The following is a 144,179-nucleotide window of genomic DNA, read 5'->3' on the forward strand; positions in this document are numbered from 1 at the left end:
GAAAATTGCTGTTCATCACTGATACCCTCTCCGGTTGTCGTTTTCTGTGCGACACCGGGGCGCAGTGCAGCATTTTACCCGCGTCCGCCCTCGATGTGCAGACGGGGAATCATGGCCCCACCCTTGAAGCGGCCAATGGCGGCGGAACAATTCTGACCTTCGGCAGACGGCGAGTGGAGTTGTGCCTCGGGGGGCAACGTTTTCACTGGGAGTTTGTTACGGCCAGAGTTTCCCAGCCCCTCCTCGGTGCGGATTTCCTGTGCGCCAACAGCCTCCTGGTCGACGTTAGGAACCGGCAGCTGATCAACGCAGCAACTTTTAATTCTCTTCCGTGTTACCGCAGTAACGCTACGTCACGCACCGTCTCCTGTGCGTTCCCGACTCCTGATGAGTTCGCTCGCCTGCTCGGCGAATTCCCCGACCTGACAAGACCCATGTTCTCCTCCACAGCCACGAAACATGGTGTGGAACACCACATCACCACCAACGGCCCCCCGGTCTACGCGTGGGCCCAGCGCCTGGAACCTGGCAAGCTGGCGGTTGCAAAGGCGGAGTTCACAACCATGGAACGGTTAGGCATTATTCGGCAGTTGAATAGTCCCTGGTCTTCACCCCTCCATATCGTCCCGAAGCCTGGCGGCGGATGAAGCGCGGGAAAACGTGGGCAAACGCGATGACATCACGTCGCAAACCATGGGGCTGCCCAGGCAGTCCTCGTGGCATCTCCATTGAGTAAAGACCTGTTTCGTTGTTCTCTTGTGTCGATCTCCGTTATTCATTGGAATTCATTAATTCCTACAATGTAATAATTGTGGGGGACTTTAATCTTCATATAGACTGGACAAATCAAATTGGCAAAGGTAGTCTGGAGGACGATTTAATGGAATGCTTTCGGGACAGTTTCCTAGAACAATACGTCATGGAACCAGCCAGGGAACAGGCTATTTTAGATCTTGTATTGTGTAATGAGACAGGGTTAATTAGCAATCTCATAGTAAAGGATCCTCTGGGGCAGAGTAATCATATTATGATAGAATTTCACATTAAGATTGAGAGTGACTTGCCTAAGTCCAAAACTGGAGTCTTAAATTTCAATAAAGCCAATTACATAGGTATGAGGGGCAAGTTGTCTAAGGTAGATTGGAAAAATAGATTAAAAGGTATGGCGATAAATAAGCAGTGGCAAGCATTTAAAGAAATCGTTGTACTGCACTTGTGCACTAACAATGACAATAAAGTTGATTATGATTATGAAATATTTCATAATTCTCAAGAAAAATGCATTCCATTGAGAAACAAAAACTGCACGGGAAAAGTGATCCATCCGTGGCTAACTAAAGAAGTTAAGGATAGCATTAGATTGAAAGAAGAAGCTTATAATGTTGCAAAGAATAGTAGTAAGCTTGAGAATTGGGAATGTTTCCGAAACCAGCAAAGAGTGACCAAAACATTGATAAAAAGGGAAAAAATAGAATATGAGAGAAAACTAGCAAGAAATATAAAAACAGATTGTAAGAGCTTCTACAAGAATGTAAAAAGGAAGAGAGCAGTAAAAGTAAACGTTGGTCCCTTAGAAGCTGAGACAGGAGAAATTATTATAGGGAATAAGGAAATGGCAGAAACGTTAAACAAATATTTTGTATCTGTCATCACAGTAGAAGACACAAAAAGCATACCAAAAATGGTGGGGAACCAAGGGTCTAATGAGGATGAGGAAGTTAACATAATTAATATAAGTAGAGAAAAAGTACTAGAGAAACTAATGTGACTAAAAGCTGGCAAATCCCCTGGACCTGACAGTCTCCCCTAGGGTTCTAAAAGAGGTGGCTGCAGAGAAAGTGGATGCATTGGTTTTGATCTTGCAAAATTACCTAGATTCTAGAACAGTCCCAGAGGATTGGAAGGTTGCAAATGTAACACCGCTATTCAAGAAAGGAGGGAGAGACAAAACAGGGAACTACAGGATAGTTAGCCTGACATTAGCTGTCGGGAAAATGCTGGAATCCATTGTTAAGGAAGTGGTATCAGGGCACTTAGAAAATCATAACATGATTGGCAGAGTCAGCATGGTTTTATGAAAGGGAAGTCGTGTTTGACAAATGTATTAGTTTTTTGAGGATATACGTAGCAGGGTAGATAAAGGGGAACAAGTGGATGTAGTATATTTGGATTTCCAAAAGGCATTCGATAAGGTGCCACATTAAAGGTTATTACACGACAAGGGCTCATGGGGTTGGGGGTAATATAATAGCATGGATAGAGGATTGGTTAACGGACAGAAAACGGAGAATAGGGATAAACGGGTCTTTTGCAGGTTAGCAGGCTGTAATTAGTGGGGTGCCACAAGGATCAGTGCTGGGGCCTCATCTACTTACAATCTACATTAATGACCTAGATGAAGGGACTGAGTGTACTGTATCCAAGTTTGCTGACAATACAAAGCTAGGTGGGACAGTAAGCTGTGAGGAGAACACAAAGGCCCTGAAATTAGGATCGGGAGCTTGCCGCGCGTGCAAGCCCCCGATCTGCACTCACCCTGCGCGCCGACATCTGAAGCCCGGGCCTGCTTGCATTTCCTGTCACTGGCCTGGTTCAGATGTCGGCGCGATGTGCTTAAAAAAAACATTGCACTACTTAAATGAACAATAAAGAACTCTGAAAAACTATTTTAAACAATAATTTTAAAATTTGAAAAACATTTTTTTTTAAAATCGGGGCTAAAACTAAACTTACCTTACTGTAAATTCTTTAAAAATAACAAACCTGTGGAAAAAAAATGTCTCAATTGTACTAAAAGCCCACTTACCTGAAAAACTAAGTACTTACGTGTGGTTTTTCTATGCGTAAAGACCGGAGGCCTATACACACGCGCAACTCTGAAAAAAAAAAGGACTTTCACTGCGCACGCGCTGCCTGTGCAGTCACGCGCGTTCTGCCTCTTAACCCCTTGGGTCAGAGGACAGGAAATGCCGGTTTTCAGCGCATGCGCTGTGCATGCTGAAAACCGGCAATTCCTCCGGGCACACGCGTGAGTACCCCGTCCTTACTCACACGTTGTGCCCGGAATTACTGGGCCAACGAGTCTGCGAAGGGATAGAGATCAACTAAATGAGTGGGCAGTAGGATGGCAGATGGAGTATAATGTAGGGAAATGTGAGGTTATTCACTTTGGTAGGAAGAATAGAAAAACAGTATTTTTTACATGGTGAGAAACTTTCAAACGTTGGTGTTCAGAGAGATTTGGGTGTCCTCATGCAAGAAACACAGAAAGCTAGCATGCAGGTACAGCAAGCAATAAGGAAGGCAAATAGCATGTTGGTCTTTATTGCAAGGGGGTTGGAGTATAAGCGTAAGGAAGTCTTGCTACAATTGTACAGGGCTTTGGTGAGACCACGCCTGGAGTACTGTGCACAGTTTTGGTCTCCTTATCTAAGGAAGGATATACTTGCCTTGGAGGCGGTGCAACAAAGGTTCACTAGACTGATTCCTGGGATGAGAGGGCTGTCCTATGATGAGCGATTGTGTAGAATGGGCCTGTACTCTCTGGAGTTTAGAAGAATGAAAGGTGATCTCATTGAAACATACAAGATTCTGAAGGGGATTGACAGGGTAAATGCTGAGGGGTTGTTTCCCCTGGCTGGACTGTCTAGAACTAGGGGGCATAGTCTCAGGATAAGGGGTAGGCCATTTAAGACCGAGATGAGGAGAAATTTCTTCACTCAGAGGGTGGTGAATCTTTGGAATTCTCTACCCCAGAGGGCTGTGGAGGCTCAGTCGTTGAAGAAGAAGAAGAAGAAGATATTCAAGGCTGAGATAAATAGATTTTTGTACTCTTGGGGAATCAAGGGACGTGGAGGTCGGGCGGGAAAGTGGAGTTGAGGTCGATGATCAGCCATGATCTTATTGAATGGCGGAGCAGGCTCGAGGGGCTGAATGACCTACTCCTGCTCCTATTTCTTGTGTTCTTATGAGAAATGAGGATAATAACTGAGCTAGAGAAAAGGTGGAAAATATAAAAGGGACGGTGTTGGTGGTGGAGCAGGCCTGTTGGGTCGACCGGCCTGCTCCTGTGCTCTTGTGCCTGTGCTCCTATTAGGAATCTCACAATTAACTTCAATTAGGGAGAGGAAAATTCAGCTGGAGTTCTTGCTCCTGATCACTATTCTGGTGGAAAATGTGTGTGTATGTATGTCAGGTCTTGTTGAATCCGTGATTCTTAAAGTATGATGTTTTCCAATAACTAGGCGGAGGCTGTAACTTAACAATCAACAGGTGTTTACTGGAGGAGGGTAGTCTAAAAACTAACAGTACAAAGGCATGCTCAAGGCTTATATACAGGTGTGGTCACTGCCGGTACTACAGTATACAGGAGCTGTAAAAGTAGTTCTCTCTTAAAGGTACATACACTACAGGTCTGGTCTCAGCTGTGATGCCCTGCCCACGATCCAACAACCTGCCAACATTTACACATGAAGAATGGCCACTTGGGCAAGGTACTGGAGGGTATGCATGGAACCATACTTGGCAAGAGTCAGCAGTCTCAGGAGAGGAAAGGAGGAGATTGGAGGAACAATGTTAAAAAGTAATTGTAAAAAAACTGCTCCCACTTCATAGCCTACGGTGTAGATCTATTTGTGCAAGGGATGGGGGGGGGGGAAGGTCCGTATTGTGGAGGTCACAGCATTTTGTGCAAGCTGAAAGCTAGAGTTTTAGGGCCACAGTATCACTATGGGATATAGGGAGTGTTCTGGGTGGTTGTGTTCTTCAGTTTGAGGACAGGGATTCCCTCCTAGGGCACTGTAGTGAATGGAGCTGGGTTATGAATAGCACTGAATTATATCCTCCTTCGTTGGCCTTCTAATCACACAGAGCTTGTCCAGCACATCAGCAGTGAGTATTGGATTGGGACATTTTTGCCATTGGAGCATATTCTTTCTCTTCTGTGCCATTAATTTTATTTAGATGTAAAATCATGGGCAGCGTGCCCACAACCCTCCAATATATGTGGCCAGTGGGCGAGGCTCCTCACCAGTAGAGGAAACTTAGTAAAATTGGCCACTAAGTACATTCCCTCCCCCCCGCCCCCAGAATTTGCTCTCCTGAAAATGCTGAATTATGTGGGCACTGGCTACTTTGGCACCTTACTTAATTGGCCATACTTTGCTTCATATATGAGGGAGGAGTGTGTGTCGGTCAACTATTCGGCAAAAGGAATTTATCACAGTTGAGCCTGACTTGATGTGCACGTACATTCACTTGCCAGCAGGGGACACTAGTAATGAAGGAATATTTTTATACAGCAACTTTTTATGTTACTGAATTGTCACCGCAGAGCAAGTCAACGCCATGGATTACTTTTTGGAGTGCAGTGACTTATGTTGCAAAACATATTGACAACAACAGCTCACAAACAGCAATTAAATAAATGACCAGAAAAATCTGTTTATTTCAAAATGTTGAGGGAGGACTGTCGGTCACGACACTTGGATTATTCCCCACTGTCCTTCAAATCATTAACATCCACCTGAACAGAGAGATGAGACTGCCACAGAAACACAGATTTAGCTCATATGTTTTTTCAGATAGTTAAGTCTAAAATGGATATTATCCCTAAATTACAAAAAGCAGTAGACAAGCACTTAATTTGCAGAAGACTGAAGCCATTGTCTTAGGCCCTCGCCACAAACTCCATACCCTTGTCATTGATCCCAAACCCCTCCCGGCCACTGTCTCAGGATGAACCTGTTTGCAGCCTCGGCATTGTATTCAACCCCAAGCTGAGCTGCCAGGAAAGTGGGCACAGACTTAAATGATGCGCTGCTGGCGATCAGGGAATGGAAGCCCTTGCGGTTCATGAAGACAGCTGGCTCGTTTTCAGAAGCCCTCATGGTAGTGTGTGTGCTATCAATGACGCCTGGACTTGGAGGAAACCTGCAATAGATGCAAGCCCTAGGGCCCTATCTATTATGTCCGTGTGTAATTGAGACACGGACTGCAGGAGTTGGTTACAACAGGTGTTTACTGAGTGGAGACAAAACTGGAACTACTATGCAAAGTTACTACACAGGCTTATATACAGGGGTGGTCACTACTGGTACTGCAGTATACAGGGGCTGCAGAATATAGTTCCTTCTGCAAAGTACATACACTACAATTCCTCCCCTTTTAGCTAAACAGTACATAACATTCGATTAATAATTAAATAACATATTTACAAGTACAGTTGCTAGATACATTAGCTGAAGTTAAGCAATTATAAGTTCAGTCTTTGAGGAGGCTTCCTGATTCTGTCTGGATAACGCCTCTTTGGGGTATCAGGTTCTTCTGGCAAAGTTGATTGGGGATCAACGTCGTTGTTTGGTTCGTCTGCTTCCAATATCACCGATTCTGAGGTAGATGCAATTGGTACTTCGGTTTCATCACCAGGTGTATCGGATCGTGGTGTGGAATTGACGTTTTCCAGTGACTCTAGAATCTGGTCAGCATGGCGTCTTACAATGCTCTCTCCAACATCCACGGGATACATTAGAGGTCCTTGCCGTGTGCAGATCGTTCCTGGCTGCCATTTCTCTGTGCGGTAGTCCCGGGCCAAAACTGGTTGACCTATCTTAAAACTCCTGGTCGGCCTTTCATTCATATTCTGAAACTGCCTGTTCTCCACATCTCTTCTGATGTTTGGCTTAACCAAATCCAAGCGGCATCGTAGTCTTCGATTGAAGAACATCATGGCTGGAGTTTGGTTGGTAACTGCATGTGTCGCATTCCGGTAGGCAAACAAGAAGTTATCCACCTTGTGTTGTAGGGGTATGTCTTCATTACACATTGCCTTGATAGCCTTCTTGAATGTTTGAACGAACCTCTCAGCCAATCCATTGGTGGCTGGATGATATGGGGCGGATGTGTAATGCTTAACACCATTGTTCTTTAAGAACCTCCGGAACTCTTCAGACACAAACTGTGGTCCATTGTTGGAGCAAATCTGTTCAGGCAGCCCATTTCTGGCGAATATGGTTCGTAAGACTGTGATAGTTTTTTCTGTGGTGGTTGAGGACATTTTTATTACCTCTGGCCACTTTGAATGTGCGTCCACCGCAATTAAAAACATCGAGTCCATAAATGGACCAGCAAAATCAATGTGCACCCTTTGCCATGGAGATGAGGGCCACTCCCATGGATGTAGAGGGGCTTGTGGTGGGGCGTTTTGGACCTTCTGGCATCCTGTACAGCTCTTGGTCATCTCTTCGATTTCTCTATCAATTCCCGGCCACCACACAAACGCTCTGGCTAAGTTCTTCATTTTTACCCCTCCCAGATGACCCTCATGAAGCTCATTGAGCACTCTATCCTTCAATTTGGGTGGAATTACTACTCTGGATCCACACATCAAGGTTCCTCTGCACACTGACAGCTGTTCTCTTCTCGGCGAGAATGCTGGCAACAGTGGTTCGCCATGTGCTGGCCATCCCTTCACCGTTAAATCATAGACCCTGGAGAGTGTCGGGTCATTTCGTGTTTCCTTTTCTATGTTTGCATTCGTCACAGGTAGACATTCGACTATGGTCGAGTGGAATATCTCCACAGGATCCACTGCAGGTGCTTCTTCCACCGTCGGCAACGGTAGGCGTGACAATCCATCAGCATTCCCATGCTGTTTAGTTCCTTTGTACTCGATGTCATATTGGTGTGCCCCTAGGAAAAGGGACCACCTCTGTAGCCGTTGTGCTGTCATTATCGGGACGCCCTTCTGAGGGTTGAAAATGGAGACAAGAGGTTGATGATCAGTTAGTAGAGTACATTTCTGACCGTGCAGGTAGTGATTGAACTTCTTCACCCCCCACACCAGGCTGAGGGCCTCGCTGTCAATCTGGGCGTAGTTACGCTCGGCTGAAGTTAACGAGCGTGACGCAAAAGCTATCGGCCTCTCTGAACCATCAAGGAGTTTATGTGACAGTACTGCTCCAATGCCGTAGGGAGACGCATCACACGCCAGTCTTATCGGTAGTGATGGGTTGTAGTGAGCCAATACTTCTCTCGAAGTGATTAGGTCTTTACTCTTCTGAAAAGCCCGCTTACATTCATTGCTCCATTTCCATGCTACTCCAGTTTGTAGTAGGGCGTTCAGTGGGTGCAGAATTGTGGACAAATTCGGCAAAAACTTATGGTAGTAATTCACCAATCCTAGGAATGACCTCAGTTGCGACACATTTTCAGGCGCTGGAGCCTTAACTACCGCTTCAATTTTGTCAGGGGACTTATGTAACCCCTCTTCATCAATCACGTGGCCACAATACGATATCTGTTTCTTAAAAAACTCGCACTTGGGGCAATTGGCTCGTAGCCCGTGTTCTCTTAGTCTAGTGAGCACCTGCTCTAGGTTGGCAAGTTGTTCACTGTCATTTTCACCTGTCACTAGGATGTCGTCCAAGTAACACTGAGTCCCCGGAATCCCTTGCAGGACTTGTTCCATCGCTCTTTGCCATATCGCCGGAGCTGATGCTACTCTGAATACCAGTCGATTATACTGGTAAAGACCTTTGTGAGTGTTTATCGTGAGATACTTCCGAGAGGATTCTTCAACCTCCATCTGCAAATATGCTTGTGCTAGGTCAATTTTTGTAAAACGCTTCCCTCCAGATAGTGAGGTGAAAATATCTTCTATCCTCGGAAGAGGATACTGTACTGTGTGAAGGACTGGGTTCACCGTCACCTTGAAGTCCCCACAAATGCGAACCTTCCTTGGCTCCTCAGATTTATTGTTTAACATTTTTTTCATGACAGGAACGATGGGTGTCGCCCACTCGCTCCAGTCTACCTTAGATAACACGCCTGCATTCTCCAGATTCTCCAGCTCTGCCTCGACGGCTGGGCGAATTGCATACGGTACTAGTCTTGCTTTGAAAAACTTGGGAATTGCATTCTCTTCCATTTTTATCGAGGCGGTTACACCTTTAAGAGTTCCCAGTTCTTGTTGAAGTACCTCTTTAGCGTTAGCTAAGATTTTTGACAATCGTCCAGGTGTGACGTCGTCATCCTTTTTACCAGCCACAGTCAGTGCCTGAATGGAGTGCCAGTCTAAACTTATCTTTCTGATCCATTCACGTCCCAATAACAGTGGTCCACCATCTTGCAGTATGTACAGATACAATTTCTGTATTTCTTTGCCGTTGTATTTGACAGGCACCCTTATTTTCCCTCTGGGGTATACTTTCTACCCCGTATACGTCTTCAAGACAATGGATGTCTCTTTCAAGGGTATGTGTGAGAATAGCCGCTTGTAGTCTCGTCAATTCATGACGGTCAGGGCTGATCCTGTATCCAATTCCATTTTGACTTGGGACCCTGCTATCGTGAGGGTGACCCAAATGGTTCGGTGATCCTCTTTCGCGATTACGTTGTGAAGTTTGAGACAGCTTAGTCTCTTGTTCCCGGATTCACTATCGCTCTTCTGGTCTTCGGAACTACTGTCCGTCATCTTTTGTACTTTCCTGTACTGTTCCTTAGTAGCCTTTTTGTTGTCGTTAGTCTTCTTTCCAGACCTGCAAACTCGTGCAATGTGTCCCATCTTTCTGCATTGCCTGCATATTTTGTCCTTGGACCAGCAGTCCTTCTGGTCATGGGTTGTTCTGCCGCAGCGATAACATTTTTCAAATCCCCGTGTCATTTCATGGGTGCTGTATTCCTGTGGCTTTTGCTGTATTTCCACAGCTCCCCTTGCTGCTGCTTCGTACGATACTGCCAAGCTGAAAGCCTTATCCAGCGTAAGCTCTTTCTCTGCGAGTAACCTCTTCTGGGTTCCTTCACTCAGGAGTCCACAGACAAATTTGTCCCGTAGAGTATCTGTCAGTCCTGCTCCGAACTGGCAGTGCTTTGATAGCTTGCGTAGTTCCGTAAGGTAATCAGCATTGCTCTCATCTTTATGCTGATTTCTCCTGTGGAATTTAAATCTTTCTGCTATCAGCAGCGGTGTAGGATTTAGGTGTTCCTGTAGGATATCAACAATTTCGTTAAAACTCTTCGCCATCGGTTTGGCTGGAATGATCAGGTTCCGCAATAGGCCGTACGTTCTTGCGCCCATTAAGTTTAGTAGTACCGATGCCTTTTTCTCATCGGCTACTTCGTTTGCTTTGCAATATACTTCGACTCTTTCCACATACGTGGTCCAGTCTTCTATTGCATTATCGAAGGCAGTGATATTGCCAGTCTTCGGCATCTTGGAAATCTAAGATGGCGCCTCCCGTGCTTTGCCTTCTTCCCCGATTGAACAAAATGGCGCCTCCCGCGCTTTGCCTTCTTCCCCGCTGGATTAAGATGGCGCCTCCCGCGCTTTCTGTCTTCTCCGCTGCTGCTAGCGCTGTTGCTGGCGTTTTTATGCCTTGATGGCGACACCCTATGGTCTTCGCGCACTTCCCCCCCGCGCTGCTGCTAACGCCGCTCTCCGCGGTCCCCGTGGCAAACTGCAGCTCCTCGCACCTTTCTGCGCTTCTAATTTCTTTTATTTTCCCGTCGTCAGAGCAAACCCTACGGGACACTTTCCTCCCTCTTCTCAGGTCTGTACGCTGCCCGGCTTCGTAGCACCGGCCGTGCCCTGTGTGCTCCACCCTCTCTCTCTCTCTCTCCTCTTCCCGACAACGCTGCTTGGCCCCGTTGAAAAGCCACCCGATCGAGCTCTAGCCCGCCGCAGCCCAGGAAGGATCAGTGTACTACCTGCCACCAGCCCGATTAGCTGGAACACCATAGACATGATAACCAAGCCCCGCTCTCGACAGCCTCTCCTGCAAATCTTCAAATCCGATGAATCAGAGGAGGTTGCCCGCGGTCGATGCCCGTTTCTTCTGTTTGTTTTTTTTTCTTTCTTCCTTCTGGCCTCGACCTCTGACAACTTCGCTTCAGGGATGGATCCCCATGAGGTGGTGCAGACTGTAGGTAAGTTCGGATCTGCTCGTCGCCAGTATTATGTCCGTGTGTAATTGAGACACGGACTGCAGGAGTTGGTTACAACAGGTGTTTACTGAGTGGAGACAAAACTGGAACTACTATGCAAAGTTACTACACAGGCTTATATACAGGGGTGGTCACTACTGGTACTGCAGTATACAGGGGCTGCAGAATATAGTTCCTTCTGCAAAGTACATACACTACACTATCCTGCTGTTTCCAATTGTCCATGGGCAATGTAATGAACTTGTTTACAGCATCAGTCATCCTTCATGTAAGCATGAACTGTAGAATGACTGATATTGCAGATATCCCCTGTTGCAGCCTGGAAGGAGCTGGAGGCAAAGAAGTTTAGAGTCTACCATCCTGCACCGCCCATGATATGTGTGCGGGTTTAGGCAGCACTGGTGGCAGCGCTGAGTCAGATGATAATAGCGTGCAGCTCCTAAAAATATCATAGGGCCCTCATTTTAATATTAATGGGGCCCTCGCTGGTTTTGGATGGAGCGCTAGCCAGCTAAAGTTGGCCATTTTTTAAACTATTTTTGTCTGCCTACCACTCCTATTCAGGCCAAAAACTGGGGTGGTGGGCAGTGGAAAATCGGCCTCATAGTGCCTCAGTACCAACACTTGCAATAGGCCCGAGCTGGCACAGACAGAATTGTCTCGGGGCAAACGTCAATTTCAGATCTTCATTAAAGATTCTACTTTATGCATTAAGTTTGAAGGCCATGCTTCAGTGGGCAGCCTTTGCAAAGATCAGCATGTCAAGCAGATTTGCAAACATTGCTGACTGTCAAGGTTTTTTAAATTTAGAATGAGATTGTTGAACAGATACAGTCTAAGTTACAGTGTTACTCCTCTGATGCAACGTACTGCACTTATGAATGGGAAATCACGGAAGAAGATGCAAAAAACTTCCCGGAAATAGTGGTGAACCAGGGCTCTAGCAAGAATGAGGAACTGGAAGAAATTAGTATTAGTAAACAATAGTACTGGAGAAATTAGTGGGACTGAAAGCCAATAAATCCCCTGGACCTGATGGCCTACATCCGAGGGTTTTGAAAGAGGTGGCTATAGAGAGAGTGGATGCATTGGTTGTCATTTTCCAAAATTCCATTGATTCTAGAACAGTTCCCATGGATTGGAAGGTAGCAAATGTAACCCCACTATTTAAGAAAGGAGGGAGAGAGAAAACAGGGAACTGCAGACCAGTTAGCCTGACATCAGTAGTAGGGAAAATGCTAGAATCTATTATTAAGGACGTGGTAACAGGGCACTTAGAAAATAATAATCGGATTGGGCAGAGTCAGCACAGATTTATGAAAGGGAAATGATGTTTGACTAATCTGTTAGAGTTTTTTGAGGTTGTAACTTGCAGAATAGATAAGGGGGAACCAGTGGATGTGGTTTACTTGAATTTTAAGAAGGCATTCAATAAGGTGCCACACAAGAGGTTATTCAACAAAATTAGGGCTCATGGGATTGGGGGTAATATACTAGCATGGATTGAGAATTGGTTAACGGACAGAAAACAGAGAATAGGAATAAACGGGTCATTTTCGGGTTCCAGGCTGTAACTAGTGGGGTACCGCAAGGATCAGTGCTTGGGCCTCAGCTATTCACAATCTATATCAATGATTTGGATGAGGAGACCAATGTAATATATCCAAATTTGCTGATGATACAAAGCTGGGTGGGAATGTAAGTTGTGAGGAGGAGTGTAGAAATAATAGGGTAATAATAGTAGGGGATTTCAACTTCCCCAATATTAACTGGGATAGTCAGAGTGTGAAAGGCTTAGAGGGTGCAGAATTCTTAAAGTGCATCCAGGAGAGATTTTTGAGCCAGCATGTAGAAAGTCTTATAAGAGAGGGGGTGGTACTGGACCTAATTCTAGGGAATGTAGCGGGGCAAGTGGTAGGAGTGTCAGTAGGAGAGCATTTTGGTGACAGTAACCATAATTCGGTGAGATTTAAGGTAGTCATGGAAAAGGACAAAGATGGGCTGGAAATAAAGGTTTTAAATTGGGGGAAGGCCGATTTTAATATGATAAGGTAGGATCTGGCCAAAGTGGACTGGGATCAGCTACTTGTAGGAAAATCCACATCAGAGCAGTGGGAGTCTTTCAGAAAGGAAATATAGAGAGTACAACGCCAACATGTTCCCGTAAAGATCAAGGGTGGGACCAACAAGCTCAGGGAACCCTGGATGTTAAGGGGTATACAAGAATGGATTAGGAAAAAAAGGGAGGCTTTTGGCAGATACAAAGGACTAAAAACAGTGGAAGCCCTAGAGGAGTATAGAAAGTGCAGGGGGGTACTTAAAAAAGAAATTAGGAGAGCGAAGAGGGGGCATGAAAAAACACTGGTGGGCAAAATAAAGGAAAATTCCAAGGTGTTTTATAAGTATATTAAGGGCAAGAGGATAACCAGGGAAAGAGTAGGGCCCATTAGGGACCAAAGTGGCAATCTGTGTGTAGAGCTGGAAGATGTAGGTGAGGTTTTAAATGAATATTTTGCATCTGTGTTCACTATGGAGAAGGACAATGTAGGCATAGAAATCAGGCAGGGGCATTGTGATATACTTGAACAAATTAGCATTGAGAGGGAGGAGGTACTAGCGGTTTTAGCGGGCTTAAAAGTGGATAAATCCCCAGGCCCAGACGAGATGTATCCCAGGCTGCTATGTGAGGCAAGGGAGGAGATTGCAGGGGCTCTGACACAAATTTTCAGAACCTCTCTGGCCACAGGGGATGTGCCAGAGGACTGGAGAACAGTTAACGTAGTACCATTATTCAAGAAGGATAGTAGGGATAAACCAGGGAATTACAGGCCAGTGAGCCTAACATCAGTGGCAGGGAAATTATTGGATAAAATTCTGAGGGACAGAATTAGTCTCCACTTGGAGAGGCAAGGATTAATCAAGGATAGTCAGCATGGCTTTCTCAGGGGGAGATCATGTCTAACCAATTTGAATGAATTTTTCGAGGGGGTGACTAGGTGTGTGGATGAGGGTAGTGCAGTTGATGTAGTCTACATGGACTTCAGTAAGGCTTTTGACAAAGTCCCACATGGGAGACTGGTCAAGAAGGTAAGAGCCCATGGGATCCAGGGCAATTTGGCACATTGGATCCAAAATTGGCTTAGTGGCAGGAGGCAGAGGGTGATGGTCGAAGGTTGTTTTTGTGACTGGAAGCCTGTGTCTGGTGGTATACCGCAGGGATCGGTGCTGGGTCCTTTGCTGTTTGTAGTGTACATTAATGATTTAGCTATGAATGTAGGAGGTGATGTAAGAAAACTACTAGGCACTTGGTCTGAGTATTAAACAACTTTTTCAACATGGAGATCTATTTGTGCCCTTCACTAGTTCCTGTTAAAGAATGACCTGAGCAAGCTGGGCCCATGCCCGAATATTTATACACTCCCTGGACAGCGCCACCAGCAGGCTGCCCAGTATTATTTCATAAGTCATTTCTGTAGTGTCCGTGTGTAGATAAAGACACTGAAGGCAGGAGTTGGTTCATAGGTATTTACTAAGCAAGTCTGGGGGGGGGTTCTAAAGGATATACACAATACACAGGCTTATATAGCCCAAGTGGCAATTACCGGCATTACGCACACCTGGGGCTCTTAAAGGCACATACACCACAATTGCTCTTAAAGGCACATACACCACAATTCCTCCCCTTCCAGCTAACTAGTACATCATATTTTAAGTAATTATTAATTACATGTTATATGCAAAATAATATACATTGCTCTATTAATTAATTATAAGTTAGCCTCTCAGGAGGCTTCCTGACTCGGTCCGGATAACGCCTCGGGGGTGTAGTAGTTTCTGGTGGTGTTGTAGGTTCTTCTGGTAAGGCTGATTCGGCTTGAAGGCCAGTGCCGGGTTCATCGGGTTCCAGTATCACCGGATCGGAGGTAGATATGGGTATCTCTACTTCATCGTTAGATGTATAGCGTGGTGGTGTAGGTTGTCCCTTTTCGGATGACTTGATGATTTGGTCAGCATGGCGCCTTATTATGCTTTCTCCGATGTCCACGGTATACATCAATGGTCCTAGTCGTGTGCAGATAGTTCCAGGCTGCCATTTCTCGGTACGGTAGTCCCGGGCCAAAACCGGTTGGCCTATCTGGAAGGCCCTAGTTGGCCTTTCATTCATGCCCTGAAACTGCCGGTTCTCCACGTCCCTTCGGATGTTGGGCTTGACCAAATCCAGCCGGCATCTTAGGTTTCTATTGTAGAACATCATGGCGGGAGTTTGGTTTGTAGCCATATGTGTTGCATTCCTATATGCAAATAAGAAGTTATCCACCTTGTGCTGAAGTTTTATGTCTTCATTACCCATGGCCTTTATGGCCTTCTTAAAGGTCTGGACAAACCTTTCAGCCAATCCATTGGTGGCGGGATGGTATGGGGCGGACGTGTAGTGCTTTACCCCATTGTTCTTTAAGAACTTTCTGAATTCTTCGGGCACAAATTGCGGTCCATTATCAGAACATATCTGTTCTGGCAGCCCATTCCTGGCAAATATGGTCCTTAATACTGTGATGGTTTTTTCCGTGGTGGTGGAGGACATATTTATTACCTCCGGCCACTTGGAGTGTGCATCAACTGCGATTAAGAACATTGAGTCCATAAATGGACCAGCAAAGTCGATGCGCACCCTTTGCCAGGGAGATGAGGGCCACTCCCATGGATGTAGAGGGGCCTGTGGCGGAGCATTTTGGACCTTCTGGCATCCTAGGCAGCTCTTGGTCATGTCTTCGATGTCTCCATCGATACCTGGCCACCATACAAACGCCCTAGCTAGGTTCTTCATTTTCACTCCACCCAGATGCCCCTCGTGAAGCTCCTTTAGCACTTTATCCTGGAGTTTGGGTGGAATCACCACTCTGGATCCACACATCAAGGTTCCTCGGCACACTGACAGCTGTTCTCTTCTTTGCGAGAATGCTGGCAACAGTGGTTCGCCATGTGCTGGCCATCCCTTCATTGTTAAATCGTAGACCCGTGAGAGAGTAGGGTCATTTCTGGTCTCCCTTTCAATGGCAGAATTTGTCACCGGTAGACATTCCACAATGGTAGAGTGGAATATCTCTACTGGGTCTACTGTAGGTGCCTCTTCTATCGTTGGCAACGGCAGGCGCGATAAACCGTCAGCATTCCCATGCTGTTTTGACCCTTTGTATTCAATGTTGTATTGGTGTGCCCCTAGAAAAAGGGACCACCTCTGTAGTCTTTGTGCCGTCATAATGGGGACACCTTTCTTAGGGTTGAATATGGAGATGAGGGGTTGATGGTCAGTCAGCAAGGTAAATTTTTGTCCGTGTAGGTAATGGTTGAATTTCTTCACTCCCCATACCAGGCTGAGTGCTTCCCTGTCTATCTGGGAATAGTTACGCTCAGCTGAGTTCAATGAGCGTGACGCAAAAGCTATCGGCCGTTCCGAGCCATCAGGGAATCTATGGGACAATACCGCTCCTATGCCGTAAGGGGATGCATCGCACGCCAGTCTGATTGGTAGTGATGGGTTGTAATGAGCCAAAACTTTCTCGGATGTGATTAAGTCTTTACATTTATGGAAGGCACGTTTACAGTCTTCGTTCCATTTCCAAATCACTCCTGTGTGTAGAAGATCATTAAGAGGGTGTAGAATAGTTGATAAGTTCGGTAAAAATTTATGATAGTAATTTATTAATCCCAGGAATGACCTCAATTGTGAAACATTTTCAGGTGCTGGGGCTTTTATAACTGCTTCAATTTTTTCAGGTGACTTATGCAACCCTTCCTTATTAATTATGTGGCCACAATATGATATCTGATTTTGGAAAAATTCGCACTTGGGGCGATTTGCTCGTAGGCCCCGTTCTTTCAGCCTAGTGAGCACCTGCTCCAAATTGGCAAGGTGCTCGTTGTCGTTTTCTCCTGTTATAAGGATGTCGTCTAGGTAACACTGAGTCCCTGGAATCCCTTGCAGGACTTGCTCCATAGCTCTTTGCCAGATAGCTGGAGCCGATGCTGCTCCAAAAAACAGTCGATTGTACTAGTACAGGCCTTTGTGTGTGTTTATTGTGAGATACTTTTTAGAGGTCTCCTCAACCTCCATCTGTAGATATGCCTGTGCCAAGTCAATTTTTGTGAAACGTTTCCCTCCGGATAGTGAGGCGAAAATATCTTCTATCCTCGGAAGAGGATACTGTACCGTGTGAAGGACCGGGTTTACAGTCACCTTAAAGTCCCCACAGATGCGAATTTTTCTCTGTTCCTCAGTTATTTTTCAATGTTTTTTTCATGACTGGAACGATGGGTGTTGCCCATTCGCTCCAATCTATTTTGGATAATACGCCTGCCTTTTCCAAATTCTCCAGCTCTGCCTCGACTGCCGGACGTATTGCGTATGGCACCGGTCTTGCCTTAAAAAATTTTGGAATTGCTGCATCTTCCACTTTTATTGAGGCGGTGATGCCTTTCAAGGTTCCTAGTTTCTCTTGAAACACTTCTTTGGCGTTGGCCAAGATGTCTTTTAATCGTTCAGGTATGATGTCATCATTGTTTTTTTCCTTACTGGTCACCGTCAGTGCCTGAATGGAGTGCCAGTCTAAACGTATCTTCCTTATCCATTCACGTCCCAACAACGGTGGACCACCATCTTGTAGAATGTATAAATACAACTTTTGTATTTCTTTGCCGTTGTATACCACAGGCACCTTTATTTTTCCTTTGGGGTATACTTTCTGCCCCGTATATGTTTTTAAGATAATGGATGTGTCTTTTAGAGGTATATGCGAAAATAGCCTCTCGTAATCTCGTCGATTTATTACGGTTAGAGCTGATCCTGTATCTAGCTCCATTTTAACTGGGGACCCTGCTATTATGAGGGTAACCCAAATGGTCTGGTAATCTTCATTGGCAATTACATTATGTAATTTGAGAGAGCTTAGTCTCTTGTTCCCGGAGTCGCTATCGCTCTTCTGGTCTTTGGAGCTACTGTCCGTCATCATTTGTACCTTTCTGTGCTTTTCCTTATTGATTCTTTTCCCGTTAGTGGATTTTTTATTTTCAGACCGGCATACACGTGGAATGTGTCCCATCTTTCCGCATCGCCTGCATGCTTTTTCTTTGAACCAGCAATCCCTCTGGTCATGGTTGGATCTGCCGCAGCGATAACATCTCTCGAAACCCCGTGTCATTTCATGGGTGCCGAAGTCCTGTGGCCTTTGCTGTATCTTTGCCGCTCCTATTGCACTGAAAGCCTTGTCCAGTGTTAAATCTTTTCCAGAAGATACCTTTTTTTGTGTTTCTGCACTTAGGGGATCGCAGATGAATTTGTCTTGCAGAGAATCTGCCAGTCCTGCCTCGAATTGGCAGTGTAGGGTATCAACAATCTCCTCAAAATTCTTGTCCATCGGTTCGGCTGGAGTGATTAAGTTGCGTAACAGCTTGTATGTTTCTGCGCCCATTAGATCCAGAAGCACTGAAGCTTTTTTTTCATCTTCTATTCCATTTGCGGTGCAAAACACCTCCACTCTTTCTACATATGTGGTCCAATCCTCTATCTTGTTATCAAAAACATCAATATTGCCAAAGTTAGGCTCTGTTTCGTTATCAAAAGCATCAATATTGCCAGACTTAGGCATTTCAAAAAAGATATGGCGCTTCCCGCGCTTTTTTTTTCTTTTCTCTCTGTAGCAACGATATGGCGCTTCCTGCGCTTTCCCGCCGCTGCTACCGATAACAACGCTGTTTTACTGTGGTTTCCGTTTATTCACTGTTGGAGACTCGTTCCCGACGGAGGTCTAAACGCTGACCTGCTTGCCGCGCCGGCCGTCTCCCGAGTGCACCCTCCCAGTCCGTTATTGCTTGCCTCCGATTTCGCTGCCTGTCTCAGCTGCAGAGCCCGCCGCTGGAGCCCCAGCCTGATGCCCAGGAAGGATTAGCGCAGTACCTGCCACCAGCTTGGCCAGCTGGTGAAACCACAGTTTCTATTACTTCCTTGAGTCTTCTGGAAGCTGGAGGAATCGATGTCCTTGAGGTGCTGCCGAATTGCAGGTAAGTCCGTTTCCACTTCGTCACCACTGTAGTGTCCGTGTGTAGATAAAGACACTGAAGACAGGAGTTGGTTCATAGGTATTTACTAAGCAAGTCTGGGGGGGGTTCTAAAGGATATACACAATACACAGGCTTATATAGCCCAAGTGGCAATTACCGGCATTACGCACACCTGGGGCTCTTAAAGGCACATACACCACAATTGCTCTTAAAGGCACATACACCACAATTTCCACATGAATAACAAGATTTATGTCATTCTTCCCGCCTGAAAGATTGGAAGTCCGCCGGCTTCCTTCTACCAAATTAATCGGTCTAAGAATAGACGCAGTCATTTGGATCTCCATTGGAGGCCAGAAGGCACGTCTCCTCGGACCGTGTTTTGGTCCCTGGGTCGCTTGGTTCGTACCGGCGGGCTGGCAGAGTCCGTGTCGCCAGAGCCATTGTAATTTCCCTGTCCGAGGAGTAAATACGCAGTTTTAATTTACTGACAGCCCGCTCACTGATGAAGCTGTCAGAGCTACATGATTCGATTAATGCACTCAAAATGCACTTGCATTTACCGAAACCTTCGTGGCTGCATGGGACAGGCTTTGGGGAAAAACAGCTGTAACACTAGTAGTGGCTCTTGGGGGAGGAGCAGTTTTATAGATAGCAGCTGTAACACTAGTAGTGGCTCTTGGGGGAGGAGCAGTTTTATAGATAGCAGCTGCAAAATGAGTAGAGGCTCTTGACCGGCATACTTTAGAAAAGTGACCTTTCTTACTGCAATGATTGCAGGTTGCATTACGAGCAGGACAAAATTTCCTATAATGGAATGCACCTCCACAGAAGAAACACTTCTTTTTAGATTGGCAAGATGCCGCTAGGGTAGGGTCATCATCAGTGAGGGCTTCCGCCTGAGGCTTACCGGGGGAGTCACTAAAAGTGGTAGCAGCAGTCCGTGCATATGGTAAAAAATAGGCATCTGAATTTTTTTGAGCTAAGTCCAGAGAATATGCCTGGTTATAGGCAGCTTGTAACCCGAGGGTTGTATTCTCCAACAGACACTGGCATATGAGGGGAGAAGCAATTCCGTTAATAAAGAGTCACGAATTAATTCCTCCCGGTACTGCTCAGCTGAGACAGCTTTAAGGTTACAATCTTTGCTGAGCCTGCAAAGCTCTTGAAGGAATTCGTCAAGTCGGTTGTTGTCGAGTTGTGGCCAGTAGGTGCTGAGCAAAAATTTTGTTTGGGGCCTTAACATATAGTTGTTGTAGTGTTTGGATAGCGGAGTCATAGTCTACACAGTCTTCGATATAGTCAAACACATGAGGGGATACATAATTGGCAAGCATTCGTAACTTATTAGGAACATTCTCACCACACTCCTCGAGGAAGTTGCTGAAGTTACGATACCAGTGTTTCCATACCTTAGCAGCTGTAAGTGAATTCGGGTCCAGGTTGAGACGGGCGGGTCTGAGTAATTTCTCCATGATGGATTGATTACTACATCCGAGTTCCCTTCTACAGTTTGAATCGTAGCTGTCTGTTCCCAAATCACTCTTAGCGTGGAGCAGGTTGCAGTTGATTAAATTGACACAACAAAACAACATGGAGATCTAGTTGTGTCCTTCACTAGTTCCTGTTAAGGAATGTCCTGAGCAAGCTGGGCCCATGCCCGAGTATTTATATGCTCCCTGGACAGCGCCACCAGCAGGCCGCCCAGTATTATTTCATAAGTCATTTCCACATGAATGACACGATTCATGTCAGGAGGTATGATCAGTAAGTTCGCAGATGACATGAAAATTGGTAGAGTGATAAATAGCGAGGAGTGAAGCCTCAGGCTACAGGACAATATAGACGGGTTGGTTAGATGGGCAGAACAGTGGCAAATGGAATTTAACCCTGAAAAGTGTGAGGTGATGCATTGTGGGAGGACTAACAAGGCAAGGGAATAAACAATGAATGGTAGGACCCTAGGAAGGACAGAGGATCAGAGGGACCTTGGTGTGCATGTACATAGATCCCTGAAGGCAGCAGGACAGGTAGATAAGGTGGTTAAAAAGGCATATGGGATACTTGCCTTCATTAGCCGAGGCATAGAATATAAGAGCAGGGAGGTTATGATGGAGCTGTACAAAATGCTAGTTAGGCCACAGCTGGAATACTGTGTGTAGTTCTGGTCACCACACTATAGGAAGGATGTGATTGCATTGGAGAGGGTGCAGAGGAGATTCACCAGGATGTTACCTGGGCTGGAGCGCTTCAGCTATGAAGAGAGACTAGACAGGCTGGGGTTGTTTTCCTTAGAGCAGAGAAGGCTGAGGGGGGACCTGATTGAGGTGTATAAAATTATGAGGGGCATAGATAGGGTAGATAGAAAGGAACTTTTCCCCTTAATAGAGGGGTCAATAACCAGGGGGCATAGTTTCAAGGTAAGGGACAGGAGGTTTAGTGGAGATTTGAGGAAAAACTTATTCACCCAGAGGGTGGTTGGAATCTGGAACTCACTGCCTGAAAAGGTGGTAGAGGCAGGAACCCTCACAACATTCAAGAAGCATTTAGATGAACACTTCAAACGCCATAGCATACAAGGCTACGGACCAAGTGCTGGAAAATGAGATTAGAATAGACAGGGCTTGATGGCCGGTGCGGACACGATGGGCCGAAGGGCCTCTTTCTGTGTTGTATAACTCTATGGCCTAGAAATTGGGTATAGCCCCGCTTGAGGCGTTAGAATTGGCGCTGCGCAAAGTTTATAGCCAGATACAACTTATCGCCGCCTGGCGTGATATTGGGTTGCATCGCCCCCAAAGGTGATTGAGGCGTGAATTCAGGCATTGCATGGGACTCCTAAGGCGCTAAACTTCCAGCGCAACCCAATATCGGCGCGGACGGGCGCAGCGCAGGTGCTCTCAATTACCGATAACCAAGAGACTTCCAGGCGCCGGCCGGCTCTTAAAGGGGTGGGTCAGTCAGCCTCAGCTTCCACACTCAGCGCCTTGTAGGCCTCAGAATCGGCGCAGGCCCTTCTCTGGCGCTAAAAACTTGGACCAAATGGAGAAGGTGAGGCAGAGAGCAGAGCGCTTCAGCAATGAGGCTCTGGAGTAATTGGTGGCCGCAGTGGAGCGCCGTCGAGATGTTCTGTACCCAGACAATGGCAGGAGACCGAATCATAAGGACTACCGACGAGCTTGGAGGGTTGTATGCCAGAGGGTCAACTCCAGCAACATGGTGACCAGGAGCCCTGTCCAATGCAGAAAGAAATTCAACGACCTCACTCGGGTCGTCAGGGTGAGTGTTGTTTCTGCATACTTCTGCATCCCTTCATTTGCACCTGTCTTTATGGCTACAGGGTGGCCTGTGCCCCATTGGCCATCTGCCAGCAAGCACCGATGGCCCTTTCTGGGCACACACATCCACATTTGACTCAGGGCATCATGTAAGGGCTCTTGCACCATGGGGGGCATGAGATGATCACTCAGGGCATCATGTAACATAACTTCCCCTCCTTTCCCCTGCAGTCCAAGCTGGCGAAGATTCACAAAGACCAGCTTCAAACCGGTGGAGGACCTCCACAAGTGGTCACTCTCACGGATCTCGAGGAGAGAGTGCACCAGATTCTTGGAGGACGTCTAAATGGTCCTGTTACCACTGCAGCTGCCGACCCCATTGTCGACAGTGATGGTAAGGTTCTCACCTTTTACAACTGTCTCCTTCCACTTGGTCCCCCCGCCAGCATGCTTTCTCACTGTGGAGCCATGTCATAGCCTTGCCGCAATCTGGCATCCCTTGCTGCCAAGCTGTCCTTTTGCTAAAGCCACTCTTCCACCTCCCTGCTTTCAGATGCTGCATCACCAGCTCGGGATCCAGGCCCTGAAGCTGCCAGTGCCAGTGCCTCCGGAGGCGAGGATCAGGAGGAAGCCGGACCATCCGTTCCAGCCTCAGGGGAGCCTACACATCTGCAGACTGGGGATAGTAGTTCCCTGGAGGGGAGGCGGGGGGGGCTCTGATGAGGAGCCAGTTGCCGGAACAAGCGGCCTGCAGCAATGCGAGGGGGGTAGGCAAGTTCGGGCACCGGCTCCCCGGAGGGCAAGGCAGGGCACAATGACTGCTGCACAGAGTGCAGAGGAGGTGCGTAGCCTTGCTGAAATGAGCACCCAGGCCTGGCTCAGGCACACTGAGCTTATGGTTGCAGTGGGGAGGATGCCTCAGTCGATCGACACACTGGCAAAGAGTGTGCTGGACTTTGGGGCAGCAATGGAGAGGACTGTCCAGGGCTTCGAGGCCGCTATGGAAAGGACTGCTCAGAGCTTCGGACAATCCCTGGAAAGGTCTGTCCAGGGTTTGTCCGACGCAGTGGAACGGACTGCTCCGGCCTTGTCCGAAGCAATGGAAAGAACTGTCCAGGGCTTCTCTGAAGCACTGGCACCTGCCACACAGGTCCTCACTGCTGCCACACAGTCACTTGCTGGATAGTCCACACCCAAATTGAGGCAACGCGAACTCTCACTGCTGCCACCCTCTCTGCATCAGCCAGGATCACCTCGGGCCCTTCCAGTACCACAGGAGGCCATGAATCAGTGGAGCAGTCGATTGTGGTGGATGATCCGAACCGGTCCCCTCAGAGAGCCAGTGTGTCATCTGACCATGGTGCAGGAGTCCTCTCTCGGCAGGTGAGCATTGGTCATGCCACCGCTGGAACGTCTGCAGTGCAGCTGCCACCACCTGCAGTGCACACTGCTTCCAGCCATGCCCAGTTCAAGCAGCCAGCTTCCACGCCCTCCAAGCCCAGAGGTCATCCAGGCCGTCCCTCAGGGGCTTCTGCGCTTCCAGACAGTCAGCAGGCGTCCCCCAGCCTTGACGCCGCCACTGGGGTTCAATTACGTAGGAGCTGCAGGGAGGGAAGGGGCCGACCGCGAAAGAGAAGTCGGTCTCCATCAAGGGGCCAGCAGTAGAGGGAGGTGCTGAGACGTATCTTTCTCCAAATTCAAGGACGCCCTCACCTGTTGTGATTGTTTGTGATGGTTTGTTAAGTTTTGCGGCTTTGGTTATGGTTTCTGTTGACATGATGTTGTTATGCTGGAAGGAAGCACTTTTTTGACAATGAAGAAATTTTTTTATTTACAATGGTACTCGTAACTATTTACAATCATGGTGGCCTTCATAGGCTTTGTACGAGCCGAAGTGCGCGGCACGAATGACATCCATCATGCCGTCAGAGGGGCCTAGAACCGAGTCCTTATGAGCCTCTGACGGACGGCCCTTCCAGTTTCAGGAGCCCTCCCATTTTCCTCCTCCTCCTCCTCGTCCGCATGCTCCTCCTCCTCCTCCTCGTCCGCCTGCTCTTCCTCCTCCTCCTCCTCCTCCTCGTCCGCCTGCTCTGCTGGACCTTGAGGGTCGGCTGGCATTGGCTGGGTTCGTCGAATGGCCAAGTTGTGGAGCATGCAGCAGACGATGACGATGCGACCCACTTGCTCTGGCGAGTACTGCAGGGCTCCCCCCGAATGGTCTAGACAGCGGAAACGCTGTTTGAGCACACCAATAGTGTGCTCCACAATGTTCCTGGTCGCCTGATGGCTGCTGTTGTAAAGCTCTTCTGCCGGGGTGGCGGGCAAACGGAGTGGGGTCATGAGCCATGGGCAGAGAGGATAGCCCTTGTCGCCAAGAAACCAGCCTCGTGGATGAGCCGGGCCCTCAAAAAGGTCAGAAACTGAGGTCTGCCGCAGGATGAACGCATCGTGGCTGCTCCCAGGGAATTGTGCGTTGACTGCCATGATCATCTGCCGGTGGTCACAGACCAGCTGGACATTGAGGGAGTGGAACCCCTTGTGGTTGCGGAACTCCTCAGGATTCTGTAATGGCGCTTGCAAAGCCACGTGTGTGCAATCAATGGCCTAGAAATTGAGTTTGCGCTGCGCCAGGGCTTTAGCGCCGGAAGTTAGCGCCGGCGCTAAGTCCCTTTGCGCGCGCCAAAAATTCAGTAGCGCCGCGCCCAAACGGCTGCCGGCGCTACTGAAGGGTTTTAGCGCCTGAAAACTGGCGCAACGCGCCGCATTGCGGCGCTATTCCGGCGCTGCGGCGCCCGCTGCAGTGCGGCATGCTCGGGAAGTGCAGGCCTCCTCCTTCCGTTAAGGAGGAGCTGCCTGCACCCGGCCGCGGCCCGCGCAAATCTCTTCAAAAATGAGCCCGGCACCTCGGACAAGTGCCGGGCTTGCATCTGTTCCGGGGGGGGGGGCGGGGAGAAGTCCGGGGAGGGAGCTGCGGGCAGGCGGCCGGCGGGAAAGCGGCCGGCCGCCGCGGGGCCTTTAATGCGCCGGCGCAAACACATGTTGGACTCTGTTGCCAGAGTCTTAAGCCTAGAAATTCAGTTGCCTTAGCGCCGCTTTTGAGGCGCTAGAGGGACTAGCGCCAGAGTTATGGCCAGTTTAAAAATTCCCTGGGGCCCTAAATCGGCGTTGCACCGGTAGCGCTGCGCCGGCACCGATGACGTCATCGGTGTGCGCAGCGTCCCGGTTGCCGTGGTAACCCGCCCGAACTCCGAAATTGAGTTGCGGCCGCCTCGCCTGTGGCAGCCGCAAGCAGCGTTCTGTCAGAGGTGCCTTACTCCAGTTTGCGCCGGCGCATTAAAGGCCCCGCGGCGGCCGGCCACTTTCCCGCCGGCCGCCTGCCCGCAGCTCCCTCCCCGGACTTCTCCCCCCCCCCCCCCCCCCCCCCCCGGAACAGATGCAAGCCCGGCACTTGTCCGAGGTGCCGGGCTCATTTTTAAGCTGATTTGCGCGGGCCGCGGCCGGGTGCAGCCAGCTCCTCCTTAACGGGAGGAGGAGGCCTGCACGTCCCCAGCCTGCCGCACCGCATCGGGTGCCACAGCGCCGGAACAGCGCCGCAATGGGAGGCGCTGAAACCCTCCAGTAGCGCCGGCAGCCGTTTGGGCGCGGCGCTACTGAATTTTTGGCGCGCGCAGGGGGACTTAGCGCCGGCACTAACTTCCGGTGCTAAAGCCCTGGCTGCGCCAAAACTCAATTTCTAGGCCTTAGTTGCGGCTGCCACGGGCGAGGCGGCCGCAACTGAATTTCGGCGCTGGGGCCCGTCGGCATGGCAACCGGGACGCTGCGCACACCGATGACGTCATCGGTGCCGGCGCAGCGCTACCGGTGCAACGCCGCTTTAGGGCCCCAGGGAATTTTTGAACTGGCCATAACTCTGGCGCTAGTCCCTCTAGCGCCTCAAAAGCGGCGCTAAGGCTAGTGAATTTCTAGGCCAATGGCCCCCTGCACCATGGGGAAGTCCGCAATAGCAGCGAAGCCCTGCGCGCGCTCCCCCTGCTTCTCCAGGGTCACAGGGAAGGTGATTAATTCACGCCTCCTTCTATAGAGGGCAGCTGTCACTTGCCGGATGCAACAATGCACTGCAAATTGTGATATATTCGCAATGTCCCCAGTGGCTGACTGAAAGGATCCGCTGGCGTAAAAGTTGAGGGCAACAGTCACTTTGACGGCCACCGACAGAGAGGTCCTGCACCGTAGACGCGGCTGCAGATCCTCAGCAAGCAGGTGGCACAGCTCAGTGACAACATCCTTACCAAATCTGAGCCTTCGCAGACACTGCTCCTCCGACATGGTGAGGTATGACACCTGCTGCCTGAAAACCCTCACAGCGTATCGTCGGATTGGGCGACCTCCATTGGCCGTCCTCCTTCTGGCCAATCCCGGCCCTCTCTCCCGCCGTCTCTGTGCCCCTTCCAAATGTCCGGCTATGAGGACGTTCCCCTCCAAAGCAGCTCCCATTGCTATGCCAGACGGGCAAGATGCAGTCATGTCTAGCGCTCCAACTGCTCCGGACAGGGCTGCAGGTCCCAAGTCTCCGAAGGCTAAATCAGAAAATTACTGTGCAACAGAAGGTCAGCAACTCTGTCCAGCAACGATCAGAATGAACAGGCCAAGTGGCTGCAGCTTTTATACTCGAGCTGTCCCCTTTAAATAGCGCCCCCCGACTCCGAGAAGGGCCTGGGAACGTTCCATCCAACTGTCACTAATAGCGCCAGGCGGAAAGGTTGCGGGCGACACCGAATATCCGGTCAGGGGCGCCAAAAAGGTGTTGTACACTGAAATGACATCATGATCTGCCTGCGCACGCGGGCGCGCGCAAAGAGTTAGCGCAGGCGCTAAAAGGATACTCAATATGGGAGGTGGTGCTATCCTCATTGCGCCTGCCTGAACATTGGGTAACGCCCCAATTCTCGGGCTCTTTAGGCGCTAATCGCTGGCGCTACCAACCGAATTTCTAGGCCTATGACTCTATGATAAAGAGGCTTCAATGGGATATAGACAAGTTAAGTGAGTGGGCAAGAACATGGCAAATGGAATACAATGTGGAGAAATGTGAAGTTATCCACTTTGGTAGGAAAAATAGAAAAGCAGAGTATTTTTTAAATGGTGAGAGATTGGGAAATGTTGGTGTTCAGAGGGACCTGGGTTGTCTGGTATACGAATCATTGAAAGTTAACATGCAGGTACAGCAAGCAATTAGGAATGCAAATAGTATGTTGGCCTTTATTACAAGAGGATTTGGTGGGGAGTCTCGAACCAGGTGGTCACAGTCTCAGAGTAAGGGGTTGGCCATTTAGAGAGCTCGGTAACAGATTAAAGAGCAGGACCTCAAAGGTTGTAATCTCTGGATTACTCCCAGTGCCACGTGCTAGTGAGTATAGGAATGGGAGGATAGAGCAGATGAATGCGTGGCTAAAGAGTTGGTGTAGGGGGGAGGGTTTTACTTTCCTGGATCACTGGGCCTGCTTCTGGGAAAGGTGGGACTTGTACAAGTCGGACGGGTTGCACCTGAACCAGAGCGGGACAAATATCCTTGCGGGGAGGTTTGCTAGCACGGTTGGGGGGGGTTTAAACTAACTTGGCAGGGGGATGGGATACAGAGGGGAGCTGAAATAGGGGGTGATGTGCTGCCAATTATAGAGAAAAAAACAAGTCAGCTTGGTAGACAGGGCAAACATATAAGGGCAAGGCTGGATGGCATCTATTTTAATGCAAGGAGTCTTGCAAATAAGGTGGATGAACTGAAGGTGTTGATAAGCACATGGGAGTATGATATTGTTGCTATCACAGAGACATAGTTGAGGGAGGGGCAAGACTGGCAGCTCAATATTCCGGGGTACAGAATCTTCAGGCGAGACAGAGGGGGAGGTATAAGAGGAGGGGGTGTCGCAATATTAATTAAGGAGTCAATTACTGCAGTAAGGAAGGATGATATATTAGCAGGTTCCTCTAATGAGGCCATATGGGTGGAGCTTAAAAACAAAAAGGGGGCAAGCACTTTGCTGGGAGTGTACTATAGGCCTCCAAACAGTCAGGGGGAGATAGAGGAACAGATATGTGGGCAAATCTCAGAGAAATGTGCAAATAATAGGGTAATAATAATGGGGGATTTCAACTTCCCCAATATTAACTGGGATAGTCAGAGTGTGAAAGGCTCAGAGGGTGTAGAATTCTTAAAGTGCATCCAGGAGAGCTTTTTGAGCCAGCATGTAGAAAGTCCTACAAGAGAGGGGGCAGTACTGGACCTAATTCTAGGGAATGTGGCCGGCCAAGTGGAAAAAGTGCTAGTAGGTGAGCACTTTGGTGACAGTGACCATAATATGGTGAGATTTAAGGTGGTCATGGAAAAGGACAGGGATGGGCCGGAAATAAAGGTTCTAAATTGGGGGAAGGCCGATTTTAATAGGATAAGGCAGGATCTGGCCAAAATGGACTGGGATCAGCTACTTGTAGGAAAATCCGCATCGGAGCAATGGGAGGCTTTCAGAAGGGAGATTGAGATCATACAATGGCAACATGTTCCCGTAAAGGTCAAGGGTGGTTCCAAAAACCACAGGGAACCTTGGATGTCAGGGGATATACGAGAATGGATTAGGAAAAAAAGGAGGGCTTTTGGCAGATACAAAAGGCTAAAGACGGAGGAAGCCCTAGAGGAGTACAAAAAGTGCAGGGGGATACTTAAAAAAGAAATTAGGAGATCAAGGAGGGGCCATGAAATAACACTGGCGAGCAAAATAAAGGAAAATCCTAAGATGTTTTATAAGTGTATTAAGGGTAAGAGGATAACTAGGGAAAAAATAGGGCCCATTAGGGACAAAAGTGGCAATCTGTGTGTGGAGCCGGAAGATGTAGGAGGGGTTCTAAATAAATTTTTTGCATCTGTTTTCACTATGGAGAAGGACGATGTAGACATAGAAATAGGGTGGGGGGCTGTGATATGCTCGAACATATTAACATCGAGAGGGAGGAGGTATTGGCAGTTTTAGCTGGCCTAAAAATGGATAAATCCCCAGGCCCGGATGAAATGTATCCCAGGCTGCTGTGTGAGGCAAAGGAAGAGATTGCGGGGGCTCTAACACATATATTCAGGACCTCTCTGGCCACAGGGGATGTGCCAGAGGACTGGAGAACCGCTAATGTAGTACCATTATTCAAGAAGGGAAGTAGGGAAAAACCGGGGAACTACAGGCCAGTGAGCCTAACATCAGTGGTAGGAAAATTATTGGAAAAAATTCTGAGGGACAAAATTTGTCTCCACTTGGAGAGGCAAGGATTAATCAGGGATAGTCAACACGGCTTTGTCAAGGGAAGATCATGTCTGACTAATTTGATTGAATTTTTTGAGGGGGTGACTAGGTGTGTGGATGAGGGTAACGCAGTGGATGTGGTATACATGGATTTCAGTAAGGCCTTTGATAAAGTCCCGCGCAGGAGACTGGTCAAGAAGGTAAGAGCCCATGGAATCCAGGGTGCCTTGGCACATTGGATACAAAACTGGCTTAGTGGCAGAAGGCAGAGGGTAATGGTCGAAGGTTGTTTTTGTGACTGGAAGCCTGTGGCCAGTGGGGTACCACAGGGATCGGTGCTGGGTCCCTTGCTGTTTGTGGTCTACATTAATGACTTGGATATGAATGTAAAAGGTATGATCAGTAAGTTCGCGGATGATACAAAAATTGGTAGGGTGGTAAATAGCGAGGAGGGTAGCCTCAGTCTGCAGGACGATATAGATGGGTTGGTCAGATGGGCGGAACAGTGGCAAATGGAATTTAACCCGGAAAAGTGTGAGGTGATGCACTTTGGGGGGACTAACAAGGCAAGGGAATACACAATGAATGGTAAGACCCTAGGCAAGACGGAGGGTCAGAGGGATCTGGGTGTGCAAGTACACAGATCCCTGAAGGCGGCGGAACAGGTGGATAAGGTGGTAAAAAAGGCATATGGGATACTTGCCTTCATTAGCCGAGGCATTGAATATAAGAGCAAGGAGGTTATGATGGAGCTGTATAAAACACTGGTTAGGCCACAGCTGGAATACTGTGTGCAGTTCTGGTCGCCACACTACAGGAAGGATGTGATCGCGTTGGAGAGGGTGCAGAGGAGGTTCACCAGGATGTTACCAGGGCTGGAGCGCTTCAGCTATGAAGAGAGACTGGGCAGATTGGGTTTGTTTTCCTTGGAGCAGAGGAGGCTGAGGGGGGACATGATTGAGGTGTACAAAATTATGAGGGGCATAGATAGGATGGATGCTGAGGAGCTTTTTCCCTTAGTAGAAGGGTCAATAACTAGGGGGCACAGATTCAAGGTAAAGGGCGGGAGGTTTAGAGGGGATTTGAGAAAGAACTTTTTCACCCAGAGGGTGGTTGGAGTCTGGAACTCACTGCCTGAAAGGGTTGTGGAGGCAGGAACCCTCACAACATTTAAGAAGCATTTGGATGAGCACTTGAAATGCCATAGCATACAAGGCTACGGACCAAATGCTGGAATATGGGATTAGATTAGACAGGGCTTGATGGCCGGTGCGGACACGATGGGCCGAAGGGCCTCTATCCGTGCTGTATAACTCTATGACTCTATGACTCTATGACTGAGATGAGGAGAAATTTCTTCACTCAGAGGGTGGTGAATCTTTGGAATTCTCTACCCCAGAGGGCTGTGGAGGCTCAGTCGTTGAGTATATTCAAGACAGAGATCGATAGATTTTTGGATATTAAGGGCATCAAGGAATATGGGGATAGTGTGGTAGAGGTAGAAGATCAGCCATGATCTTATTGAATGGCGGAGCAGGCTTGAGGGGGCCGAATGGCCTACTCCTGCTCCTATTTCAAATGTCCTTATGTGTCCACATTGGCCTACATGACAGCACTCACTGTACTCCAAAAGTAATTAATTACGTGAAATGTTGGCTTTTCGATCTCCTTAAAATGTTTTGAGCCAGAGCTGAATGATTGTTGCACAATGAAAGCATCGTGGGTGCTGCATTGGAACCGGCCATTGACTTGCTGTTACAGTGGATGTGTCCGCTAACAAGCTGCACATTGATGGAGTAGAGCCTCTTTCTGTTCATGCACGTCACTGCAATATGCCTAAAGCCCTGGGTGGCCACACGGGTGTCTTATTCTTTGGTAGTGCCGTGCAATTGAGTAGCCCTGTCATTGCTGCTGCTACTGTTCAATGGACAAGGAAATGAAGATGTTTTCAGATTTCCAGCATCCACAGTATTTTGCTTTTGTTTTTAGGAAATGAAGATGTTTGCACAGCAGAAAAATACATTTAGTCACCTAAGAAATCCAGCAGCGCAGGGAAATCAGTGCATGGCAAAGCGGCTGATGCGGCAAATGTCTCTGCACCAGCCTGGAAGCAGATCGGCCAGGCCAGGGATGCGGGCACATCGACTGCCACTGGCAGTGCCTTTGCGTCATTGTCAGAAAGCTAAGCCTGGGCCTGTTGATACGATTGATGGCGTACTGGTTTTTGTGGCCCATCTGCCTCAGATAACTCTGCAGCCCTCTTTGTTCCTCTTCCTTGTTTATTAAAGACTTGCACTGGTAGTGAAGGTATCTCATTACTGTGCAAGATGCACGCCAGCTACAGGCAGGCAATACAGAGATTGTAAATGCCACGTTCAGTTGGCGGGGGGATTGTAGGAGTTCAGGAACTTGCAGCTTTCCTACTCCTGCCACACACAATTCCCACTGGTGTAAACACTCATCATGATGGGAATTTCCAGGTTAGAGTGAGAGCTGGGTAGCTTCAATGATCTGTCATAAAGGACAAGGTTTGTTGAGCCTATTGATTTTTTTCTGTTCCTGAAATATCCTTAAATTTTCTCTCTGCTTGAATTCTGGTTAATATGTATGCGTAACATCTTTTGTTATTTTTTAACAAGGTAAAATTTATTTAAAGGGAGCTGAAATAGCACACAAAGGAGTTTTCCATGCACTACCACAGCAAATGAACTCCTTTTATATTCTTCTAATTTGGATTTGATTACAAAGCGATAACACAGTCAGTGTATATTGTAGCAGTATTATTTTATGTTGATTTTAAACCATGTTAATATTTAATCAGAAATGGTTAAGAAATTCTACCGCCAATACACGTCTTTCTGTATTATCTGTGCAAGTTTTGAAGCCAGTTCTTAATATAGGGATTATTTGACACCGGCCCAGGTGCAGTCAAGGCCTTTGATTAATACCACAGTTAGTGTTTCATTACTAACCTGATACACTGGAATGTGTGCTTAACACACATCATAGCTTGTATCTTTTTGAGCAACTGAAGAAGATGAAAATAGATTGACAAAGAGAGAATATGAGAGTAGAATGGCGGTTAACATAAAAGGGAACCCAAAAATCTTCTATCAGCATGTAAACAGCAAGTGGGTAGTAAGAGGCGGGGTGGGGCCTATTAGGGGCGCAGGGCAAGGCTAGAATACTCAATGAGTACTTTGTATCGGTGTTTACGAAGGAGATGGATGCTGACAAAATATCGGTAGAAGTGGAAAAGATAGAAGCAATGGAAGGGGTGAAAATTGATAGACAGGATGTACTAGAAAAGCTGGGTATGCTTAGAGTGGACAAGTCGCCTGGTCCAGATGGTTTACATTCCAGGTTGTAAGGGAATAGTGGGAGAAGATAGCGGAAGGGCTTGCCATAATTTTCCAATCTTCCCTAGATGCGGGGGAGGTGCCTGAGGATTGGAAAGTGGCAAATGTGACACCATTGTTCAAGAAAGGGTGCAAGGACAATCCTAGTAACTACAGGCCAGTCAGATTAACATCAGTGGTGGGTAAAGTTTTAGAAACAATAATCAAGGAAAAAATGAATGGGCATTTGGAGAGTTTTAAGCTAATTAAGGAGAGCCAACATGGATTTATAAAAGGAAGATCGTGTTTGATTAATCTAATTGAATTTTTGATGAAGTAACAGGGAGGATTGATGAAGGGAATGCAATGGATGTTGTCTACATGGATTTTCGGAAGACGTTTGACAAAGTACCACATATAGGCTGGTTAACAAAATTGAGGCTCATGGAATGGGTGGGTCAGTGGCAGCTTGGATAAGAAATTGGCTTAAGGACAGAAAACAGCGAGTTGTGGTAAATGGCTGTTTTTCAGACTGGAGGATGGTAGACAGTGGTGTTCTCCAAGGGTCAGTGCTAGGGCCACTGCTTTTTTTTGATATATATAAATGACCTGGATATTGGAATACAGAGTAGAATTTCTAAATTTGCCGATGACACCAAACTTGGAGGTGTGGCAAACAGTGATGATCATGGCCCAGTAATTCGGGTCCCAACGTGTGAGTAAGCACCGTGCACTCACGCGTGGGCCCGATGGAATTGCCGGTTTTCAGCATGCACAGCGCATGTGCGGAAAACTGGCATTTCCTTTCCTCTGAACCAAGGGGTTCAGAGGTCGAACGCGTGCGCGCAGGAGTCTGCGCGTGCGCGCTGAAATTCCTTTTTTTTTACTGGGTTGCCCGTGCGATAAGGCCTCCAGCTTTTACGCGAGAAAAAAGCAGACGTAAGTACTTAGTTTTAAAAGGTAAGTGGTCTATTAATTAAAGTTAGAATTTTTTTTCCACAGGTTTATTATTTTTAAAGACTTTACAGTAAGGTAAGTATATTTTTAGACCCGATTTGTTAAAAAATTATTTTTTTCAAAAATTTGAATAATTGTTTAAATTAGTTTTTTTACAGTTATTAATAGTTCATTTAATTAGTGGGATGTTTTTTTAAACTTTTATTTGAAGTTTAAGTACTGTTTTGGGTGCCCGGAGTTTTCATGAGTTTGACAGTTCTTACTATCAAACTCATGAATGAACTTTTGCAACCTCCGATTGGTTGCCCAGTGCTCACGTGATCCCAGCCGGCTCATCGAACTAACTACGCCACTGGATCACGCAAGCACAGCGCGCCGGGAGCTGAACCGGGCCACTGACAGGAAATCCACGCAGGGCCAGGCTTCAACTGTCGGCGCGCTATGTAAGTGTATGTCGGGGGCTTGCACCCGCGGGAAGCCCCCAACACCCATATCAATTGACCATAACAGGACATAGAAAGACTAGCAGAATGGGCAGACAAGTGCCAGATGGAATTTAATACAGAGAAGTGTGAGGCAATGCATTTTGGCAGAAGGAACAGGGAAAGGCAATATACACTTAATGGCACAGTTTTAAAGAGTGTGCAGGGACAGAGGGACCTGGGAGTTAATGTGCATAGGTCCCTGAAGGTGGCAGGACATATTGAGAGAGTGGTTAACAAAGCATATGGGATCTTGGGCTTCATAAATAGAGGTATTGAGTACAAAAGTAGAGAAGTTATGCTGAACCTTTATTAAGCGCTGATTAGGCCACAACTGGAGTATTACGTCCAGTTCTGGTCACTACACTTTAGGAAGGATGTGAAGGCCCTTGAGAGGGTGCAGAGGAGATTTACCAGAATGGTTCCGGGGATGGGGATCTTAGTTACAAGGACAGTTGGAGGAGCTGGATTTGTTTTCATTAGAGCAAAGGAGGTTGAGGTATGATTTGATAGAGGTATACAAGATTATGATGGGTTTGGATAGGCTAGACGGGGAAAGGCTGTTCCCATTAGTTGATGGCACAAGGACTAGGGGACACAGATTTAAGGTTTTTGGCAAGAGATACAGGGGGATGTGAGGAAAAACTTTTTTACACAGCGAGTGGTGAAGACCTGGAATTTGCTGCCGACGGAAGTGGTGGAAGTGGAGACACTCGGGGGAAAATTCGGTTGCTTTGCGCCTCCTGTTAGTGCCCTAAGAGGGCGCTAATGGAGCGCAAATCAACTAGCGCCTGGGCGCGGCGATTTTTGCACCACTCGCAAAATTGACCAGACATATTGCGGTGGCGCTAAACATTACCACCACGATCTTCTGCGCCCGCAGATCGTGAAGTCAGTCGAGCGTGCAATGCCCTGGTAGCGCCCCGGACCGGATATTGAGTGGCATCCCCTGCCTTAAGCCTGCCGCTAGCAACGGCGGGTTGAGGGGAGTGTTTTGCAGTTGGGAAGGGACTGGGGGAGCGCTATTTAAAGGCAACCGCTTCCTGCCTTTTTTTGTCGGCGACAATTTTGCACCATGCATTCTGAGAGAGAGAGAGAGACTTCTGGAGAGATTCAACGCTGTGTGAAGGAGTTTTGGGTACTGAGCAGCACTTTGCAGGTTCATTTTGATTTGACCTTCCTTGCATCAATTTAGACGAGACCATGGGGGCTGCACTCTGAGCTCTTTCCCTGGGCCTTTCCATTGTTCTTTCCAGCAGATTTGATGTCAGTCAGCAATGGAACACAGATACACCGGCGCCGGCCAGTTCTTAAAGGGGAGGGTCGATCTTGCTCTCCATCCACACCCTGCTCATTGCAGCCTTTAAGAACTGGCTGGTGCCAGTGTGTCTGTGTTCCATTGCTGACTGACATCACATGAGCTTCGCCAGTGCTCTGAGGTAGCGCCTTGCTCCTCGGCGTTCGCGCCTTAAGAGAGATGTGTAGCACCTGATTTAGCGCTCCAATCACCTCCAGGGGCAATAGAAGCCAAGTTTGCAGTCGAAGGCGATAATTAGCGCCAGGCACTAAATTTTGCGCCCGGTCGATAATTGCGCCCCAAACGGGGCGATACCGAATTTCTCCCCCTCAATGTTTTCAAGGGGAGACTGGATAGGCACTTGAGGGAAATAAACTTGCAGGGCTACGGGGATAGAGTGGGGGAATGGGACTGACTGGATTGCTCTACAGAGAGCCGGCACGGACTTGATGAACTGAAAGGCCTCCTTCTGTGTCTCTATGACTCTATGATCTGATTCTCAAATGGGATTGTTTGTTGAAACAGATTTGTAATACCTTTCCCATTAGAAAGAAGAAGAAAGACTTGCATTATATCGCGCCTTTCATGACCTCAGGACATCCCAAAGCACTTTACAGTCAATGAAATACTTTGAGGTGTAGTTGCTGTTGTAATGTAGGGAAACACAGCAGCCAATTTAGTGCACAGCAAGCTCCCAGAAACAATAATGAGACAAATGACCAGATAATCTGTTTTAGTGATATTGGCCCCAATATTTACTGAGTCGCGTGTTTGGAACAGTGGGAGAGGAGTTATGGATGTACAGGTTTCACAAAAAGCCTTGCAGTTTTAACTGCAGGAAATGGTTTATTTTATTTCTCCCGGTTTCCCGCCTGACAGCCAGCCTGATTCACGGTATTTCCAGCATTTTCTGTTTTTATTTCAAATTTCCAGAATCGCAGTATTTTGATTTTGTACAATTGTGTACTTGTTGGACAAACTACCTGCTCGTTCTAATTGTTCCAGTTTTCCTTCCTCCTCTCCTATTGGTGCTGATAATTTGTTTGGGGAATGGTCGTACTGATGCCAGGTGCCTTCCAGTACCTCATCTAAACGACCATTCTTTATGTGTTGAGTCTGACCAGTCCCAACTAAGCCTGGTCCTGAATTCATCCAACACCTTTCAGCAGGAGTCTCTGGGTGATGTTTCCCATCCTGTGGTACTAAGCCATACAGATTAAGGAGGATCCATGTCCGATGCTTGGTCTGGCTGACCTCAGATCAAGCAGTAGTTGGGGTTGCTACAATTGGCCTCAGTGCTGGTGGGCAAGGGAGGCAAAAAATCAGCCAGGGTTCCCAGGCATGAACAACAGGCTAGGCCAGGCTCTGCTGTGAAGTCCTCTATGGTTGAATATCCTGTTGTTTGTCTAGCCTCACACATAAGAATAGCTGCTGATGCTAGTAAATCAGCAAGAATCAGCACCTTAAGGAAACAAGAGAAGAAAATTGGGAAAATATATAAATATGAAAGAAAATTAAATTATGCAACTTTGAAAGCAGTAAATGAACGAGAAACGGACACTGCTTAGCAAGTGTGCAGCAAGTCCTAGCTGCATTCCAGACTGTGGGAATTTCTTTAGAAACTGTAGGCAGGAAGTTACAGTGTAACAGACTATGATTGAAAATGCAGATAAACTGTAGGGAACCAAGGGCTATTATGCATGTTTACAAGGTGTCCTTTGGGGTCCAGGAACAGAAAACTTACATTAGCAACTTCCTGCTACAGCACAAAGAACAAGGGACAAAGCAGAGAGAATCAAAGAGGAATAAGTGAGTGAGAAATATAGAAAAAAGGACGACAGAGAAAGGAAGAGAGAATAAGAAAAAGAGCAGAAAAAGTTAATCTGCAGCACTATTTCAAGACAGATGTAAATTTAAGCTGATGACAGTAGGTACAGGATTGATGTTGGAAAGTACTTCTTCACACACAACATGATCAGTATCTGGAAATCCCAGTGAGATAGTAGAGGAAAAATTCTGGAATCATTGAAGAGGCAGGTAGATGCTGTGATGGAGGGAGAGCCCTAGGTTTCCAAGGAATCACAGAATCACAACAGTGCAGATAGAGGCCATTTCGGCCCATCAAGCCTGCACCGACGCATTTCCCACCCGATCCCCGTAACCCCTACACCAACACATATCCCACCCTATCCCCGTAACCCCACGTATTTAATCCCCCTAACACTAAGGGTCAATTTATCATAGCCAATCAACCTAACCTGCACATCTTTGGACTGTGGGAGGAAACCGGAGCACCCGGAGGAAACCCACGCAAACACGGGGAGAATGTGCAAACTCCACACAGACAGTCACCCGAGGCTGGATTCGAACCCGGGTCCCTGGCGCTGTGAGGCAACAGTGCTAACCACGATGCCACCGTGCTGCCCATGGAAGGAGAAGTTAGATGGGCTAAAAAGCCTTGCTCATCTGTACTCATCTTTGGGGTAAAAATTGGGTAGCACTCGGGGCGCTACCTTAGCGCCCTGAAAAAGTTAGCGCCCCCGTGGCGGATTTTCCCAGGTAGCGCCCCAAAAGGGAGGAGGGGCGCTACTGGAAGCGCCCCGCGTCCCTCTTGGGGTGCTGCGAGGCAATATCGTCGCGCCGCGGTATTGTAGGCCTTCCTCCCTTTACTAAAGGGGAGGGGCCTGGTGCTGCGCGTTCCAGTGACCAGCTGGGCCACCAGGGATCGGGAGTGCTGGGCTCACGGAGAGCAGCCGGCACCCCACAGGGGTGGGGGGGGCTTCACGGGGGCTGGGGACAGCAACTGGGGCAGGTGCTGGTAGGCGACCAGCAACAAAAATGGCCACCTGCCACCTCCCCTTTAACTAGCACCGCCCCGGCCGCAGGTAGGCTCCCCTGACCCCGGCGGACATAGCGTCTGGCGGTAAGTCAGGGGGGCGCCACCCAATATTGCAGCCGGGGCGCGAGCGGGGCGCTGTGCATGGTGATGATGTCAACACCGGCGGCGCAGTGCCACGTGGTGATAACGGTTAGCACCGCCGCTAACCTCCTGCTGAATTTCGCGGGAGGCGTTAGCGGCGCCGTGCCCCCTTTATGTGTGAGAAGAGTACTGAAGCCCAAGTTCAGATGTAACTTGATATTTTGGTCATATTTATGTTTCTTAATGCGAGACTATAATTCAGACACCTAGGACTATAATTCAGACATTCTTGACAGCTCTGTGGTAAGTATTGAAGCACTTAATAGATCAGTGGCCATAATTGCTTTCTCTATGAATATGTTTATAAATATCGCTTACAAAGATAAATTCACTAATTGTGATGAAATATTCCATTCACCACTGCCTGTGACTGAGATCGGTTTCAGTGTCATTTCCCTTCCCCCAGACCTCATTGTATTGTGTACTGGAATGTGCTGTATTGTATACTGGAATGTGCTGGAATGTGCTGTGTGTAGGGCTCCGCCCATACCTGGCCCCGCTTGTAAGCTAGTTCAGTCTGGCCTCAGTCTCCAGAAGGAAGACATCTCTCTCTCTTACGTGTTACGTTCTAAGTTAATAAAAGCCTTGTTTTTGTTCTGCTAACTTCGAGTCTCGGAATTATTGAGGCACATCAATTTTATTAACTTATTTTTCAACACTATGGATCAACTTCTGAAACCCGAACGTTTGGATTTGGATCAACATGCTCCGGACGCATCAGCACGCTTCGGACACTGGTTTGAGTGTATGGAATTCTTCCTGGACAATTCCGCAGCCGTCAAAGACGCTACGGACGCTGCGAGGATGAGACTCGGAATTCTGCGGAATTGGGTAAGCCACCGGGTTTACCCCCTCATCCAAGACGCCGAGACGTACCTGGCCGCCTGCAACATCTTAAAGACGCATTACCAGCAGCCTACGAATGAGGTATATGCAAGGCACCTGCTCGCCACCCGCGCACAGCGACCTGGGGAATCGGTGGAGGAGTTCCTAAGCACCCTGAAAATGCTTGGCAAAGACTGCAAGTGCCGAGATGTAAAAGCCGCAGTGTACACTGACGAGCTTGTTCGCGATGCCTTCATCACAGGCCTCAGCTCCACTTACATCCGGCAAAGACTGCTGGAAAAAGTGGGGTTGGACCTGAAACAGGCTGCGGACACCGCGCGATCCCTGGATGTGGCCCAGAGAAACTCGGACGCCTACTCTTCAGCCCGCGCCGTCCACGCCGCCACGTGTGCACCGAGGGCGCCGCCATCTTGGAAGGCATCTTCCCCGCCCGACAGCCCGACACCGGCTGGGCCCCGCTCTCCCCCCAGAAGCCCTACGACAGCCGCGACGCGTCAGGGACCCAACTGCTACTTCTGCGGGCAGCCAAAGCACACCAGAAACCTGTGCCCGGCGAAAGGCACCACCTGCTTTAAGTGCGGTAAGAAGGGGCACTTCGGGAAGGTGTGCAGAGGGAACCCCGCCGGAAAACCAACCGCCGGAAAACCCGCCACCGCCGCGTGTGCGCCGTGGGAGCGGCCATCTTGGACGCCATCTTGCCCGACCTCGTGGGGTCCGCCATCTTGTGAGCAGACAGCGTGGACGCCATCTTGTATCGATCAGGGCCCTACAGTGGCATCGGTCACAGTGGACCAGACCAGGCCGCACCCGCTATCCAGATCAATGGTGGACATCGAGGTAAACGGGTGCCGGGTTAAATGCTTAATTGACAGTGGAAGCACGGAGAGCTTTATCCACCCAGAACTGGCACAACAACTCTCCCTAAAGGTGGTCCCTACTCAGGGTACCATCTCTATGGCTGACAAAACCCAGACATCGACCATTCTGGGTTACTGCACGGTACAATTGTGCGTTAACGGAACTGTATATGATAATTTTAAAGTATTAATCATGAAGAACCTATGTGCGAGCGTGATCTTGGGCCTGGATTTCCAGTGCAACCACCAAAGCATCACGCTCAAGTACGGTGGGTCCCAGCCGCCCCTCACAGTGTGCGGTCTGGCTACCCTGAAGGTAAAGCCGCCTTCGCTATTCGCGAACCTTACCCCTAACTGCCGGCCAATAGCGACCAAAAGCAGGAGGTACAGCTGGGAGGACAGGCGGTTTATCGCGACCGAGGTAGACAGGCTCCTGAAAGAGCGCATTATTGAACGCAGCAACAGCCCGTGGCGCGCCCAAGTGGTAGTGGTAAGGGGTAGCGAGAAGAAACGGATGGTGATCGACTATAGTCAAACGATCAACAGGTACACCCTACTAGACGCCTACCCGCTACCCCGCATATCAGAAATGGTGAACCAAATCGCCCAATACCGGGTGTTCTCCACCATCGACCTCAAGTCAGCGTACCACCAGCTCCCTATCAGACCAGAGGACCGCCCGTACACCGCCTTCGAGGCGAACGGACGCCTCTACCAATTCCTCAGAGTCCCCTTTGGGGTGACGAATGGGGTCTCGGTCTTCCAGAGGGAGATGGACCGCATGGTCGATGACCACCACTTGCAGGCAACCTTCCCCTACCTCGACAACGTCACCATCTGCGGTCACAACCAGCAGGATCACGACTCGAACCTCGAGAGGTTCCTGAAAACCGCACAAAAACTCAACCTCGCCTACAACGAGGACAAGTGCGTTTACAACACCACGCGCCTCTGCATACTAGGCAGCGTGGTGGAGAATGGGGAAATCGGACCAGACCCCGACCGATTGCGCCCCCTACGGGAGCTGCCCCTGCCCAACACTCCCAAAGCCCTGAAAAGGTGCCTGGGGTTATTTTCTTATTATTCCCAATGGGTCCCCAACTACTCCAACAAAGCCCGCCCCCTCTTGAAAGCATCCTCTTTCCCGCTCTCTGCTGAGGCCCACGCCGCCTTCAAAAGCATTAAGCAGGATATTGAGCGGGCCACGCTACAGGCAGTGGACGAGAACACTCCATTTCAAGTGGAAAGTGATGCGTCTGACTTCGCCTTGGCGGCCACCCTCAACCAGGCGGGGCGGCCCGTAGCTTTCTTCTCGAGGACCCTCCAAGGGCCCGAGATCAGACACTCCTCCGTGGAAAAGGAGGCCCAAGCCATCGTGGAGGCAGTGCGCCACTGGCGCCACTACCTAGCCGGCAAACGCTTCACCCTACTTACCGACCAGCGGTCGGTAGCGTTTATGTTCAATAATAAACAGAGGGGGAAGATTAAAAATGATAAGATTCTTAGGTGGCGGATCGAGCTCTCCACCTTTGAGTACGACATCATTTACCGGCCAGGGGCCCTTAACGAATCCCCTGACGCCCTCTCACGAGGGATGTGTGCCAGCGCCACCGGGGATCGGCTACAGACCCTCCACAACGACCTCTGCCACCCAGGGGTCACGCGGCTGTTCCACTTCATAAAGTCTCGTAACTTACCCTACTCGATTGAGGAAGTTCGGTCCCTGACCAGGAACTGCCGCACTTGCGCTGAGTGCAAGCCTCGGTTCTACCGCCCAGATAGAGCCCACTTAATCAAAGCTACACGGCCCTTTGAGCGGCTCAGCTTAGATTTCAAGGGCCCCCTCCCGTCCGTCGACCGCAATGTTTACTTCCTGAACATTGTGGACGAATACTCCCGGTTCCCATTCGCCTTCCCCTGCCCAGACATGACCAGCGCCACGGTCATTAAATGCCTCAACAGCCTGTTCTGCCTGTTCGGTATGCCGAGCTACATCCATACGGATAGGGGGGCGTCCTTCATGAGTGAAGAGCTACGCCAGTACATGCTGTCCAAGGGGATCGCCACGAGCCGTACCACCAGCTACAACCCCCGGGGTAACGGCCAAGTGGAGCGAGAGAACGGGACAGTATGGAAAGCAGTCACTCTAGCTCTAAGGACCAAGGGCCTCCCTATCTCCCGCTGGCAGGAAGTCCTCTCGGATGTGCTCCATTCGATACGGTCGCTATTGTGTACGGCCACTAATACCACGCCCCATGAACGAATGTTTGTCTTTCCCCGGAAATCCACCTCAGGCGTATCCATGCCGTCATGGCTCTCCACCCCAGGTCCGGTACTCGTGCGAAGGCATGTGAGGGGCCACAAGACGGACCCTCTCGTGGAGCCAGTACACCTACTCCACGCCAACCCCCAATACGCATATGTCCGGCACGCCGACGGAAGGGAGGACACCGTGTCCATAAAAGACGTCGCCCCAGCCGGCATCGACAACAACCACGGCAATAGCGGCAACGACGATCACAGCAACTCTTACCCACCCACTACCCTTTCATCACCCCTGGAAGAACACCGGCCAACGGCACCCCCACCAACTACCCCTTCAACAACCCTGGCGGCACCCCCGGCAGAGACCCAGGAGGCTACCGGGGACACCCAGCCGACACCCGCGGCACCGCAACAGTCACGTCGGTCGCAGAGGACTATCAAACCCCCGAACAGACTAAATCTATAGAAGGGGTGAATGTGATGAAATATTCCATTCACCACTGCCTGTGACTGAGATCGGTTTCAGTGTCATTTCCCTTCCCCCAGACCTCATTGTATTGTGTACTGGAATGTGCTGTATTGTATACTGGAATGTGCTGGAATGTGCTGTGCGTAGGGCTCCGCCCATACCTGGCCCCGCTTGTAAGCTAGTTCAGTCTGGCCTCAGTCTCCAGAAGGAAGACATCTCTCTCTCTTACGTGTTACGTTCTAAGTTAATAAAAGCCTTGTTTTTGTTCTGCTAACTTCGAGTCTCGGAATTATTGAGGCACATCACTAATCCTGTGCGAGGAGCCAGACTCGAAGGGTGTGGCACTTAGAGATGGGGCTACAATACTAGTGCTGTCTCGCTGACCCGCACTCGCTTTGAGTGCGACTTCTGCTGGGAATGCAGGATCAATGACTTAAACCTACAATCACAAAGTGTAAAAATTTGAAAGGCTGTACAGGCTCGGCTCTTTTCTCTAGAAAAGAGAAGACTAAGAGGTGACCGAATAGAGGTCTTAAAATTATGAAGGTGTGGCGGAGCCACCAAAGGACTCAGAGCGGTTGTACATAATTCCTTTAACAGCAATGTAGTTACTGTCTGTGCCTGTACCTTTAATTACACTGTTTGACTGTACAATGTCTAGTTACCTTTACAGCACGGTTTCAACGTGATGACGTCATGCCGTTAGTCACGTGATGCCCCAATGGCGGGAAGAACGTGATGACGTCATGACGTCAGTCTTCTGACCAGAGGATCAGTCCTCGTGGAGCCCTCAAGGAGAGTAGACCTGTTATTGATGTGTTCTAGCAGTTTCCAGTTTAAACTCGTTTGGTTTCATTAAAGTTCATTATTTTAATTGCCTGAGTCGAACTCAGTCTTTTTGATAGGAACCTCCGTTCCTACATTGGTGACCCCGACTTCTACGAACGATTTTCGTGGAAGATTCAACATGGACACGAACGCCGTCACGCTGAAACTGCCACAGTTCTGGGAGCAACAACCAGACGCCTGGTTCATCCAGGCTGAAGCCCAGTTCGCCATTCGGAACATCATCGCGGATCAGACCCATTATTATTATGTGGTCTCCGCCCTCGACAGCGCAACTGCATCACGGATCATCAGCCTCATCGGTAGTCCTCCTGCTGACAGCAAGTATGATGCAATAAAGGCGCGGTTGCTTCAGGTTTTCGGGCTATCAAAGTCAGAGCGTGCTCGCCGGCTCATCACGCTGCCCGGCCTCGGGGACTCCAAACCGTCCGAGCTCATGAGCCAAATGCTCATGCTCTTGGGTGCTGAACCGGAATGTTTCCTCTTCCGGGAGCTTTTCCTCTATCAACTGCCTGAACAGGTTCAGGCTGCCCTAGCCAGATCCGACATTACAGACTGCGCCAAGCTTGCGGCCGAAGCCGATAAGATTTTCACGGTTACCCAGCAGTGCTGTGCGGCCACGAGGCGCCCACCCCCCACAGACGCGGTCCCAGCTTCTCCTACAGCGGGCTGGTGCTCCTACCACACCCGTTTTGGCGCGAAAGCACGATGCTGCCGTTCCCCTTGCAGTTTTTCGCCCAAAAAAAACCAAGAAGGTGCAGGCGGCGTCCCTGGCGACAGATGACCAAGTCTAACGGGCGTTCCGCGGTGGCGATGGCCGTCGGTTCTACAGGGAAAATCCTCTATATCACCGATTCCCTCTCGGGCCGCCGTTTTCTTTGTGACACCGGGGCGCAGTGTAGCATTCTACTTGCGTCAAAGCTCGACATGCAGACCGGGAACCTCGGTTTTTCCCTCGTAGCTGCTAATGGCGCAGCTATTCGAACGTTCCGAAAGCGGCGGGTCGAAGTCTGTTTCGGCGGTCAGCGCTTCTTTTGGGAATTCGTCACGGCCGCAGTTTCACAGGCTATCCTAGGGGCAGATTTTCTGTGTGCCAACAGCCTACTAGTTGATGTCCGGCACTGCCGGCTGATCAACGCGGCCACTTTCCACTCGATTCCGTGCTTCCACGGTACCTCCGTGGCGCGCTCCATTGCCTGTGCTTTCCCTCCTCCAGATGACTTCACACGGCTCCTCGGTGAGTTTCCGGAGCTGACAAGGCCCACCTTCTCCTCTTCGGCGATGAAACATGGTGTTGAACATCACATCACCACTACTGGTTCCTCGGTTTATGCGCGGGCTAGAAGGCTCGAACCCGGCAAGCTCGCAGCTGCGAAGGCGGAGTTCGCCACGATGGAGCGACTCGGGATCATTAGGCGATCAAAGAGTCCCTGGTCCTCGCCTCTCCACATCGTGCCGAAACCAGGTGGCGGCTGGCGGCCATGCAATGACTACCGACGCCTCAACGACGCCACCACTCCGGATCGGTACCCGATCCCGCATATCCAGGACTTCTCAGCCCACTTGGTGGGAAATTCTATCTTCTCTAAAGTCAACCTCGTCCATGGATATCACCAGGTTCCAGTGCACCCACAAGACGTCCCAAAAACCGCAGTCATCACCCCTTTTGGCCTCTTTGAGTTCCTGCGGATGCTGTTTGGCTTAAAGAACGCAGCACAGGCGTTCCAGCGTTTAATGGACTCCGTTCTCCGAGATCTGCGTTTCATTTTCGTCTACCTTGACGACATACTCATCGCCAGTGCCAGCAAGGAGGAGCACATCTCCCATTTGCGTTCCCTCTTTACGCGCCTCAGCCAACACGGTTTAATTATCAACCCGGCCAAGTGCCAGTTCGGCCTGCAACAAATCGACTTCCTGGGACATCGCATAACATCGGACGGCGCCGTCCCTTTGGCGACGAAGGTTGAGGCGGTTACTTCTTTCCCGTGGCTGTCGACAGTCCAGGCCTTGCAGGAGTTCCTGGGGATGGTCAACTTCTACCACCATTTCGTCCCCAAGGCGGCTCAACTCATGCAACCCTTGTTCGGGGCCCTCAAGGGCAAGTCCGGTAAAGATCCAATCAGCTGGACAGCTGAAATGGTCCAGGCATTCGGTGACACCAAGAACGCTTTGGCCAATGCAACCATGCTGGCGCACCCACTTCCAGGTGCTACTATCGCCCTTACCACCGACGCGTCAGACTATGCCATCGGTGCAGTGCAAGAACAGTGGGTTAACGGCACGTGGCAACCGCTGGCGTTTTTCAGCCATCAATTACGAAAGAATGAAAAAAAGTACAGCACCTTCGATAGGGAGCTACTGGCCCTTTTCCTTGCCATTCGCCATTTCCGGTTTTTATTGGAGGGGCGCCCCTTCACGGCTTTTGTCGACCACAAACCCCTTACGTTCGCCATGGCCAAGACCGCCGAACCGTGGTCCGCTCGTCAACAACGTCACTTGACGTTCATTTCCGAATTTACCATGGACATTCAACATGTGTCTGGTAAGGACAACCTGGTGGCAGATTGCCTCTCCCGTGCGACGGTCCACGCGGTGCACCTGGGAATCGACTACGCCCTCATGGCGGCAGATCAGGTTTCGGACTCGGAGGTCCAATCATATAGAACCATTCCCTCTAGCTTCCAAGCGACCGACGTCATTTTCCAGGCCGCAGGTGCCACACTCCTTTGCGACGTTTCCATGGGAGTTCCTCGACCTATCGTGCCAGTCGTATGGTGCCAGAAGGTTTTTGATGCCATACACGGGTTGTCACACCCGGGGATGAAGGCTTCGCAACGGCTTATGTCGGCCAAGTTCGTCTGGAAAGGTATGCACATCGATGTCCGTGACTGGGCTAATACCTGCGTCGTATGCCAGAAGACCAAAGTCCAGCGTCATGTCAAGGCTGCAGTGGCTGCATTCACTGTTCCAGAGCGTTGTTTTGACCACGTGCATGTGGACCTCATGGGGCCGCTTCCGCCTTCTCAGGGTTATACTTGTGGTAAACCACTGTTTGTATTCCACTGTGTACATGCCTGGACATGCCTCGGCTGACTCCTCCCACAAGTCCTCGTATAAAGGTGACTGCTCCCCAGCCCCTTTGTATTTCTGGACCGGTCGACCACTCGAGGCAGACCTTCATTCTTTTGTTAATAAAAGCCTTTAGTTACTCTCTTAACTCTCAGTCTTTTATGAGTAATTGATAGCGCATCAATTTTATTAACAAAATTTTTATAATGGAGAAGATCCTCACACCAGCATGCCTGGACTTAGATCATCGGGAGGCGGACTCAGCCACCAAGTTTACTCACTGGCTTAAGTGTTTCGAAAAATTCCTGACCGCCTCCGCAGCAATCAAATCGGACGAGGACAAACTGGATGTCCTGACCTCCAAAGTGAACCACCGAGTGTACTCGGTCATCCAAGACGCGACCTCGTACGCGGACGCTATCAAGCACCTCAAGGACCAGTACTCGCGCCCAGTGAACGAAGTGTACGCCAGGCACCTTCTGGGGAGTCGTAAACAACAACCTGGGGAATCGACCGTGGAATACCTTCAGGCACTGTCTGTGCTTGGCCGGGCCTGTGGTTGTAAGGATGTAAAGGCCGCCGTGTACACAGAGGAACTTATCCGGGACGCTTTTGTAGCGGGCCACAGATCCAATTACACCCGACAGCGACTGTTGGAGCAGAGTGACCTCGACCTCAACAAGGCCTCTGAACTCGCACTATCATTGGATGCAGCCTACCGGGGCATGGATGCCTACTCCTCTGCACCGTGGACGCCGTGGGGAACGACAGCCTGGGACACGGTAGGACCGCCTCATAGCGCCGTGCCACCCCAGCCACACCCCAGCAACGGCCCAACTACCGCAGCAGTGTCCCAAGGCCAGACAGCAGTGCCCCAAGGCCAGAAATGCTACTTCTGTGGCCAGGCAAAACACCCCAGAGCGCGCTGCCCGGCGAAAAACGCGATCTGCTCGGGCTGCGGGAAGAAGGGACACTACGCTAACATCTGCAGGGCCAAAGCCACCCCGAACCCCAGCAGCGCCGCGTGTGGGCCATGCGGGCCACCATCTTGGGCCTCCCCGGCCATGTGCGAACCACCGGTACAGCAGCCATTTTGGACGCCTCCAGCCACATGGGGATCATGGACGCCGCCATCTTGGACGACAGCCGGAACGCAGCAGGCTCCCAACACCGCCTCATCTGATACCCGCAGCGGCACACCGACCCCTATGCTGGCATCCGTTACACTGGACCAAGCGAGACCGCACCAGCTGGCCAGTTCCACAATGGACATTAAGGTAAACGGCCACGATACAATCTGCCTTTTTGACTCTGGGAGCACGGAGAGCTTCATCCACCCCGACACGGTGCGGCGTTGCTCTCTCCCAGTCCTGCCTGCGTACCAGCGGATTTCTATGGCCTCTGAGTCCCAGTCGGCGGACATCGGCGGCTACTGCGTAGTGACACTCGTAGTAGACGGGACCGTGTACGATCATTTTAAACTTCTGGTCCTGCCCAACCTCTGCGCTGCCGTCCTGCTGGGGTTAGATTTTCAGTGCCACCTTAAAAGCGTTACGATGGCGTACGGTGGACCCCTACCCCCAGTCACAGTCCGCAGCCAGCAGCTTCCAAATTGCCCGCCGCGCACCAGGTGCAACCTCTCCACACTCAGAGTCACCCCCCCCCCACTGTTTGCTAACCTCACCCCCGACTGTAAGCCCATCACCACAAAGAGCAGGCGATACAGTGCCGGGGACAGGGTTTTCATTAAAACCGAAGTGGAGCGGCTCCTGAAGGAAGGGATTATTGAGGGCAGCACCAGCCCCTGGCGAGCCCAGGTTGTGGTCGTTAAGACCGGCGAGAAGCAGCGCCTGGTCATCGACTACAGCCAGACAATAAATCGCTACACCCTGCTGGACGCCTACCCACTCCCCCGCATAGCTGATATGGTCAACCAGATCGCGCAGTACTGCGTCTTCTCGACCATTGACCTGAAATCAGCGTACCACCAGCTCCCTATCCGCCCTGAGGACCGCCAATATACTGCCTTTGAGGCAAACGGCCGCCTCTATCACTTCCTTAGGGTTCCCTTTGGCGTCACCAACGGGGTCTCCGTCTTCCAAAGGGAGATGGACCGGACGGTAGATCAAAATGCGTTGCAGGCCACTTTCCCATATCTGGACAATGTGACCATCTGCGGCCGCGACTTGCAGGACCATGACGCAAACCTCGAAAAATTCCTCCGCACCGCCCAACTCCTGAACCTGACATATAACAAGGAGAAGTGCATATTCTGCACAAACCGCCTCGCCATCCTTGGCTGTGTTGTGGAACACGGGGTCATCGGCCCTGACCCCGACCGGATGCGTCCCCTTATGGAACTCCCACTGCCCCACTGCCTCAAGGCCCTGAAGAGGTGCCTAGGGTTTTTCTCCTATTATGCCCAGTGGGTCCCCTACTATGCGGACAAGGCCCATCCGCTGATCAAGTCCACCTCTTTTCCCTTGACGGCAGAGGCCCGCTTAGCCTTCCACCGTATCAAGGAAGACATTGCCAAAGCCACCATGCACGCAGTGGACGAATCCATCCCCTTCCAGGTGGAAAGCGACGCGTCCGACTTTGCCCTGGCCGCTACCCTCAATCAGGCGGGGAGACCCGTGGCCTTCTTTTCACGAACCCTCCAAGGCCCGGAGACCAGACACTCCGCTGTTGAGAAGGAGGCCCAGGCGATTGTGGAGGCTGTGCGTCATTGGAGGCACTACCTGGCCGGAAAACGATTTACCCTGCTCACTGACCAACGTTCAGTTGCTTTCATGTTTAACAACAAGCAGAGGGGCAAAATCAAAAATGACAAGATCTTGAGGTGGAGAATCGAACTTTCCACCTACAATTACGAGATCTTGTACCGGCCCGGGAAGCTCAATGAACCCCCGGATGCGCTATCGCGTGGCACCTGCGCCAGCGCGCAGATCGATAGACTGCGGGCCCTCCACAATGACCTCTGCCACCCGGGGGTCACCAGGTTCTTCCACTTCATCAAGGCCCGCAACCTGCCTTACTCTATTGAGGAGGTCAGGACCATGACCAGGAACTGCCAAGTCTGCGCTGAGTGCAAACCGCACTTTTATAGACCAGACAGGGCCCACCTGATAAAAGCCACTCGCCCCTTCGAGCGCCTGAGCGTTGATTTTAAAGGGCCTCTCCCCTCCTCCGACCGCAACGTGTACTTCCTCAATATTATTGATGAGTACTCCCGTTTCCCGTTCGCCATCCCCTGCCCGGACATGACCAGTGCCACGGTCATTAAATGTCTGAACGACCTCTTCACCCTGTTCGGTTTCCCCAGCTATATCCATAGCGACCGGGGCTCATCGTTTATGAGCGACGAACTCCGTCAGTACCTGCTAACTAGGGGTATTGCCACAAGCAGGACCACCAGTTACAACCCCCGGGGGAACGGACAGGTGGAAAGAGAAAATGCGACAGTTTGGAAGGCCGCCCTGCTAGCCTTAAAGTCTAGGGGCCTTCCAACCTCCCGCTGGCAGGATGTGCTCCCCGATGCGCTCCACTCTATTCGGTCACTGCTCTGCACTGCCACTAACGCCACCCCTCATGAGAAAATGTTTGTCTTCCCAAGGAAGTCCACATCGGGGACATCGCTACCGCCATGGCTGACGTCCCCAGGGCCGGTCCTACTGAGAAGGCACGTGAGGACCCATAAAACAGACCCCCTGGTCGAGAGGGTCGACCTCCTCCACGCCAACCCCCAGTATGCTTACATTGCATACCCGGACGGGTGGGAGGACACAGTCTCCATAAGAGACCTTGCACCCTCGGGGGCCGCAGTAACCCACTACTCACTACCACCCCCCCCCACGATCCGATATCCAGCCCCAGCAGACGGCAGGCCTGGGCCCCGCGACCCGCTCGACATCTACGAGGACGACATGCCTGTGCCACAGCCTACGCGGGACTCGACGCCGGAAGCTCCACTACCCCTGCCGTCGCCACGCCGATCACAGCGGCAGACAAGACCTCCGGAGAGACTCCAATACACTAACTTTTAATACACTTCACCCCGCCAGACTCAATTTTAAACAAGGGGTGAATGTGGTAAACCACTGTTTGTATTCCACTGTGTACATGCCTGGACATGCCTCGGCTGACTCCTCCCACAAGTCCTAGTATAAAGGTGACTGCTCCCCAGCCCCTTTGTATTTCTGGACCGGTCGACCACTCGAGGCAGACCTTCATTCTTTTGTTAATAAAAGCCTTTAGTGACTCTCTTAACTCTCAGTCTTTTGTGAGTAATTGATAGCGCATCAATACTCATCTCCTCACCATAGTGGACCGCACCACGAGGTGGCCAGAGGCAATTCCTTTGGTTTCCACCACGTCGGCAGACGTCGCTAGAACTTTCATTTCCTGTTGGGTTGCCCGTTTCGGGGTACCGGCGGACATCTCTTCTGACCGCGGGCCACAATTTTCCTCGGATCTTTGGAACGCTGTGGCTCAGGGGCTTGGTACCAAACTTCATCGCACCACCGCCTATCATCCGCAGGCAAACGGCCTTTGCGAGTGATTCCACAGGTCGCTTAAAGCCTCTCTTCGGGCCAGTCTTCAAGGCGCAGGATGGGTGGACAGACTCCCATGGGTCCTGTTGGGTCTTCGTACGGCGCCCAAAGACGACCTACAATCGTCTTCGGCTGAACTCGTCTATGGCCAGCCGCTCCGTGTACCAGGAGATTTCCTCCCTTCTCCCACAGAGCCATGGTCCACCTCCCGGCAACTCGTTCGCCACCAAGAAGCGGCCAGATGCTTCGCTCCGATACTTATGTCCAATCACAGTTTGCAGAACTCCTACGTGCCACCGGGACTGAAGAATGCAGAGTATGTCTTCATCCGCCACGACGCTCACCAGGATCCGCTCAAGCCCCCTTACACTGGTCCTTTCCACGTCATTGAACCAGGAGACAAATCCTTTCCGGTCGACGTCGGAGGGAAGCCGGATAACATCTCGGTGGACCGCTTGAAGCCGGCTCACCTGGACCTGGACCACCCTGTCGTTGTCGCTCAACCACCCAAACATGGCCGACCGCCCGTTGCCGCCACACCAGATCAACCAAAGCCGCCTGCCAACTCGACCGCGCTCGCCGCGCCTGCTCAGCCGCAACCGACTGCCAACTCGACCACCGGTCGTCAACTTCCTCTACCAGGATGTCGAAGTCGATTGGACAGGCTCATCAGGCCTCCTCCTCGCCTCACCTTTTCTGTTAAAGACAATTCTGGGGGGGCGCATGTGGCGGAGCCACCAAAGGACTCAGAGCGGTTGTACATAATTCCTTTAACAGCAATGTAGTTACTGTCTGTGCCTGTACCTTTAATTACACTGTTTGACTGTACAATGTCTAGTTACCTTTACAGCACGGTTTCAATGTGATGACGTCATGCCGTTAGTCACGTGATGCCCCAGTGGCGGGAAGAACGTGATGACGTGATGACGTCAGTCTTCTGACCAGAGGATCAGTCCTCGTGGAGCCCTCAAGGAGAATAGACCTGTTATTGATGTGTTCTAGCAGTTTCCAGTTTAAACTCGTTTGGTTTCATTAAAGTTCATTATTTTAATTGCCTGAGTCGAACTCAATCTTTTTGATAGGAACCTCCGTTCCTACAAAGGTGTTTAATAGGGTAGACATGGGGAAGATGTTTCCATTTGTGGGTAAGATCATAACTAGTGGATACAAATATAAGCTAGTCACTAATAAATCCAATAAGGAATTCTGGAGAAACTTCTTTACTCAGAGAGTGTTTAGAATGTGGAACTTGCTATCACATGGAGTAGTTGAGGCGAATAGCATCAATGCATTTAAGGGGATGCTAGATAAACACATGAGGGGGCAAGGAATAGAAGGATATGCTGATTGGGTTAGATGAAGCAGGGTGGGAGGAGGCTTGTGTGGAGCATAAACACTGGCATAGATCAGGTGGGCTGAATGGCCTGATTCTGTGCTATATAAATATAGGTTTTTTTGTATTTAACCTCCTTCCCACCACGCATACGCGTGTTTTGAGAGTTTAAAGTTGGCAAACTTTGGATCAAGAAACTGCACCGTACTCTCTTCATACAAGTGTAGTCAGATGAGAAAGACTGATGAACCTTGTACTTGTCCTATATGGTGGTGGCAGGAAGAACTCACCTGATCTCTATGTGCAAGTGAATTTGTGAACATTTCCTCCATCTGGTGCTTCAAGTCAATTTGTAAACACATTTTAAAAGAACTCCTACACTATTTCCACAGAAATACCAAACGGAGGACCCCTTGCGAGCAAAAGAATCTCCACCCCCAGGTGCCATATTCCCTGTAAATCAACAGATTATCACCGACAGTACTTCTTTTGAAAAGCTGTTTTTAAAATTATATTTCATGCTGTGCTTGTGCCGAATGTCTGCCATGCGTGCATTATCTCAACCAATGGGCCATTCTTCATGTGTGAGCCTAGATACTGAGTTAGCGTGAGGACCTTCGCAGCCTGTCCTCACTTGATGTCCGTACATATGCTCTTTCCAGTGGGCTCACTGGATGGGGATCAGGAGAAGCAACCCTGGCTGATTTTTCACTTTCCTCGCCCAGGGTCACAGAGGCTAAATGTACTGTCCCTACTGCTATCCCAGCTGAGATGAGCTAACTCAGCATAGACCACACGATACCACACTGTACAGTGCATTTACTAACAGAGCCATCAGGAGACAAAATAAACCTATCTCGGTCAGGGCAGCAGTAGTAATACTGCAGTTTTGTGGGTACATTATTGTGGTGGTACAATACTAGACTAGTATCCCAAAGGTCATAAATTCAAATCCCACCATGACAAGTTCTGAAATTGAATTTAATAAATCTGGTCATTTTTGTCTGGCAACAGAAAAAGTGACCCTGAAAGCTGCCGATTGTTGTAAAAACTCAGCTGGTTCATGATTGTCCTTCAGCAAAGGGAACCCATCACTTCTAGGTAGTCTGGCCTACACATGACACTAGTCACACACAATACCCTCTGGAGGTGGCCTAGCAAATCACTAGGTTGTCAGGGCAGAATGAATGCCAGTGTCATCTACACCTGAGAACAAATAAAATCAATATCAGCCAGGGTTCTCCCTTGCTATGCAATAAACCTTGTTGGAAAGTTGTCTGATGTGGCATCAGGTGAAGACAGGATATTGGTTGTGATGCCCAAGAGTTCAAATAGCCTATGAAAATTAGTAAAACCTTCTCTGGAATTAAGGTGACAATCGATCATTAAGCTTTAGAGCAAGCAACATCATAGAATCTTATAGCAAAGAATGAGGGCATTTGGCCCATCGTGCCTGTGCCGGCTCTTTGAAACAGCTATCCAATTAGTCCCACTACCCAGCTCTTTCCCCATAGCTCACTTGTGGTAGTGTGTTGTAGAGTCATAGATCACATAACAAAAACACTTACAAGGTCTGACAAACGAGGTATAAACTTTATTGTTCACTTTTAGTAAAAATCTCGTTCTGATGAGAATCATGATGAACTTTGTAAAGTTTTACGATGGGACGTCAGATCACCTCATCAGTCTAGAAATTACTGTTCATGATATTAATGGATAAATGCTTGACATGTTGGTACAACACCCCTTTTCTACTGTTTTAGCTGAGGTGTTAGCCTGTTTACTTTAAATAGGTCAGCTCTGCTGAAATAGCACACAGGGAAATAAAATATCAGTGTGACTGATTCCTTACAATCATTCAGATGGGCGTTGATGGAATTTTGGAAAACGAGGTGATCAGTGTTTGGAAGGTAAGGCTAAATTATTCCAGAAAATAATTAGTAGGTTTGGGACCCTCCTGGGCTAGCCATCCCCATGAGGGGTTGGAGAGGAATGTTTAACAGAGTACTCCTGCATTGGCTATAGGTCTCTGTTTCTTTGCCTCTCTTAGGAATTGGGAGGAAGGGATGTTGAAATCTGATGATGGATGGTGGCAAGATGCAAGAGCCTGATGGCCTTTTCTCATCCTGGATGCATAAACCTAAAAAGTGTTCATCCATTAATATCTCAAAACATAATTTCGAGCCTATAGTCTGGAATAAGACAACAATTGTTACTGTACTGTGTTCCCCTGGATGATGCAGTGGTGGGTCCCAGAATGATGCATGGTATACAATCAACAACAACAACAACTTGTAATTATATAGTGCCTTTAACGTAGTAAAACTTCCCAAGGCACTTCACAGGAGCGTTATCAAACAAAATTTGAGCCACATAAGGATAAAGCTTGGTCAAAGAGGTAGGTTTTAAGGAGCGTCTTAATGGAGGAAAGAGGCGGAGAGGTTTAGGGGGGGAATTCCAGAGCTTAAGGCCTTGGCAGCTGAAGCCTCGGCTGCCAATGGTGGAGCAATTAAAATCAGGGATGCTCTAGAGGCCAGAATTGGAGGAGCGCAGATATCTCAGAGGGTTATAGGGCTGGAGGAGATAACAGTATTAGGGAGGGGCGAGGCCATAGAGGGATCTGAAAACAAGGATGAGAATTTTAAAATCAAGGTGTTGCTAAACTGGGATCCAATGTAGGTCAGCGAGCACATGGATGAACAGGACTTGATGCGAGTTAGGACATGGGCAGCAGAGTTTTGGATGACCTCAAGTTTATGGAGGATGAAAGATGGGAGGCTGGTCAGAAGTGCATTGGAAGAGTCAAGTCTAGAGATAACAAAGGCATGGATGAGGTTTTCAGCAACAGATGAGCTGAGGTAGGGGTGGAGTTGGGCGATGTTTCATAGGTGGAAATAGGCGGTCTTAGTGATGGCGCTAAATGGGCAGCATCTTGTCTGCCTGGCTGCCTGCACCTAGCAAACAGCACAGAGAACACATCCAAATTAAACTTCCAATCCTTTAGCTTCCTGCTGGGGGGTAAAGTTCCAGAACCCATTGATGAGCACAGAACAGCGGAAGGAGAAATAACCCATGTGAAAGGCAAAGATATGAGGCAGAGAAAGTTGTTAGGTCAAAGTCAAAATACAAGAACCATTTTGAAACTTCTTTTTGTGCTTAAAAATCATGCAAAATAGAATCTAGTGGCCAGATGTTCATTTAAAGAAAAGAAATCCTCACTGGGTAGACAATTCACCAAACATAAATGTTCTTCAGATTCAGACTCTATCTACCGACATCTTGGTCACGACAGTGGGAGTAGGTATCGTGTTTCCCAGCTTCCCTTGGTCCATTATCTGGTTCAGTTGTTTTCTTTCGAAACTGAGGTTTCCTTTGAGCGATAGAAACATTCTGTCACTGCTATTTTCAAGCACACTTTTCACCCTACAGCAATGCTTTTGTTCTGCCTCCCTGGTTACAGTACAGCTGAGCTGTACTCACTGTGTCATTGCACTCCTCAGCTACACTGCAACCCTTCAGCTAAGCTACAGCACATGAACCCCTTAGAGGTGTGCTATATGTAGTGTATGTACCTTTAAGAGAGAACTACTTTTACAGCTCCTGTATACTGTAGTACCGGCAGTGACCACACCTGTATATAAGCCCTGAGCAGGCATCTGTACTGTTAGTTTTTAGACTACTCTCATCCAGTAAACACCTGTTGATTGTTGATCTGCAGTCTCCATCTTTTTATTGAAGAACACCATACCTTAAGATTCACGGATTTAATAGTGGCGACGAGGTCGATTCGAACCTACCTGCAACTCTGCATTTCCTCCCAAGGATTCGCTCCTGGAGGACAGTGGAAGAAAGTCGAGGCCAGAAGCACGGGCGTCGACCAAGAGCAACCGCCCAGTCATCCGGCAGAGAGTGAGCATCGCAGGGGAGGCTGTTGAGAGCTGGGCTTGGTTCTCCAGCCACGACGATCCAGCAACAGGCTGGCAACAGGTACAGCGCAGACCCTTCCGGAGAGCAGCGGCTGGAGCCGACCGATGGCACAGAAAAGGCCGAGCAGCGTCGACGGGGTAAGAGAGAGGGTAAAGCACACAGGACGCAGCCGGGGGTTGAAGACCGAGCGGCGTCGACGGAAAACAAAAAGAGAGCGAGGGTAAAGCACAGCCGGGGTTCAGGACCGAGCAGCGGCAATGAGAGAGACGCACAGGAAAACGCGCAGAGCGCAGCCAGGGCTCTAGGGCTGAGCAGCGTCCGCGGGGGAAGAAAGGAAGCGCGGGAGACACCATTTGAGCCATGGAAAAGAAGGGAGAGCGTGGGAGACGCCAATTTTGAAGCCGCAGAGAAGAAGGGAGAGGGCGGGAGATGCCATTTTTGAAGCCGCAGCGGAGAAGAAGGGCGAGCGCGGGAAGAAAGGGAAGCGCGGGAGACGCCATTTTAGCCAGTCTAACCACACCCAGGGATGCCGAAGAGTGGCAGTGTCACAGCGTTCGACAATTAAGTCGAAGATTGGGCGACATATGTGGAACACATTGAGGTGTACTGCAAGGCGAATGAAGTGCCAGATGCCAGGAAAGCATTGGTTTTGTTGAATTCCATGGGTGCAAAAACGTATGGCTTACTGCGAAACCTAATAACCCCAGAGAAGCCAGTGGATAAGGATTTCGAAAACATAGTGAAAATCCTACAGGACCACTTAAACCCCACACCGCTGCTGATAGCAGAAAGATTTAAGTTTCACAAAAGGAACCAGCATAAAGACAAAAGTAATGCTGAGTATTTAACGGAACTGCGCAAGCTATCGAAACACTGCCAGTTTGGAATGGGACTAGCAGATACGTTAAGGGACAAGTTTGTGTGTGGGCTTCAAAGTGAAGGAACTCAGAAACAGCTTCTATCAGAAAAGGATCTTATGCTGGACAAGGCTTTCAGCATGGCAGTATCACATGAAGCAGCCGCACGGGACGCTGCAGAGATACAACGGAGACCGCAAGAATATGACACCAATGAAATGTCATATGGAGCAGGGAAGTGTTATCGCTGCGGCAGAACAACACACGACCAGAAGGATTGTTGGTTCAAGGACCAAGTGTGCAGACAGTGTGGAAAAGCAGGACACATAGCAAGAGTCTGCAGGTCGGGGAAGAAAACCAGCAGCAAGAAATCTCCACAGGAGAAGTACAAAAAGGTACATAAGGTGACGGAGAGTAGTTCAGACGAACAGAAAAGTGATACAGACTCCGGAAGCAAGGAGCTGGGTTGTCTGAAACTACATAATGTAATCAAAATGGAGGATCACCAGACTATCTGGGTCACGCTCAAGATAGACGGAGTCCAAGTGAAAATGGAATTGGACACAGGATCAGCCCTAACAGTCATAAACCGAAGGGACTACAAGCGGCTATTCTCACATATACCCTTGAGAGCTACAGAGATTGTCTTGAAGACGTACACGGGGCAAAAAGTCTACCCCAAAGGAAAAATAAGGGTGAACGTGATATACAACAGCCAGGAAATACCAAAAATGGACCTATATGTATTGCCAGATGGAGGACCACCACTACTAGGACGTGAATGGATCTGGAAGATACAATTAGATTGGCATTCCATACAGGCACTGACGGTAGAGGCCAAAAAGGATGACGATGTCACACCTGGGCGACTGTCAAAAATGCTAACTGACGCACAAGAAGTGTTCCAGGAGGGACTCGGAACACTAAAAGGCATAACAGCGACGATTAAAATAGAGGAAAATGCAAGCCCAAAGTTTTTTAAGGCCAGACCGGTGCCTTATGCGATCCGCCCAGCCGTCGAAGCAGAGCTGGAAGGTTTGTAACGTTCAGGAGTACTGTCCAAAGTGGATTGGAGTGAGTGGGCTACACCCATCGTTCCTGTAATGAAGAGGTCGTTGAGTAATACGCCTGGGGAACCAAAGAAGGTTCGCATCTGTGGGGACTTTAAGGTGACAGTGAACCCAGTCCTTCACACGGTACAATATCCGCTTCCGCGGATTGAAGATATTTTTGCCTCACTATCTGGAGGAAAACGCTTCACTAAGATTGATCTGGCCCAGGCGTACCTGCAAATGGAGGTAGAAGAAGCCTCGAAACAATACCTCACGATCAACACTCACAAAGGTCTCTACCAATACAATCGGCTGGTGTTCGGGGTAGCATCGGCTCCGGCTATTTGGCAAAGGGCAATGGATCAAGTCCTGCAAGGGATTCCAGGGACCCAGTGTTATTTGGACGACATCCTGGTCACGGGTGAAAATGACAGTGATCACCTCGCCAACCTGGAGCAGGTGCTCACTAGATTGAAGGGATATGGGCTACGAGCTAATCGCCACAAATGCGAGTTTTTCCAGAAGCAGATCTCGTATTGTGGTCACGTTATTGATGAAGAGGGGTTACATAAGTCCCCTGAAAAGATTGAGGCAGTAGTCAAGGCTCCAGCACCGGAAAATGTGTCACAACTGAGGTCGTTCCTCGGGCTGGTGAACTACTACCATAAGTTCTTACCAAATTTGTCTACAGTATTACACCCACTGAACACCCTACTGCAGACGGGGGTACCATGGAAGTGGAATGACGAATGTAAACGAGCTTTCCAGAAGTGCAAAGAATTGATCACATCAAAAGAGGTGTTGGCCCATTTCAACCCAGCACTACCAATTCGGTTGGCGTGTGATGCATCACCCTATGGTATTGGAGCGGTGCTGTCGCACAAATTCCCAGACGGGTTGGAGAGGCCAGTAGCCTTTGCGTCTCGGTCACTCACCTCAGCCGAGCGCAACTATGCCCAGAGTGACAGGGAGGCCCTCAGCCTAGTATGGGGAGTAAAAAAGTTCAACCACTATCTGCACGGGCAGAAGTTCACCTTGCTGACTGACCACCAACCACTTGTCTCCATCTTTAATCCAAAGAAGGGCGTTCCGGTGATGACTGCGCAACGGCTACAAAGATGGTCCCTTTTTCTAGGGGCGAACCAATATGAAATAGAGTATAAGGGCACGAAACAGCATGGAAACGCTGATGGGCTATCACGCCTGCCACTGCCTACTGTGGAGGAAGCACCAGCAGTGGACCCTGTCGAAATATTTTATTCGTCGATAATTGAACGCTTGCCAGTAACTAACGCGGATATAGAGAAGGAGACCCGAAATGATCCGACACTGTCTCGGGTATATGATTTGACGGTGAAGGGATGGCCAACACATGGCGACTCACTGTTGCCAGCATTCTCATCCAGAAGAGAACAGCTGTCAGTATGCCAGGGGACAGTGATGTGTGGATCCCGAGTGGTAATTCCACCCAAGTTAAGGGAGAGAGTGCTCAATGAGCTTCACGAAGGCCATCTGGGAGGGGTGAAAATGAAAAGCCTTGCTAGGGCTTATGTGTGGTGGCCGGGAATCGATCAACAAATCGAGGACCTAACCAAGAGCTGCTCGGGATGCCAGAAGGTCCAAAATGCACCACCACATGCCCCTCTACACCCATGGGAGTGGCCCTCCTCTCCATGGCAACAGGAGCATATTGATTTTGCTGGTCCATTCATGGACTCAATGTTCTTAATAGCAGTGGATGCGCACTCAAAATGGCCTGAGGTGATCAAAATGTCCTCCACCACTACGGAGAAAACGATTGCAGTCCTACAGACCATATTTGCCAGGAACGGCTTGCCAGAGCAGATTTGCTCTGATAACGGACCACAGTTTGTGTCCGAAGAGTTTCGGAAATTTATGAGAAGGAATGGGGTAAGGCATTACACATCCGCCCCGTATCATCCAGCCACAAAAGGATTGGCTGAGAGGTTCGTACAAACCTTTAAAAAGGTGATAAAGGCCATGTGCGATGATGAAATTCCACTGCAGCATAAGGTGGACAATTTCCTGTTAGCCTACAGAAATGCGACACATGCAGTTACCAACCAGACCCCGGCCATGATGTTCTTTAACCGAAGGTTGAGATCTCGTCTGGATTTGCTCAGACCAAATGTGCGAAGAAATGTTGAGAATAAGCAATTCCAGCACATCAATGAGAAGCCGACAAGGCGCTTCAATGTAGGACAATCAGTCTTGGCCCGCGACTACCGAACAGAGAAATGGCAACCCGGAACGATATGCACACGGCAGGGGCCACTAATGTACTCAGTGGATGTCGGGGAGAACATTGTGAGACGCCATGTCGACCAGATCCTAGCGTCACAGGAACGAGTCAACCCCATGTCTAGCGTACCTGGTGATGAACCCGACATACCCCAGAAACAGTAGCATCGGAAACTGATGAACTAACCGACGACAGGGGGCCAGAATCGCCTCCGCACCAAGAACAAGACACTCAGGAAAGGCGCTATCCAGAAAGGATCAGGAAGCCGCCCCAAAGACTGAATCTATAAATGGACTATTTCAGTTACTGTGCATGTTAAAAGTGTTAACTGTTATTTGAATGTTATGGTACCGTTAATCTAAAAGGGGAGGAATTGTAGTGTATGTACCTTTAAGAGAGAACTACTTTTACAGCTCCTGTATACTGTAGTACCGGCAGTGACCACACCTGTATATAAGCCCTGAGCAGGCATCTGTACTGTTAGTTTTTAGACTACCCTCATCCAGTAAACACCTGTTGATTGTTGATCTGCAGTCTCCGTCTATTTATTGAAGAACACCATACCTTAAGATTCACGGATTTAATACTATACACATTAAATGCCACATGTGACTGTATCCCTCCCTTCCACTAGAGGTATGCTACACCAGCAATAACCCATGTGGTTATATCCCTCCCCAGAGGTATGCTACACTCTAACAATGACCCATATGGTCATAGTTCTACCACAATCCACTCCAGTATCATGTGGCATATACCTCCCGCATTGGTGTGTGCTATACCCAAGCAAGTCTCCCTCCTGATAGATAGTGCTTCATGTGGCCATATCCATGCCCCTTGCTGTTGTGCCACACCCAAGCAATGCTGCACGTGGTCATGTCCCTCCTGGTTCCATTACAGACCAGCTTTACTCAGTATGGCACCCACTAACTACACTGAAGCCAAGTGGTTGCATCCACCACCAACTGTGCTACACTGCATGCTCCAGCTGCCAAAGGTCAGCTGCACCAAAGCAGTTCTCCTTGTGACCATGCCCATCCTGGCCCTGCAACAGCCTGGCACTTATTATGTGCCTGTTTGCAGGAACAAGAAGCTCAGGTTCCATGATAATGAAGCATAGGTTCTAGTTCTCTGTATTTAAATAAAATGTGATTGACTGATAGCATTTTCAAAAATCTCGATAACATAGTGAGAGCCTGCACCTTCATAATGAATCCTAACAACTAACAGTTCAGACGTGGCTGGCTGTGTATCCAGGCAGGAGAAACAGCAATGCATTGAATTCATAAATGGCTGACCGAGGGCCAGTGCACAGTGTATGGAGTATGACTGCACTGGCATGGGGAGTAACAATGCATTGTGGCATAAAACACCAATGCACAGTGTTGTGAAGCACCAATGCACTATGGCATAGGGGGCTAAAAATTGAGTAGCGCCCCAATTGGGGCGCTAACTTCGCTGGGGCGCTAAAAGTAGCGCCCTGGAAAAGTTAGCGTCCCGCAACGTAAATTGAGTGGTTGCGCCCCAAGAGGGAAGCGGGGTGCTACTGGAAGCGCCCCGCATCCCTCTTGGGGCGCTGTGAGTTAATATTGTGGCGTTATGTGCCGCGTCGCGCCGCGGTATTGCAGGCCTTCCTCCCCTTCTTAAAGGAGAGGGGCCTTGTGCAGCGTGACCTGGGGCCCAGCTGGGCCCCCAGGGATCAGGAGTGCAGGCAAAAGAGCCCGTCACTCAAGAGAAGTGCCGGGCTCACGGAGCGCAGCCAACACTCCGCGGGGGGGGGCATTTCAGGCGGTCTGGGACGGAAGCGCAGGCAGGTGCTGGCAGGCGGCCAGCAACAAAAATGGCCACCCCGCACCTCGCCTTTAAATTGCGCCGCCCTGGCTGCAGGTACGCCCCCCTGACCCCGTCGGACATAGTGTCCGGCGGTAAGTCAGGGGGCGCTCCCGAAGATCGTGGCCGGGGCGTTAGCGGGGTGCTGCGCATGCCAATGACGTCATCGCCAGCGGCGCAGCGCCGTAGGGCGCTACCGGTTAGCGCCACCACTAACCTCCCACTGAATTTTGCGGGAGGCGTGGGCAGTGCCGCGCCCGGGCACTAGTTGCGTTGCGTCCCGTTAGCGCCCTCTTAAGGCGCTAACGGGAGGCGCAACCAACTGAATTTTTCCCCCAGAGTGTCTCCAGGAGGTGTCTTTTTAGTCACGATTCCCACTTACATAGTTCCTACCTTTTGTTGTGCCCTGCAGGGAGCTACTGAACAAAGGTCTGGCAGTTCCCCGCAGAGGCTCAGAGAAGGGAATAAAAGAGTCAGAAGGAGGTCATATGACAGACAGCTCTGGATGTCATCCAGTTTCAGAAAGCATTACACAAGATTCTGATTGACAGCTAGGTTATTTTTTTGTAAAACTTATGCTTCAATTACCTTCCCTCCTCTCCTAAATACACAGACTCTTGCAGGAGTATGGTTAACGGGCACGGGCCTCCTTCTGATGGTTTGCCCAAGTGGGTTAAACTGTGAACGTCAATGGACTATGAAAGCTTGGAGGACATCTCAGCTCTGCCTTATCCTGCCCTCACCCGTCAACCCTGCACCTTGCATTCTCTACTAAGAGCCATTGGATAATGATTGGGAGTGGGAACCATGGTCAGTTTTTCCTCTCCCTTGCTTGAGAACAATTGTAGGACCTATATCACTGCCCTGGCTGAGATCAGCTAACAGCACAATCTAGGGAGTGAACTTGGGCACCTTTTTACCCTGCCCACCTCAGTATCACACTGGGTAATGTATTTAACCACTGAGCCACCAGGGAGGTACTGACATGCTGGTTATTCAGTTTATACCACAATTCTAAACAATCTATGACAGAAGGAAACCACTGCTGCAACCATCATGTTACAATATTGGGCATCTATTGCCCAAGTGTAAGGGTGCAGAGAACTCAAGCACCATAAACCCCAGCTATTGTGGCCTTATTTGTAGGTGCTTTATCCAGATGCCTTTCTTCAACACTTACTAAAGGAGTTCTTTCACCAAATCTGCTCCAGAAAGTCATTTTGACCTGGTTCTTGTGGCCTGTTCTTTCATCAAAAGAATGACAGCTGTCATATGGCGGACTGTACAGGTGAAGGCTGATTGCAGACTCTGTGTGACTCACGTTTTCCACCCGGTGCAGACCAATGGTATCTGTGATTTGGGGGATGGAGCACGCATCAGTTAGTTCATTGGAGTAACTGTTTAAACTTTCTAATTTTTTCTCTCCTCTCTGCACTGGGATATGGGCATCGACTGCCCTTTGGCACCTCATACACTGATCATGAGTGACAGCTGATTGTTCAATTGCAAGGAACATCAAGGCCGAATGTAATATCATCATCACCCGATGCCCATGCACTTGCCAGCAGGGGTTATTAGTTAGTGATCGGATGTGATTTTTCCTCTCCCAAGCCCATGGGCACTGAAGCCAGTTGGAGCTACCGTGGCTTAGTCACAAAACTCAGCACTGACTGGCGTTTGATTCGGATACCTTCTTGGTCTCTGAAGTATTTCCCTGTTTCTTTATATAAAAGTTGAACTGTGCATCCAGGCCAACATTTCTCATTCAGCTAATACTACCAAAAACATCTGGTCATTCATTCATCCATTTGCTATTTATGGGACCTGGCTGTGTGCCCCTTGGATGTCTTGTCTTCCCACATGATGACAGTAATTGCAGTTCAAAAATAATCCATTGGTTGTAAAGCACTTTGGGATGTGCTAAGGTCATGAGGAAGCTGTATATAAATACGTTATTTGCTTTAAACGCAAAGTGGTTGCAGTTACCACCCTGTCTGCAATGGCTATGAAGTTCTGTAGCTCAGATGGTGCCTTTGAACATCTGCCATTGAATAACTTTGTATCTAATTAACATCCATTGTCCACCATAAAAAGACCAAGCTATTGAAATCCCTCTATTCCCTTCCTTCGAGACATTACCCATTTTAACACATCTGTTAAAATAGCAGAGAAAGGAATGTTTTATGGTTTTCATATCTGATATTTGCAAAGCACAGTTTCAAGGTATAAAACAATTGGATGAAGGGTCCCAGACCTGAAACGTTAACTCTGTTTCTCTCTCTACTGATGCTGCCTGGCCTGCTGAGTATTTCCAGCATTTTCTGTTGTTATTTCAGATTTCCAGCATCCGCAGTATTTTGCTATTGTATAAAACAATCGTGTTCCTCCCCACTTAAAACAAACTCAACAATTTGCTGGACTTTGAGAGGAAGAATGCGGGAATGGGAGTAGAACTGGCAGGGTTTGTGGGAGCTGGGAGAGGAGAATGAATGAAACTAGGCAGGATATTGCTGAAAAAATAAATTAAGTTTACCTGAAATTGATGGAAAAGCAGACAAATCCCTCAAAATCTTCACAAAGGTCAGTCCTGAAGTTGGAGGGCCACTATCCCTATTACAGCACCTAACTAGTTCTTTATATTTTGCTTCCAGGTATTGATCATTCTTTGTGGAGAAGTGTTTCCTGTCATTCAGCCCTAAACTTTCCTTTTACAACTTATGTATAAATATCACTACAGACTTTAAGGAAATAGCTTGTACTTGCAAGTCGCCTTTAGAGCCAAAAAATGCAAAGTTTGCAATAGAATTGCAGGTGTTGTTAACACTGAGATTAGTCAAACATGAGGATCCTTCATATAATTACTTCCAATTAATTTAATTAATGTAAACTCACCTCTAGCCTCCAAACTCATGCTACAAACCTTCTTGTATCTATTTTGTCAATAGTACTACTGTCATTCCTTCTCTGAAATGTGCTCCTACATTCTTTCTTGCCAAGCTGCAAATAAATGATCTTACATTCTCTTCTTCCTTTCTGCATCTTCATTGGATCGAAATAAAGACTCATTACAGCATCTCCTACACTTGGTGGTGGTACCTGACTACAGCTTCTCAATATTCTTTTTCGCCACTGCTGCTGCTTTCAACCTAGGTGGAATCCTGTGCTTCTTGGGCCTTCATCTAGATCGCTCAATATTAAAACATTTAGAGCCATCGTCGCTAAGGGAGCTCTTGCCAAATCTGGCTTACACATCGTCACTTGGTCCTGGAGATGGAGCACGCGGTGTCCGCCGGCACACTCGAGGCCTTCCACGACCGGTGGGCACCGCAGGGACTGGAGTGCATCATCACCCCGGTAACCAAATTTTAATTTAATTTGTTAAGTTTCATTTAATGTTTTATTAGTTACAGTATATTTGTTTATGGGTTGCTCAAAAAGTGTACACATCGTCACTAAGTGACCTTGGAGGATCCAATACTATCATTGGTTGCAGATTAGGAATAACAGCTCAAAACTGCCTGTTGGAGTAAAACTTAATATGCGAATAGTCATTAACAGGTCAAACAATCATGTTAAAGCTGCCATCAAAATAACGGGGCTTATTGACAAATGTCATGTGAAAGCGTTAAACGTTCTTCCACCAATATTAGCAACAATCGTTTCAAGACCAATATTGCTCAACAAAATGATTGCTCACCACCTTAATGAGCACGTGAACGCACACAATTCTTCTGGTGCTCATCGTACCTGTATAAAATGGGTCACATGACAATCCCCCAGGCCTGCCCTGCTGAAGTTGGAGATTTAAAGATAGGTTTGTGTTGGCAAGTTCATATTACATTTGTTGGGAAAAACAAACATTGGTGTTTAGTTTCATTCAACTCCCCGTATTAGTTTCTTATGCTCCTTTTGCATCTTAAGATTTTTTTTACAAGAGTTTCCTCCAGTATTGTTGCTTGCTGCTGTAATTAAGTTACAGCAAACAAAGTGCTGTAAATGGGTATTCCTTTGGGAGTTCCGAACACGCCTAGACCAGTCCAATCGAGCACTGTAAGTAGTAAGCAGGTTTATTATTTGCAGGCTCTCAGAACTACCAGTGTATGATATCTGGCAGCTTTGGACCTAGTCAAAAGGGATACGTGACCTTATTGAAGAGAACCTTACCATTAATGTAGGTGCACTGATTTTCATGAAAGGTTTTCACCCATTTCCTGGTCAGCTCCTGGTTCTTGAGATTGACATCTGGCCAAACAAACAGTGTTTCTTTCAGCTGCCCCTGTAGTAGCTTCAGGAAGCAATGTGAATTGGAGTGGTCATGGATACTGCTGCGGAGCAACCAGAGGAAAGACACTCAAACAAAACAGACACTTCTTGAAAGAGAGTTGATAAACTAAGCAGAGATCAGAAATCTTTAACTTTGTCTGAGATGCTTAACTTTCAAATAAAAACAAAGAGCTCCCCAAATGCTAGTGAGTAAAGGCAATGCCCAGGGTAGCACATGGATGCAAAGGTCCTGGATTGTGTTCCCGGTCTGTGCTGAGTTAGCTGAGAAAAGCCAAAACGAGCAGTGGGGTTGCTACATAATGGCCTCAATGCCCCTGGGTTAAAAATCAGCCAGGTTCCAGCTCTCGTTTCTGGAAGGACTGCTCATGTGGACTTTGGGTGAGAATATAATTGTTGTCAAATTTTGTATCCTCTATGCTCCAATAGCCTGCTGCCACTTACGGTTCTCTCCAGGAGAGAAGGGAGAAACATTGGGTTAGAAAAACAGATGAGGATACAAAACATTTCAGGGATGGATGGGCGGCGCAGACACGATGGGCCGAAGGGCCTCTTTCTGTGCTGTAAAAACTCTATTATGAAGGGCACAATATGGAGACATCTGTTAATTTTAGCATTAATTCCCCAGGATAAAGTGGAGGTCAGACATGCTAGGTGACAGTAAAAAAAAGTGCAGTTTTGTAAGCTTGGAGTTCAGCTTTGTTCCCAGAGCAATGCAAGTCAAAACTTGTGCTACGTTACAACATTGCCAAACATGGGAACATTTGAAAAAAAGCTCGATTCCTCACTTAGTTGGATGCACACAAATCATGATGTTTTCAGGACAAAATGGAATTTAAAAATGGGCTTAATTATTGTTTCATTTGACAGATGCTTCAGAACTGTTGCACCATGACAATGGCTGTAGAACAGTTCCTGAATTCAGGTCCATTTTACCATTCTGATTGAAAACAAAGCAACCATGGTCAACTTGACTCTTCAGGTTGCCTCCCGCAGAGTTTCATTCCGCCCTGTGGGTTCATATCTCTCCGAGCAATCACATTAACCACCTGATTTTCTGCAATGGACCAGAGAATCAATCACTAAGTACTCCAGTTAGATTAGACATTGTCCTTAGACCTTCCCTCTCCCTGATGATTGGTCGCCTAATTTCGCATTGTAAAAACACCACCCATCTCTTTCTAGATAACGCTGTTGACACTGCTGAAATATTGAGTGCTACAATAATACAGCTAAAGGAGAAGTAGCCCCACAGTGGTAACGTTTTACCATCGGACTTGATTTTAACACCCTCCTGTTAACAAGCTGTTAATTTGGCTGGCTGCCAGTCGGGAGGCCGATCTACAAGATGCAAATGGCAGGGCCTCCATGTTCCTGGCCATGCCGGGTTCTTTGGCCGATTTAGGCCTCACCCGCACCCTCCCTGCTTCCTCTTAAATATCGGGGCCATTATTCCCGAGGGTGATTCACCACCCCACCACCATCCCATGGCAATAGTTCAATTATTTGAATGATAATAGGGCTAATTGTACATAACAATATTTATCATTCTTACTGAAGTGGGGCTTTAGAGCTCTACTATGATTAAAGAGTTAAGAATGGGTCTCAGGAACTAAATAAGTCTTTTTGTAGAAGTACGCCTTTTGCAGAAGTAAGCTGTCTTAAGGTGCTGAACTGACAGTTGGGAAAACGCTAAGAATGACATGTTGATTTCGCAGTAGTGTTAGAATGATTAATTGCGGCAAGCTGTGTAACTTGGAGATAATTGCTACTAGTCGAACCATTGAAACACAAGAGGCCTAGAAGGAGGGATAAGCAGAACAATGAGTCAGCAGTCTTCTTCTTAGAAGAATGTACAATGTTGGTGAAACCCCATCTGGCATAAGCACAGTGTCATAGTTGCAGCAACAGCTTGCGGTGATAACAGTCATATGCTTTTCCGGTAATGAAGTCGGTATCTTGATGTCATGCGTTGGTAGGCGGCGTTAATGTAAGCTCTGTTTTATTTTCTATAACCAATCAGTAAATGTGCACCAGGGCGAAACCTATTCAAATTTCTAAGATGGATCATGCACGAGGCTAATCATGCACCTATATTTTGTACTGCTTAAGAATATAAGAACATAAGAAATAGGAGCAGGAGTAGGCCATTCGGCCCTTCAAACCTGCTCCGCCATTCAATGAGATCATGGCTGATCTTCTGCCTCAATTCCATTCACCGGCCCTATCGCCATATCCCTTGATGCCTTTACTAGTCAGAATTCTATCGACTTCTGTTTTTAATATACCCAATGGCTAAGCCTCCACAGCCCTCTGGGGTAGAGAATTCCAAAGATTCACCACCCTCTGTGTGAAGAAATTTCTTCTCGTCTCAGTCCTGAATGGCCTTCCCTTTATCCTGAGGCTGTGGCCCCTGGTTCTAGACTTCCCAGCCAAGGAAAACATTCTCCCAGCACCCATCCTATCAAGCCCTGTAATAATTTTGTATGCTTCAATGAGATCCCCTCTCATTCGTCTGAATTCAAGAGAATACAGGCCTAGTTTACTCAACCTCTTCTCATACAACAGTCCCGCCATCCCAGGAATCAATCTCATGAACCTTCGTTGCACTCCCTCTATGGCAAGTATATCCTTCCTTAGGTAACGAGACCAAAATTGTACACAGTACTCCAGGTGTGGTCTCACCAAGGCCCTATATAATTGGAGTAAGACTTCTTTACTCCTGTACTCAAATCCTCTTGTAATGAAGGCCAGCAACCATTTGCCTTCCTAATGGCTTGCTGCACCTGCACATTTGTTAGATCCGTGGTTCAGTGGATAAATAATTACATGGATGCTGTACATAAACAAATAACAGGTCTTTACTGGAGGAGGGCAATCTCTAGACTGGAGTACAGAGGCATGCGCACAGCTTATATACCGGTGTGGTTACTGCCGGTACTACAGTATACAGGAGCTGTAAAAAGTAGTTCTGACTTAAAGCACATACACTACAATTCCTCCCTTTTTAGATTAATAATATCCCTTTAATATTCAAATAACAATTACATTTTTACATGTACATTCAATAACAAAAGTCCATTTATAGATTCAGTCTTTGGGGCGGCTTCCTGACCCTTTCGGGATAGCGCCTTTCCGGAGGTTCTTGTTCTTGGTGCAGAGGCGATTCTGACCCCCTTTCATCGGGTAGTTCATCGGGTTCCACTGTTACTGGGTCTGAAGTAAATACTACCGGTATGTCGGGTTCATCCCCAGGTACTCGAGACATGGGGTTGACGCATTCCTGTGATGCTAAGATCTGATCGACGTGGTGTCTCACAATGTCCTCCCCGACATCCACTGTGTACATTAATGACCCCTGCCTTGTACATATCGTTCCGGGTTGCCACTTCTCTGTTCGATAGTCCCGGGCCAAGACTGGTTGCCCTACATTGAAGCTCCTTGTCGGCTTCTCGTTGATGTGCTGGAATTGTTTGTCCTCAACATTTCTTCGCACATTTGGTCTGAGCAAGTCCAGACGAGATCTCAACCTTCGGTTAAAGAACATCATGGCCGGGGTCTGGTTGGTAACTGCATGTGTCGCGTTTCGGTAGGCTAATAAGAAATTGTCCATCTTATGCTGTAGTGGAATTTCCTCGTCGCACATGGCCTTTATCGCCTTCTTAAAGGTTTGTACGAACCTCTCAGCCAATCCATTGGTGACTGGATGATACGGGGCGGATGTGTAATGCCTTACCCCATTCCTTTTCATGAATTTTTGGATCTCATCGGACACAAACTGTGGTCCATTATCAGAGCAGATCTGCTCTGGCAACCCGTTTCTGGCAAATATGGTCCGTAGGACTGCAATCGTTTTCTCTGTAGTGGTTGAAGACATCTTTATCACCTCAGGCCACTTTGAATGAGCATCCACTGCTATTAAGAACATTGAGTCCATGAATGGACCAGCGAAATCAATGTGCACCCGTTGCCATGGAGAGGAGGGCCACTCCCATGGGTGTAGAGGGGCATGTGGTGGTGCATTTTGGACCTTCTGGCATCCTAAGCAGCTCTTAGTTAGGTCTTCGATTTGTTTATCGATTCCCGGCCACCACACATAAGCCCTAGCTAGGCTTTTCATTTTCACTCCCCCCAGATGACCTTCATGTAGCTCATTTAGCACTCTCTCCCTTAACTTGGGTGGAATCACCACTCTGGATCCACACATCACTGTCCCCTGGCATACTGACAGCTGTTCTCTTCTGGATGAGAATGCTGGCAACAGTGAGTCGCCATGTGTTGGCCATCCCCTCACCGTCAATTCATATACCCGTGACAGCGTCGGATCATTGCGGGTCTCCTTCTCTATATCCGCGTTTGTTACTGGCAATCGTTCAATTATCGACGAATAAAATATCTCGATAGGGTCCACTGCTGGTGCTTCCTCCACAGTAGGCAGTGGCAGGCGCGATAGCCCATCAACGTTCCCATGCTGTCTCGTGCCTTTATATTCTATTTCATATTGATTCGCCCCTAGAAACAGGGGCCATCTTTGTAACCGCTGTGCAGTCATTACCGGCACGCCCTTCTTAGGATTAAAGATGGAGACAAGTGGTTGGTGGTCAGTCAGCAAGGTGAACTTCTGTCCATGCAGATAGTGGTTGAATTTTTTTACTCCCCATACTAGGCTGAGGGCCTCCCTGTCAATCTGGGCATAGTTGCGCTTGGCTGAGGTTAGTGACCGAGACGCAAAGGCTACTGGCCTCTCCAAACCGTCCGGGAGTTTGTGCGACAGCACCGCTCCAATGCCGTAGGGTGATGCATCACATGCCAAACGAATTGGTAGTGCTGGGTTGAAATGGGCCAACACCTCTTTTGATGTGATCAATTCTTTACACTTCTGGAAAGCTCATCTACGTTCGTCATCCCACTTCCATGGTACCCCTGTTTGCAGTAGGGTGTTCAGCGGGTGTAATATCGTAGACAAATTTGGTAAGAACTTGTGGTAATAGTTTACCAGCCCGAGGAACGACCTCAGTTGTGACACATTTTCCGGTGCTGGAGCCTTGACTACTGCCTCTATCTTGTCAGGGGACTTATGTAACCCCTCTTCATCGATGACGTGGCCGCAATATGAGATCTGTTTCTGGAAAAACTCGCACTTGTGGCGATTAGCTCGTAGCCCATACTCCTTTAATCTGGTGAGCACCTTCTCCAAGTTAGCGAGGTGATCACCGTCATTTTCGCCCGTGACCAAGATGTCGTCCAAATAACACTGGGTCCCTGGAATCCCTTGCAGGACCTGATCCATCGCCATTTGCCAGATAGCCGGAGCTGAGGCTACTCCAAACACAAGCCGGTTGTATTGATAGAGACCTTTATGGGTGTTGATCGTAAGGTAATGTTTCGAAGCTTCTTCTACCTCCATTTGCAAGTACGCCTGGGCTAGATCAATTTTTGTGAAGCGTTTACCACCAGATAGCGAGGCGAAAATATCCTCAATTCGTGGAAGCGGATATTGCACCATGTGAAGGACTGGGTTCACTGTCACCTTAAAATCCCCACAGATGCGGACCTTCTTTGGTTCCCCAGGCGTATTACTCAACGACCTCTTCATTACAGGAACGATGGGTGTAGCCCACTCGCTCCAGTCCACTTTGGACAGTACTCCTGAACGTTCCAACCCTTCCAGCTCTGCTTCAACCGCTGGTCTGATCGCATAAGGCACTGGCCTGGCCTTCAGAAACTTTGGGCTTGCATTATCCTCTATTTTAATTGTTGCTGTTATTCCTTTTAGTGTTCCTAGTCCCTCGTGGAACACTTCTTTTGCGTCAGTTAGCATTTCTGTCAGTCGTCCAGGTGTGACGTCGTCATCCTTTTTGGCCTCCACCTTCAGTGCCTGTATGGAATGCCAATCTAAATGTATCTTCCGGATCCATTCACGTCCTAGCAGTGGTGGTCCTCCACTTGGCAATACATATATATCCATTTTAGGTATTTCCTGACCTTTATATGTCACTTTCACCCTTATTTTTCCTTTGGGGTAGACTTTTTGCCCCGTATACGTCTTCAAGACAATCTCTGTAGCTTTCAAGGGTATGTGTGAAAATAGCCGCTTGTAGTCTCTTTGATTTATGACTGTTAGAGCTGACCCTGTGTCCAATTCCATTTCCACTTGGACTCCGTCTATCGTGAGTGTAACCCAGATAGTCTGGTGATCCTCCATTTTGGTTACATGATGTAGTTTCAGACAACCCAGCTCCTTGCTTCCGGAGTCTGTGTCACTTTTCTGTTCGTCTGAACCACTGTCCAGCACCTGGTGTACCTTTTTGTACTTCTCCTGTGGAGATTTCTTACTGTTGGTTTTCTTCCCAGACCTGCAGACTCTTGCTACGTGTCCTGCTTTCCCACACTGTCTGCACACTTGGTCCTTGAACCAACAATCTTTCTGGTCATGTGTTGTTCTGCCGCAGGGATAGCACTTCCCTGTTCCATAGGTCATTTCGTTGGTGCCATATTCTTGCGGTCTCCGTTGTACCTCTGCAGCGCCCCTTGCGGCTGCTTCGTGTGATACTGCCATACTGAAAGCTTTGTCCAGCTTAAGGTCCTTTTCTGATAGAAGCCGTTTCTGGGTTCCTTCACTTTGTAGCCCACACACAAACTTGTCCCTTAACGTGTCTGCTAGTCCCGCTCCAAACTGGCAGTGTTTCGATAGCTTGCGCAGTTCCATTAGGTACTCAGCATTGCTTTCGTCTTTGTGTTGGTTCCTTTTATGGAACTTAAATCGTTCTGCTATCAGCAGCGGTGTGGGGTTTAAGTCGTCCTGTAGGATTTCTACTATGCTTTCAAAATTCTTGTTTACCGGCTTCTCTGGGGTTATTAGATTTTGCAGTAACCCATAAGTTTTTGCACCCATGGAATTTAACAGAACCAGTGCTTTATTAGCATCTGGCACTTCATTCACCCTGCAGTACACCTCAATACATTCCACATATGTCGCCCAATCTTCGACTTCATTGTTGAACGTAGAGATACTGCCACTCTTTGGCATCCTTGGTTGTGCGTTAACTATCACCAATGGCGCCTCCCGTGCTTCCCCTTCTTCTCCACTGGCACAAAATGGCATCTCCCGCGCTTTCCTTCCTTCCCGCGCTCGCCCGTCTTCCCCGCTGCGGCTTCACAAAATGGCGTCTCCCGCGCTCTTCCTTCTTCTCTGCGGCTCAATACGCCTCCCGCGCTCTCCCTGCTTCTCCGCGGCTCAATGGCGTCTCCCGCGCTCTCCCTGCTTCTCTGCGTCTCAATGGCATCTCCCCTTGCTTCGCCCCGCGGACCCTGATCAGCCCGTAATCCCTGGCTGTGCTCTGCGCGATCTTCTCTTGATATTTGTCGACGCCGCTCAGTCTAGAACCCGGTTGTTTCTTACCCTCTCTCTCTCCGGTTTTGCAGTATTTTTCCCCGACGCCGCTCAGTGATCAACCCCCGGCTGCGTCCTGCTCTCTTCACCCTTTTTCTTACCCCGTCGACGCTGCCCGGCTCTCTCTCTCTGCCGTCGGTCGGCTCCAGCCGCCGCTGCTCGGGAAGGGTCTGCTCTGGACCTGTCGTCGGTCTCTTACTGCTCGTTGTGGCTGGGGAACCAAGCCCGGCTCTCCACAGCCTCCCCAGTGAAGTTGGATCTCTGCCTGACTGCTGGGCGGTTGCTCGCGGTCGATGCCCGTGTTCCTGGACTCGACTATTTTTTTTTTGTTTGTTTTTTTTTTGTTTAATGTTGCAGGTAGATTCGCATCAACACTCGTCGCCACTGTTTGATCCGTGGTTCAGTGGATAAATAATTACACGGATGCTGTACATAAACAAATAACAGGTCTTTACTGGAGGAGGGCAATCTCTAGACTGGAGTACAGAGGCATGCGCACAGCTTATATACCGGTGTGGTTACTGCCGGTACTACAGTATACAGGAGCTGTAAAAAGTAGTTCTGACTTAAAGCACATACACTACAACATTCACTTTCAGTGACTCATGTACAAGGACACCCAGGTCCCTTTGAGCATCTGCATTCCCCAATCTTTCACCATTTAGGAAATACTCTGCCTTTCTGTTTTTTCTATCAAAGTGGATAACTTCACATTTATCCACATTATATTCCACCTGCCATGATCTCGCCCACTCACTGAGCCTGTCGAGATCCCCTTGAAGCCTCTTCACATCCTCTTCACAACTAACACTGCCACCTAGCTTTGTATCATCAGCAAATTTGGAAATGTTACATTTAGTCCCCTCATCCAAATCATTGAAATACATGGTGAATAGCTGGGGCCCAGGCACCGATCCTTGTGGTACCCCACTACTCATAGTCTGCCATCCTGAAAAAGACCTGTTTATCCCTACTCTTTGTTTTCTGTCTGTTAACCAATTTTCAATCCATGCTACTATATTACCCCCAATTCCATGTACCCTAATTTTGTTCATTAACCTCTTGTGTGGGTCCTTATCGAAGGCCTTCTGAAAATCCAGATACACCACATCTACTGGTTCTCCTTTGTCTACTCCACTAATTACATCCTCAAAGAACTCCAATAGGCTTGCAAACAGGATTTCCCTTTCATAAATCCATGTTGACTCTGCCCAATCTTACTTTTAGCTTCTAAGTGCCCAGTTATTGCATCCTTTATAATAGATTCCAGCATTTTCCCAACTACTGATGTGAGGCTAACAGGTCTGTAGTTCCCCGTTTTCGCTTTCCTGCCTTTCTTAAATAGCGGGGTTACATTTGCTATCCTCCAATCTGCAGGAACCATTCCAGAATCTATAGAATTTTGGAAGATGACAACCAATGCGTCCACTATCCCAATGGCCACCTCTTTCAAAACCTTAGGATGTAGGTCATCCAGTCATTGGGATTTATCGACTTTTAGTCCCATTAATTTTGCTAGTACTGTTTTTTTACCAATAATAATTTCTTTAAGTTCCTCATTCTCATCACGCCTTTGGTTTTCTTGTATTTCTGGGAGATTTTTTGTGTCTTCCTCCGTGAAGAAAGAAACAAAGTATTTATTTAATTTCTCTGCCATTTCCTCATTCCCCATTATAAATTCTCCCATCTCTGACTGTTAAGGACCTACATTTACTTTCGCCAGTTTTTTCCTTTTCACATACCTATAGAAGCTTTTACAATCCGTTTTTATATTTTTTGCTAGTTTGTGCTCATATTCCATTTTCCCTTTCGTTATCAATTTGTTGGTCTCCCTTTACTGATTTCTAAAAAGATCTCAATCCTCAGGCTGACTGCTTTTTCTGGCAACTTTGTAAACTTCCTCCTTTGACTTAATACTAGCTTTAATTTCTTTTGTCAGCCATGGTTGGATCACTTTTCCTTTTGGGTTTTTATGCCCTAGAGGAATATATGTTTGTTGCAAATTATTCATTATTTCCTTGAATGTCAAAACTTTGTATCAGCGGAGAGAAGCCTGGCTAGACAGATAGCAGGTTGTCTCCCCACCGATGCGAATAAAGATTGCTTGAATTTTCGAACGCAGACCTGGTGTTGAGTGTTTATTTCAAACACTCCACTTCAATTCATTAATAGTTTAAAAACATATTGTGCCAACACCGAATCAGCTCCAAATTTCATAATCTAAATTTCAGAAGGCAAAAATAAACTTCAGCAGTTAATTCTGGGGCAAATTAATGCATTTTTATCATTCATTTTAAACAGTTGTCTTATTGTGTTGCTAACGGTAAGTCAGATCATTTGCTGCATTATTAGGACAGCGGCATACCATGTAATATAGCATGTATTATTTTGCTGCCACGATAAAGTTGTGTTCCCATTAGGACAAAAACACTGTTTGCTGTTAATGTTAAGTAATCGCTGGATGAGGTCAGAATTCAATTGCTTTATGGCTGTAGCTCCAAATCCTAACTTCTTTTCTCTTTTTTTAACTGTGATTGGTGGGGACAGTGAGGACTTACAGACATTCTGGCTCCTGTATCAATTAGGGTATTTTCAGTTGCTGGGTGGACTTTGTACATTCCAAATGACTCTTCTTTCATTAATCTTCTTTAAGCGCGATGCTGAACTTTTCACTGTGACACTTGAAGTGTGACAGAGAAGTGACAGGAAATTCATGCTAGACAGTATGGCCCTGATATTAACAGGGAACCTGCGGGAGTGCGGAGGAGCGCGTATACGGTCGAGCAAGGCCAGGGATGTTGGAGGCCCTGCCAATCTTAACGGCAGGGCCTCATTGCAATATTGTTAGGCCGCCTCCTGCCCGGTACTCAGACAAAGGGACGGCCTGGTCGGCAGGCGGGTGGAAAGACTAACGACGTGAAGCCACAGCTGAGAACCTGTAGGAACGGATATTCGGCAAAAACAGTACTGTGCTGACTATGATGCCCCCACAGTTGAATAACTCACCAACAGTCACACATGGAAAATGTATATTTGGGCAAAGGGTGCCTGGTACCTGTGGAATTATACCTAGCAAGTGCTATTGACTCCAAAAGAGAAAATTAGTTTAAAAAAAATTCTACTGGATTTTGGTGTCGTTCTCCTCTGTGCTTTTCCTTTACCTGCCATGTCCTTCTCCCCAGCACAGAATCATCAGGTTAAACTTTCCATTTCCTTTATCCACGAGGTTTCGAGTGTATCTGCAAAAGTACAAGATCAGATTAAAGCGTGTATAAAGAACTTTAAAAAAAAACACCATCTCAAATTTATGATTTAACCAACTCCTACACTCGACAGATTAGTGTCTGTTGTCTGACCCAACTTTCCTTTGAGTATGTTGGAAGTGCTTTACTTACCCTTATATCTGAGTGCCTGTTATTCCAGGGCTAAGCTATTGTATGAGTGGATATTGGGACAGTACAGGCATACTCCTGAATATAAGATGTGGGGACCGCTTATGGGACTGACCAACGCCACTGAACTCAAGAGAATATCTAAGGTAGACCAAAATTTGTAATATCTCGGCCATCTGTACTGCATGCATCCTACGATTCTGCCCTTGTTCCTGTACCAGCGGGTAGTGTGGAATTATCAGAGGTCCTATTTAGGCAGAGCTTAATAACAGTCCATCAGCTTACACCCACAGATGACTGTTGTGGTGCAGTAGTGAAATCCAAGGGCACCACAAAATAAACTAAAATCGCTGGGTCGACATAAAACTACCTGATGCAGCTACCAAGCAGAGACTCTTTTAAGAAACAGACCCAGAGATCCAGCATCGCTGTTCAGGTGATGAGACCACAGTATGGAACAAGTATTTTTAATGACCTTGTGCACAGGTCCTCAGCATCACAAACACTTTTCCACTGCATTATTCTACACAATGTGTAATGGGTGCACAGAAGGCCGCAGTGCCCAATAACATGGCTCTCCCACGCCCAATGTAGATCAGTGCTATCGGCAACCAGCATCACATTGTCAGCTCTATAGTACTCTACTGGTATGTCTCCAGTTTAATTTATTGGAAAACGTAAGCTCTTCCCTTTCCCCAATTGATGAATTTGATTTTAAAGCACTGCTGACTGCTCCACTTGCATGCGCCACCATGCAGAGTCAGGGAACGGGAGAGTAGGCGCGATGTGAGCAGGAGATCTGGAGACAGGGAGAAGAAAGTGGGAGCTGGAGAGAGGCAAGCTGGAGACCGGGAACCAGAGAGAGGTGAGTAGTAGTGGAAAATCCAGAATGGACAGGAGAGCAAGTCTGGACCAGGAGCAGGTAAGTTATCTACTGCACCACCCATCACAATAACTTGTTTATAAAACAACCCCTCCCCCATTTTCAGCCCTCCCGCAGTGACCTACATTAGCAGTCTGATGCATTGTATCTTTAGCTAAAGGACGTGTATCTAACCAAGCAGTTCACTTTGCTTTTAAATTAATAATGATAACACAGTCAGACTTGTCTGTGCCTGGATTCCCATTATTGCACCATAGTTTTTGAAAAGAACAGGGACCAGACTATTCGTAGTCCTGGCCTGTGCAGAGTGGAAATCGTGATGCGCCGCTAGGGACAGGGCTTGACCCTGCTGGAGTTTCTGGGGTCAAGGAATTTAGGTGAATCAAGCAGATGCCCCCGCCAGTACTGGCACATCTTAGGCACCCATTGTGGAGTTGGGGAGAGAGTATAAGAGAGAGCTGGGTTCACTTAAAGTAGTAAAACTGGCTAAAAAGTATTGGAAACTCTTGGCTTGGTCCCCTTAAAGCAGGGCACCAATTTAAATGCTGCAGGATTCAATCTTCTGGGGTTTTCCAGAGCATGATCCTGGGCTGGAAACCAGTGTGTGGGCCCCACTTCTTAGTAGTGGATGCAGGAATCTTGCCAACGTCTCTCCTGTATAATCAGGGCCCCACAGGAATCTCGTACAAAAAAGAAAAAAAAGAGATTCGCATTTATATAGCGCTTTTCATGAGCTCAGGATGTCCCAAAGCGCTTTACAGCCAATGAAGCACTTTTGAAGTGTAGTCACTTTTGTAATGTAGGAAACGCGGCAGCCAATTTTCACACAGAAAGCTCCCACAAACAGCAATGTGATCATGACCAGATAATCTGTTTTAGTGATGTTGATTGAGGGATAAATATTGGCCAGGACACTGGGGATAACTCCCCTGCTCCTCTTCGAAATAGTGTCTTGAGAGAGCAGACAGGGCCTCGGTTTAACGTCTCATCTGAAAGACGGCACCTCCGACAGTGCAGCACTCCCTCAGTACTGCACTGGAGCGTCAGACTTTTGTGCTCATGTCTCTGGAGTGGGACTTGAAACCACAGCCTTCAGACTCAGAGGCGAGAAGGCTACCAACTGAACCACGGCTAACACAGGATGATCTTAGGGTGCTATTGGGTCCCACCCCATTTGTTGCCCCCTGCTAAGTTATGACCACTGCATTTCTGGCCCAGGTATGCCTTTCATCCTGAAGAAATTCAGGGACCAGTTCTCTGAACGATTATCACAAATAACCGTCTCAATCCTTTTCTTAGTGCCATGCATCAGTAGCCGAAAGTGGCCCAAACGTCACTATTATTTAGTACTATGAAGAACCATAAAAGGATGGCTGGTGTGAGAGATACACAAGGAGTCCTTCCTCAGAGTTTGGGGTTAAGGTCCATTGGTGCAGATTAGAGTGAGCTTTAACCCGAGTCTGCTCGATATTGCGTCTGACCTCACAATACGTGATCCTGAGACTGAGTGGAATCCTGTTCCCCAGCCCGTGGAATTTCCACGTTGATGAGAAGACACCAAGATCAGGACAAAATCCTTCTGGGGGAAAAAAAATCATGCACCCGTCACTCTTGCGACTTGCTAGCCATCTGCTCAGAGGTCCAGGAGTAGCTAGTCATTGAATGGAGGACAAAATAGAGCCCTTTATATGCATGCATTTAAAAAAAAAGGTTGATGTGCTGAGTCTGGTTCTACTCCTTTGACAGTGCATACAGTAGTGATAGACACAAGAGGCACAGTATTGCATCGGTCACTCCAACTCATTTGGAGGGATGTGGGCTTGAATAGATTAGGGGTATGCTATAGTTATTGAAGTTTTTAAAGGAAACAAGGGTACGTTTGACATTTAATGTAACCATACCAAAGGGTAAAAATTCAGTTGCTTTGCGCCTCCCGTTAATAACGGGGTGCAAAGCAACTAGCAGCCGGGCGCGGCGCCGCCAATGCCTCCCGCGAAATTCAGTGGGAGGTTAGCGGCGGCGATAACCATTAGCACCCTGCGGTGCTGCATCATCGGCATTGACGTCATCGCCATACACAGCGCCCCGCTCGCACCCCGGCCGCGATCTTTGGTAGCGCCCCCTGACTTACTGCTGGACGCTATGTTCGAAGGGGTCAGGGGGGCTTACCTGCGGCCAGGGCGGCGCTATTTAAAGGCGAGGTGCCGGGCAGCCATTTTTGTTGCTGGCCGCCTGCCAGTACCTGCCCCCGTTACTGTCCCCGGCCTCCTCTTCAGCCCCCCCATGGAGTGCCAGCTGCGCTCCGTGAGCCCGGTACTTCTCTTGAGTGCTGGGCTCTTTTGCCAGCACTCCAAACCCCGGTGGCCCATCGTGGCGCTGCGGCACGTAGCGCCGTGATATTCCCTCATAGCGCCCCAAGAGGGTGGCGGGGCGCTTCCACTAACTCCCCGCTTCCCTCTTGGGGCGCTACCACTCAATTTTGGCTGCGGGGGCGCTAATTTTACCAGGGCGTTTAGCCCCAAAGTGGGCGCGACTCAATTTTTTCCCCCCAACTCTTTTAACCAGTAAAACTGGTATGTGAAGGTAAGCTGCTATGAGCATCCATATAATAACGGGCGGTGCTTAGTTTTAAAAAAAATAATAAATGAGTCTGACATGGTTTAATTATTTGGGGGGAGCTGAGGAAGAGAGCAAAATAAATTACTTTTAGTGGCTGAGAAACCAAGAATTATTTCAAACAATTCATTAGTGTTACTATTGATGTTTAATTAACATTGAACAATGAGTGAAGGGATTTTGATAGTTGTTTGGCTGCCTGGTGCAACAAGAGGTTGTAGAAGAAGGTTTTACTACATCGCTGATGTCCACTCATTCAGCAAACACAATGGGAGTACACAATGGCATGGAGCTTCCACACTACGTGCCTTCAGTCCACTGCTCTAACAACAGGTTGAGCTCCTTAAAAGGTTACTGCGTTCTGTCAGCAGTGTAAAAAAGGGCAGATGCAGTGAGGCCGTAATGTCCATGATCTATCCTTGACCTTGAATTGCCATAAATGGCACTGCTGAAAGTCAGATGACAGTGGGGCAAGAGGACGAACTTGGTCACAGCAGGTGGTGACTCTTATGTTCATTAATAAATAGACATTCTTATTATGAACACAGCTAGCTTCTAGCTAGTCATTTATTTAGTACACGTTCTCTAGGTACAGTATCTGTAGAGATGCAGCATGTGTGCTCCTGTGTGCAGGCTGCCATCTTGACTGTTGCCTTGTGGGTAGCCTAGTGCCTCATGGGTAATGTAGTCTTAATATATATACAGCTGGGTAGTGTAGTCTTATACATACAGCTCTACACAGCTCTACGGCTCCACCTAGTGTCCACTATAGAATGACATGTTATTGATCGTTACATCCCCCTTTCTTTGAGGTTTAACAAAATCAATATCAATCAACTTTCAAGAAAACAATAAAGATAATATCAGTAACACTTTTGTTAGTGCTCTGTAAACATAAACATTTTCAAAACAGTCAACACATTTTCAAAGCTTTACATTGTACTCAAAGATTAAGTCTATGAGGCTCTTTTACTTCACGTGTGGATCTTCTCAACACGGGTAAGTCTGATGTGTCTTCATGAGATTGTTCTGGCGGTGAATGACAAGATGCAGTTGCGGCATTGTCATCAATCTGCTCTTGTATAGATCGAGGTCTCCTTGCGATCTTTGCTTGGAGAGGGTTTCAGTGTTTCCTTCACTCTTCATGCCATAACTCTCAATGTAGTCAATGCACTCTCGAAAAACTGCTGGCAGCTGGATCCCATCATACAGCATAGTCCTCTCAGCAGCCTCGGCTAATGGAACACCAAAGATTGGCCTGAGGGAGAAGGAGTATCCACCGGAACTGCTTTCTGCTCTGGTGCAGGCTTCTTCTTTTTCTTTTTCTCTTTCCACTGCTTAACAACATCTGCTGCGGTTATATCTTTGGACTTTTTCTCCTTGTGTTTTTCCTCTTTGTGCTTTTCTTCCTTTGGCTTCTCTTTGACCTTAAAGTCTTTTTCTTTCTTCTTGGAGAAACTGGGCTTTTTGAAGACATGGATACCCTTTGGCCTTTTCATCCTTGATGGGCTCTCTGCTTCATCACCTGAGTCATCTGGTCTGCTTATGGCACAGTTTATATGGTAGACTCTCTTGACCAGTTCTAAGTCTTCACAAGCTTTGTCACCTAGTATCGAATCAAGTCTTTCAGCCACAACAGAAAACATGAGATGATGCACTTTGTCTTTGACTGCCACTTTAAGTCTGCATACACCTAAGCTATCTATTTTCTGTCCATTATAGCTCTTCAGTAGTACTGACTTTTTCTGTATTTTGGGCTTTTCTTTCATATTGTTAATGTCACTCATACTGATTAAGTTTGCTTTTGCCCCAGTGTCCAGTTTTAATGTAACTAGTGCTCCATTTATCTGCAGTGGGATCATCCATTTGTCCTCTTTTACTACATTAACTTTATGTTCAGCATTATCCATTTCTGAGGGCTGCACATTTTCTGTATCTTTTTTGATATCGTCACATGACACCATTCCTACAAAAAATGTCTCACTTAAATCAGTGTCCTCAATCACATTAACTTGTTGCCCTTTCGTTGTTTTTACTTTTGAAAAGCATTGTTTGGCAAAGTGATTCTTTCCATTACACTTTGTGCACATTTTTCCAAACGCTGGGCATTGTCTTAACTGGTGTTTGTAACCACAGCGTTTACAATTAAAAATTTCATCCTCCGATTGCTTTTCATTTCTGTTCTGCCCACGTTTCTTCCCCTTGTAGGACACAGCACCGACAGCAGCATTTTCACTCATTACAATCGCATCATTATTGATTTCACTGAAAGTCTTCGCGTGCTTTCGAGCTAGCTCGCTGGCTTGGCATATTTTCACTGCATTTTCCAAATTTAGTTCGGTTTCTCGCAACAGACATTCCCTGACTTTTTTATCATGAATACCAAACACAATCTGGTCACGAATCATGGATGATTTCAGCTCAGAGAAATTACATGTCTGTGCTTTCAGTTTCAGATCAGTTATAAAGCTATCAAAAGTCTCATTTTGTTGCTGTGTCCGAGAACGGAAGATGTATCTTTCATACGTCTCATTCTTTTTGGGAGAGCAATGTGCATCAAATTTTTTTAGCACCTCTTCTAATTTTTCTCTGTTCTCCGCTGGATTAAATACAAATGTATTAAATACCTCTATCGCCTGTGGGCCTGCAACCGTAAGCAGCAACGCTATCTTCCTTGCATCTGGCTTCGTACCGAATCCGATGGCTGCAATGTAGAGTTCGAATTGCTGTTTAAAAGTCTGCCAATTGTAGTCGATTTTTTCTGTGAGATTCAAACGCTCTGGTGGCTTCAAATTCTCCATGTCGCTTTTCACAATTTTCAGCAGATCTTCACCACCCTGGTACCATCTTATGTTCATTAATAAATAGACATTCTTATTATGAACACAGCTAGCTTCTAGCTAGTCATTTATTCAGTACACGTTCTCTAGGTACAGTATCTGTAGAGATGCAGCATGTGTGCTCCTGTATGCAGGCTGCCATCTTGACTGTTGCCTTGTGGGTAGCCTAGTGCCTCATGGGTAATGTAGTCTTAATATATATACAGCTGGGTAGTGTAGTCTTATACATACAGCTATATACAGCTCTACGGCTCCACCTAGTGTCCACTATAGAATGACATGTTATTGATCGTTACAGTGACGTGGGGAAGGATGGACTGATGGTGTGAGTTGGTTGTGGGGGGAGGGAACAGAGAGTGAGAAAACGATTGTGTGGTTTACATTTGACCCGTTTTCTATACATTCTGTTTTGCTGTCTTTATCCATCAGGAACATTTCACAACACATCAAACACAGCCACAAGAATGGAATGTACTGGCAAGAAAATGAAGGGCTTGGTTTGCGAGGTCACCCTGCAGTAAATGAAGAAAGAGACTTTCATGACCTGCACGCTGAGCTTTTGGCATCATTCACAAAATTGGCAACAAAAAATTACATGCAAGTTCAGTGCCCACTGCAGTGGAGACTCTTAGATCTAGGATTCTGGGTCTAGCCAGACTCCCATGCACAGTTGTAGATCTAGGATTCTGGCACTTGGAATGCAGTCATATTTTAGATGGTCAACATTGGATTTAAGGAGTTAGAGTGAAGAAGAAATACAATTATAATGTAAGCTCAGTGATATCATAAGAAATAGGAGCAGGAATATTTCCACTTGGCCCCTCGAGCCTGCTTCGCACCACTGAGTCAGAATGTTGTGGGCTCAAGCCCCACAGTAGGACTAAAACACATAATCTTAAAGTTGATACTTTATTGTAGTGCTGAGGTAGGGCTACATTGTCGGAAGTACCATCTTTCATTTGAGACAATGAGTCCCTGTCTGCACGTTCAGGTGGATGTAAAAAATGCCAAGCAACATTTGAAGAGAAGGGAGCAGGGCATCCTGACCATCATTTATCCCACAACAAATTCCAAAACAGATCAACTGCTCACCCATAGCTGTTTGTGGAACCTTTCTGTGCCACGTTTGCCTACAAAAACAACAATAATTGCACTTCAAAAGTAACTAATTGACCGTAAAACAGTTTGAGATGTCCCGAGGATGTAAGGAAGCATGTTAAGTGCAAGTTCTTTCTTAATGTTCTGACTTTGGATGGACGAAGACTTCTTCCGGTCGTTTAGTGTTGGTGACATACAGCCCAAAATCCCTGGGAGTTCAAGGGGCACAAAGTGCACGGAACCCAGATCTATGGGGTTTTCCACCCCTATTTACAGTACGTTGGGTACTGAGTCTCTCACCCTCCCTACCTGCAGTCAGCTTTTGGGTGTGCCTGGAGTTGTTCCCAGGCTATCCTGGGAATTCTGGTCATTCCACCTTCCTTAGGCACAGCGAGAGTCACGCCTGCTGAGAGCAGGTATAGTTTCCATACTGGGCCCTTCCAAGGCCTCGAACAACTCATGGAGTGAAGCTTATCAATCCATTACATTGCAGGCTATGGTTTCCCTTTGGGGAAACATAGTCAGTTAGTACAATAAGAATTGGTTGATAATTTTGCTAGGAAATAATGAGAGGAAATCTTCCTTCTACAATTACCATGTTACCAACACAGCAAGCAGAGGAAAACTCGCTACCCCAGCGCCCCCATCATATTTATTTAATGTGCTTTGTAAATAGGATAGTATTAATTAATTGTGCTAATTATATCAAATGGGAGATCAGTATGGCACTAACACTCAGGTTTCCCCAAGATTAGCAACAATAAAAATGTCCAATTTAGACTTGTGAAGGAAAACAATAAATCTGCCAAAACAAATGTCTTTTGGGCTTGACATGTTTTGCAGTCAATTCCAAACCAGTCACCAAGCAATTTCCATCATCTCATGTGTCCTTATATTGCCAATGTTAATGACATTTGGTTTACAATCAACCAGATATTTGGCACAGCATGCTCAACTTATATCAGCAGAGCTGTATTGGTCTCTGTCTGACAATAATTGCTGCCAATTATATTAAAAAAGTGGGTATGTAAAACTCACCAACATTTTCCACCTTCACATACAAGATAATTAGTGTAATTGAGGCCATAGTATTTAATGCAGATCTTACTTTATGGAAGACTGCTCTGAGGCCCCCTCCCACCTTCAAATGGCTAAAGGCTCTGCCCTAAGTTATGCAGATCAAAAGGTCCGATTTTAGGTCTCTGGCCAGTTCTGAGCTGATTTCATTAGGGATGCTGCAATTAGCCTCAGCACTCCTGGGCTAAGAAAGGATAAAATCAGCAGAGTTCCCACTGCTGATCACTATCCAGTGACCACTACTGCAATGTGTGTGTGTTTGGGCCCAGACTAGGCTACCCATGAAGAATGCTCACTTGGGTGAGCTACCAAACAAAATATTATTTTAAAAACTGCTCTGGTGCAAGGATATTGTGAATAAAATGCATAAAGGAGTGCACAACCAGCGAGCTTCAGATGTGAGGGCTCTCAATGAAAAGTTGGAGCTGTGGCCCCAGAAAAAGTCCCACTGACAGGAGTGATCAACTGACTCCTCCGATTCCGGCACATTTATTTACAGTACACATTTAACAATGCCATTCGCTATACATAGGGATCAAATTCATGTAATCTAACTTTATGGACAACTATATTATTACATTTAGCTTTATTTAAGACTCAAGCTTTTTTGTCCTTTTAAATCTGCATTATACAAATATAAGTGGAAACGCACTTTCAAATTTAATCTACTCATCTTTAGAATGATATTGGACACAGTCATCTAAAAGTCATAAATATACAATTTTGATCTTCATAGGGGATTCATTCACACCTTGATCCATCTGTTTGAGGGAGAAATACATTGTGCCGTCTGAGGAAGAGAAGGAAGTAGGGAAAGAGAAACTGAAAGATGAGGAAGGGGGAGAGCTGCAAGATTTGCTACAGCCAACATTTGAGGAGCACAACACAACCTAGGTGATACCGAGGGTGGAGTCTCACTAGAGCAGCAATGTGCATGGTGGGTCATCATCATATCTATAAAGGTACAAATCATCCAAAGTTTAAGTTGCAACAGAGGAGGAGACACAGGCTGGATTTTGTCAATGGGGATGTGGTGGAGGCGGGACTCACTTTTTGGGTTGTAGTCCCGCCTCCATCGATTTGTGGCCAACCCATGCAATTTTCCCTTGATTGACCTTGTTGAGCCCACCCAGCGGGCTCAGCAGGCCAATTAAGGGACACCCGGTTACAGGTGACGTCAGGGATTGACATTTCATCTGTCAAAAGCTTTTGACAGATGAAATATCAGCATTTGACAGCTCTGTGAAGCTGTCAAACACTGATAATCTGACTTCTAACTTGAGTCCTTCTCCACAGACTCGGTTAGAAATCTCTCCAGAACAGAAAGCAAAATGCTGCAACTTTTGACAGCTCACGGCCATTCTGCTTTCTGTGCCAGTGAGATGAGGGACTCCCGAGACCTGAAGGAAAGAAGCCTGCATTAGTAAGTAAAGGTAAGTAAAACTTATTTAAACACTTTACACACACCAAACACACTTACCTCGGCACTCATGCACCCGTCACTCACCTGAACACCGGACATCTCGACCCCTCCAACCCCTTCAGACCGACGGTCCGCCTTGCTAACTTGGTGTGGTTTGGAGCCAAAAACTGCCTGTTAACTACCTGTTAACAAGCAGTTAATTGGCACTAATCCCCTTCCCGCCTCGGGTAGGCGGCTCCCAGCACAGGTCGGGTACTCCTGGGAAATGGGCATGGAAGTGGGTTGGGGGCGGGAAGGGTTCGTGCCCCCCGATTCTGCAATTTCCCCCCCACTCCCGCCTCCAAACCCACCTCCACGGGGCTTGGAAATTCGAGCCCATTAGCTCTAATGGCCAGTAGATGAATCCTCAACTCACCCATCTTGCACCCAATGGCAGCCAGAGACAGGAAGGAAGTGCTCCGATTATAGGTACAAAAAATGTGTAGTCTGCTTCATGCCAGCTCCACAGTGTATTATCTGTTTGCATTGGGCAAGGCCAAGTTAGCTCAGCAGAGTGGAAAAATAGTCAGCCTAATGACCATACTCTTGACGAAGAGGTCAATCATTCCTGTGTAAAGGTCTTGCTAGCCTCGAGTGTAGGCTCTGTCCCCAATCAAGGCCACTGGAAACTTCCAAATAAGGCTGAGACCCAACATATTCAGGCTCAGATGGAATTTGCGGCCATTCAGTTGGACTTGTTGGGAGTCCACAGGAACAGCTGGGCAATTTCAGGGCCCTTTTCTTTCCCTAAACGCATTGTGGCGGTACCGTCGGTTGTACCTTACATAAAGACACATAATTCCCTTTAACTTACCTTACTGTATGGTTAACTTACCTTTTGGGGCCGTTGCCCTTTTAACTTACCTGTTGGGGCCGTTGCCCCTTTAAGATGCACCCTAACGTGTTAACGTCACGTCACGTACGACGTGACGTGCGTGCGGCGGCCGCTGGCCCGACTCAGCCTTCTAGGACGGCCGCCGGCATAGCCCGGCCTAGTGTCTTTGGCCTCAACGGCCAGCCGACGGGAGCGACGCGATCTTCCGCTCCCGCGGCAAGCACCGGCACAGCCCGGCCTCGCAACCTCGGCCTCAACGGCCAGCGACGCAACGACACGCATAACGTGATGCCCTAAGCACGGGAAACGCAAACAACGAGATGACGTCATCACGCTCCCCACAGGACTGCGAACTCAGTCTTCGTGGAGTCCCCGCTGGGACAAGACCTATACCACGATGCTCCTACAGTCAGCCATCTTACCTGATGTAATTAGTCTGTTCCTGTAAATAAACAACTTGTTAATAGTTCGTTGAAGTCAAACTCTCTTATTTAGTGGCGATCTACACGAACCGCTACAGCATCATCTTTCGCAATGATGCAGTACCTAATGTGTCTGAGGTACTTATACAATAGAGTCCCTCAGGGGTTCTTGAGGTCATCAGATTTCTTAATTATTTTTGCATTTATTGATTTAGGAACATAGGAACAAATACCAACACATTACTTCTGTTGGTGTATAATAATAGATACAGTTTTTTACAATGATTTGCATTGCATTAGTTTGGACAGCTGACATTAAGAGGGGAATTTTAACCCCCCAAAATGGGTGGGTTTGGATCAGGTGGGATGTAAAAAATGTTTAAATCTCAGGTGGTAGCACTCTTACCTGAGTCAGAAGGTTTTAGGTTCAAGCCCCACTTGAGCACAGAATCAAGGCCCACACTTGAGCGCAGTACTAAGGGAATACTGCATTTTTGAAGATTCTGTTTTGCAGACATGACATTAAACCATCTGCCAGCTCGGGGAAGGGTAAAAGATCCCACACACTATTCAAAGAAGAGCATTCCTCCCAATGTCCTGGCCAACATTTCTTCCTCAACTTACCCTGCCAAAAAAACAGATAATCTAGACTTTGCTTTGCATTTGATGGGACCTTGCTGTGTGCAAATAGATTGACATGCTTGCCTACAAAACAAGCAACTACACTTCAAAAGTAATCCATTGATTGTGGAATATTGTAGGATGTCCTGAGGACATGATAAGGTGCAGTATGAATGCAAGTTCTTTCTTTTTTGTGTTATTATTTGGTAACTTAATTGCAATAACTTGATTATTGATATTGAGGTAATTCTGTGCTCCCAGTGGACAGAATGCTCGAGGGAGCACAGGTCGAAGAATCGGGGCTACAGTATGGTGATGCTGTCCCCACTCAGCCTGTCAGCAAGGCTCAGCAATGGAATTATCTCAATTGGGCACAGCCTATCATTAAAACTGTAAGCGTACCTGCCTGTCCCTTTCCAAATGTTATTTTGTAAAGTGTGGTTTGTGGGGAAAAAAAATTGTATAAGTATCTCTGTATTTGCTATTTTGTTTAATAAATGTGATGTGCGTTATTCTGAAGGGAGAAGAATAATGTGACTGAGGCCAATTACTGCTGGTGACTCCACGCTCCTCCCGTTTGGTTACTGCTACTACAAAAGCAAAATACTGCGGATGCTGGAAATCTGAAATAAAAACAGAAAATGCTGGAAATACTCAGCAGGTCAGGCAGCATCTGTGGCGTGAGAAACAGAGTTAACGTTTCAGGTTGATGATCTTTTGTCAGAACTGGGAAAAGTTGGAGATGGAACAGGTTTTTAAGCAAGTGTAGGGGCAGGGAAAGGGGGCGAGGGGAGGAAAGAACAAAAGGGATGATGGTGCAAGGCAAAAGGAGATGGTAATGGGACAAGTTAAGAAACTCTAGCTGAAATGTAAATGGCAATGGCAGAATGATCAACAGCTGCCATGTGAGAGAGAAGAAAAAAAAGATAGGGGCAGAGTTTATGGTCTGAAATTGTTGAACTCGATGTTGAGTCCAGAAGGCTGTAGAGTGCCTAATCGAAAGATGAGGTGCTGTTCCTCGAGCTTACATTGAGCTTCATTGGAACAGTGTAAGAGGCCAAGGACGGGGAGGTCAGAGTGGGAGTGGAGTGGAGAATTAAAGTGACAGGCGACCGGAAGCTTGGATCGCCCTTACGGACTGCTACTGTTCCCCGCTGCCCCTGCCCTACAATGATTAGATCCGTTGGATGTGCGCCCCACCAAACCATCAGAATTTCGGGCCTTGGATATTCGGTATGCCACCACAGTAACCTACATTTTTAGCAATCATAACATTTCCTGCTGGAAAACACTAAGGATGTACATTTCAAAGATCCCTACAGGTGGAAAGACTGGAAATTAGGCTGTTTTACATTTCTAGCAAGATCTGTATAGAGATGTCAAAGCCAACGAGCAGCAACCCCTGTAAAAAATATGGAAATTCCAGGAAGGTACAAAAGCCTTGTTTGGAATCTTAAAGTCATTTGCAGGAGCCTCTGTTGAATTTCCATTGGGTTTTACATGAGGTGCTTCTTGTTGGGTTTGACATCTCTATGCAGAGCTTGATGGAAACATAAAGCAGCTACTGTATATGCTCGTGAAACCACACCAGAGCTACTGAGTTCAGGACAGGGAAGAGAGGAATCATAGAATCATAGAATGGTTACAGCTCAGAAGGAGGCCATTCAGCCTGTCGAGCCTGTGCTGCTCTCTGCAAGAGCACTTCAGCTAGTTCCATTCCCCCGCCCTTTTCCCGTGGCCCTGCAAAAAATTTTTCCTTCAGGTACTTATCCAATTCCCTTTTGAAAGCCATGATTGAATCTGCCTCCACCATCCTTTCAGGCAGTGCATTCCAGATCCTAACCACTCATGTCGCCTTTTGTTCTTCTGCCAATCACCTTAAATCTGTGTCCTCTGGTTCTCGACCCTTCTGCCAATGGGAACAGTTTCTCTCTATCTAGACCCCTCATTATTTTGAACACCTCTATCAAATCTCCTCTTAGCCTTCTCTGCTCTAAGGAGAACAGCCCCAGCTTCTCCAGTCTATCCATGTAGCTGAAGGCCCTCATCCTTGGAACCATTGTAAATCTTTTTTGCACCCCCTCTAAGGTGAAGAAAAAAGGAGACACCAGCACAACATGCTGGCTTGCCTTGATCCAGTTTTCCAAAGGCTGTTGCATTGTCGGAGATGTCATTTTTTTTTGGACGGGACTTTAGACTAATGTCCTGTATGCTTGTTCAGTGTAAAAAAAATCCCATGGCACAATTTGCAAAAGAACATGGAGTTCTGCCAGTATGCTGACCAATATTCCTCCTTCAAACACCACTAAAAGAATTATCTGACCATTCATCTAATTTGCTGTTTGTGGGCCCTTGTGTGCAATTGGCTGCTGCATTTGCCTGTGTAACAATAGTGACTGCACCTCAAAGGTAATCCATTGGTTGTGCAGCACAATGAGACATACTGATAAAGCACTATATAAATACAATTTTTTCTTTCTTAGTCACTATATTGAGCATCGGGAACTGGATACAACCTGATTTGGGAGCCACTGCTTTTGTAGAATAATTGATATACGAGGAAGGAGAACAATTGATATACGAGAAATCACCATTCTCTTTCCCTTCTACACAGGAACATAGGAATTGCTAAATGAAAAATGACCATCTTGGTAGACGCATTATACAACGATAATGCAGTTGTTGACTAATGATGACAATCAATCTCTATCAATTAGTCTATAACAGACCCAGACATGAGGTGAGGAAATCCCAGTGGTTGAGAGCATTGGGCACCATAGGTCTAAAGTCACCTGTTCCTCCCAAGCATGCTAAAATTACCATATGTCATGTCTCAAATTACCCATATACTATATCTCAAAATATTCTTTCTGAAAGAAATCTATCTCATTTGCATTTGAATGAATCTTCCACTGTTGACCACTCACTAGCTGAAATAATGTTTCTACAGATTTGTTTTGAATTTACCCCCCATCAAGTGCCGGCCGTGTCCTCCGGTTCTACTGTTCTGGACACGGTGAAACAGCTTGTCATGGTCTACATTATCTAGTCCCTTTGGAATCCTAAAAACAGCAATTATATCACATCTCAACCTTTCTTTTCCTGTAAGAACCTGCCCAATTTACATAATCACTCCTCGTAATCCAATCATTCCATCTCGTCAATCATTCTGATTGCTATCTTCTGTATACTTTCAATAGCTGCAATATATTTTTGTACAGTAGCGACTAGTACTGTGCAATTCTAAGGGTGGTCGTACCAATGATTTATAAAGTGGCAGGATTACCTAATTATTTTTACTCAATATTGACTTTTTAATACATCCCAACATCTGATTTGCTTTACTCACTGCCACCGAGTACTGTTGTGATAACTTCAATTTGTTGCCGATCATGACCCCCAGACCTCTTTAATTTTCCATGCACATTATTTTCTTTCCATTTAAGTAATAGTCGCTTCTTGTATTTTTTGTCCCCCATGTGAAGAACTTTGCATTCCTCTACACTGAATTTCATCTGCCGCCTGTCTGCCCAATTCACAAGTATTTTCAAACCCTCCTGTAGCTTATCCTGTTCAATTTTGGAGTCTACCACCTTCATTAGCTTTGTGCCATCTGCAAATTTAGCCACTGTGCTGGTGGCTCCTAGCTCCAGATCGTTTATGAAGATATTAAACAAGAGAGGTCCCAAAACAGGCCCATTGGTAAAATTATCCCAGACTGATGACAATCCCTGTAACACTACCCTCTGGGTTCTATTGGTCAACTATCGAGTAGCCAACCAGCGATAGTGCCGACGGCAGGCACGGTCAATTTTTAGGGCTGGGTCTCATTAGCATCAAGCTGTGAGTGAAAATTGAGCGCCCCAGGCATTTGGCCGGTCTTCGGGCCAGAAGAATGTAGGTCTGGGGGCAGGGGGTTCTATCTTGGGAGGGGTTGGGGGATCTGGAGCAGAACCAACCCAAGCTGGTTTTGTGGAGCCTTGAGGAGCACTCCTGCTTCTTCCAGCCCCACAGAGATAAACACAGACTTAGCTGTGGGCTCCGCCACGCTTTGCCCAGTACTGTTCGAAAATGGTGATCGGGGTCCTGTGTATGTCATAAGACCCTGATTTACATTTTGAACGGACCTACCACCTGTTTCAGGCAGGCGCTCCCGCCTCTCAGCAGTATGTCCGGGGAATATTGCAGTGGTTACAGCGACGGCGGGAACGGGGCAGTAAGTCATTCCCCACCATTTTGCGGGGTGTTATTGCCCTGTTTCTGCTGGGCAGGAGGCCTTAAAATCTACCCCCAAGTCTGTTAGTATCAGCAACCTGAGATATGCACAAATTAATGGGATGATGGATTTAAACTTTTATGGTGCAGCCTGTGAGGCGCCATAGCAATGCTCCCTGTAAACTGCGCTTTGTTCTGACGACCTGTTTCTTTTAATGCGGGTCCCTTTAAGTTTCCGCGCATGCGCGGTATTTACAATGGAGAAGCCGGTGAGCAGCTTGCGCGGGACCTTTCCCATTACTGTGCGGCCGCACAGCTTAGAGGGAACATTGCCATTGTGCACACTCCTGGAATGTGTGAAGGGAACAGTTGGACAACCCCTTAGCGCAGGGGAAGCCCACAGAGGTTCACACTGTTGTCAAAGGATGTCGTGGAGAGTGTAGGGATGTTTCCATGAACCTCTGCTCCTATGTGGGAGCCACCCTCACAGGAAGTGCCAATCGAAGAATCGGGCTTGGAGTGTTGCAGCCCTATATCCAATCTGTGCTCCCCGAGTGCAGCTTCCCCACTGGGAGTGCAGAATCACCCCATATAGTTAGTAATATCTGATAACACCAAGCTATGTGACCAGCTGATGAATATAAAGCAGATTTAAGCACTCAGAGGGATCCAGACCATGGGCTAAGGAATAAGGGATGGATTTTAATTGGAACAAATGCAAGGAATAACTGCAGCAGTAAACACAGAACATGTACACAAGGATAGAAAAGGAGAAGTACTCGGCTAGGATTATTAACCATTCAGTGAAAGTATCCATTCAATGTGAAACTGTTATCAACAAGGCTGACAAAGTACTGCGAGGCATCTCAAGGACATTTGATTATACTTCAAAGCAAGCTGTATAATATTGCACAGATCATTGTTGAAGCCACTTTTGGAATATCATGAGCAGTATTGGCCACCCATCTTCAAAACACCGACACACAGGGGAGGGTCCACAGAAGAGTAGTAATTCTGGGGCTCAGGGCTGTAAATCTTGAGGAGGGACTGACAGACCTGAATTAGCTTTCACTGGAGAAAAGATAAAAAAGGTTTTGAAATTTTGGGAGGCAAATGTAATGTGGACTATTTAATATGGACTGGGTTTACAGAACTGTACAACAGAAACAATGAACAAGCTCCAATCTCTGAGCGATTAGGGGGCTGAGAATGTAGTCCTGGTGTGATGGTGAGGCTGGTGGTCTTTGGGAGCTCCTTGAACCTGCAGTTCTTTGATATCACGGGTGTTCCTGGTGCACAGCATAAAACTCACTGGGAATGCATGGGGCTCAAGGAATGGGTTATCTGGTGCCAGCAGCTCTTCAGGGACTGCTGATCATCCTGCGACTGAGGGGGAGAAATGGCTGCAGCAAGCTAATGAAGTAGAGCTGCTGCATTCAACAAAAACGGCTCCGCTTCAGGCCTTGCTGCAGGAGGTCCTGCACATTAAGGTCCTCCTTTCTGGAGCTTACGGACATCCTCCAGTCACATCATAGATGGCGGAAAGACTGAATGCTGTCTCAGTGAACATGGGACCAGGTGAGGAAGGAGTTTGCTCATCTCAGTAAGATTGCCACAGTAAATGTGCTTGCATTTTGCTTAATTTTACAAGATTGTCTTAAATGCACTTCATTATAAGATTAGTAGAGCATCACAGAGGAAGAATGCCCAGCCCGTTGGCAACTGTTCAGGTACTTTTCCAAAGCATATGTTAGCAGGGCACTGTGTATTTCTGCCGCATCAATGTGTTTGCTCTAAAGCTAATTGAATGTGGCAAGCAAATACCAAGCATCCTGCCAACGTGATGTGTTGTATGCTTCATGTTCACATGCTCACATAAGATGGCTGCTGGGCGGAGCACTCATGTTAGTGGATACGTGGAACAGACTCCTAATAAAGCAGTTTATTCCTTGTTGATTAAACTCCTGCAACAATAAAAATCGTAGAATGTTACAGCAGAGACTGGCCATTCAGCCCATCAAGTCTGCACTGGTGTTTTTTCTCCATGTGAGCCACCTACTGTAATTCCATTCTCACACACACTCCCCATTTTCTTGAGTGCTCCTTTCTTTCCCCAAGCAACTGTCTAACTCCCTTTTATAATAATTCATGGGTTCTGTCTCCATGACAGTTTGTGCAGAGAGCGCCACATTCTAACCACCCTTTCATTTCTAACTTCCCCTTTTAGCTCCTTATTTGAAATGTGTGCCCTCTTGTTACCATCTCACCGACTCGTAGAAACTATCTATTACTATAGGGCTGGAAAAACATCTAGTTAGGGCCAGAACTGAAGATGTTGGGGGTAGATATAGACTGAGATGGTCAAATTCTGGCTTTTCGTTCTGCCCGAGGGTCCCACTCAGAATGTTAACTCATTTTTTCTTTCCAATGCTGATTGACTTACTGTGCATTTCCAACATTTTCTGTTTTTATTTCATATTTACATCATTCCCTTTTATCTCTACTTTAGGGCAAATTGTATTCCATCTATGGACGGATCGGGTTTGTTGAACCCAATGGTCCCTTCTCATTCCAGGTTATATTACGTTTTACAGTGTTTGGGGCCTCTACTGCTAAGAGGGAAGATCAGATCAGCCAGGCTGAGATCAGGAGATCTTCCCACACTGGTGCTGATTACGTTTATGAAATCTAAACTTTCAGATTCCGTGCTGAGCCTGGCAAGCACTAAGCCACTTATGTGACCAGTTCACACAAAAAAACGATTGTCTGGCCATTCATTCATTTGCTGTTTGTGGGACCATATATGCAAATTGACTGCCCAATTTTCCTACATAACGACAATGACTGCACTTCAAAAGTAACTTATTGGCAGTGAAGGGCTTTGGGACATCCTGAGCTTGTAATAAAGCGCTACATAAATGCAAGTTCCTTCTACAGTATTCGTTATTTGATGGTGGGAAGTGGTGAGGCAGTGCACAGCTGTGGCCTCAGACAGCTGATATAGTTAACCAAGTGACTGTTCCATTTCAGGTTAAAAGGGCCATGCAAATCGTCCACCTCGTGCATGTCATCCTGTTTAGGACAAAATGCTTAACATTTAACCAGACTGTGTACATAGTGGGAAATTACTTACTGCAAGGTTACTGTGGTTAATGTAGAGTAAGAACACATATGTGCTGAAAACAATATGTAAAGTGAACAGATCTGGGTCAGGCTTAGGGTCGGCAACCCTCCTGGATGGGGAAGGGCCACAGTTTAAGGCCCTCCCGCCAGTGTACACCGAGGGGCTGAAACCAGTAGAAAACCCCCCCTCGGGCCGTATGATGTACAAGTGTGTTAATTGTAAAGCACTTGTAATCTGTGGATGCAAATAGAGTACCATGTATTGCATTCATGTGTATTAATCCATATGTAATACGATTGGTGGATTGTAATGTAATGTTTTTTGACAAGTGTTGGAATGTATCTTGGCCACCTCGATACGCTGTATGACTTATAAAATATGTAATGAAAATGCACCTGTTTGTATGTACTGCTTTCATCTGTAATATGATTTGTGGAGTGTATTGTAATGTATTGCAACAAGCTTTGATATATGTAATGTAATTTTGTAAATTGAGTGCCATGTACTGAAGTTAATTTGTACTGTAACAGATGTGGACTGTATTGTCATGTACATGAAGAAAGATTTTTATGAATAAAGTATATATTTTGGAAAAAAAAACCCTCCTGGATTCTCCGGGAGTCTCCAGGAATTATAATTAATTAATCTCCAGGACACTGCTGTAAGCAACCAATGGGGCACTAAAAAAATTGTAGTTGTTTTTCATTTTCTTTTAATACTTTTGTTTATTACTTATACAAGTATTGGAGTTGGGGAAAAAAACTGTTGACGGACAATCAAGAATCATCCAATTGGGTAATGAAGAGTCTTTGGTGGAAAAATTGGGTTCCGCTCCCTTTGAGGCGCTAACTTCGCCGGAGCGCTACTTTTAGCGTCCTGAAAAAATTAGCGCCCCCGCGGCCGAAATTGAATGGTAGCGCCTCAAGAGGGAAGTGAGGTGCCACTGGAAGCGCCCCGCCTCCCTCTTGGGGCACTGTGAGGGATTATCGCGGCACTACATGCCGCAGTGTCATGCGCTGCGGCACATCACGCCGCAACACTGCAGGCCGTCCTCCCAGCTGGGCCACCAGGGATCGGGAGTGTCGGCAAATGAGCACACGGAGAGCAGCCGGCACCCCACGGGGGGGCTTCACGGGGGCCAGGGATAGCAACGGGGGCAGGTGCTGGCAGGCGGCCAGCAACAAAAATGGCCGCCCGCCACCTCCCCTTTAACTAACGCCGCCCCGGCCACAAGTAGGCCCCTGTGACCCCGTCAGGCATAAAATCCGGCGGTAAGTCGGGGGGCGCCACCGAAGATCACGGCCGGGGCACGAGCGAGGCGCTGTGCATGGCAAGGATGTCATTATCACCGGCGCAGCGCTGCGGGGCGCTAACGGTTACTGCTGCCGCTAATCTCCCGCTGAATTTTGTGGGAGGTGCTGGCAGTGCCGCGCCAGAGCGCTAGTTGCTTTGTGCCCTGGTGCCGCGCCCGGGCGCTAGTTGCTTTGTGTCCCGGTGCCACGCCAGGGCGCTAGTTGCTTTGTGCCCCGGCGCAGCGCCCGGGCGCTAGTTGCTTTGTGTCCCAGCACCACGCCCGGGCGCTAGTTGCTTTGTGTCCCGGTGCCACGCCAGGGCGCTAGTTGCTTTGTGTTCCAGCACCACGCCCGGGCGCTAGTTGCTTTTTGCCCCGGTGCCGCGCCAGGGCGCTAGTTGCTTTGTGTCCCGGTGCCATGCCAGGGCGCTAGTTGCTTTGTGCCCCGGTGCCACGCCAGGGCACTAGTTGCTTTGTGCCCCGGTGCCACGCTCGGGCGCTAGTTGCTTTGTGCCCCGGTGCCATGCCCGGGCGCTAGTTGGTTTGTGCCCCGGTGCCACACCCGGGCGTTAGTTGCTTTGTGCCCCTGTGCCAGGCCCGGGCGCTAGTTGCTTTGTGTCCCGGTGCCACGCCAGGGCGCTAGTTGCTTTGTGTCCCGGTGCCACGCCAGGGCGCTAGTTGCTTTGTGCCCTGGTGCCACGCCCGGGCGCTAGTTGCTTTGTGTCCCGGTGCCACGCCCGGGCGCTAGTTGCTTTGTGCCCCGGTGCCACGCCCGGGCGCTAGTTGCTTTGTGTCCCGGTGCCACGCCCGGGCGCTAGTTGCTTTGTGCCCCGGTGCCACGCCAGGGTGCTAGTTGCTTTGTGCCCCAGTGCCGCGCCAGGGCGCTAGTTGCTTTGTGCCCCGGTGCCACGCCGGGGTGCTAGTTGCTTTGTGCCCCGGTGCCACACCCGGGCGTTAGTTGCTTTGTGCCCCGGTGCCATGCCCGGGCGTTAGTTGCTTTGTGTCCCAGCACCACGCCAGGGCGCTAGTTGCTTTGTGCCCCGGTGCCACGCCAGGGCGCTAGTTGCTTTGTGCCCCAGTGCCGCGCCAGGGCGCTAGTTGCTTTGTGTCCCGGTGCCACACCCGGACGTTAGTTGCTTTGTGCCCCGGTGCCACGCCCGGGCGCTAGTTTCTTTGTGTCCCAGCGCCGCACCAGGGCGCTAGTTGCTTTGTGCCCCGGTGCAACGCCCGGGCGCTAGTTGCTTTTTGCCCCAGTGCCATGCCCGGGCGCTAGTTGCTTTGTGCCCCGGTGCCACGCCAGGGCGCTAGTTGCTTTGTGCCCCGGTGCCGCGCCAGGGCGCTAGTTGCTTTGTGCCCCGGTGCCACGCCGGTGCGCTAGTTGCTTTGTGCCCCAGTGCCACACCCGGGCGTTAGTTGCTTTGTGCCCCGGTGCCACGCCCGGGTGCTAGTTGCTTTGTGTCCCGGTGCCATGCCCGGGTGCTAGTTGCTTTGTGTCCCAGCACCACGCCAGGGCGCTAGTTGCTTTGTGTCCCAGCACCACGCCAGGGCGCTAGTTGCTTTGTGCCCCGGTGCCACGCCCGGGTGCTAGTTGCTTTGTGTCCCGGTGCCATGCCCGGGTGCTAGTTGCTTTGTGTCCCAGCACCACGCCAGGGCGCTAGTTGCTTTGTGTCCCAGCACCACGCCAGGGCGCTAGTTGCTTTGTGCCCCGGTGGCACGCCAGGGCGCTAGTTGCTTTGTGCCCCGGTGCCACGCCCGGGTGCTAGTTGCTTTGTGTCCCGGTGCCATGCCCGGGCGCTAGTTGCTTTGTGTCCCAGCACCACGCCAGGGCGCTAGTTGCTTTGTGTCCCAGCACCACGCCAGGGCGCTAGTTGCTTTGTGCCCCAGCACCACGCCAGGGCGCTAGTTGCTTTGTGCCCCGGTGCCGTGCCAGGGCGCTGGTTGGTTTGTGCTCCGGTGCCACGCCAAGGTGCTAGTTGCTTTGTGCCCCGGTGCCGCGCCAGGGCGCTAGTTGCTTTGTGTCCCGGTGCCACACCCGGGCGTTAGTTGCTTTGTGCCCCGGTGCCATGCCCGGGCGCTAGTTGGTTTGTGCCCCGGTGCCACACCCGGGCGTTAGTTGCTTTGTGCCCCGGTGCCGCGCCAGGGCGCTAGTTGCTTTGTGTCCCGGTGCCACACCCGGGCGTTAGTTGCTTTGTGCCCCGGTGCCACGCCCGGGCGCTAGTTGCTTTGTGTACCAGCACCACGCCCGGGCGCTAGTTGCTTTGTGTCCCGGTGCCACGCCCGGGCGCTAGTTGCTTTGTGTACCAGCACCACGCCCGGGTGCTAGTTGCTTTGAGTCCCGGTGCCACGCCAGGGCGCTAGTTGCTTTGTGTCCCGGTGCCACGCCCGGGCGCTAGTTGCTTTGTGTACCAGCACCACGCCCGGGTGCTAGTTGCTTTGAGTCCCGGTGCCACGCCAGGGCGCTAGTTGCTTTGTGTCCCGGTGCCACGCCCGGGTGCTAGTTGCTTTGTGTACCAGCACCACGCCCGGGTGCTAGTTGCTTTGTGTCCCGGTGCCACGCCAGGGCGCTAGTCGCTTTGTGCCCCATTAGCGCCCTCTTATGGCGCTAACCGGAGGCGCAAAGCCACCAAATTTTTCCCCCTTTTAGTTTTCCAATTGCCCGTGAGAAGGCGGTGCCCCGCGAGAAAGGACGTGTTGGACGACCAATAGTGGGAGCACGGGGGCGGGGCAGTTGGAGGCGGGAGGTCATGTGATGAAACCTTCAGGAATATATCCAACTAAAGCAGGCAACCCTTAAGGGTGTGAGCTAGGAGTAACTGGGCAAGGAATAGTATGCAATGAACAGCGTGCACAGTATGGTTGAGCTTTTAAACAGTTTGTCTTATTTTTTAATATAACAGTGTAGCGATTCGGGTGCATCGCCACTAAATAATCGAGTTCGACTTTGACAAACTATTAACAAGTTGTTTATTTACAGGAACAGACTAATTACATCAGGTAAGATGGCAGGTAAGATGGCTGACTGTAGGAGCACCGTGGTATAGGTCTTGTCCCAGCGGGGACTCCACGAGGACTAACTAGAAGTTTCCCAGCTCAACTGCCAGCAGGATCCGAGCTCAACTGCCAGCAGGTTCCGAGCTCTACTGTTGGAAGGTTCCGAGCTCTGACGTCATGACGTCATCACGCAGAGTACAGGAATGAAGCAGTAACAGATACATTTAAAGGCAAGTTAAAGGGAATTTTGTATCTCAATGTAAGGGACAACCGGTGGTACCGCCACAACAGCCTTACTAGCACAGACACTTAACACGCTGGTCTGATATTGCTTAGCTTGTTTTTTATATGGAGGTTTTAACTAATTTAAATGAAAGATAAGTTGCAGCCAAAGCAATGTCATACAATTGCATTGAGCGAATATTTCACACAGTGGAGTAGATCCTGACATCTCTCCCAATTTTTGCATTAATTTGGAAACAAAAATGGGGAGAGATGAAATATGAGCTGCCGACTCACTATCGCCTATTTTACACTATCGCATAAAGACAAGTTCTACCCCAATAAATTCTAGGCTAACAAATGCAAACAATTCAGAGCAAATTCAAAGTCGTCTCTGCGGCTATCCTGGCAGTGGGCTTGAACCAGATTCAGCGGAACAGATACACAAATTCAGACATAGAATATAATAGGAAAACCAAGTTTAACAGCTGTTCAATGCAACTTTAATTCTATAATGAAATGATGTCACACCTCTCCTAAGTAAAGAATGTCCTATAGACAGTTGGAGTCTTCCTGTGTTCAAGTACAAGCAATTTTAGACAAGAGAAAGATTACAGAAAAAGAAAGTTAATCAGAAGTTATGAATTTATGTAACACTTGTTAGCAGATCATCTGGGAGCCTTAGTATCAGTCAGCCATGGGATGTGCATTTGTGGCCTACAATATTAGTTTCCTTGGGGGTCACAGGCAATGTTCCCTTTAATTTTTTGGGGCGATGCACAGCCCCTTTAACGGGCTGCGTGGCCCATTCAAATACCTGCGCACGCGCGGTTTTTCCTATTGTAAAGCCGGCAGGCGGCTGTGCAGTTTAAAGGGAGCGTTGGTCACAGGTGGGGGAGAGTCGAAAGAGGGCGACTCAGCACTCACGACAATGCTCAGAGCATGGTCCCAATTTTAACTCCACTGCCTGGTGGAAACCGAGGCGGACGCAATTAAAATGAGGGGTGCGACTTAACCCCTCTGATCCTGTTGGCTTCCAGACGGGTCCGAATATTAACACGCATTTGCGCAGGCCACCTGACCCAGTGTGCCGGAGTCTTGCTTAAAAATATGCAGATCGGGGCCCATGACGTCACGTGCTATTTTAGGCCGAGGCGGGAGTGGGGCAGCGGTGGTCATTTCGCTGACTGCCCGCGATCTCCTGTTCCTGGTAATGGCTGGGTTTGGGCGGGACTCAGATGAAAGTTCTGGTAATGAGGCCTGGTTGTTGAGATCGTCCGGGCCTCCGCCTCCCCGGGTTCACCCCCCCCCACACACACTTTTGGGGCTCGCGCGCACCCTCCTTTTAAAATTGGGGCCACAATGATTCCAGTCAGGTACCAGAGGTCTGGCAGAATCCATGGGACTGTAAACCCAATATCAGCCCGCCCCTTATGGGGAGAAAAACACTTGTTAAAAATCATTTTTTGCTTCATTCTTCATCTGCAGTCTGCAAACATCCTCTGTTTCGTATCCACCATATGAACACAAGAAATTGGAGCAGGAGTATGCCATCTGCCCCTTTGAGCCTGCTCCGCCATTCAGTAAGATCATGGCTGATCTGCTACCCCAACTCCACTTTCCTGCACTATCCCTCGATTCCCTTAGTACCCAAAAAATCTATAGATCTCTGTCTTGAATATATTCAACTACTGAGCATCCATAGCCCTCTGGGGTAGAGAATTCCAAAGATTCACAACCCTTGTGAGTGAAGAAATTTCTCTTTATCGCAGTCCTAAATGGCAGACCCCTTATTCTGAGACTGCCCCCTGGTTCTAAACTCCCCAGCCAGGAGAAACATCGTCCCTGCATCTACCCTGTCAAGCCCCTTAAGAATTTTATATGTTTCAATTAGTTCACCTCTCATTCGCGTAAACTCCAGGGAATATAGACCTAGTCTCCTCAATCCCCCCCTCATCCCAGGAACCAGTCTGGTGAACCTTCGTTGCACTCCCTCTATGCCAAGTACTGTATATCCTTCCCTAGGTAAGGAGACCAAAACTACACACAGCACTCCAGGTGTGGTCTCACCAGGGCCCTATATAATTGCAGTAAGACTTCTTTCCTCTTGTACTCTTGTAATAAAGGCTAACATACCATTTGCTTTCCTAATTGCTTGCTGTACCTGCATGTTAACTTTCTGTGATTCTGTGACACTATGAAACTCTCTGGGCTGGATTTTCATTCAGAAGTCGGGAAGGAGGCGGGTTGTAGTCCCGCCTCCATCGAGATGCGGCCAATCCACGCGATTTTCACTTGATTGACCTTGTTGAGCCCGCTCAGCGGGCCAACTAAGGGCCACCCGGCAACAGGTGATGTCACAGACTGAAATTTCATCTGTCAAGACGTGATGACAGATGAAATATCAGTGTTTCACAGCTGTTTGAAGCTGCCAAACACTGACAGTCTTACTTCTAACCTGAGTCCTTCTACGCAGACTCAGTTAGAAATCTCGCCGGCACTGAAAGCTGCAGGCTGTCACTTTTGACAGCTCGCGGCCATTCTGCTTTCTGTGCCGGCTGAATGATGGACTCCCGAAACCTAGAGGAAGAAAGGCTGTAAAGGTAAGTACAGGTAATTTAAACTTCTTTACACACTTTAGACACACCAAACACACTTACCTTTGCACTCATGCACCCATCACTCACCTGAACACCGACATCTCGACCCCTCCAAGTCCTTCAACCCGATGGCCTGACTCCTCTAACTTGGCATGGTTTGGAGCCGTCGGGAATCCCACACGACAACCTTCAAAATAGGGATTAGGCTAAAAACTGCCTGTTAACTACCTGTTAACAGGCAGTTAATTGGCACTGATCCCTTCCCGCCTCGGGTCGGCGGGTTCCAGTGCGGGGCGGGTACCCGCCTCCTTTGAAACTTACATGGAGGAGGGTTTTGGGCGGGATGGTGTCGGGACCCCCGAATTCGGGATTTTAGCCCCCCGCACGCCTAAAAGCCCGCCTCACGGCACACTGAAAATCGACCCCTCTGTCTCCACTCAGCACCTGATTTTCATCAAAGATTATTTTGGAACAATCACACACATAGCTGCAACTTGGGAGGGAGATTACACCCTTGTGATGGTCAGAAATATGTTGCTGAACAATGACGTGCTAGTTCTAAATTTTATTTCACAAGTGACAACTTGCATTTATGTAGCACCTTTAATGTCAAGAAACATCCCAAGGTGTGTCACACATAGGTGTCGGGAAAACAGATGCCAACGCAGGAAGGGAGAAATTGGGAGAGGCTACCAAAAGAATAGTTAGTGGTGGGTTTTGAGGTTTTTAAAGGTGGAGAGGTTTAGGGAGGGAGTTTGAGAGTAGGACTAAGGGGCTGAAAGATTTGCCACCAATGGGCTTTGGTATTGGGTGATACCATTGACTGTCTGACTCATTCTGAAGCAAGTACCACCCCCAGTGCTTTTAACAGTGGTTGGTACTGTACTTCAGTATAGCTTTCATTTTCCCATAAAATCCTTTACATTCTGAGTTTGCCAGGAGAGCAAGACATGTTGCAGAAGACACTATAAAAAAATATAATTTGAATCTCTGGACCTTGAATTTTAATCTTATTTTAGTGTTAGTTTTATGAAATCCATTTTAGCAAATATTTAATGGCCAATCTTAACCTCGCCCACCTGATGGGAATGGGTCAACAGGGTGGTTAAAATGGTTGTCACGTTCTTCCTGCTCCCGCCCGCCACCATTTTAAGTGCACAGTCTTTGCTTTTGGGAAAGGCACTCGCCAGAGGCAGACATGGGCCTCATCAATCTGTAAAGTTCGTGATTCTAGGACGCAATTAGGACCCCATTGCCATTTTAACTCACAATCGTGCAGAGCGCCATCCCACTAGTTAAACATGGTGGCAAGCAGGATTGGGGTCAGAAGAGGCACAGGGTAGTCAATAATTATGATTATTTTTATTATTCCTTGTTGGCCAGGAGGGGTAAGACTCCTCCTCCAGGCCTCACAAGGAAACCTGGGACCTGCCCTCCCACTTCCCTGACTGCTAACCCCATCCAGAACCTCCTTTTCCACTCCAACCACTTAACATGGTGCCAGGGACTGTTCCCTTGGGTCCCCGAGCGACGCTGGAAATACCACAGCCGCCTGCCTGCCTGCCATGCAGCCCGGCCATCCCACCACCCGCTCGCCAAAATCTCCCGGACCCCTCACTGCGAGGGGCCAGATAGTTTGCCGTCCACCTAGGCCCCTGCCAACACAACTCCCGCCTGGAGATATTTAATTTGCATATTTTTGTTCCAGTTTCTTCAGAGACTTTGTCGCCAAATTTATGTTTGGAGAATTGTCCAAATCGTTGTTTCACTCCTCACACAATGCAAGGACGTAAGAAGTGTTGTAAAATAATAAAACTGAGGCTTGAATAGAACCTCAGACTAAATGTTTCATTTTCCAACAATTATTCCAACGGCTGTGGTTTACTGAACAGCCCTGCTTTTTAATTTTAATTGTAGCCTTGTGTCTTTCACTGAGAATTTCCTCCAGGTTTCTCCCATTCATCCACCCTCACTTCAGCGATTGCCCCGTTTCCGCCCGTTTCTGGGGTTACGCCGAGGAAAATCTCAACGCTTATCTCACATTTTTGTCTTGTTCTACTTTTAGACTTCATAAGAAATTCAGATCTAATTTTAATTTATTGACAAACATACAACAGCTATTTCCTTCCTCACTGTAATTCATGAAAACAACACTGTACATCATGGCGGTAGATTGGGTATGGTAGTGTAGTGGTTTATGTTACTGGACCAGTAATCCAGAGGCCTGGATGAATAATAAAGAGACGTGAGTTCAAATCCCATCATTGCAATTTGAGAATTTGAATTCAATTAAAAAAAAGCTATCAGTAAAAGTGACCATAAAGTTGTCAGATTGTTGTAAAAACCCAATCGGTTTACAAATTCCCTTTAGGGACGGAAACCTGCTTTCCTTATATGTGATTCCAGTTCCACAACAATGTGGTTGACACTTAACTGCCCTCTGATGCGGGCAAGCAAACCACTCAGTTGTATCAAATGGGCAACTAGGGATGCATGGTTGTCTGCCTGAGACAGAAAATAAGAAATAGGAGCAGGAGTAGGCCATTTGGCCCTTCGAGCCTGCTCCGCCATTCAATAAGATCATGGCTGATCTTCTGCCTCAACTCCATTCACCGGCCCTATCGCCATATCCCTTGATGCCCTTACTAGTCAGAAATCTATCGACTTCTGTTCTGAATATATCCAATGATTGAGCCTCCACAGCCCTCTGGGGTAGAGAATTCCAAAGATTCAGCACCCTCTGTGTGAAGAAATTTCTCAGTCCTGAATGGCCTACCCTTTATCTTGAGGCTGTGGCCCCTGGTTCTAGACTCCCCAGCCAAGGGAAACATTCTCCCAGCAGCCATCCTATCAAGCCCTGTAATAATTGTGTATGCTTCAATGAGATCCCCTCTCATTCTTCTGAATTCAAGAGAATACAGGCCTAGTTTACTCAATCTCTTCTTATATGACAGTCCCACCATCCCATGAATCAATCTCGTGAACCTTTGTTGCACTCCCTCTATGGCAAGTATATCCTTCCTTAGGTAAGGCGACCAAAATTGTACACAGTACTCCAGGTGTGGTCTCACCAAGGCCCTATATAATTGGAGTAAGACTTCTTTACTCCTGTACTCAAATCCTCTTGTAATGAAGGCCAGCATACCATTTGCCTTCCTAATGGCTTGCTGTACCTGCACATTCACTTTCAGTAACTCATGTACAAGGACACCTAGGTCCCTTTGAGCATCTGCATTCCCCAATCTTTCACTATTTAGGAAATACTCTGCCTTTCTGTTTTTTCTACCAAAGTGGATAACTTCACATTTATCCACATTATATTCCATCTGCCATGTTCTCGCCCACTCACAGAGCCTATCGAGATCCTCTTGAAGCCTCTTCACATCCTCTTCGCAACTGACACTGCCACCTAGCTTTGTATCATCAGCAAATTTAGAAATGTTACATTTAGTCCCCTCATCCAAATCATTGATATAGATTGTGAATAGCTGGGGCCCAAGCATCGATCCTTGCGGTACCCCACTAGTCACAGCCTGCCATCCTGAAAAAGACCCATTTATCCCTACTCTTTGTTTTCTGTCTGTTAACCAATTCTCAATATTACCCCCAATTCCATGTGCCCTAATTTTGTTCACCAACCTCTTGTGTGGGACCTTATCGAAGGCCTTCTGAAAATCCAGATACACCACATCTACCGGTTCCACTTTGTTTACTCCACTAGTTACATCCTCAAAGAACTCCAATAGGTTTGTCAAACAGGATTTCCCTTTCATAAATCCATGTTTACTCTGCCCAATCTCACTATTAGTTTCTAAGTGCTCAGTTATTGCATCCTTTATAATAGATTCCAGCATTTTCCCAACTACTGATGTGAGGCTAACAGTTCTGCAGTTCCCCGTTTTCTCTCTCCCGCCTTTCTTAAATAGCGGGGTTACATTTGCTATCCTCCAATCTGCAGGAACCATTCTAGAATCTATAGAATTTTGGAAGATGACAACTAATGCGTCCACTATTCCAATGGCCACCTCTTTCAAAGCCCTAGGATGTAGGTCAACCGGTCCTTGGGATTTGTCAACTTTTAGTCCCATTAATTTTGCTAGTATTGTTTTTTTACTAATAATAATTTCTTTAAGTTCCTCATTCTCATCACACCTTTGGTTTTCTCGTATTTCTGGGAGGTTTTTAGTGTCTTCCTCCGTGAAGAAAGAAACAAAGTATTTATTTAATTTCTCTGCCATTTCCTCATTCCCCATTATAAATTATCCCATCTCTGACTGTAAAGCACCTACATTTACCATCACCAGTCTTTTCCTTTTCACATACCTATAGAAGCTTTTACAATCCGTTTTTATATTTTTCGATAGTTTGTGCTCATATTCCATTTTCCCTTTCTTTATCAATTTCTTGGTCCCTTTTTGCTGATTTCTAAAAAGATCCCAATCCTCAGGCTGACCGCTTTTTCTGGTAACTTTATAAGCTTCCTCCTTTGACTTAATACTAGCTTTAATTTCTTTTGTTAGCCATGGTTGGATCACTTTTCCTTTTGGGTTTTTATGCCCTAGAGGAATATATGTTTGTTGCAAATTATTCATTATTTCCTTGAATGTTAGCCATTGCATGTCCACCTTCATACCTTTTAGTGTAGTCTCCCAATCTACCATGTCCAACTTGTCCCTCATACCCTTGTAGTTTCCTCTGTTTGGATTGAAGAATTTAGTTTCAGATTGGACTACATCACTCTCAAACTTAATGTAAAATTCAATCATATTATGGTCACTTGTCCCTAAAGGCCCCTTTACCACAAGATTATTGATTAGCCCTTTCTCATTACACAGTACCAGATCCAGAATAGCCTGTTCCCTGGTTGGTTCCTCCACATACTGATCCAGGAAACCAATCTCACATGCATTCCAAGAATTCGTCCTCCACACCATTAGTGGTAATTTGATTTGCCCAGTCAATATGTAGATTAAAGTCCCCCATGATTACTGTATTGCCCTTGTTACATGCACTTCTAATCTTTTGATTGATACCGTGCCCTACATTACCACTACTGTTTGGTGGCCTATACACAACTCCCACCAATGTTTTCAGCCCTTTGCTGTTTCTTAGCTCCACCCAAACTGATTCCAGTTCTACATCATGATCTGCCAAGCCAAGATGTTTTATCTCTACCGTACCGATCTCATCCCTTATTAACAGCGCTACGCCACCTCCTTTTCCTTTTTGTCTGTCCTTCCTAAATGTTGAGTACCCTGGAACATTCAGTTCCCAGCTTTGGTTACCCTGCAACCATGTCTCTGTAATGGCAATTACATCATACCCATTTACTTCTATTAGTGCCATTAATTCATCCACCTTGTTGCGAATGCTACGTGCATTTAGGTAACGTACCTTCAACTTTGCCTGTTTAATATTTTTCTGCACTTTGACCCTCTTTACTGTTGGCCTTTGTTTCTGCTCCCTACTAGTTTTGCTGACTACTTTTCTAACTTGCACTTCCAGCTTTGTTTCTCTCCATTCTGGGCCCACACTTAAGTTCCCAGCCCCTGACAAGCTGGCTTAAATCCTTCCCAACAGCACTAGCAAACCCCCCTGCGAGGATGTTGGTCCCATTTCTGCCGAGGTGTAACCCGCCCAGCTTGTACAGGTCCCACCTTCCCCAGAATCGGTCCCAATGCCTCAGGAATTTAAATCCCTCCTTCCTACACCATCTCTCCAGCCACGCATTCATCTGGTCTATTCTCCTATTTCTGCTCTCGCCAGCACGTGGCACTGGGAGTAATCCTGAGATTACTACCTTTGAGGTCCTGCTTTTTAATTTATTTCCTAGCTTCCTATATTCTGCTTGCAGGACCTCGTCCCTCTTTCTATCCATGTCGTTGGTACCGATATGGACCATGACCTCTGGCTGTTCACCCTCCCCCTTCAGAATGTCCTGCAGCCGCTCGGTGACATCCTTGACCCTGGCACCAAGGAGGCAACATACCATCGTGGAGTCACGTCTGTGGCCACAGAAACGTCTATCTGTTCCCCTTACGATAGAATCCCCTATCACTATTGCTCTCCCACTCTTTTTCCTCCCCTCCTGTGCAGCTGAGCCACTCGTAGAGCCACGGACTTGGCTCTTGCTGCATTACCCTGAGAAACATTAGGATTTATTCAGTGATGGAGTCTCACTTGACAGCAGTGTTCTGGATCTTTCTCTGACTTTAATTCCTGTCTAGTGAGGCTCGATGCCGAAAATGCAGGATCGCTATACACAGAAGTTTATCACATGTTTATCAAAAGTTGTCCATCGAATCAGTCACATTGCAATGCATTAATTTATAACTCAGTGTAAGGAATAATTTACTGGGGAAACTTGAGATTCCTTTGAGGGAACAGAACAGGAAACATCTCTACATAACTCTGCGTGTTTGATCCTGTCAAAAGTTCTGGACTCCCCCGCCCAGCCATGGAAAAAAGTTTTTGAACTTCGTTCAAAAATCTTGCAACATTATTAAACTACCCTTATTGTAACAAGTTGACTGTGTTAACATTTAAAATGCATCAATTGAATCTCTGGTTAAAGAATCATAGAGAAGTGTCCCACAGGCTTCTAAAACTATTTCCTTTTGTAATATTTAATACAAAGAAAGTATTTATGCAGTGTCAGAAGTTCCAATACAGGTATGGTTTCTGTTTATAGACACTGTTTCTCCCAAAGTTTGTGATCTGCAGTGACTGCTGTTAATCTCACTCCTGGTGATTTAGATGGTTACCTGTACTTGTCGAACTTTGCGAATTTACTCCAATCTGCAGGGTTGCTTTTATAAGATTCAAACAGAGCATGCATCTCCTCCAAGTTGATTTTATCATTGGAAAGAAGCTCATGAAGTTGTTTGATCAGATCCTCTAAAGTCTCCGGTGCTCGGGGCTACACCTGATTCATGTTATTTACTTTGCTTGCGCTTTCAGTGAATTAAAAAACAAAATAAAAAAACAAACATTCAGATTTATTAAGTGACCCAGCACTCCCACATGGAATCTCGTTTGACAGCAGTGTTCTGGATCTTTCTCTGACTTTAATTCCTGTCTAGTGAGGCTCGATGCTGAAAATGCAGGATCGCTATACACAGAAGTTTATCACATGTAGGGGCCAACAACCGGGCCACTGAATTATATTAACTGAATATCCTAGAAAGAAAGAACTTGCACTTTTCACGTCCTCAGGACGTCCCAGCAGATTTTAGGCCACTGAAGTACTTTTTGAAGTGGAGTCACTTTTGTAATGTAGGCAACGCAGCAGCCAATTTGTGCATAGCAAGATCCCACAAACAGCAATGTGATAATGACCAGATCATCTGCTTTAGTGGTCCTGGTAGAAGGCTAAATATTGCCAAGGACACAGGGAAAACTGTCCTGCCCTTATTCAAAATAGTGCCAGGGGATCTTTTACATCAACCCGAGAGGGCAGACGGGGTCTCAGTTTAACATCTCATCCGAAAGACGGCACCTCCGACAGTGCAGCACTCCCTCAGCACTGCACTGGAGCGACAACCTAGATTTTTGTGCTCAAGTCTCTGGAGTGGGACTTGAACCCACGACCTTCTGACCCAGAGGTTAGAGTGCTATGACTGAGCAGTGGGAAGGGTGTCCCAGGGTGGGGGATTATTAGAAAATATTATAATTCCAAGAAAGTAATCAGACGTAAGTGGCCAACATTTCTTCCTGGAGCAGCATCATGAGAAACTAGATGAACTGCCATTTCACCTGTAGGGTGTGGCTGTGCATAAATGACTGCCGCATTTGTCTATGTAAAAGATACTTCCAGACATTTCAACCACATTAATGCAAGTTTTTTTTAAAGAGGGGGACAATACAGAATCTCATTATTTATTGACAAGATTCATTGCACAAAACAAACAGAAACACAAATTACTGACTTCATGTAAACAGAACCAATGGTTCATGTTGGCAATGGGTGAGGGGGAGGTGGCAAATAGAACTGGGGTGATCCCTGAAATATTTAGCAGATGTTGTGTTACTGAGCACAGTAACATGGCTTTGAAACCGTGAATACCAGGGACGTTGCCTAGTTACTAACTAAACAACACATCTACCTTTGAGAATGTTAATAAACTAACTATAATAACAGAATGTTAGCAGTTACGCGGCAAGTTTCAGTGTTTAGGAAAATCAATTTTTTTAAAGAATGCCGCAGGTTGATGGGGAGCAATTTGAGATTGAGAATCCCAAATTCATCTCTTTATGTTCAAGTCAACAAATGTTATTTTCGTGCAAGTCTCTGCTCATAGTTATCTTCGAAGAAATGCAAACAGCTTGAATTGGTTAGTTTAACTCTGACGCAAAACTAACCATGAACACGTATCTACCAAATACATTTTTCATTCGCTTCCCCCCACCCCGCAAAAAAAAGCCCCACTATTTTACAACACCGCGATGAACGCAGCTCCCTGTTTCCCCCACTTAATAAGAGGTTTGCCAAACATTTCCCCACGAAAACAGCGTCCCCTTTAAGGTCCCTAAACCTCTCCGAGAGTGTCTTTTTTTATCCTCTCCTGAAGGCGCCGAGGAACGGTCCCGGCTGCCCACCTGTACTTCAGCCAAGCTTAACAGGTGCAAGTCTGCAGAGTGGGCGTTGCGGGCTATTTGACTGTGAAGGCATATAAACATACCGAGACTAACCGGTTTGCAACAGCTGACGCTGCCCGTATAGTGTCGAGGCAGACATAGAACACTAACTTACGGACACCCAATTCTCAATCCACCCCTCGAGGGAAACCGGTTGTAAGCTGTCAGTTGTATACATTGCAAAGGTGTCCATCGATTCAATCACATTGCGATGCATTAAACTTAAAAATCAGCGTAAGGAATAATTAACTGGGGAAATCCGAGATTCCTTTGGGGGAACTGAACAGAAAACATCTCTACATAACTGCGTGTTTGATCCTGTCAAAAGCTCCGGACTCCCCCCCCCCCCCCCCCCCCCAAGCAGCTATGGAAAACGTTTTTGAACTTAGATCAAAACTTGCAACATTATTAAACCTTATTGTAACAATCTAACTGTGTTAACATTTAAAATGCATCAATTGAATCTCTGGTTAGGAAATCATAGAGAAATGTCCCACAGGCTGCTAAAACTATTTTCTTCTTTTACAATATTTAATACAAAGAAAGTATTTATGCAATGTCAGAAGTTCCAGTACAGGTATGATTTCTCTTTATAGACAGTTTCTCCCAACGGTTTGTGATCTGCACAGTGACTACAGTTAATCTCTCTGCTGGTGATTTAGATGGTTACCTGTATTTGTCGAACTTTGCGAATTTACTCCAATCTGCGGGGTTGCTTTTATAAGATTCCATCAGTGCATGCACCTCGTCCACGTTGATTTTATCATTGGAGAAAAGCTCATAAAGTCGTTTGATCAGATCCTCTAAAGTCTCCGGTGCTCGGGGCTGCGCCTGGTTCATCTTCTTGCTTACTTCACTCGCCCTTTCAGTGAATTATTTCTAAACAAAGGAACGGCTGATCAGGCTCAAGGAAACACAAGTGATATCGGAACAGCAGGAAAGCTTATAAGAAGCCTGGAAAAAAATTGTGGGCTGTCTTCGGAACAGAGGGAGGAGCTTCAGGACATGAACTTATCAATACATTACCACTGGGCAACAACTGACGTATGGACCCTGCATTCTGAACTAGTGACTCAAATATAAAATAATCTGGATGCTCACATTTTAATATTTTGTATCAAAGTAATCTCAAATTGCTAAAAGTGCTTTGGAATTTTGTTGTTGTTAAACTTGCAATTGGAACAAGTCCTCAAGGGCTACGGTGAAATTGTAAAGATGGTTTACATTCCCTAGGTTCTTGATGTATGATGATGCACTCCACAGTTATGCCACATTATTGAAGACATTTCACGTGTTCTTTTTACTATTGAAGGCTTGCAGGACTCAACTCTGCTGTATCTCCCACTCCCACACATTGAGCTGAATTTTCCGGGGTGGCAGTGGGCGAGATCGATGGCGGGTCGGGTGGGAAAGTTGTTAGTTTTGACAGTGGGTTGGGAACCCGCCGTCATCTGGCTCCCACATGTCTTTCCCCCAGGCGCGTCTGTCATCGTGGAGCCGACCCGACCGGCAGTGGCAGGCGACCCAATTGAGATGATTAATAGGTAGTTTACAGGCACTTAAGAGCCTTTTTCACTTACTTTTTTAATTTCCCTGCATGGCCACGGGGTTCACGCAGCTTGGGAACCATGTCTGTCAACCTGAGGCGTGAGTTCCGTGGCCATTGCTCCAGCTGATTACTTGACAGCATGGAAAACAAACCAAAATAAAAACATGTTGATTACATCAGCTAACAGATTGATGGAGATTTTGTTCTATTTGAAAAGCTACTGGTAAATGTTAATTCAGAAATTCCTGAAGGGATGTGAGTGCTGAAAGCTCCCCTCCTACCCTGGATGGTGAGGGAAATACATTTTTCACTGGCCATTCTTTGCTGTTGCCTTCCAACTCAAGAATAATTGCAGTGAATTCATCTGCACTATAAAAAATTACATATGCTATTTATATATTTTTGTGTTTCTGGTCAGGTTTTTCTCACAGTATGTTGTGACTGTCCAGTTACAGATTAAATCTAGTCATCAACTGTAACAATTTTATTCTCATCACTCATTCCACTGGTTCAATTTGCTTTCAGTCCCTGAATATGACTAACTTCAACGGAAGAGCTGCAGAAATCCCAGAAACACATAAGCACCACTTGCACTGTTTGTCAGGATTTCCGCAGCTCTTCCGCTGAACTTGCATAAGATTGTAAATCCACCCCTTTACAATTACATTTAAAATATGCTTAATTTGATATATTACCTATACACACATCTTTTACTTGTACCAGTTACTGATACAAAAGTCTATAGATTTGTGACTAAAGCACCAATAACTTCCTAATTAATGTACTTTTTAATTATGTTCTTGATCGTATTTGTAGATGGTGTCATATTACTTAATGATAATATTTAAATATTTCTTTTTCACTCATATATAACTTATTAGTAGAGTAAATATTCAACACCCACTTTGTTAGATTAAACTTCAAATGTAATGTGGCCAGGGTCCCTTTAAGGCTCCCGGCTGAAAATACGTCATGAATGACATCACCAGACCCACTCCATCTAATTGGGCCGGGTAACGCGCTGGGTGGGCGTAATAGGTCCCATTAAGGTAAGTTCATTTTCAACAGCGGGATGGAGCCAGCAGCGGGGTCGCGACCTACCATGGACACCGTCTGCACCAGACCCACCCAGGTAGGCAAGATTCTGGCCATTGACTCTCCCCCAAGTAAAACAAGCCAACTGACTGTCAGGGATGGATGTCCAATCAGTGTGTCTCTGGACAAAAACCAGTGCAAACCCAGCCCTGTAATTGGACTCCCACTTCCTCCCGAGTCATACTCTCCACAACCGAGTCCCGTGACCTGCCTGAGCCCCACTCCCCCCAGAGCCCCACTCCATCCTGAGCCTTACTTCTACCTGATCCTCAACTCTACCTGAGCCCCACTCCTATCCGAGCCCCTCCCCTACCTGAATTTTGCTGCTACTGAAAATAATTCCCGTCGCTACATACTGTGTTTGAAATTCTCTCGAGAACAGGATTTCCTGCCTTCACTGTGCAGCAGGAAGGAGAGTTTAAGCAATAACAGAGGACATGGGGGGAGGAAAGAGCATGACACAATAATAATTAGGGGGATAGAGGGCAACGTTCCCTTTAAGCTGAGCAGCCACACAGCACTCTGCCGCTCTCGTGCAGCTGGCTCACCAGCTTTTAAATAGGAAAACCCGTGCCTCTGCGGTATTTTGAATGGGCCACGCAGCCCCTTAAAGGGAACATTGATGGAGGGTATAACATTCATGCCACAGAAGTGCCAGGCAATGACTATCTCAATCAAGCGAGAGTCTAACCACCTCCCCTTGACATTCAATGGCATTACCATCACCGAATCCCCCACCATCAACATCCTGGGGGTCACCATTGACCAGAAACTTAACTGGACCAGCCACATAAATACTTTGGCAACAAGAGCAGGTCAGAGGCTGGGTATTCTGCAGCACGTGTCTCACCTCCTGACTCCCCAAAGCCTTTCTACCATCTACAAGGCACAAGTAAGGAGTGTGATGGAATACTCTCCACTTGCCTGCCTCCACTTACAGCTCCAACAAAACTCAAGAAACTCGACACCATCCAGGACAAAGCAGCCTGCTTGATTGGCACCCCCTCTACCACCTTAAACATTCACTCCCTCCTCCACCGGCGTACCATGGCTGCAGTGTGTAGCATCTACCAGATGGACTGCAGCAACTCGCCAAGGCTTCTTTGGCAGCACCTCCCAAACCCGTGACCTCTTCCACCTAGAAGGACAAGGGCAGCAGACGCATGGGAACACCATCATCTCCCAAGTTCCCCTCCAAGTAACACATCATCCTGACTTAGAAGTATATCGCTGATCCTTCATCGTCACTGGGTCAAAATCCTGGAAATCCCTACCTAACAGCACTGTGGGAGTACCATCACCACACAGACTGCATCAGTTCAAGAAGGTGGCTCACCACCACCTTCAAGGGCAATTAGGGATGGGCAATAAATACTGGCTTTGCCAGTGATGCCCACGTCCCATAAAAATGAATTTTTAAAAAAGTCACGATCAAGAGCCCAGAATGGTGTGTAGCCTACCCTATACCAGGGTAAAGGATATCTTGAAGCGGTGGGAAAGGATTTTGGAAATGAAGAAGGAAGAACCATTTATTGTGGTCCATGTCAGAACCAACAACATAGGAAGGAACAGAGAGGAGGTCTGCTGACGGAGTATCAGGATCTAAATTCAAAGGGTGGCAATCTCTGCATTACTACACAAGGCACGTGCTAATTGGCATAGGGATAAACAGATCAGGCAGGGAAGTAAATGCGTGGCTGAAAGGCTGGTGTGGGTGGGAGGGGTTCCACTTCATGGGACACTGGCTCCAGTACTGGGACAGGAAGGAGCAGTTGCGCTGGGACAGGCTGCATCTGAAGCAGGCTGGGACCAAAGTTCTAGCAGAAAGAATAAATAGGGCTGAAGAAAGGACTTTAAACCAATAAAGGCGGTTCAAGGTTCGGCTAGAACTAATAGTAGAAATAGTATTAGAAATAATAGTAACCTAACGATAAGAAAAAGCAAGGATGAGTGCATAGGTCAGGGTGATAAAGATAATATAAATACTTTGTCTACAGACAAGGTTCTAGAAGTAATAATAAAATACCTGATAAAAATAAAGCAGGACTGATGAAAAATAAGAACGTATTAAATTGCTGGTATAACATTGTACAGAAAAGTGTGATGAAAGAAAGACATGCATTTATATAGCGCCTTTCACGACCACCAGACATCCAAAAGTGCTTTACAGCCAATGAAGTACTTTTTGAAGTGTAGTCACTGTTGTAATGTGGGAAACACGGCTGTTTTAGTGGTGTTGATTGAGGGATAAATATTGGCCACACACCGGGGATAACTCCCCTGCTCTTCTTCAAAATAGTTACATCACAGAATCTACAGTGCAGATAGAGGCCATTTCGGCCCATCGAGCCTGCACCGACACATATCCCACCCTATCCCCGTAACCCCACGTATTTAATCCCCTAACACTAAGGGTCAATTTATCATAGCCAAATCAACCTAACCTGCACATCTTTGGACTGTGGGAGGAAACCGGAGCACCCGGAGGAAACCCACGCAGACACAGGGAGAATGTGCAAACTCCACACAGACAGTCGCCCAAGGCCAGATTTGAACCCGGGTCCCTGGCGCTGTGAGGCAACAGTGCTAACCACTATGCCACCGTGCCCCCCTCTCCATGTGAGAGAGCAGATAGGGCCTCGGTTTAGTATCTCATCCAAAAGACGGCACCTCCGACAGCGCAGCACTCCCTCAGTACTGCACTGGAGTGTCAGCCTGGATTTTTGTGCTCAAGTCTCTGGAGTGGAACTTGAACTCACAACCTTCTGACTCAGAGGTGAGAGTGCTACCCACTGAATCAAAATGTATGAGAAAAACACCATAAGGACATATGGGCAGGGTGGGGACAGTTACCCAAATAAGAAAGAAAGGAACAACTTGCCGTTATATACAGTAATCCCTCCCCAACCGCGGGGGGTACGTCCCTGAAACCCCCCGTGGTTGGTAAAACCGCGGTTGGCAAATATAAGACCTTATGGGAAAAATGGGGTTAGGGGGTATGCGGCCGCATTTACACTCATCAGAGCCTAAGTAAGTTGCTTTAGAAACATAGAAGATAGGAGCAGGAGTAGGCCATTCGGCCCCTCAAGCCTGCTCCGCCATTCAATGCGATCATGGCTGATCATCCAAATTCAGTACCCGGTCCCTGCTTTCTCCCCATACCCCTTGATCCCTTTAGCCTTAAGAAATATATCCAACTCCTTCTTCAATATATTTAATGAATTGGCCTCTACTGCCTTCTGTGGTAGAGAATTCCACAGGTTCACCACTCTCTGGGTGAAGAAATTCCTCCTCATTTCTGTCCTAAATGGCCTACCCCTTATCCTTAGACTGTGACCGCTGGTTCTGGACTCCCCGACCATCGGGAACATCCTTCCTGCATCTAGTCTGTCCAGTCCTGTCAGAATTTTATAAGTTTCAATGAGATCCCCTCTCATTCTTCTAAACTCCTGCGAGTACAAGCCCAATCGACCCAATCTCTCCTCATACGTCATTCCTGCCATCTCAGGTATTAGCCTGGTGAATCTTCGCTGAACTCCTTCCATGGCAAGAACATCCTTATTTTAAATAACACAACAAAGAAGATCATCAATCGAGAGGGTGAATGCGGAGAAGCGACATCGTGGCTGGTTGATGCAACTGGGTCATCAACTGGGCGGTTTCTTAAAGAATTCTGCGATGGATGGTTGACTCATTTTTTTCTGAATATCTTTCTGGACCTGCTTGTATGGTCTCATGAAATCCTTCAAACCTCGCTTGAATTTTAAACTACGGTCCAAGAATGGGTCAATCTCCATAAAGAGGTCCGAGAGATTAGTAGCAAGGAGCATTGCCTTGCTAAGGTTGGCACTTGTCATCTACGACTTCACCACATCCTTGTCTTCGTCCTCGTCCTCTGCCTCACTAGAATGCTGTATCAGCTCATCAAGTTCCTCCTCCGTCAGCTCCTCGCCGTGCGATGCAAGGAGCTCCTCGACGTCATCAGGCTGTATGTCGGCCAGCCCCTCGCCCCCCAAATGTTGCGCAACCTTCACAATGCACTGAACTTCAGCGTCAACTGTAGGGAAGCCTCGGAAGTCATTCACTGCCTCCCTCCAAAGTTTACCCCAGCAGGCGTTGAGTGTCGTCCTCTTCAGTTCATCCATCAATTCTTTTATGTTGGTGATGCAGTCAGCGATGGTGCAATCCTTCCAACGCATTACCGGCACCCGGCTACCAACCATAGAGCACATATACCAGAAACGCTGTTTACGGAGGTCACGGTCCATCATCAAAGACCCTACCCACCCCAGCCACAGTCTGTTCACCCTCCTGCCATCTGGGAGATGCTACAGATGCATTCGCACCCGTATGACCAGATTTAGGAACAGCTTCTTTCCCAGGGCTGTCATCCTACTGAACTCCACAAATAAACTCTAAAGCCTGCACATCTGCCAATGCACTTTATTATGGTTATGTTTATGTTAATGTATTACAAGCCAAATATATGTTGAATGTTTAAATGTCTTAATCTAAATGTACACTCTCGGGAGCCGCAAGCCTACATTTCGTTGTACTGCACTTGTGCACTAACAATGACAATAAAGTTGATTATTATTATTATTATTATAAGTTTTCACCGTCAGTGCTGTGTCATCCTCCATAGCCTCCATCATGCGGTCAAAGCTGCGTCGTATGTAGTATGCCTTGAAGGTGGCTATCACACCTTGGTCCATGGGTTGAAGGAGTGAAGTCATGTTGGGAGGCAGGAAGATGACTTCAATATTAGGGTGGGTGAATTGGAGTGCCGGCGGGTGGCTGGGGGCACTGTCGAGGATGAGTAGGACCTTGAAAGCCAGATTTTTTTTGCAAGGTACCACGCCACGTCATGCACAAAACAGTTATGAAACCAGTCCATGACGACTGCAGCAGTAACCCACACCTTGCGGTTAGAACGCCAAAAGACAAGGAGATAGCTTTTGTTTTTTCCCTTCAGAGCGCGGGGATTCAGGGAGCGGCAGAGTAGCATCGGCTTCACTAAACAGTCTCCCTCGGCGTTAGCACGAAGGAGAAGGTTCACCCTATCCTTAGCCACCTTGAATCCCGAAGCATGCTTCTCAGCCTTCGCGATGAAAGTTCAGGAAGGCATCTGCTTCCAGAAGAGACCAGTCTCATCCGCATTAAGTACCTGCTCCGGCAGGTAACCCTTCTCGGTGATCAACTTCTTCAGCTCTTCCGGGAACTTGGCAGCGGCCTCGTGATCGGCTGAGGCCGATTCCCCCACAACCTTGAGGTTAATCAAGGTGAAACTCTTCTTAAAATTTTCCAACCAGCCCTTACTCGCTTGAAACTTTATGTCATCTACACTTTCCCTGGCAGCCACAGTAAGATGCTTGTAGATACTAAGGGCCTTCTTATGTACCCATGCGGAATTAACATTCACTTTTTTCTGGTTCTGATCTTCCAACCAGATATTAAGTGCCTTCTCCATTTTTTCAAGCTTATGGTCCCGTGGCATAAACGACATTTTAGCATTTTTCGAAGAGCCACCCACAATACTAGCCCTTATCGACACCTCACTTTTTTATGGTTCTAATGGTGGACTTGTTAGCCCCATTAGTCCAACTGACGCTGTACTTTACCACGGGCAAGTCTATTAACGACATCTGATTTCCTATCTAAGGTTAGTACATTCCTTGCCCTTTTCGCTATTGATTCACCTTTATCACTGAGATTACGCTTAGGGGCCATGATTAAGGGCTAAACAGAACCTGAGCAGGGAGACAGAGGAAAGGGAAACAGGGATAAAAGCAAAAGATAGGAAGGAGAAAAACAAAAGTGGCAGTCAGAGAAATCAACGGTTTAAATCAAACGTGGCCACAGTAAATAATAATTCTAATAGGTCTAAGAGCGTTAAAAAAACAAGCCTGAAGGCTTTGTGTCTTAATGCGAGGAGCATTTGTAATAAGGTGGATGAATTGGCTGCGCAAATAGAGGTAAACGGATATGATTTGGTTGGGATTACGGAAACGTGGCTCAAGGATGGCCAAGACTGGGAACTCAACATCCAGGGGTATTCAATATTCAGGAAAGATAGGCAAAAAGGAAAGGGAGGTGGGGTAGCATTACTGGTTAAAGAAGGGATTAATACAATTGTAATGAAGGATATTAGCTCTGATGATGTGGAATCTGTATGGGTAGAATTGAGAAATACTAAGGGGAAAAAAACATTAGTGGGAGTGGTATATAGACCTCCAAACAGTAAGGCGGAGGTTGGGGATGGCATTAAAAGGGAAATTAAAGAAGTGTGCAATAAGGGCACAGCAGTCATCATGGGTGACTTTAATCTACATATAGATTGGGCCAACCAAATTAGTAACAATACTGTGGAGGAGGAATTCCTGGAGTGTTTACGGGATGGTTTCCTGGACCAATATGTCGAGGAACCAACCAGAGATCAGGCCATCTTAGACTGGGTATTATGTAACGAGAAAGGATTAATTAGCAATCTTGTTGTACGAGGCCCCTTGGGTCGGAGCGATCATAATATGATCGAATTCTTCATTAAGATGGAGAATGAAGTAGTTGACTCAGAGACAAGGGTCCTCAATTTAAATAAAGGAAACTACGATGGTCTGAGGAGCGAGTTGGGTAGCATTGATTGGGGAATGGCACTCAAAGGGCTGACAGTGGATAGGCAATGGCAAACATTCAAAGACCGAATGGATGAGCTACAGAATTTGTTCATTCCAGTTTGGCATAAAAATAAAACAAAAAAGGTGACTCAACCGTGGCTAACAAGGGAAATTAGGGATAGCATAAGATCCAAGGAGAGGACATATAAATTGGCTAGAAAAAGCAATAATCCTGAGGATTGGGAGCAGTTTAAGAGTCAACAAAGGAGGACAAAGGGATTAATTAAGAAAGGGAAAATAGAATATGAGAGTAAGCTTTCAGGGAACATAAAAACTGACTGTTAAAGCTTTTATAGATATGTGAAGAGAAAAAGATTGGTGAAGTCAAGCGTAGGTCCCTTACATTCAGAATCAGGGGAATTTATAATGGGAAACAAGGAAATGGCAGACCAACTAAATACATACTTTGGTTCTGTCTTCACGAAGGAGGACACAAATAACCTCCCAGAGATGTCGGGGAACATAGGGTCTGATGAAAGGGAGGAACTGAAATAAATCAGTATTTGTAGGGAAATGGTGTTAGGAAAATTGATGGGACTGAAGGCCGATAAATCCCTAGGGCCTGATGGTCTACATCCCAGGGTACTTAAGGAAGTGGCCCTAGAGATAGTAGATGCATTGCTGGTCATCTTCCAGAGCTCGATAGACCCTGGAACAGTACCCATGGATTGGAGGGTAGCTAATGTTACCCCACTATTCAAAAAAGGTGGTAGAGAAAAAGCGGGGAATTATAGACCGGTAAGCCTGACATCGGTAGTGGGGAAAATGCTGGAGTCCATTATAAAAGATGTAATAGCAGAGCACTTGGAAAGCAGTGACAGGATCGGACAAAGTCAACATGGATTTACAAAAGGTAAATCATGCTTGACTAATCTACTGGAATTTTTTGAGGATGTAACTGGTAAAATAGATGAGGGAGAACCAGTGGATGTGGTATATTTGGACTTTCAGAAGGCTTTCGATAAGGTCCCCCATAAGAGATTAGCGTGCAAAATTGAGGCACATGGGATTGGGGGCAAGGTATTGACTTGGATAGAGAACTGGTTGGCGGACAGAAAGCAAAGAGTTGGAATAAATGGGTCGTTTTCCAAGTGGCAGGCAGTGACTAGTGGGGTACCGCAAGGATCAGTCCTAGGACCCCAGCTGTTCACAATATATATTAATGATCTGGACGAGGGAATTGGATGTAATATCTCCAAATTTGCAGACGACACAAAGCTGGGTGGAAGGGTAAGCTGTGAGGAGGATGTCGTGAAACTCCAGTACGATTTGGACAGGTTGGGTGATTGGGCAGAAACATGGCAAATGCACTATAATGTGGATAAATGTGAGGTTATCCACTTTGGTGGCAAAAACAGGAAGGCAGATTATTATTTGAATGGCAATAGATTGGGAGAAGGGGAAGTGCAAAGAGACCTGTGTGTTCTTGTGCACCAGTCGCTGAAGGTAAGCATGCAGGTGCAGCAGGCGGTTAAGAAGGCAAATGGTATGTTGGCCTTCGTAGCAAGGGGGTTCGAGTACAGGAACAAGGATGTCTTGCTACAGTTGTACAGGGCCTTGGTGAGACCGCACCTTGAGTATTGTGTGCAGTTTTGGTCACCTTACCTGAGGAAGGACGTTCTTGCCATGGAGGGAGTGCAGCGAAGATTCACCAGGCTGATACCTGGGATGGCAGGAATGATGTATGAGGAGAGATTGTGTCGATTGGGCTTATACTCACTGGAGTTTAGAAGATTGAGAGGGGATCTCATCGAAACCTATAAAATTCTGTCAGGTCTGGACAGACTAGATGCAGGAAGGATGTCTATGATGGCCGGGGAGTCCAGAACCAGGGGTCATAGTCTAAGGATAAGGGGTAAGCCATTTAGGACTGAAATGAGGAGGAACCTCTTCACCCAGAGAGTGGTGAACCTATGGAATTCTCTGCCACAGAGGGCGGTGGAGGCCAGTTCATTAAATATATTCAAGAAAGAGTTGGATATATTTCTTGAGGCTAAAGGGATCAAGGGATATGAGGAGAAGGCAGGGACAGGGTACTGAATTTGGATGATCAGCCATGATCTCATTGAATGGCGGAGCAGGCTCGAAGGGCCGAATGGCCTACTCCTGCTCCTAGCTTCTATGTTTAATACAGTAATTAAAGGCAAAATGGGTAGCAACGAGATGACGTTCACACACACAGTATTTCGACGAGTGGAGCGAGACCACGCGTGGTAGTAAATATGCTCAAAAGAGCGGCGCGGATGAATGCAGTCTCGTGTTTGGAAGCGCTGACGTAATAAAGACTCACTACGCACTTGGTTGTACATAAAGCAAGGCGTTAATCGACTTGTAACAAAACATGGAGGTCTAGTTAGTAGTCACTAGCTTCCTGTTTCCAGATTGTCTCTGGCCAAGTTGGGCCCACGCCCGAGTATTTATACTCCTCGGACGGCGCCCTCAGCTGGCCGTTCAGTAGTACTTCCTGAGTTACTTCTTGTAGAAGTTGCAATTTATGACATTCTTCCTCCCTAAAAGGTTTGGAAGTCCAGTCTTCCTTTAACGGACTAGGTGGACCAAAAATAGCTGTAGTCGTTTAGCTTTCTGCTTGTGACCGGAAGGCACGTCTCCCCGGACCGTGTCCTGGTCCCTGGGTCGCTTGGCCCGTACCGGTAAGTCGGTAGAGTCCGCGTCATCTTGATTGTCCTGTGGAGGCCTGGGAATATCATGACTCTGGGTGCGGGTCCCCACAGGCGCAGAGCTGGCCTCATTCTGGGTCGTAGCCGGAGATTGTCCGGCGTCCTGATTTCGGGTGGCCATCCTACGGGGAGCGTTCGGCTCCCTGAGTTGATCCGGTAGCACTGCCGGCAGATCCCTCGATGTCCCAGGTTGGGCGTCATCTTCATAGGGATGTGGAGTGTTGACATCATCGTCGTGGGATCCTTCATCATTTGGGCCTGTGTGACCGGTTGGTCAGGGAGCCAGATCTCTGAGCGAGACGGTGGACTCCCGGTCATCGGGGTACCGCACGTGCGCATACGTGGGGTTTACCTCCGTTAACTCCACCTCGTCAACGAAAGTGTCGTTCTTGGCAGACCGGAAGAACCTCCGGAGTAACACAGGGCCTGGAGCCACCAACCATGACGGTAGAGATGTCCCGTGTGTAGAGCGACGCCGGAACTTGAAGAATCGCTCATGAGGTGTGACATTAGTGGATGTGGAGAGAAGAGACCTGATAGAGTGTAACACGTCGGGGAGAACAGTTTCCCACTGCTGGTCTGGTAGGTTGCGTGACCTCAGTGCCAGACAGACAGCGTTCCAGATGATGGCATTGTCTCGTTCAACCTGTCCATTGCCGATTGGGTGATATGGTGTCATCTTACTCGAAGCGATTCTCCGTTGGGAGAGATAACTTTTAAGTTCACTCGACATAAAGGAGGGACCCCGATCCGTGTGGATAAAATTGGCCGTCCCGCAAAGGGAAAAGACCTGATTGAGGCATTTAATTACCGTAGAGGTAAGCATATTAGGACAGGGGAAGGCAAAGGGAAAGCGTGAATACTCGTCTACCATCGTAAGTAGGTAGGTGTTCCGTGTCGACGAAGGCAATGGCCCTTTAAAGTCTATGCTGAGCCTCTGCATAGGCTGCATTGCATGTATGAGTAAGTCATCTGATGGGCGGAAGAATTGTGGTTTCAATTCTGCATAAATCCTACAGGAGGAGCATGTTTTCTTTACATCCTCCATTGAGAATGGTAGATTTTTGGAGCGCACAAAGTGCAACATTCAGGTAACGCCAGGATGGCATAAGTCCATATGCAGATCCGCCAGAGTCGACGTTGACTTTGAAGAGCAAAATGCCCGTGTGAAGGTATCTGGGGCCACATTCTGTTTGCCGGGTCGGTAATGGATAGTATATCCAAAGGCGGCCAGCTCCATCCTCCAGAGTTGAATTTTATTATTTTTGATTTTTGTGCGCTTCCGGTTATCCAACATGAAGGCCACGGACCGCTGGTCAGTTATGAGCGTGAAATGACGCTGAGCAAGAAAATGACTCCATTGGTGTACAGCCTCGATGATGGCTGTAGCCTCCTTCTCGACGGGGGGGTAATGGAGCTCGCTACCCTGTAAGGTTCTGGATAGGAATGCCACGGGTCGACCACCTTGATTCAAGGTAGCCGAGATCGCCACCTTCGATGCATCGCATTCGACCACAAAAGGAAGGTTTTCGTCAATGGAGCGAAGCGTGGCTTTCTCCAGCTGTCATTTGAGGAGGTTGAAGGCAGAAATAGCTGTTGCTTCTAATGGAAAAGACTTTGCATGAAGCAGGGGCTGTATTTTATCGGAGAAGTGAGGTATCCACTTTGCGTAATAAGCAAACATGCCAAGTGCCCGACGAAGAGAGCCGAGATTTGTAGGGGGAGGGAGCTCCTGAAGTGGCCGAAGTTGCTCTGGGTCCTGTTTAATAACACCATTGCCCACCCAGTAGCCGAGAATGTTCACTGATGGCACCGATTTCAATTCGTTTAATGTTAAGTGGCGACGACGGAGAACGTCAAAAAATCTCTGAAGATTGGCGTCATGCTCCTTTTGATCATGGCCGGCAGTAGTGATATTGTCTAAATACAGAAAGGTGTCCGTCAAGTTCTCTTGCCGGACTAGGCCATCCATTGCCCGTTGGAAGACGGCCACCCCATTGGTGACCCGAAATGGAAGGCGACAAAACTGATAAAGCCGACCATTGGCCTCAAAGGCCGTATACTTTTTGTCAGAGTTTTTCAGTGGTACCTGATGGTACGCGCTCTTTAAATCGAAGGTTGAAAATACCTTGTATTTGGCAAGGTTGTTGACCATGTCATCTATGCGTGGTAGCGGGTAGGCATTCAGGTCGGTATATTGATTAAGAGTCTGCGAATAATCAATACACAGACGTTTCTTATGTTGTTTTAAAGGGTTTTTCACAATGACGACTTGAGCCCGCCAGGGAGATGAACACGGCTCGATAATACCGTCAGCTAAAAGGCGAGAGATTTCTGCCTCGATAAATGCTCGGTCGTCTTGGCTAAAGCGCCACGATTTGGTGGCTATGGGTTTACAGCGGGGGGAGAGATTGGCAAACAGGGAGGGCTCACCGAGTAAGGCTGCCGAGAGCGCACAAAACGGCACCTTAGAAATGGTAAGCTCCGGCTTCGACCCTCCAAACTCAAAAGTGAGTCTTTTGTGCTGCTTCTGGAAGTCCTGTTCCAGAAGCACATCGCTACATAAGTTTTCGAGTACTCCGAGCCGGGTGGAGAGATAAGTGCGGCCATTGAGGATGAGGTTGACAAGACAGAAGCCAGAAGAATTGGTGGTCAGAGTCGTCAGAGCCATTGCAATCTCCCTGTCCGAGGGATAAATGCGTAGTTTTAACCTGCTGACAGCCCGCTTACTAATGAAGCTGTCAGAGCTGCAGGAGTCGATTAGCGTGCTTAGAGTGTGCCCATTTACTGAAACCTTTGTGGCTGCATGGGACAAACTTTGGGGAAAAACAGCTGTGATGGGAGGAGGGGTAATTTTTCCTTTGGCAGCTGTAGCCTTAGCAGTGGTACTTGGGGGAGGAGCAGCTCCATAGCAGCTGTGAAGCTAACAGGAGCTCTCGACCGGTATACTTTAGAGGAGCGGCCTTTCTTGTTAGCAGAGGCCCGTGACTGGCATACCTTGGAAAAGTGTCCTTTCTTGCTGCAATGATTGCAGGTCGCATTACGAGCCGGGCAAAATTTTCTGTAATGGAACGTACCTCCACAAAAGAAACACTTTCTTCCTGATTACCAGGATGCTGCTAGGGCGGGGTCATCATCAGCGAAGGCCTCTAGGGTAGGGTCGTCGTCCGTTAGAGTAGAGTCATCATCGGGAGGGCATCCACCCGAGACCTATCGAAAGACTTATTAAAGGTGATAGCTGCTGCCCGTGCACGTGGTGGGAGATAAGTGTCTGCATTCTTCTTGGCCAAGTCCAGGGAACACGCCTGGTCATATGCAGCCCGTAAATTGAGGGTTTTATTTTCCAGCAGGCGCTGACGTATAAAAGGGGACGCAATCCCCTTCAAGGATGAAATAGCGGAGCACTTAGCAAATGGGGACAGGATAGGACAGAGTCAACATGGATTTACAAAGGGTAAATCGTGCTTGACTAATCTATTGGAATTTTTTGAGGGAGTAACTGGTAGAATAGATGGGGGAGAGCCAGTAGATGTGGTGTACCTGGACTTCCAAAAGGCCTTCGATAAGGTCCCACATAAAAGATTAGCATGGAAAATTGAGGCTCATGGGATAAAGGGGAAAGTTTTGGCGTGGATAGGGAACTGGCTGTCAGATAGAAAACAGAGAAAACAGAGAGTTGGAATAAACGGCTCATTTTCTGAATGGCAGGCAGTAACAAGTGGGGTACCACAGGGATCTGTCCTGGGCCCCCAGCTGTTCACAATTTACATTAATGACCTGGATCAGGGAGTCGGATGCAGCATTTCCAAATTTGCAGACGACACTAAACTAGGAGGGGGGGTGGGCTCAGAGGAAGAGACCAGGAAGCTCCAGAGCGATTTGGACAGACTGGGCGATTGGGCGGATAAATGGCAGATGCACTATAATGTGGACAAGTGCGAAGTTATCCACCTTGGGTGCAGGAACGGGAGGGCAAATTATTATTTAAATGGCAATAGATTGGGAGAGGGGGAAGTACAGAGAGACCTGGGTGTTCTTGTACACCAGTCACTGAAGGCGAGCATGCAGGTGCAACAGGCGGTCAAGAAGGCAAACGGTATGCTGGCCTTCATAGCAAAAGGGTTAGAATACAGGAACAGGGATACCTTGCTGCAGCTGTACAGGGCACTGGTGAGACCACACCTCGAGTACTGTGTACAGTTTTGGTCGCCTCATCTGAGGAAGGATGTTCTTGCCATGGAGGGGGTGCAGCGGCGATTCACCAGGCTGATACCAGGAATGGCGGGAATGACCTATGAGGAGAGACTATGTAGTTTAGGGATGTACACACTGGAGTTTAGAAGATTGAGAGGGGACCTCATAGAAGTGTATAAAATTCTGACAGGTCTAGACAGACTGGATGCAGAAGGAATGTTTCCCTTGGCGGGTGAGAACAGAACTAGAGGACATAATTTAAGGATAAGGGCTAAACCATTTAGGACAGAGATGAGGGGGAATTTCTTCACTCAGAGAGTGGTGAACCTGTGGAACTCATTGCCACAGAGGGCAGTGTACGCCAGCTCATTAAATATATTTAAGAGGGAATTAGATATATTTCTACGGGCAAAAGGGGTTAAGGGTTACGGAGAGAAGGCGGGGACGGGATACTGAATTAAAAGATCAGCCATGATCTCATCGAATGGCGGAGCAGGCACGAAGGGCCGAATGGCCTACTCCTGCTCCTATCTTCTATGTATCTATGTAATCCCATTGATAAAGGAATCGCGAATTAGTTCCTCTTGATACTGTTCAGCTGTAACCGCTTTAAGGTTACAATCTTCGCTGAGCCTGCGAAGTTTCTGGAGGAATTCATCGAGTGATTCGGCTGCTGCCGAGTTGTGGCCAGTAGGTGTCGAGCAAAGATTTAATTCGGGGACTTGACATATAGCTGCTGTAAAATTTGGATAGCAGCGTCGTAGTCTATACAGTCCTCAATATAATCATACACATGAGGGGATACGTAGTAAATAAGCATTCGTAACTTATTAGGGGCATCCGCCTCACATTCTTCAAGAAAGTTGCTAAAGGTACGAAACCAATGCTTCCATACCTTCGCTGCCGCAGGTGTATTCGGGTCCAGGTCGAGACGAACGGGTCTAAGGAGTTTTTCCATGATGGGCCAGTTTCTTGCCCAAGTCCTTTTCTGCAGTTCGAGTTGCAGCTGGTTGTTCCGAATCACCCAAGACGTGGAGACAATAACAAGTCGATTAAATTGACGTAATGAAGACTCACTACGCACTTGGTTGTACAGAAAGCAAGGCTTTAATCGACTTGTAACAAAACATGGAGGTCTAGTTAGTAGTCACTAGCTTCCTGTTTCCAGTTTCCAGATTGTCTCTGGCCAAGTTGGGCCCACGCCCGAGTATTTATACTCCTCGGACGACGCCCTCAGCTGACCGTTCAGTAGTACTTCCTGAGTTACTTCTTGTAGAAGTTGCGATTTATGACAAGCGCGACCCGTGAAACTTGAAAATTAAAAACCGCGTATACGCGAAATTATCTGCCGCAGTTGGCAAAATTTGTCAGAGAGAGGAAACCGTGTATACTTGAAATCTGCGTATGGCAAAACCGCGGCTGGGGCGGGATTCCTGTAGTACCTTTCACAACCTCAGGATGTCCCAAAGCACTTTACAGCCAATTAAGTACTTTTGAAGTGTAGTCACTGTTGTAATGTAGGAAATGTGGCAGCCAAATTGCACACAACAAGCTCCCACAAACAGCAATATGATAATGACCAGTTAATCTTTTTTTTTAGTGATGTTGGCTGAAGAACTCCCCAGCTCTTCTTTGAAATAATGCCATGGGATCTTTTACACCCACCTGAGAGGGCAGACGGGTCCTCGGTTTAAAGTCTCATCTGAAAGGTAGAATATCCAACAATGCAGTGTTCGCTTAGTACTGCACTGGAGTGGGACCAGACCCTTTAAGAGTTCTGTACATATATGCACATAGCATAACAATAACAAAAACTTGTATTTATATAGCGCCTTTAACATAGTAAAACATCCCAAGGCGCTTCACAGGAGTATTATAAAACAAAAAATTTGAGACTGAGCCGCATAAACAGAAATTAGGGCAGGTGACCAAAAGCTTGGTCAAAGAGGTAGGTCTTAAAGGAGGAAAGAGAGGTGGCATGGTTTAGGCAGGGAATTCCAGAGCTTAGGTCCTAGGCAACAGAAGGCACGGCCACCAATGGTTGAGCGATTATAATCAGGGATGCTCAAGAGGCTAGAATTAGAGGAGCGCAGATATCTCAGAGGGTTGTGGGGCTGGAGGAGATTACAGAGATAGGGAGGGGTGATGCCATGCAGGGATTTGAAAACAAGGATGAGAATTTTGAAATCGAGGCGTTGCTTAACCGGGAGCCAATATAGGTCAGCGAGCACAGGGGTGATGGGTGAATGGGACTTGGTGCGAGTTAGGACACGAGCAGCCGAGTTTTGGATAACCTCAAGTTTATGTAGGGTAGAATGTGGGAGGCCAGCCAGGAGTGCATTGGAATAGTCAAGTGTGGAGGTAACAAAGGCATGGATGAGGGTTTCAGCAGCAGATGAGCTGAGGCAAGGGCGGAGACGGGTGATGTTACGGAGGTGGAAATAGGCGGTCTTAGTTATGCCGCGGAGATGTGGTCGGAAGTTCATTTAAGGATCAAATATAACACTAAGTTTGTGAACTGTGTGGTTCAGCCTCAGACAGATGTTAGGGAGAGGGATGGAGTCAGTGGCTAGGGAATGGAGTTCGTGGTGGGGACCGAAAACAATGGCTTTGGTCTTTTCAATAATGAATTGGAGAAAATTTCTGCCTTTGTCACAGACACAAAGGATGCCATTTGTGACTTTGATGAGAGCCGTTTCGGTGCTGCTGTGGCAAGGGCGGAAACTTCTTGTTATAGCATAAGGAATAAAACAAATAAGAAGCACAAATTCATCTTAAAGGGTATGATTTAGTAGCCATTACAGAGTCCTGGCTACAAGCTGGTCATGATTGAGAGCTAAATATTCCAGGCTATATCGTTATAAATCACTGGTTAGATGTCAGCTAGAGTATTGTATCCAATTCTGGGCACCACACTTTAGAAAGGATGTCAAGGCCTCGGCGAGGGTACAGAGGAGATTACTAGAATGGTACCAGGAATGAAGGGTTTCAGTTATCTGGAGAGACTAGGGAAGCTGGGATTATTCTCCTTAGAGCAGAGAAGGTTAAGGGAAGTTTTAATAGGGATGTTCAAAATTATGAGGAGTTTTGATAGAAAAAATTGGGAGAAACTGTTTCCAACTGTAGACGGTGAGGGATTATGGAGTGTCCTCCTCAAATTCGACTGCCCTCAAAAGTTTGTCACTATCCTCCACCTGCTTCACGACGACATGCAAGCCGTGATCCTGACCAACGGTTCCACCACAGACCCAATTCACGTACGAACTGGGGTCAAGCAAGGCTGTGTCATCGCACCAACGTTCTTCTCGATCTTCCTTGCTGCAATGCTCCATCTCACCCTCAGTAAGCTCCCCACTGGAGTGGAGCTAATTTACAGAACAAACAGGAAACTGTTCAACCTCCATCGCCTCCAGTCCGGATCCAAGGTCGTCCCATCCTCTGTCGTCGAATTACAGTATGCAGACGATGCTTGTGTCTGCGCTCACTTGGAGGTTGAACTCTAAACCATCGTCAACACCTTCATCGAAGCATACGAGAGCATGGGCCTTACACTAAACACCCGTAAGGCAAAGGTCCTCTACCAAACTGCCTCCGCCACACAGTACTGCCCCCCCCAATTATCAAAATCCACGACAAGACCTTGGACAACGTGGACCACTTTCCATACCTCGGGAGCCTACTATCAACAAGGGCAGATGTCGACGACAAAGTCCAACACCACCTTGAGTGTGCCAGTGCAGCCTTCGGTCGCCTGAGGAAGAGAGTGTTTGAAACCCAGGACCTCAAACCCGGCACTAAGCTCATGGTCTACAGAGCAGCAGTGATACCCGCCCTGCTGTATGTCTCAGAGACATGGACCATGTACAGCAGGCACCTCAAAGCACTGGAGAGGTACCACCAACGCTGTCTCCGCAAGATCCTGCAAATCCATTGGCAGGATAGGTGCACCAACGCCAGTGTTCTTGCTCAGGCTAACATCCCCAGCATCAAAGCTTGGACCACGCTCAATCAGCTCCGATGGACGGGTCACACTGTCCACATGCCCGATACGAGACTCCCAAAACAAGCGCTCTACTCGGAGCTCCGGCACAGCAAGAGAGCCCCAGTTGGGCAGAGGAAACCTTCAAGGACACCCTCAAAGCCTCCTTGAAAAAGTGTAACATTGTGGCAGAACCACTGAATGACTCTGGCTAACTGTATATAATTCTCTTTAACGAGGTTCTAACACCAGCCTAAACCTGTACCATTGTGTTAGGCATTACTGTGTTTTGTATATAGAGTTTGCATGTACGGGGCGTGGCCCCTTTAAGAGCGCGGGAAAACGCGGGCAAACGCGATGATGTCACGTCGCAAACCACGGGACTGCCCAGGGAGTCCTCGTGGCATCTCCGTTGAGTAAAGACCTGTTTAATCGTTCTCTGGTGTCGATCTCAGTTATTCATAGGAATTCATTAATTCCTACATTGGTGACCCCGTTTTTGTGAACGTTTTCACAAAAGAAGAGCACAGCATGGAAGCGAACGCCGTTTCCCTAAAGCTACCGCAGTTCTGGGAGCAGCAAGTGCCCTCGTGGTTTATTCAGGTCGAGGCCCAGTTCGCCCTGAGGAACATCGATGCGGATCAGACCAAGTATCTTTACGTGGTCTCCGCACTCGACAGCTCTACCGCCTCTTGGATCGTCAGCCTCCTCGAAAACCCCCCAACGGAGCGCAAGTATGAAATCCTCAAGGCGCGGTTACTGCAGGTTTTCGGGCTCACAAAATCGGAGCACGCCCGTCGATTACTCGCTATGCCCGGGCTCGGGGACTCCAAGCCTTCAGAGTTGATGAGCCAAATGCTCACACTCCTGGGCTCAGAACGGGAATGTTTCCTATTCCACGAGATTTTCCTCAGCCAACTGCCTGAACAGGTACAAGCTGCCCTGGCCAGATCTGAAGTTGAAGACTGCGCAACACTCGCTGTGGAGACTGACAAAATTTTTGCTGTAACTCGGCACCCCGCGGCCGCGATAGCGAGCGGCAACGCGGGAAAACTGTTCTTCATCACCGATACTCTCTCCGGTGGTCATTTTCTGTGCGACACCAGAGCGCAGTGCAGCATTTTACCCGCGTCCGCCCTCGATGTGCAGATGGGGAATCACGGCCCCGCCCTTGAAGCGGCCAATGGCGGAACAATTCTGACCTTCGGCAGACGGCGAGTGGAGTTGTGCCTCGGGGGGCAACATTTTCACTGGGAGTTTGTTACGGCCAAAGTTTCCCAGCCCCTCCTCGGCGCAGATTTCCTGTGCAGCAACAGCCTCCTGGTGGACGTTAGGAACCGGCGGCTGATCAACGCAGCAACTTTTAATTCTCTTCCGTGTTACCGCAGTAACACTACGTCGCGCACCGTCTCCTGTGCGTTTCCGACTCCTGATGAGTTTGCTCGCCTGCTCAGTGAATTCCCCGACCTGACAAGACCCACGTTCTCCTCCACAGCCACGAAACATGGTGTGGAACATCACATCACCACCAACGGCCCCCCGGTCTAAGCGTGGGCCCGGCGCCTAGAACCTGGCAAGCTGGCGGTCGCAAAGGTGGAGTTCGCAACCATGGAACGGTTAGGGATTATTCGCCAGTCGAATAGTCCCTGGTCTTCACCCCTTCATATCGTCCTGAAGCCTGGCGGTGGATGGCGACCATGCGGCGACTATCGACGACTAAACGTCGCCACCACTCCTGATCGGTACCCGATCCCCCATATCCAGGATTTCTCTGCCCATTTGGCAGGGAACACCATGTTCTCAAAAGTCGACCTCGTCCGGGGCTACCACCAGGTCCCAGTTCATCTGCAAGACGTCCAGAAGACCGCAGTCATCACCCCATTCGGCCTCTTCGAGTTTTTACGGATGCCGTTTGGGTTGAAGAATGCCACCCAGGCTTTCCAACGTCTGACGGACTCCGTGCTGCGGGACCTCAAGTTCCTCTTCGTCTACCTGGACGATATTCTAATTGCCAGTTGATGCGCTATCAATTACTCATAAAAGACTGAGAGTTAAGAGAGTAACTAAAGGCTTTTATTAACAAAAGAATGAAGGTCTGCCTCGAGTGGTCGACCGGTCCAGAATACAAAGGGCTGGGGAGCAGTCACCTTTATACTAGGACTTGTGGGAGGAGTCAGCCGAGGCATGTCCAGGCATGTACACAGTGGAATACAAACAGTGGTTTACCACACCAGTCCTACTAGGGAAGAACATACCTGTCACCTGCACACCCTTTTTCGACGCCTCAGCCAACACGGCCTGATTATCAACCTGGCCAAGTGTCAGTTTGGCCTGCAGCAAATTGACTTCCTGGGGCATCGCATCAATTCAGAGGGAGCGGTTCCTTTACCTTCGAAGGTAGAGGCAGTGACATCCTTTCCACGCCCGCAGAACATAAAGGCCCTGCAAGAATTCCTAGGCATGGTAAACTTTTACCACCGTTTCGTGCCTAAGGTGGCACTACTCATGCAGCCCCTGTATGAGGCCCTCAAGGGCAAGACTGGCAAGAACCCGGTAGACTGGATGGATGACATGGCCCGAGCGTTCGCCGACACCAAAAGCGCCTTAGCCAACGCGACTATGCTGGCGCACCCGCTGCCAGGAGCCACCATCGCCCTCACCACCGACACGTCGGACTACGCAGTCGGTGCCGTGCAACAGCAGTGGGTGAACGGGACGTGGCAGCCGTTGGCATTCTTCAGTCGTCAACGACGGCAGAACGAGAGAGCATACAGCACGTTCGACCGGGAGTTGCTCGCCCTTTTTCTGGCCATCCGCCATTTTCGGTTCCTTCTGGAAGGACGTCCTTTCACCGCTTTTGTGGACCATAAGCCGCTGACCTTTGCAATGTCCAAGACCGCCGAACCATGGTCAGCCCGGCAGCAGCGTCAACTGACCTACATATCCGAATTCACCACGGATATACGACACGTGGCCGGTAAGGACAACCTGGTGGCAGACTGCCTCTCCCGCGTGATCGTCAATACGGTTCATTTGGGCATCGACTACGCCCTCATGGCAGTGGACCACGCCTCAGACCCGGAAGTCCAAGCTTACTGAATGGCCATCACTGGCCTCCAGTTGGCCGACGTCAAGTTCCATTCGGCAGGTACCACGCTGTTGTGTGACGTCTCCGTACAGGATCCTCGCCCTATCGTGCTGATCGTCTGGCGCTGCAAAGTGTTCAATGCCATACATGGGTTGTCACACCCTGGAATGAAGGCCTCTCAGAAACTGATGTCAGCGAAATTTGTATGGCATGGCATGCATAAGGATGTCCGCGACTGGGCCAACACCTGCGTGGTCTGCCAAAAGGCCAAGGTACAGCGCCACATCAAAGCTCCGTTGGCCGCCTTCACAGTTCCGGAGCGACATTTTGACCACGTCAACGTGGACCTGGTAGGACCACTCCCACCCTCCCATGGTTTTTCACACATCCTGACCATGGTTGACCGCATCACCAGATGGCCGGAGGCGGTCCCCCTGTCATCCACTACTTCGGCGGACGTGGCCAGGGCGTTCATTTCCTCCTGGATCGCCCGTTTCGGAGTACCCGCCGATATTTCATCAGACAGGGGACCGCAGTTTTCCTCTGAACTCTGGAATGCAGTGGCCCAAGGACTCGGTGTCAAATTACACCGCACCACAGCCTACCACCCACAGGCAAATGGCCTCTGCGAACGTTTCCACCGGTCAATGAAGGCCGCCCTGAGAGCCAGCCTCCAGGACGCTGGATGGGCAGACAAGCTACCGTGGGTCCTGTTGGGCCTTCGCACGGCCCCCAAAGAAGACCTTCACTCTTCATCAGCGGAGCTGGTGTATGGTTAGCCGCTGCGGGTCCCAGGGGACTTCCTACCAACATCGACGGAGCAATGGTCCGCGTCTGCCCAGCTTGCTAGTCACCAAGAGGCGGCCAGATGTTTTGCACCAGTGCCCACTTCACACCACAGGCCGCAGACGTCACACGTTCCCACGGAGCTTCACAAGGCTGAATACGGCGTTATTCACCATGGCGCGCATAGGGATCCGCTCAAGGCCCCATATACCGGCCCTTTCCGCGTGTTGGAAGCAGGGGACAAAACCTTCACGGTAGATGTCGGTGGTAAACCGGACCACATTTCGGTCGACCGCTTAAAGCCAGCACATTTGGACCTCGACCGCCCCGTCGAGACAGCACAACCGCCGAGACGGGGTCGGCCACCCATCATCGTTACGGCAGACCAAGTGCGACCGCCCGCCAGACCGCCAGCCACCCAGCAGCCTCTGCCTCGAGAGTACAGGAGTTGTTCTGACAGGCTTGTCAGACCCCCTCACCGTTTGACTTTGTCCATTAAAGCGAATTCTGGGGGGGGCACATGTGGCAGAACCACTGAATGACTCTGGCTAACTGTACATAATTCTCTTTAATGAGGTTCTAACACCAGCCTAAACCTGTACCATTGTGTTAGGCATTACTGGCCTAGAAATTCAGTATAGCCACTTTTGGGGCGGTAAAGTCGGGCGGGCGCTAAAGTTAGCGCCCGCCGGAAAGTGGAGGCCACTTTGCCGAAATTCAGTAGCTTTGGCCAAGGAGTTTGGGCGAGCGCTGAAACTGGCGTTGCACTCCTATCTTTAGGCGCTAAGCTGGCGGTGCGGACTGATAACGCCGAGGCCGGGCGCAGCGCAGGTGCGGTCATGTTTTGATTGACAGCAGACACCCTGACGCCGGCCAGCTCTTAAAGGGGGAAGGGTCGACTTTGTCTGCAGCCACGCCCTGGATAGTGGAGCCCTGCAGCTAGGCCTGAACACTGCTGGTGGACCCAAATAGCGCCTGAAGCCATGCAGAAGGCCCGTGAACGAGCGCAGCGCTTCTCAGAGCATGCTTTGAGGGTGCTGCTTAGGGGGTTGGAAAAGAACAGAGAGATCTTGTGCCCGGACAGTGGCAAGAAGGCTCCCAGGAGGCAGTACAGGAGAGCCTGGAGGGAAATCGCCCAGAGGGTGTCAGCCAACAGCGATGTCCCCAGGACTGCTGACCAATGCCGCAAGAAGTACAACGACCTCAGTCGGTTGGTCAGGGTGAGTACCCTTTCCAGTGTCCTCCTCATCCTTGCATGTGCACCTCACATTATGGGCAAAGGGACCTCAAAGGCCTAATGGCCAGCCCTCCTCCCGCAGCTATGGCACTGGCATGATCATCAATAGCACTCTCTGCACTTAACGCACTGGCCAAGCTATTCGACCATGGGAGGCAGTGCACACAACAACAGGGCACCACACTGTACTTAGAGGCCGTCCTTTCTCTTGCAGGCCAAGCTGGCGCGGAATTTGAAGAGCCAGACTGTCACCGGGGGAGGCCGTGCCCAGTTCCAGGAGCTCAGTCAGCTGGAGGAGAGCGTGGCTCGACTCATGCGTGGCCGGGTGACTGGCCCCGTTGCTATTGGAGATGCCGACCCTGTGCTGGGACCCAATGGTAAGGACATGACCGTTTGGACCTCTCTGGTTCCCCTTGCGCTTCAGATCTACATCCTTTGCCACTGTCCCACCAATGCGCATAATGGCACCACTCATGCCTCCCTCGCTGACGCCCTGTCCTCACTCAAAAGCTACTCTTGTGCCTTCCTGCTTTCAGCTGGTGAGGAGGAGGTCCCTGAAGCTGAGAGTGCCAGTCCCTCGGAAGAGGAGGACGACGAGGACCAAGAGGAAGGCGGCACATCGGGGGAACCCTCATCCGCGCCAGGGGATGGCAATGGAGGGGACACGTCTTGCCTGGAGGAGAGCCAGGGGGAAGTGTTGCAGGGGGGTGTAGCTCCTGGGCCCAGTGGCGTCCAGGCACGCGGGAAGGGTTGGGCAGCTCGGCGGCCTTCTCCCCAGAGGGAGAGTCCGCCCTCCAGTCCGGAGACGGTCCTCGCGCAGGAGGTGCGCCTCCTTGATGAAATGTCCGCGGCCTCGGAGCGGCGCCACAACGAGTTCATGGGGGTTGTGGGACAGTTGCCTCAGGCCATTGAGTCCCTGGCTCATAGTGTGGCCAATTTCGGGGACTCACAGGCCAGGGGTGTCGAGCAACTCGCGGCAGCACAGGCCAGGGGTGTCGACCAACTCGCGGCAGCACAGGACGCGAGTCGCGAGTTCATGAGTGGTGCCGTCCAGACACTGGCTGATCTGATGCGGGCACAGACCAGGGCAGTTCGCGCACTCACTTCTGCCACACTCGCTGTGTCACGGAAGCATCGCCAGGGCACCCGCCGCCCTGCTGCAGCACAGCGGTCTGGCCTTCACCAGATTGCTGCGCTTGCTGCAGTGCCAGCCCGGCCGAGTGCCAGTGTCTCTGGCGACCAGCGAGCGCCTGGCATCAGCCAGCTTGCCCCCATTGCTGCAGCCACCACTGCCACTCCCCCAGCCAAGGTGCGACGAGCTGCTGGAGAGACTGATGCTGGCCAGCCACAGCTGCAGCAGTCAGCAGCCGGCCCCTCCAGGGCCGGACCTCGTCTAGGCCGACCCCCAAGGGCATCTGCCGTCACGCATTGTGCCCCTCAGGAGCCTTCCCCCAGCCTTGCAACACCCACAGGGCCCAGGTTGAGGCGGAGCAACAGGTCGGGCAGGGGCCGGAGAAGCCTGCACAAGGTCTCGCCCTCTCGGCACACCAAGTAGAGTGTGTTGCCAACTGTTTTTTTTATATGGGGGTGTTTGTGTTCTGGAGGGGGGGGGCTTATTTTGGTAAGGCCGAAGATGAAGGCAAATGTTTTTTTATATGGGGGTGTTTGTGTTCTGGAGGGGGGAGGCTTATTTTGGTAAGGCCGAGGATGAAGGCCAATTGGATGGACGATTTTTGTTATTCCTCCCCAGGTTGTGGGAGTGAGATATGTTTTTGACTGTCTTTTGGGGGTCTTGTCTGTTTTTCTGTTTCATGTGGGAAGGGCCCTGAGTTTGTTAAATAAAGCTTTTTATTTATTCAGTTTGTCCAGGTGTCATGTTTCAAGTGGTTGTTGCGTTAACCGGCTGAGGGCTTGCGGAGCGGCTGCATTCAGGTGCGTTCATTGCCACAAGCCATTCCCTGACAGGGGGCCTAGAAGTGTCGTTCAATAAGCCGCCGGCGGACGGCCCTTGGACCTTGTGGCTCCCTCCTGGGCTGGTACTCCTCCTCCTCCTCCTCCTCCTCATGGTCCTCCTGCTCGTCCTCCTGAGGTGGTGGTCCAACGCGAGGTGGCAGCGCCTGAGTCCTGCGGATAGCCAGGTTGTGCAGCATGCAGCAAATGACGACGAACTGGGAGACTCTATCCGGCGAATACTGTAGAGATCCGCCGGAACGATCCAGGCAGCGGAACCGTTGCTTGAGGACGCCAATCGTTTGCTCTATGATGTTCCTTGTGGCTTGATGGCTTTCGTTGTATGCCTCCTCCGCAGGGGTCCTGGGCGTGCGGAGTGGGGTCGTGAGCCATGTACACAAAGGGTAGCCCTTGTCCCCAATAAGCCATCCCCTTGGTGGAGGCTGTGCCTCGAACATGTCAGCCACAGTAGTCTGGCGCAGGATAAATGCATCGTGGCTGCTTCCTGGAAAGCGGGCATTGACAGCTAGGATGCGCTACCTGTGGTCACACACCAGCTGTACATTGAGGGAATGGTAGCCCTTCCGGTTGCGGTAATCCTCGGCATTGTCGATAGGTGCCCGCATAGCCACATGCGTGCAGTCAATGGTGCCCTGCACCATGGGGAAGTCGGCAATCCTGGCAAATCCGACTGCACGCTGCTCCTGCCTCTCTAGGGTCATGGGGAAGGAGATGAATTGGTGTCTCCTTGCGAAAAGGGCATCGGTGACCTGCCGGATGCAGCGATGCACGGCGAACTGGGAGATGTTCGCTATGTCCCCAGCAGCGGCTTGGAAGGAGCCGCTTGCATAAAAGTTCAGAGCCACCGTGACCTTCACTTCCACCGACAGAGACGTCCTGCACATCAGCTGTGGACGCAGATCTCTGTGAAGCAGCTGGCAGATCTCTGCAACCACCTCCCTTCTGAAGCGCAGCCTCTTAACACAATGCGCGGCAGTCATGGTGAGATAGGACACCTGCTGCCGGTATTCCCTGAGTGGGTAAGGCCTACGTTGCCGACGCCTGATGGCCCCTCTGCGTCTAGGCATGGCTGGCCCTCTCACACAGCGTCTGCGAGCCCTTCGCACATAATGCTGGAACTGAGGGTTGGAACCCCATGCAGCCCCCATAATAAACTTGCAAACAGTGAAATCACAATGAGTCAAATTTCAAAGCTCTGGCCAGAAGCCAAAAATACCTCTCCTATGTTGTCCCAAATCAGTAAGGTCTGTTCCTTGGTCTCTGTCCAGAAATCCAAAGCACTAAAGTCATTGCAGCAAAATGGCAAAATAGTTCAGTGTAAGTGCCCTTTAATTAGCGCTCCCCGAGGCCCGCAGGGCCTCTGCTGCGTTCCACTTCACAGTTCTTAACAGCGCCACGCCCACATTGGGCGGGCGCCACTGAATTTCCGGTTTGGGGCGCACAAACAGCGTTGCACGACGAAATGACGTCATAAGCTGCGCGCGCAGCTGAGCGGGCGCAAACACTTTGCGCCGGCGCTAAATGTCAACTGAAGTTGGGCGTAGGCGCAGATCGGCCTGCGCCCGGGCGCTAAGTGCCTAGCGCTGGAAATCTACCCCTCTTATGGCGTTAACAGCTGGCGAACGCAACTGAATTTTAGGCCACTGTATTTTGTATATAGAGTTTGCATGTACGGGGCGTGGCCCCTTTAAGAGTGCTGGAAAACGCGATGACGTCACGTCACAAACCATGGGACTGCCCAGGAAGCCCTCGTGGCATCTCCGTTGAGTAAAGACCTGTTTAATCATTCTCTGGTGTCGATCTCAGTTATTCGTAGGAATTCATTAATTCCTATAACATCCCCACCGACACCTGGGAATCCCTGGCCCAAGACTGCACAAAGTGGAGGAGAAGCATCCGGGAAGGCGCCGAACACCTCGAGTCTCTTCGCCGAGAGCAAGCGGAAGCCAAGCACAGGCAGCGCAAGGAGCGCACGTCAACCGATGCACCCCACCCGCCCCTTCAACCACCGTCTGCCCCACCTGTGACAGAGACTGTAGGTCCCGCATTGGACTCATCAGTCACCTGCGAACTCATTTTTAATGTGGAAGCAAGTCATCCTCGGTTCCGAGGGACTGCCTAAGAAGAAGAAGAAGTAGTAACCAGAGAACACAGATTTAAAATAATTGGCAAAAAGCGAGGAAGGAGACGAGGAGAAATGTTTTACACAGTGAGTTGTTAGGATCTGGAATGCAGTGGCTGAAAGGCTGGTGGAAGCAGTTTCAATAGTAATTTTCAAAAGGGAATTGGATCTCTACTTAAAAATGAAACATTTGCAGGGCTATGGGGAAAGAACAGAGGAGTGGAACTAATTGGTAGCTCTTTCAGAGAGCCAGCACAGGCACGATGGGCCAAATGGTCTCCTCTGTGCTACAGGACTTTTAGAAAGGACAGGGGAATTGGGAAAGGAGGAGGATTGGAATTGTGATAAAAGACACAATTACAGCAGTGGAAAGAAGGGATTTCAGTAAAGGTGATCAGGCAGTAGAAACACTTTGGGGAGAATTAAGGGACAGCAAAGGATGCAAGACTGGTAGGAGTTGTCTACATACCTCCTGAAAGGAGTGACATAGTGGCAGGATATATAAATACCGAGATCAGGGAAGCATGTAGCATAAATAATGTGGTTATAATAGGTGATTTTAATTTTCACATAGATTGGGAGAAGCAGAACAGCTCAAGTTGTAAAGCCAGCAAATTTCTATAGTGTATTCGGGACAATTTTCTGGTACAATATGTGTTAGAACCAACAAGTGACCAAGCCATACTAGATTTAGTGATGAGTAACAAACCAGAATCAGTTAAAATGATGATAAGAGAACATCTTGCGATCAATGACCATAATAATATGATTAAATTTTATATTAAGTTTGAGAGAGGGATTAACAAACCAAGGTTTTAACCTTCGGTAAAGCAAATTTCAACGGGGTGAGACATCAATTGACCACAACTCAACTGCTAATGAGTAAACCTAATGGGTAAACCACACAGTGGGAAGTATTCAAAGAAGTATTTGATACAATACAGGACTAGTACATACCCCTAAAAGGCAAAAGCTCCACGTGCAACTATGGTCAACAAATGAGGTAAGAGACAGTATCATGCTAAAAAGGAAAGGCTTACACAAATGCAAGGAAAATCAAAATCCAGCAGACTGGGAGAGCTATAAAAAGCAACAAAGGGATACAAAGAAAGTATTAAGAGATGAGAAAGGAATTAAGAAAAAACCTTGCAAAGCATATCAAAGCTAACAGTAAAAGTTTTAAATGAATAAATTAAGTGAAAGAGAGTGGTAATGGGGAATGCGGGCCCATTAAAGTCAGACGCAGGTGATATTGTAATAGACAATAAAGAAATGGTAGACTTGTTAAATGAGTTTATATTTGCCTTCACAGTAGAGAAAGAGGATAAAATACTAGCTTTACAAGTGAAAGTAAAAATAAATCGAGGAGGAACTCATTGGATTTAATAAGTTAAAAAATGCTACTGGGGAAAATAATGGGAATTAATAGGTTATTAAAAGAAATAGGTGAGAAAATTGCAGATGCGTTAGCCTTAATTTTCTAAAGCTCTCTTGATTTGGGAAATGTGCCGTTGGATTGGAAAATTGCAAATGTTATTCTATTACTTAAGAAGGGAGGGAGAGAGAAATCAGGTAACTACAGACCTGTCAGTCTCACATCAGTTGTGGGGAAGTTACTGAAATCTATCATCAGGGACAGAGTGACTGAGCACTTGAACAAGTATGAGCTGGCCAGAGAGAGTCAGAATAGATTTGTAAAGCTTAGGTCATATATGATTAACCGAGTTGAATAGTTTCAGGGGGTCACTAACATGGTGGATCTATGGATGTTATCTATATGGACTTCCAGAAAGCATTTGATACGGTTTTACGCAACAGATTATTAGCAAAAATGAAAGTGTATGGAATTGCGACATGGGTTGGAAATTGTTTGGGAGGTAGGAGACATGGAGTAGGGATAAAGGAATGTGTACTGATTGGCAGGATGTGTCACGTAGTGTCGACGATGCCATGCCATTCCCCAAGAAATGAAGGACCAATGGTTTGCCTTTAAGGTTTTGGCTCCAAGATCTGCAGAGGTAAACTCCC

General features: G+C 48.0%; 1 protein-coding gene across 1 annotated transcript; it reads right to left on the reverse strand.

The window, feature by feature from the left end:
* Positions 1–54,423: 54,423 nt before the first annotated feature.
* LOC147108332 (cysteine dioxygenase type 1-like) lies at positions 54,424–113,718 on the reverse strand. Its single transcript, XM_086004926.1, has 5 exons — positions 113,449–113,718; positions 77,614–77,691; positions 66,943–67,103; positions 63,959–64,128; positions 54,424–56,219 (listed from the first exon to the last, which is right to left on the reverse strand). Exons 1-5 carry the CDS (start codon positions 113,616–113,618, stop codon positions 56,190–56,192), a joined length of 609 nt encoding a protein of 202 aa, XP_085861052.1. The 5' UTR covers positions 113,619–113,718; the 3' UTR covers positions 54,424–56,189.
* Between the last annotated feature and the right edge of the window lie 30,461 nt (positions 113,719–144,179).

Source organism: Somniosus microcephalus, chromosome 13 (assembly GCF_052327205.1).
Source record: "Somniosus microcephalus isolate GS21.2 chromosome 13, FLI_Smic_1.0, whole genome shotgun sequence".
Classification (NCBI taxonomy): Eukaryota; Metazoa; Chordata; class Chondrichthyes; order Squaliformes; family Somniosidae; genus Somniosus; species Somniosus microcephalus.

Coding starts and splice junctions, on each gene's coding strand:
- LOC147108332 (XM_086004926.1), bottom strand. CDS start 113,618: ATGAACCAGGCGCAGCCCCGAGCACCGGAGACTTTAGAGGATCTGATC. Junction 67,104..77,613: donor TGGGGAGAAGGACATGGCAG/GTAAAGGAAAAG, acceptor GTTGCTCCGCAG/CAGTATCCATGACCACTCCA. Junction 64,129..66,942: donor TCAGTGCACCTACATTAATG/GTAAGGTTCTCT, acceptor CCCAAATCACAG/ATACCATTGGTCTGCACCGG.